The following is a 144,179-nucleotide window of genomic DNA, read 5'->3' as shown; positions in this document are numbered from 1 at the left end:
ATGATTTGGGGGCTAGTCACCCCATTGTGTTGATTTACTTATCTTGTTCTATTTACTTATTGGCTCATTGCCACATTGAGACATTGGGTAATTGTGACTAGTGATATATCATGACTATGATATTGTGGTACTTTATTTGATCGGTATTGAGATGAGATTGTGATTTCATTGTGGCTTATTATGTAGCCTTATTATTGGTATTACTTGTGTGCCCTGGGTGGTACTGTTTGGGATTGAATTGGTTGTTGATATTACATTGCATCGTATTCATACTCATTTCATAATTCATTGATATTGCATGGTTATGCTACTGATGATGGTAAGTGAGAGAGTGTAGCCTCCGAGGTTTCTGTTGGAAAACGTAAAAAAAAGATAAGAGTCTGTGATCTGAGGTCATTTACTGGAGCGGACTGAGTGTACGTTGCTCGAGGTTTCTTGCTGGGAACGAATAAGTGTACGATGCCCGAGGTTTCTTGTCGGGATCGAGAGAGTGCTCGTGATCCGAGGTCACTTTCCGGAGCAAGTGGTACATGGACTTCGTGGGTCCCCCATGGGTTGTGTTGCCGAGATGTGATGTTCCATCATCGGAGTACATGTGTACGGTGCATATGCATTGCATTCATCATACATACATTATTGCATTGCATTATATCTTTTGATTTCCGGTGATATGTTGTGATATGATTGTGATGTACTGGTTCGGATTGGTTGTACTGAGACTTGGTATAGTTGGGTTTAGATGCTATAACATAGGTGATGACTTGTTGTGATATGATTGTGATGTACTGATTCATATTGGCCATAGTTGGGATTAGTTGCTATAACTATAGGATGTGATCTTGGATTGGCAAAGCGTAGTGCTAGGTGACCTTAATATGGATATGTATGATTCACTAGGTTGGGTGAGTAATGAATACTAGAATGACGAGGGAACTTTTTCTTAAAAACAAGAGTGAATATTGTAATGATAGTTGACTGGTGATATTTGAGCATTATTGTCTATTGTATATTATATGAGCTATAAGGTGAATGGTAATGTAATTAAGCAAATGAATCCCTAAGGATGAGTTAATGGAAATAAGAACCTCTATATTTGTTAAGGCGAGCGGTAGGTGATGTGTACTGTTGACTTAGCTTTGCCTACCATGCTTATTTGTAAATTCTATCACCGTTACGTTATTCTAACCATTGTCGGCCTACGATGCTTACCAGTACTATGTTGTACTGATACTACTCTTGCTACATCTCTTTTGGGGTGTAGAGTTTTTCAGGATATTGATTGATTGAAGTTTTTTCGGAAGATGCACGGTGCCTATCTTGAAGGCCTCCATCATTCTCATTCATAGATGGAGGTTGAGTCTTTATATTCATTATTGTAATTAGTCTTCGATCTTAGTCGCCTTGTACTAGTCTAGACCAGGTCATGAGAAAGAAGTCGGATTTATTAAATTATTGTAAACGTTTCTGCTATTTTATATATATAATGGTTTTACTTCCGTTTTTTATTATGTTATATTTGAATATTAATGAATCTCGTTCTTTACTTGCAAATGATTCTTGTTTTGGGTTAAGGATTTGCCTACTAAGGTGGGATTGGTAGGTGCCTGTGCGACCCTAAAATGGATTGTGACATTCTATCAGTGTCATTTTTCAACCAGTTCTTAACTCCATTAGGAAGAGTTAAATTTTGTGTGAAGATAGAATTTTGTCTTTGTTTCTCACCCAGATTAGCTAAGTAGTCTGCAAGATTGTTGACTTCCCTATAACAATGCTGAAATTTGAAGTTGCCTCATGTCTTCAGGGAATTGATCTGGCTTGTGAGATGGATAATATGATAATTGACATTGGTCTGATCCCTAATTATATTGATGATGATCATAGAGTCAGATTCAATGTTCACATTTTTATATCCATTAGTGATGCACCATTGTATTTCATAGAGAATGGCTTTGGATTTTGCTACATTATTAGAGCATTCTCCATAGTATTTTGAGTAGGCCATGGTCATCTGACCCAGGGGCGGACCCACGTGGTTTCAAGTGGATTCAATTGAACCCACTTCGTCCGGAAATTTACTGTTTATAGAAGGAAAAATATTACTAAATTTCGTATATAAAAGCAATTGAATCCGCTTAATACAAGCTTTGGGTCTAGAGCAACGGTCAAGTGGGTTCATTCCACAGTGAATGCGGGATCGATTCTCTTTTATAACATTGCACAGGCTGTTTTTTGTTGTTTTTGGGTCAGTACTCCTAGGCACGGCAATTGGCCAACCATTTTACGGAAAGAAAACAAAACAATTGACCATTAGACCAACTATATTCAATTAATGCTAGTCAACTGCTAGCTAGTGAAATTTATTACTTTTATATTGTCTTTCTTTATTCTATTTCATCTTTTATATTTTGATTTCTTACTCAAATTCAATAATAATATTCTAAAATCTATTTTAGTTCAAACAAAAATTAAACTTTTTATAAATTGAATTTTGGTACTCTGTTTCATAGTTTTTTGCTACAATATGCAACTATATTTGTTGAAACTATATATAGTTTGTAGTTTATTTTAATTTAGTTAAGTTTTATATTATTTTTGTTTTGTTTAAAACATTTTAATATTGTCTTTCGTTCATAAATAACACTGATAATTATAAATGATTTTGTTAATTGCATAGAGCTATTAATTTTTAAATTCTTGTTGAACTAAATTTTTTAAATTAGATAGATCTGTTTAATAATAAATGTAAATATTTTTTGTGATTCTTTTCAAAAATTATTTCTCAACTTTGTTAAATAAAAAAGAGCGGAGTTTAAAATAACTTTATTTTTATGTTACATTACTAACAAAAAAGAACAAATAAAAGATCAGTTGGCAAATCTAGCGTGTTATGCTTGACGTTGCTTACTTTATTAGTTATCACCATCGATCCTTATTCAGTAATTGAACCCGCTAGTATAAAATTCTGGGTTCGCCATTGATCTGACCCTTATTATCTCTAAGGATACCCCTCCTCCTGCACTTCCTCGATTTCCTTGCTAGACCCATCAGTGTTCAATTTGAATCTATTAGGGCTAGGTTTACTCCACCTAAGGCATTTGATTTTCAGTCAAAAACTTATTATGCGATATTTCGGCCTCAGCTATCAGTTTTAGTTTTTATATTTATGAAATGTTTATCCACTTACATGCTTTTCCTCACTAAGACTTGTCCCGCCATTTAATGGGCAGTCGATGAGACTTTGTAAGTATTGTGACGGTGTACTTAGCCCGAACGGACATGTTTCCTCACTACCAGCTAGATCTTGTTTCCAGCTTCAGCTTCAGTTTCCTGCCGCTTGTTGATCGCCGATCGGTGGAAGGCTCTATCTTCTTTTAAGTCTGTATTTGTTTTAGTATTTCAGGGGCATTTGCCCTGAGTAAAACCTTTTAATCAATCTTGTGGCTCATGACTACTTTCAGCTTTGGGTGCTGTGGTTGGATTCCTTATCAGATATTACATTTCCTTATTCTGGGATGTACTCGAATAGTTTAGTTATGCCATATTTGTGACTTATATGTTTAGCTTTTCATTGCTTGCTTGAATGCAGTAAATCAGTTGTTCAGTTCAGTATTTCGCTTTGCTGGGTAGTAAGTCAAGTGCCACGAATTTGGATCATGCAAAAAGAAAAGTGTACCAGATAAATCGGAAAAGACAGAATAGTACCTTTCAATTTGTTACGTACAAACGGGCTTTAAGTAACCACGTTCCACTTCCTTTCCACAAAATGAAATGCATATAAAAATCTTAGTGCTCTCTCAAAGTTTAATGAAAAGAAAGAGAAATAAAAGGGAGATATTCAGAAAACTGACACACAACAGGAAAAACAAGGTTTAGAGGCAAAAAATGATGAGAAATATACTCACAACAGACAACAAAATCCTTGATAGGCTTAGTGGAAAGAGCATTTTGCATATAAAACCTTACGTTATATAAATCTTGCCACAGACTTTGAGCTCTACAAACAATTAAAAAACTAGAAAAAACAAATATAAAGCAATAATATTATTTTTTGTGATGTCTAATCGTCCATTTTAATGGTATTTCTTAATAGATATCTCAGAATTTGAATGAGTGGCCGTGACAAAGGTCACAAAATTCCCTGAAATAGAATAGGTCGAGAACTGCTATCCTCTCCCAAAATGGAAATATTCCCATGCTGTGAGCTGCTTTTTTAGAATTATTGAATACATTAATATCCGATAAAGCACCACCATGCACATCAATTTTCACTTAAATTTATAACCAACCATGTCTTGTCATGGGACCTTTAAACCCAGATTGGATTCAAAATTTAGATTGGATTCAAAATTTAAATTTAATGTGTTCAATTTTTAAGGTTCTTATCCTTCAATTATTGCCCTCACTATTAGAAAAGTATGAATTTCGATGGGTGACGAAAAGTTTGTTAGAAACGTTTTTGATGAGCCAATATCCGAGTGTTCTGTCGAATTTTTTTTGAAAATATAGTTTCAATTACTAAAATTTACTCCCTCTGTCCCAATTTATGTGATACACTTTCATTTTTAGTCTGTCTCAAAAAGAATGATACATTTCCTTATTTGACAACAATTTAACTTTAAACTTTACCTTTTGCGCTTAGATGATCTATAACCACACAAATATCTTTGACTTATTTTATACCACAAGATTCAAAAGTCTTCCTTTATTTCTTAAACTCTGTGCTCAGTCAAATTATATCACAGAAATTGGGACGGAGAGAGTAATGTTTAAGAAAATTTTCGTATTTACCCACACACACATTTATTTATTATTTGTCTATTTATGCTCTGTGTGGAAAGTGATGAGTTGTGTTGAACTCGCTGAACTCATGGTCTATTTGTCTCTAGCTTAAATAGCAGCTCTTCGGACGGCTAACATCATGAGTTTAATTACATTTCCTCTTGTAAACGCTAATGCCTCTATCTTCTTTTCCTTTTTCTCAATACTATCATTGTCACTTTCATTATTTTTGAGCTCAATCTCTATCATGGCCTCCTCACATCACAAAAGCGTTTACATAATTGTTTTCTATTTACTTCTTCTCCAACGACTTGAGTTCATAGATTCATCAAGGCTTTCAAAGTTTTATCCGCCGCCTTCTATTGACATGGGCAGAGCTACATGCAACGAAGAAGGTTCAATTGAATCCGCTTCAGCGAAAAATTATACGGTGTCAGTTAATAGTTGCAAAAAGTACGAGGCAGACGATTACCCTCCGGTCAAGCCAGGACATAGCCCTGGCATGGGCCATGACACTCCGCCACGAGCTTAATGAATATTGTCCTTCTCTGTCTTGAGAATGATCAACTTGAAGCCAAAATTTTAGTGCTTTTATGAAGTTGATATGATGGGTGAAAGAGAATTTGAGTATACGATATGCATAGTACTATTCCAGAATTAACGTGGCATGCATGCTACATTGGTTAGTCTTTTTTTTTTCTTCTGAAATTTGACTATTATTGGTCAAATATTTCCTTTTCTACTTTTTCCTGTGGGAAGTTGTACGAACAATGGATGTAGTTATCCTAGATTTCTGCTAAGAAATCATACGAATATGTCCAAATGATCAATGGAATTTTTTTAGAATATTGATCGACTTTTGGGAATGGCAGGACCATTAGTATAGCTTGAGGAGAAATGAGGAGAGAGAGCGTTCTTCCCAATTAACACTTGCTAATTTTATTATATGCATTGTGGGTTATATCCATACAAGCATAACTATAACAGGTTAACATTTTAATTTTTCAAATACATTAATGTTGAACTTGTATACATAAACTTGTGAACAATTGAACAACACAAACAAGATTTATTCATTCGACAAAACTAGTGAACAATACAAGATTTGGTTAATCGATAAAACTTGTGAATAATCAATCAACACATGTGAAACAAGAATTGTAATTCTTTTTAAATTAATCTAGTCGACTGTTAAGATGGTTAGTCGACTTTCCTGCAAAACTCAAACACTGGTTAGGAGACAGATAATAGTAGACAGTATAAAGCAGAATATAATGAGACACAGAGATTTTATACTCGTTCAGATCACCCGTGTGGTGCCTATTCCAGTCCCCTTAGGTTACAAGTGTTTCCTTAAAGCCTTGTGGGTAACTTGATTACAAAGGTGGTTCGTCTTGAACCGGACAGTTTTCCAATTGTCCCCTAGTGACAGCCTCTACCTGTATAGCTATATATTCTCTCTTTTCTTTTCCTAACATTTACAGACTTTTGCAAGCTATAGTGCTTTTTACAAGATAAAGAATGAATAGATGTTTTGCTCAAGTGAAGTTGTAATTTTCTTCGGTTTGTAATGTCTCTGTTTATAGCTGGCTTCACGTCTGGAGAGCTTGGCAATAAAATCAATCTTTCCTTTGGATTGATTCTGATTTGGCTCGCTCTAAGGTAACCCAAGGGAGTTTATCCTCAATCAGGGACTTGAGTGATCCCATAATTGATCTTAGATCTTCTTCGTTGGTCTTCTTTCCTTTTTGACTAAGATATGAATCTTTTATGCTAGTTTTCTTTCCTTTGTAACCGAGATATGAATCATCTTTGCTGGTCCTCTTTCCTTTGTGACAATGATGTGATTTACCTTGAATCTTGCTGTTCTTCTTTCTTTGTGACCGAGATATAAATCTTCCTTAACGAATACATGCTACTTCAGATCCTGTATAATATTCTGCTGCTGATTTTACTTCTTTCCATAGGTTTCTTCTTGATTGGCTAGATTAGATCTCGACCCGCGTATACATCTTCTCTGATTGATTGCTTGGAATATATTTTCCTTTTCTGTGGTCTTGATTGGTATGGCTCGAGCTAGTCTTTCATAGCTTTCGTTTTCCTTTTTGGTTCCTGCATGATACGATAGCATCATTAAAATAATTAATTACTTTTAACCTACAAGGCTAACAGTCTACCCCATTTTTATGATGACAACCAAAAAGGAGTGTGATATTTTACTTCCCTGTATTTTGGCTTGATGCTCCCCTTGAGTTTAGTCCATCGTTCTATCGTGCTCCCCCTAAGTCTCTTTCTCCCCCTTTGACATCATCAGAAAGGAAAAACAAGCACAAGAGCAAGCACAAACAGGCATGCAAGCATAATAACAAACAAGCACAAATATGCAGCTAATAATTAAGATACCTAAGTTAATGTTCCACCTCGGAAAATTTTCCGTTCATGCACAGTGAATTGACTGACGAAGGTAATGATGCATATGATGTTTTGATAAGTAAGATATAATATTTAATGATTCTAAATGAGATTTCAAAGACATTGGAGGTAGGAGACGAAAGTTGTTAAGGAAAGCAAGGTATATGTTGTGTATCGGGAAAGAATTTCGAGTATCGAATTAATGATGGCTTAATGAAATTTTGGAGAAGAGTTATAATGTCCCTTATATTGGTAATGAAGTGCCAAGTAAGTTTCAAGAAGAACCCATAAGCCAAACATGAGCATAGGTCATCCAAAAGGGCGAGTTAAGGAAACATCTTCGTAATGATTTGGTTTGGAGGGGACAAAACGCTATTATAAAGTTGGAATTTGGGAAAAATACCACAGGATGAAAGTTGTAGATAATTGAAAGAGATTTCTAACCATAGGTCGTGGACCCTCACAGCATATCAGTATCAAACGTTATGGCCATTCTACGACGGACAGCTTGGGGCACTTGGCGGCACAACATGCGACTCGCATGTTCAACATGCGACTCGCAGATGCAACCGCAAAGCTTGCCAGTGAGAGTTGGTCAGCTGGCATGATTTGCGACACAACATGCGACTCGCATAGAGTGTCGCATGTTGTGTCAGTCCAGAATCTTCTGGACAATTATATATAGACCCAACTTCGTTTTTAACCCATTTTTTCACCATTTTTGGTCCGAAAAACCTCTAGAACCCTCTCAACATTTCATCCACAAGAAAAATCAAAGAGAACCAAGATTAACAACATCAAATTCATGAACCCAAGTGTGTGAAACTCAAGTAGGATTTATCTTCTTCAAGAAAATCCTAAGGAAGGTGAAGAAGGGTTTTGGTGATAAAGGGAGGATTCAACTCCAAGCTTGTTCCACCATCATCTAAAGTATGTTTCATGGTTTTATTGTGCTATTTAAGGTATTGTAAAGCTAAGATGCTTGGATTGTAGAAAAGCATGGAAAATGAGTTTTGGAAGGATGAGTAGTGTCACTATTGAATGGTAATTGAATGAAACCATGAACGTTGATATGTTGTGATCATGAGTATGTTATAAGTGATGTTTAGACCATGAAATAAGTGTGATGTATGAGAAAAATGTGACGATAAGCTAAAACCACTAAAAGTGGAGAAATTGGAGGAAATTGGTGGATTTTGCTAAATGTATATAAATGATGATTGTGGATTTCTATATTGTGATTATGGTTGCGAATGTTTGGGAGCTGAAATAGAATATGGGAAACGTAGTAGCAAAAAAGGAAACACTGCCCAATTTTCCCTAGAAATAGTAGCGCGTTCTTCTCGTCGATTGACTAACGATGGTGCGAATTCTCTCTTGAAGGTAGAGACGTTACGTCAAGGGAAATCAAGCGAACGATAGCATAGTTAACGACAAAGGTATGTTAAGGCTTGTCCCTTTCTTTCAAAGGCATGATTCCTAAGTTGTGAATTCATAAATGCTTCCATGACTTCCTTAAATTCAAAAGTTAGAAATTTATGATTCCAAAGCATGATTCCTTCCTTGATAACCCGTAAATATTTTCCAAATGCCTACATCGTTCCAAAACGAAGGTTTACGAGTTTGTAAGCTCTTATGAGGGCAATAATAGACATATTTTTTTTCATGATAACAATGATGCCAAAGATGAGAATATTTTCCTATGATGACTACGATGAGACGATTTCATGTTTAAAGGTTCCAAGTTATGATTTCAATGACGATGTAAGAATATTGAGCTATTTCTTGACTTCTCAATTTTATTCATGGATGACTACTATATTTCCTTTAAGATTTCCAAAAGTATATAGAATGACTTCTTACAAGATTATGACCCTACTCTCTGTTCTCTTTATATTAGCTTTCGTTGATATTCTCGCCTTATGATGATTGTCCCTTCAAGGCGAGACATGACGATCATGATTAATCCATAATATAATCAGAGGTGTTCGACCTTACGTCACTCCGGCAGGAACATAACTTTCCTTGAGCCCTCATGCATGCTACGCATATTATGTATGTATATGTATATGATATGAAAATGTTTTCAGGGGAAGTGGGGAAAGGTGAGGCGCTATAGACGCATAGCCACCTGTACAGCTGGCATATCATGATTTCATCCCGGACGCGGGATATATGGGTGATGGATCGGGCCGTACGTTCGACGGCAATATATTTATATATGATGATATATGGATCGGGCCGTACGTTCCACGGCAATATATTTATATATGATGATATATGGATCGGGTCATACGTTCCACAGCAATATATTTATATATGATGATATATGGATCGGGCCGTTCGTTCCGCGACAATATATTTATATATATGATGATGTATGGACCGGGCTGCACGTTCCGCAGCAATATATGATATGATGATGGATATGAAGTAAGTCAGCATGTGCTATTCCTTTTATAAGTGACAGTCATATACAGTTGCTCCTTATTGATGCTTCCTTTATCTCATTGACGTATTTTCGTTGTTATGCCTTACATACTCAGTACAATATTCGTACTGACGTCCGTTTTCTTTGGACGCTGTGTTCATGCCCACAGGTAGACAGGGAGACGGCGCAGACCTATAGGAGCTATCAACAGATTTTCAGGAGCACTCCATTATTCCGGAGGTGCTAATCGAGTTATACTTTTGTGTATATATATATGTTTATGTATTTTGGGCATGACGGGGTCTTGTCCCGTCCATATGTCTAGCACTCCAGTAGAGGCTCGTAGATGCGCAGTGTGGGTTAGATGGTCTCACAAGATGCTATTTAGTATAAATGTTATTTTGATGGCCAAGAGGCATATATATAAGTATTTATGTTTTATATGGAATATAATTTTCCTACGATTTGACTATAAAAGTGATAAAAGAGCATTAAATGAGTATGATGAGACATAGAACGATTGGTGCTCGGTAGTTAGCCCCGGGTACCCGTCGCAGCCCCTAGTCGGGTCGTAACAAAAGTGGTATCAGAGCAGTTTAGTCCTAGGAAGTGTCTACGAGCCGTGTCTAGTAGAGTCTTGTTTATGGTGTGTTGTGCGCCACATCTATAAACAGGAGGCTACAAGGCATTTAGGATGGTTACTCTTCTTTCATCTCTGAAATCGTGCGATAGAGCTAAGCCGTAGGAAATGAGATTCCTTATAATAACCCCTAATTGCAACAGAAGAATGGTAATGATAGAAGAAAACGATCGATAACAATGAAGGCTACGGAGGTAAGCCCCTTCGTTGAGGTTACGTTATCGAAATATGTAATACTATGATGATGAATTGATTGTCAGAAAGTAAGTCAGTGTTCATATGGTAAAGAAATTGATTAAATGTGGCTCTTGATGATAAGTTCAATTATAAGTTGAGAACACAACAAATTGAATGAATCAGAATAAAGGTAATCGATGGTACGAAAGATATGTGTCGAATAAAATAAGAATATTGAGATATGATGGAAATAAAGCTGAAGGATGAAAAAGGGTAATTAAATGGGAGGAGGTAACAGGGCAGATCGCTACAGGATCATGTACATCTCGAAGTGTGAGATATGAGGTACGTTACGACATCTTTGTGCTTTTACTTGAAAATGGGAGCCCTGTGTGGCTGAGATATGTCGTATATATATATATATATATATATATATATATATATATATATATATATATATATATATATATTGGCCCTGTGAGGCATTGTTGGTATTTGCTGCATGCTGGTTTTGAGATAGTAAGAAATATAGAGGAAACCCTGCCGAAATTTTCCTAGAATCCAAAGAGATAAGAATTAAGCTTGTAATATGTCCTAACAAGAAAAGATGATGTGCAAAAGAGCAATGGCAGAATGAGATTAAGCTAGAAGTATCGTTAATGACTACAAGAATTAAGCTAGATACTATTGAATTGATAGTAATGGCAGTTATAAGAGCGACATTGATACGGTAAAGAGAAATGCTAGAGTGAACAAAGGAGATTAGTAGCACTAAAACATGACATGGATGAGAAAGTGTAACTCTAATAGAGTACGATATTGGAGTAGCGATTGGATATATAAGCACGAGTAAAATATGATAAGTTTATTAGCAAAATATAGTAGCAGCATCACGGAGATAGAGATACAAATATGAGGGGTTATAATGAATGTGAATACATTGGTGAGATAACTTATGTGGTAAGTAAAGTATAGGGAGGAAATGACTAAAGACGTGACATGTTCTATATGAATAAAGAGTGAATGCAAGTGTGAAACAAACAAGCGAGCCCTGGAGCAGTAGATGAGAAAGCTTATGAGACCTTGTTAAAGGAAAGTCCAGCATAGAGGTTCTTCAATGACAAGAGATGATAGAGAGCAATGACAAAAAGGGAAGCCAACTTGAAAAAGAAATTAGAGAAAAGTGATATGGAAAAGTCGTAGTAGTTTAATTTGTGATTGGTATAATCAAGAGTAAAAGAGCATGGGACATAAGGGATATATGAATTAAATATTTGAAGGTGAGGTAACGGATTTGAGAAGGGTACAAGTAAAATCCTAAAAGGGGGGGAAGCGAGTAAAGGTAATATAAGTGTAGAGATTGAAGTGATGGACTCTAAGATGTGACAGATATACACTCTAAAACAAAGAGTGAGAGTTGTGCAGAAATAAGTCTAATGATGGGTAAATGAGTATGAATACGAATACAAATACGGATGTGGATACTTGTATATGTATAGGAATGTATGTACACGAATCACGCAAGAACGATTATGCGACTTGCAAGGAATAAGAGGTAAGCAAGAATAGTGTGGTTATGACACTCCGAGTCAGTTAAAAAAAAAGTGGCGAAAATTCGTAGAATCCCGAATAGTTTAACATTCGAGGACGAATGTTCCTAAGGGGGGAAGAATGTTACACCTCGGAAAATTTTTCATTCATGCACAGTGAATTGACTGACGAAGGGCATGATGCATATGATGTTTTGATAAGTAAGATATAATATTTAATGATTCTAAATGAGATTTCAAAGACATTGGAGGTAGGAGACGAAAGTTGTTAAGGAAAGCAAGGTATATGTTGTGTATCCGGAAAGAATTTCGAGTATCGAATTAATAATGGCTTAATGAAATTTTGGAGAAGAGTTATAATGTCCCTTATATTGGTAATGAAGTGCCAAGTAAGTTTCAAGAAGAACGCATAAGCCAAACATGAGCATAGGTCATCCAAAAGGGCGAGTTAAGGAAACATCTTCGTAATGATCTGGTTTGGAGGGGCCAAAACTCTATTATAAAGTTAGTATTTGGGAAACATACCACAGGATGAAAGCTGTAGATAATTGAAAGAGATTTCTAACCATAGGTCGTGGGCCATCACAGTATATCGGGATCAAAAGTTATGGCCATTCTACGACGGAAAGCTTGGCGCACTTGGCGGCGCAACATGCGACTCGCAGATGCAACCGCAAAGCTTGCCAGTGAGAGTTGGTCAGCTGGCATGATTTGCGACACAACATGCGACTCGCATGTTCGACATGCGACTCGCATAGAGTGTCGCATGTTGTGTTAGTCCAGAATCTTCTGGACAATTCTATATAGACCCAACTTCGTTTTTAACCATTTTTTCACCATTTTTGGTCCGAAAACCCTCTAGAACCCTCTCAACATTTCATCCACAAGAAAAATCAAATGGAACCAAGATTAACAACATCAAATTCATGAACCCAAGTGTGTGAAACTCAAGTAGGATTCATCTTCTTCAAGAAAATCCTAAGGAAGGTGAAGAAAGGTTTTGGTGATCAAGGGAGGATTCAACTCCAAGCTTGTTCCACCATCATCTAAGGTATGTTTCATGGTTTTATTGTTCTATTTAAGGTATTGTAAAGCTAAGATGCTTGGATTGTAGAAAAGCATGGAAAATGAGTTTTGGAAGGATGAGTAGTGTCACTATTGAATGGTAATTGAATGAAACCATGAACGTTGATATTTTGTGATCATGAGTATGTTATAAGTGATGTTTAGACCATGAAATAAGTGTGATGTACGAGAAAAATGTGACGATAAGCTAAAACCACTAAAAGTGGAGAAATTGGAGGAAAATGGTGGATTTTGCTAAATGTATATAAATGATGATTGTGGATTTCTATATTGTGATTATGGTTGCGAATGTTTGGGAGCTGAAATAGAATATGGGAAACGTAGTAGCAAAAAAGGAAACACTGCCCAATTTTCCCTAGAAATAGTAGCGCGTTCTTCTCGTCGATTGACTACCGATGGTGCGAATTCTCTCTTGAAGGTAGAGACGTTACGTCAAGGGAAATCAAGCGAACGATAGCATAGTTAACGACAAAGGTATGTTAAGGCTTGTCCCTTTCTTTCAAAGGCATGATTCCTAAGTTGTGAATTCATAAATGCTTCCATGACTTCCTTAAATTCAAAAGTTAGAAGTTTATGATTCCAAAGCATGATTCCTTCCTTGATAACCCGTAAATATTTTCCAAATGCCTACATCGTTCCAAAACGAAGGTTTACGAGTTTGTAAGCTCTTATGAGGGCAATAATGGACATATTTGTTTTCATGATTACAATGATGCCAAAGATGAGAATATTTTCCTATGATGACTACGATGAGACGATTTCATGTTTAAAGGTTCCAAGTTATGATTTCAATGACGATGTAAGAATATTGAGCTATTTCTTGACTTTTCAATTTTATTCATGGATGACTACTATATTTCCTTTAAGATTTCCAAAAGTATATAGAATGACTTCTTACAAGATTATGACCCTACTCTCTGTTCTCTTTATATTAGCTTTCGTTGATATTCTCGCCTTATGATGATTGTCCCTTCAAGGCGAGACATGACGATCATGATTAATCCATAATATAATCGGAGGTGTTCGACCTTACGTCACTCCGGCAGGAACATAACTTTCCTTGAGCCCTCATGCATGCTACGTATATTATGTATGTATATGTATATGATATGAAAATGTTTTCAGGGGAAGTGGGGAAAGGTGAGGCGCTATAGACGCATAGCCACCTGTACAGCTGGCATATAATGATTCCATCCCGGACGCGGGATATAAGGGTGATGGATCGGGCCGTACGTTCCATGGCAATATATTTATATATGATGATATATGGATCGGGCCGTACGTTCCACGGCTATATATTTATATATGATGATATATGGATCGGGCCGTACGTTCCACGGCAATATATTTATATATGATGATATATGGATCGGGCCGTTCGTTCCGCGGCAATATATTTATATATATGATGATGTATGGATCGGGCTGCATGTTCCGCAGCAATATATGATATGATGATGGATATGAAGTAAGTCAGCATGTGCTATTCCTTTTATAAGTGACAGTCATATACAGTTTCTCCTTATTGATGCTTCCTTTATCTCATTGACGTATTTTCATTGTTATGCCTTACATACTCAGTACAATATTCGTACTGACGTCCGTTTTTTTTGGACGTTGTGTTCATGCCCACAGGTAGACAGGGAGACGGCGCAGACCTATAGGAGCTATCAGCAGATTTTCAGGAGCACTCCATTATTCCGGAGGTGCTAATCGGGTTATACTTTTGTGTATATATATATATGTATATGTAGTTTGGGCATGACGGGGTCTTGTCCCGTCCATATGTCTAGCACTCCAGTAGAGGCTCGTAGATGCGCAGTGTGGGTTAGATGATCTCACAAGATGCTATTTAGTATAAATGTTATTTTGATGGCCAAGAGGCATATATATAAGTATTTATGTTTTATATGGAATATAATTTTCCTACGATTTGACTATAAAAGTGATAAAAGAGCATTAAATGAGTATTATGAGACATAGAACGATTGGTGCTCGGTAGTTAGCCCCGGGTACCCGTCGCGGCCCCTAGTCGGATCGTGACAGTTAACCACATAGTTTTAGGGGACACAAACAGCTCCAACAGATAATCATCCAAAACATACAGCCGAGCAAAAAACAGAAATAGTCTTAAACATTCCATCAAGGGATTAAGCACCCCTTTTCCAGTAGTACTTCAAGGTATTGATAATGTTTGAGGAGAAAGTGTTGTACAAGGTTTCAATGTTATGGGATAGGGTGGAATAGGAGTTCTGGAAAACAACAGCGATATCAGTATTAGAAGTAGTGGTTTCCTTGCTCAGGGAGTCGACTCGAGTAGTCAGCTTGTTCATAATCTTGATACGCTCCTTCTGCAGACCCTGCATGCATACCCTTTTCCCACATCAGCGCTAACCTCTTTTGAGGAACTCGATACCTTCTCAAGAACCTCAAACACTTGCTGGAGGTGAGTATCCAATGCAGCAACATTTTGCTTCACCTCTGCAATCTCACGAATCACATCTGAAGTAGTTGTTCAAGGGGTTTCTCGTTCAGCATGAGTCTCAACCTTTACCTTGGTTGTGTCCTTCTTTACCCACTCACAATTCAAGAAGACTTACCACATGCTCGCAAAGTCCCAATGATCATAGGAGGCAGTGACCTCAAAAGGGCGAAAGTCTATAAGGTCAACAAACAAATCTTTTAAAATGTGAGAAGTGATCATACCATAAGACGGCTAGCAGAGGGAGAGGTGTACAAGGCACTCTCAAGCATATACTCCTTGAACCAAGTGGCCCAGATGACTTTGTGTTTCTTGAATAGGCAATATACAACATCCACATCCATGGCAGTGATTGTGCTAAGGGAGCCAACTCGAGGAAGTAAGGTAGTAGCAGCAATATGAGCAAGAACACGGTTGATAAAGCATAAATTAGAAGGTCCAAACTCAGAGATGTCAGAATCAGGTTCAGATATAAAAGCCCTAGCTTCTTCAAGAGTGACTTCAAAATTTTCTGGCCAAACATTCCTCATAAGCTCAATTTTACCAGAAAATTTAACTCCAAAGACCTTTTCAAACAAAAATTCATTGACAATAATCCTAATTCCCATGACCAAGGTTTCTAGCTCTCCACTATCCTTAGAGACCCTAAAATTGGCATAGAACATTCTTACGGCTTCTTGAAATACTTCTGGTTCAGAGAGGGCAAAAACAAAGGGCAATTTTTGGGTTTCAAAAATAGCACATAAATTGCAATGACAGTCTTTGAGTTGATTAAGATTAATGAGTCTACCAGTAGCAATACGCCGCTTTTTGAAGAGATTAAACTTTGCTTTTTCAGCAGATCCTCAGAATAGTTGCATGTCCTCGGGTCCAAAATCGTCATCTTCCTCATTCTTGGTTTTCTTAAAAGCATTTTCTTTGGATGAATGAGGAGCGCTTCGTTTCTTCTCAGCAAAAGTTCCAATGGTCTCATCATCAGAGTAATCAAAGAGATTCACATGGTCGTCAGGCCCCGTTAGACTTTTCGGACGTTGGCTTGAGCGTCTACAACCAGAACTTTCTCCTTTGACACGAAACATTTTGGAGGAAAGAAAAAAAAAGGTTAGAAGGAAGAAAAAGGTTAAAGTGGAGGTTTGAAAAGAGCAATGAAGGATGAGAGGGAGTTATAGTGGAAACGTTGGAAAGGGAATGGGTGTGTTGGGAGACGAACAAATGTGATAAGTGAAGAGACATATTTATTGGGAAAAGGTGTAATGGTGACAGGAAGAGGAGGCGGGAAGTACATTTAATAAAAAAAACACGTTACTTATGGCAAGTAAATAAAGTAAACTATGGTAAAAATATATAGGTTCCTTAATTGTCTTGAATCTTAATAATTCTGAGACAATTTCTGAGGAAACAAAATCTTTCTTCAAGCAAAGGTTTTGTAAAAATATCAGCTAGTTGATTTTCAGAATCCACAAATTCTAATGCAAAATCACCATTTTCAACATGATCTCTAATAAAATGATGTTTAATATCTATATGTTTTGCTCTAGAATGATGAACAATATACTTAGAAAGGCTAATTGCTCTAGTGTTATCACAAAAGATAGGCATAGAGTCATAAGATAATTCATAATCAATCAATTGGTGCATCATCCATAGTAATTGTGTTCCACATGTTGCACCCCATTTTAACCGGGTTAAAGTAGAGTACAACATATTGGTGATTCCTACTTTTGTTTGTTTATTTTAAGGAGTCGCCACCTAATTATTTATGGTGAATTAGGACACCTAAAGTTTATGAAAGTTATGTTTAAAGTTAACTCTGTTTAAGGTCTGCGAAACTTAAGATTCTAGGTAAGGGTTCAATTAGTCTAAAGGGAAGGTATTAGGCACCCTTTAAGACCCATTAACAATGGTTAACCGACCGTTCTTAAAATTAATTAGGCTAAATGTAAATATAGTATTATAGAAAAAGGAAAGTAATTTTGTAAGTATGGCTAAAGTTATAAATAGAAATAGAATGTTATTCAAAATAAAACTTATAGAAAAGTAATAGTTGCATAAAAGAGTTTAGTTACTAAAACAAACGAGACGTGTAATGTTTATATGTATTTGGAGAAAATGACCAACAAATTTAAAAGTTATTTAATAAAATTTTAAAGATTTCATAGAATGACTATTAATTCAATGTATATTATGCAAAGACTGTTTTAAACAAAATGTGTTTTTGAAGTGTTGGAAAAGAACTAAAGTGGAACAGTTATCCGTTGAAACTAGTTTGTCTCTTTTTTAGAATAAGCTAACATTAATGTAAAATTAGTGACGTTTTAAACTTCTAAAATAGTAAGAATGAATCTTGATTCTCGAAGTATGTAGTCATGCCATTCTAAAATAAATTATTCTAATAATAGAAAATGACAGTATAGATATTATAAGTAGTTGAAACTTATGGAATTAATAGTTGATTTTCCTTAAATTAACTACTCATTCCTAAAACCCAAACCCCACTAATTTCGCTAAGGTTTACTTAATCTAAGCAAATAAACAAGTAAAAGTATCAGTCATACAATTACCAATTAAATGCACAAAAATAAAATAAAATAAAATAGGGGAGTAAAATGATTTAAATGGGCTCAGCCCATTTTGGGCTGCTGCTGTTCGCTGCCGCTGCTATGGGCCTCGGCCCAGAATTTTATTTTTTCGCTGCGGGTGGGCTGACTCGAGAAGATTTCGTTGGGGCTTTGCCCGAAGCCAAATGCGGGGATGACGAGTCGCTTGGACTCGTATGCAAGATATCATGCATAAAATGAAAAGAAAGGATTAGTATACGAACAATAAACGAGTTTAAACATACGAAATATAACGAAAAAATGTAGTAGATTATGTACACGCTATTTATATTTTTGGTATATCTTAGGTGTACACATCCATAAAGATGTATAGAAGGCTAACATTGAAAAGTTTTCGTCCTCGTCTTCCCGATGTCACACAAATTCCAGGAGAATTCATGAACCCCAGGCATGGATAATGCCCGGGAAGGTTTAAACTTATACCAATAAGACCCTATTGCACCATCTGTTGTGCACATCTTTCCACGTTTGCATACTACTATCAAGCACTACTACTATATAGTGAATAAAAGCACTTAACATGCAGAATCATAAGAGAATGGACAAGGTAAGACTTATGCTGGATTCAGACAAATAGCCATAGAAGCAATTAGTATAGTATAGCACACATTGAGAAGACATGCTTTACAACTACATTAATCGAGAGTCCCATATTCCAATAAGCACCCAACAAAGTTCCTAAAGATCACAACGAATAGGCAAATATCACCATGCTGGAATAACGTCTATCATAAGTAAACAAGTAAGATGGATTTCAAAGAACCCAGGATCAGTTTCAACAAGATAGGGAGAGAACCATATAATACATGTTTGTACAGAGCCATGCTAGGCAAAAAAAATAGACGACAAGAAGAGGCATAAACTTATGCAGATTTTCATTACTCAAACTAGACAGTTTGGAGGTGATAAGACCAGATTCCATGTAGTTTGGGAGACATGTATGATAGTTATTTAAACTTTGCATAGAGTGTAGGAAAGTTCAAGAGGCAAATAAGCTCAGGATTAACAGCAAGTAAGCAAGTGGTACCATCTGTATTTAAAATAGGATATGAATATCATGCTTGGACTTGATATTTAGCAGGCCATAATGAAGCTGAAAAAATAACCAAGTGACACACCAGAAGCAAACTTAGAAACTGCGACTATGATAAGTTCAAGACAAGGGCACCCTTTTTTCTTTTGTACATCAAAGTTAATTTGTGCCCTTCTGAAAAGCATATACCTCTCTTTTGCGCTAGATGCTCAAACTATGCCCCAAATACTCATTCCCCCCAGCCACCAACTTATGATACACCAAACAGAAGGAGGTAATAACCAAGGAAAAGGGGATAACTAAGAACTGTCAAAAAGTAACAACATAACACTCTAAACCAGGAACAGAGCTCAGGGTAGAAACACAACATAATCATGTCAAGGGTTATTACTATCCGAAAGAATCCAATCATTGACACCAGAGAGGAGAGCAAAATGGACAGAATAAGAGAACTCACGAAAATCAGAATAGCATTTGTAGACAGTTTGGACCGAGAGGAAACATATAAGTTTTAGAGCAAGAGAAATATTTAATTTTAAATTTAGCTCGCCTCTATGATATCCTTTGGTGCAACATTCTTTGTACAAGATGTGGATGCTATGTCAAACATTGGAATCTTGCACAGCTTATAACTATATCTCCGTACCAACTTAGTTTCTTTTCTTGAATTAATAAAACTCTTGATTAAATATCAATTTTTGCATACTCATCTTTTCTGATAATTAGTCTTGCATATCGTCAAACTTTGCAATGATCCTAATTGATACGACCTGCCTATTCATAACCATTATGCTGCATAACCGCAATTAGACTAGTATACAGACTCCTTAACACATACGCATTTGAAAGCTAAATCACACATTCTAATATTCTGTGCTAAATCCTTTTGAGCAGGAAAAGAAATTAAACAAGTAGAGTCGAAGTCATGGCAGCATACAGGGCAGTAACATGTACCAAACATGATGGCCATTTTGATTTTTTTGGGGAAACATCTGCAGCTCAGATCAAACATGGAACAAAATATGGAAAACAATTATTCTAAATATCATTTAAAGAGTGCATGATCTAGATCGAAGCTTTGGGTTAACTAAATGCTCAAGAATGGGTTTTTATCCTATTTGATTCTTTTAGATAATTTCAACAGAAATGTACAAATGTCTTATTCTCATACACTGAAATGAAAGTTAAATACTTCAACTCAATTGAACTGATTACTTAAATGTTTCATCTCGAGCAGGTCTCATGCTTATGAAGCAGTTTGGCAATAATGGGGAAGAGGTACACAATTACTAAGGACAAACAAAGGCAAATCAGGTTGGCAACCAATTCAAAACATTAATGTAGAATCAAGTGGAATATTTCCATACAATAAGCACATAGAGGGAACATTTCAAAAATGGGAAGATATGGCAACAGACTGATCAAGGAGTTGGCACCATTAAGGGTATTGCAACAATGGCTGTAAGTTCTAGAGGAGCATGGAAGGTAATGAAAGAGTCAACTCCAAGTATAAGATGAATGGTCAAAGGCAGGCAGCATGCAGGATCTTTAAAAAAAAATCAAATCCTATCAATCAACCAAGGCATACAAGTTACTGCTGAGAACAGCAGCTATGAACCATCACATGCCCATAATCATGCATTAATAGGAGCTCAGGCCACAACAATTCAAAACTAGAGTAACAGTTATCAATCCACAACATAAAGATGTAACAATTCTCAAGACCCAGGCACTATGCTTTGCAGCAAACAACAAAATTGAGAGGATAAGTACACTTAGCTAAATAAGATCAGTTTATCCAAGATTTTAAATGGCAGGGCTGAATCAAAATTTTCAATGATTCAATGCGGTCTCAGGATTTTAATTAGTACAAGACATACGCAGTAGCAATCCTCTAAATCACAGAAGAACAAACAACCGATACTCATTGCCACTGTTTCATGTTAGCATTAATCAAAACATAAAATTTAAAACTACAGATGAAAGACAATTATAGAGATGATTCAGTGTCGGCCTGTTCTAATCATATACATAATATACTCGAGATATACACACCATGGTGTGTATATCATATGTATATCGAATGTGTATCTTCTTCTTATCTCGATAACCCACTGTATATCTCATGTATATTCGACTTTAAATCGGTTCCAAGTCCTAGAAATTCAGTCTAAATACTCAAAAACCACAGTATACGTTTTTCAAATTATTTCTTAGCAATTAGTATTCTATCCTAAACAGCTCCCAAACATTGAACAAGCGATACAACAACCAAGAAAAATATATAACTACTCAAGACGGCAGAATAACTTAAATTCTTAAACCGAGCAGAAATTAAAGACGATAAGCGATAAATGTGTCGAAGTTCACCTTTTTTGTGCGCAGTGAAGTGGGTATGAGTCTCGGATTCGTACTCGAACTCGGAGAAACCAATTAAAGTAACAAGAGTTTCCAACCAAGAATAGAGTAGTTGTTGGCTGTTCCTTTCGGGTCAGACTATCTTTTTAAAGTCTGTATTTGTAGGGGGTTTTTTTTTTGGTTCCAGATCCTTGTCGATGTTAGGATTCCTTTTTTTCCTCCCCTTTCAATGGAGTAATTCCGTTATTTATAGAGTTGGGAATGAAGAGGAGCGTATGAGAGAGAGGAAGCGGGGGAACAGGCGTGGTGGAAGTGTCAAGGAAGATGGCAGAGGTGTGGGTGCGGGAGAACGTGAGGTGCAGAGGAACGTGAGGACGTAGTGGGGAGAATGTGAGGGAGAGAAGGGAGAGGAGGAAGGGAGAGACGAGGGAGATGAGCGGCGGAAGTGTGGAAAAGGGAAAAGGGGAGTGAGGGATTAGGGATTTTAATTGTAGTGGGCTTCCGGGTCGGGTAAAATCATGGGCCGGTCCGGGTGAATTTGTTTAAGAGATGTGGGCTGGACCGAATTAAAATGGTAGTGGGCTGGTCGGTTTGATATTTAGTTGAGTTGAAAATGTGGGTTGGGTATTTAAATGCGGGTTGTGTATTTAAATGTGGGTTGTTTGTTTAGGTAGGGAAATAATATTGTATTTATATTTCGGGTCATTAATTTGGCTGAAAATTGTTGATCGTTCCTTCCCTATTTAATTATTTTCGGGTTTCTAATTTAATAACTGGTAAAGATGATAAATAATTAATAATGTAAAAAAAATATTTTGCAAAGTGTTGTCTTGTAATTAATTTAACGAGTCCAAACCCAAAAAAATGAAATGATGACGAATCATTTAAAATTTGTGGTAAAGTAATACTCGTAATGTTAAAAATAAAAGTAGCGAAAATAATAGTAGTGAAAATAAAGTATTTAGCTCGTCAATAAATTTAGACGCCCGAGTGAATAAAATTAAATAAAGGAGGGACAAAATTGGGTGTCAACACCACAACTCCCCAAGGCCAAATATTCAGCCTCAGTAGTTTATAATTCAACGGATGTTTGCATTTTGCTATGCTAAAAGATAATTGATTCTCTCAATATTTGACAAGTACCATTGGTACTTTTTTTTTTATCTATTTTGTCACCTGTAAAATCAGCATCTGAATATCTAATAAGATCAAAATTAGTAGAATAAGGATACCACAAGCCAAAATCTTGAGTGCAAATAAGATAGTGAATGATTCGCCTTACTGTGTTAAGGTGCGATTCCTTAGGAGCTGACTGGAATCTGGCGCATTTGCATACACTGAACATTATATTTGGTTGACTGGCCGTAAAGGATAGTAAAGATCCTATTATAGCACGATCGGTTCTTTCATCAGCATCCTCCTGGGGCGTCTGTTTTGAGGCATTGAGGGGCTCACATGTGTTCCAAAAGCCTTTGCCTTTTCCAGACCGAATTTCTTTATAAGTTCCTTGGAGTACTTTGTTTGACTCATAAACGTGCCATTAGTCAACTTCCTTATTTGCAGTCCTATGAAGAATGTAAGTTCACCCATCATACTCATTTCAAATTTCTCCTTTCATGAGATCAGCAAAATTGTTACATAAAAGAGGGTCAAAACTTCCAAAAATAATATCAACATATATTTGAGCAATTAAAATACAATTAGATGATTTTTGAATAAACAGAGTGGTGTCAAATTTACCTCTTCTAAATTTATTATCTAACAAGAAGGAATTGAGTCTCTCAACCAGGCTTTTGGGGCCAGTTTGAGTCTGTATAGAGCCTTTGCTAGCTTAAACAAATGATCAAGGCAGGAGGAATTTTCAAAACCTGATGGTTGTTTTACGAATACTTCTTCCTTAATAGAACCATTTAGGAAGGCACTTTTTACATCCATTTGGAACAATTTGAAACATTTAAAGGATGCATATACTGGTAAGGTGAGAATGGATTCTATCCTTGCAATGGGAGCAAAAGTTTCATCATCATCAATACCTTTTTGTTGGGAGTAGCCTTGGGCTACAAGTCGTGCTTTGGTTCTTATCACTTGCCCATACTCATTGAGCTTGTTTCTGAAGACCCATTTTGTCCCTATGATAGAGGCATTTTTTGGTTTGGGAACCAATTTCCATACTTGATTTCGTTCAAACTGAACAAATTCTTCCTGTATGGCTGTTATTCATGATTCGTCGTTTAAGGCTTCATCAACTTTCTTGGGCTCCAGTTGTGGTATAAGCGCGACTGCAATCATCTGCTTGTGAGATGATCTGATTTGGATTTTTATTTTTGGATCTCCAAGAATAAAATCATTTGTAAAAATAGCTTCACTTCTCCATTCTCGTGGGACGTTAATTTGTTGAGGCCCAGAAGTGGTTTTGTCAACCTTTTCTTGAGCAGGATTTCCTTTAATTTCCTGAGTTTGAGATATTTCATGTGGTGGTACCTCAGTAGTCGACTCAATAGTATCATTGGTTTACTTTGGTGTAGAAGTCTTTTCTCTTGTATCATCATTTATAGCACTTGTGTCTTGGACACTGGGTTAGTATCAATAAATACAATGTGAATAGATTCTTCAATAGTCATGGTTCTTTTATTGAAGACTCTAAATGATCTACTAATTGGAGCATAACCCATAAAAATACCTTCATCGCTGCGAGGATCAAATTTACCAAGATTGTCCTTACCATTATTGTGAATGAAGCATTTACATCCAAACGGATGAAAGTAGCTTATATTTGGCCGCTTACCTCTCCAGAGCTCATAAGGTGTCTTTTTTTAGAATTGGTCTTATTAGACAATGATTTAAAATGTGGCAAGTTGTGCTTACTACTTCAGCCCAAAAGCGATAGGGCAATCCTTATTCAAGAAGCATTGTTCTGGTAGTATCCTGAAGTGATCTATTCCTTCTTTCAACAACTCCATTTTTTTTAGGAGATCTAGGTGAAGGAAAAATCTGTGTGTAGCCTTGTTGAGCGCAGAATTTTTCAAATGATCTATTTTCGAATTCTTTTCCATGATCACTGTGAATGGTTGAGATAAAATATCCCTTTTCTCGTTGTACTCTTCGACAAAAAGTCTCAAATTGGGGGAAAGCTTCATCTTTGTGATTTAAAAACATAACCCACATAAATTTTGAATAATCATCTACAATGAAAAAAGCATATTTCTTTCCTCCTATATTAGTAGTCCTAGTAGGGCCAAATAAATCCATATGCAAAAGTTGAGGAGGTTTAGTGGTGCTAACAATGTCTTTTGGTTTAAAAGATGATTGAGTCTATTTTATTAATTGACATGCATCACATATATGATATTTCGAATAGTTTAGTTTAGGGAGTCCAAGGACCAAATCATATTTAGAAGTTGCTCAAGAATATGCATACTAGCATGTCCTAATTTTCTATGCCACAGCCAAGGATCATTGGCTATGAATGTAAGACAAGTGAGAGTAGGTAAATCAACACTGTTTAGGACATAAATATTATCGACTCTGTCGCCAATAATGATAAGATTCCTTGATGCATGACTCAGTGTGCATTTGATAGTATCAAATAAAACTTTTGAACCTTGTATCACATAGTTGACTGATGTTCAGCAAATTGTATTTCAGTCCATCTACCAGATACACTTCTACTAGATCACATGAAGGGCTGAGAGTGATGCATCCTACTCCCACAACGTCTCCTTTTGCATTGTCACCAAATCTAATCTAACTACCATCTATCTTTTTCACAGATTTGAAATTTTCTGTTTTACCCATCATATGTCTGGAACACCCACAGTCAATTGCCCACATATCCTTTTTAAAGGTCTTCTTGGTTTGTTCCTGCAAGACAAAGAAATCAGTTTCTCTTAGGTACCCAAGCTGTCTTGGGTCTTGGGGGTTAGTGGTGTCTTGACCAATACTCGTGGTTTGGGCTTCCAAATCTATTTCCCTAATATGGTATTCTTGTTCTTGCAATTGAAAGATTATGACCTATTTTACCATAAGAATAGCATGAGAAATGTTTTGAAAATGTATTTGACGTGGAATAAAATTCAATTGATGAAAGGTGCAACGACCCGTTTGGTCGTTATAGTCTTTTCGGCATATCTGCCCCTTTTCGAGCTTGGTTAGCTTATTTTTGACCCGAGGGAATCACTGACACGCTTTTCGAGGTGTCTAGATTTGATTCAGGGGACTTTTTGTGAAATTTGGGCTTCAAGCGAAAAAAGTTGACTCAAAGTTGACTCTTGAGTAAACGGACCTTTTTCGAAAATCCGTCGATTCCAAGAGGTCCGAATGGTCGTTTAGAACTTGTGCGTCTATCCGGTTCGATTCCCAATGCACTCAGATGCATTTTGGGACTTGGGTTGGGAAGTTGGATATGAGGTATCGGGGTTTGACTCAGTCAACGAGGCCTCCATTGGAAATTCTGAGGCCACGAGTGCATTCGTAGCATGTTTTTATATGGGTCTGTGTATATGGTTTTGAGCAGTTAGCCTTGGGATTTCGGTTGGAACTTGGAAAAATATTTAGGTTTCTGATACCTAGCGTACGCCAGAGCGGCACCGCCGTGGCGGTGGCAGCATCGGGCCTGTTATTTCATTAAGTGTGTATTAAAAAGCCCTTAGTATATCATTTATCACCATTACAAAATTTGAGCTTTTGGGGACTGTGCTAAAAGCTTTTTGGGAGAAATTCTTGGTGGTAAGTCCTGTTAATCTCCTTACTAATTCATTACTTCTAATCATTTTAGAATTCCTCTCTTCTTATTAGTTCCTTAGTAATGGATGATAAAAAGTGAATTTATTGAATATTCTACTTAGGCTTTTAAATAATGAAATTGATTGGGTTTATGCAAGATTATGATGTATCTAAGGCTACTAATCATATATCTTCCATTATTAGTGTTAAATCCTTGAATCTAAGAGTCAGGGCTTATACCCAAAATACGGGGTTTTACTTGAAATTCAGAATTAGGTGAATCCTTGTGTTATTTAGCAATTAGTTGTTGGGTTTTGATCACCTAGTGCTTAATTTGATAGTTTACTCTCAAATTTACCGTTTTGACCTTATGGGCACCATTTCCCCAAATTCTAGGGTTGGTTTTGACCTAATTTGAATGATAGCAATATATGTATCAATCTTCATGATTTCTAGTATAGATTTTGAATATGCCTAGACTTCTTTGATCTTAGGGCTCAGCGGAAGGGCAAGGCTAAAGAGTGATTATTGGTGTATTGTTGTTCGGCCATCCACGTAGGTTATGGCTTACGCTTGGTGAGACTTCGTGTAGCGAAGCATATATTTAGATGATATTGTCGGAGACAGCATATAAACCTTCGGGTATGAGGTTGGGTTAGCTATTGCCTTAGGTTGGGCCCTGTTGTGTGATTGGGGCTTGCCACCCCATTGTGTTGTGACTTGATTGTTCTATTGTGTTGTCTTGATGCCACGTGTTGTTAATAGATACTGGGAACTGTTGTTCCATCTTGATTGTGATATTGTAGTATCTTACGGGTTGATGTTGATACGAGGATAAAGTCCTATATGACTTGTGTAGTTTTTCATGATATTGTTGGCGTACCCATGTTTGGTACTTGTGATATTGACTTGATTATTGATGTTGACATATACATTGCACGCATTCTCATCCTTCATGATATATTGTTGATACATTGTTGGTACTTGATGAAACACTGTAATGAGCTAGGCTCGATTTTTGGATGAGAGTGATGTGAGAGTCCGATATTTGATGTTTGTCTCGGAATCGAGGATTGAGTGAGTGCATGCACTTCGCGGGTCTTCCAGGGTGGTGCTGGTGAAAACCCTCCATGGGCAAAGATCCAGAGTCTCGTCTGTCTGTTGGGAAAAGATCCGGGACGAGTAACACTTAGACATCGCGAGTCACCTTGGGTTGTTCTACCGAGATGTAGAGGTATTCCGTCCGGAGTACATGTGTACATAGTATTGCATGGCATTGCATTTGCATTTATACATTATTGTATTACATTGCATCATGGCTTATATTGAGATGGTTTGGTGCTTTACTTGTGATTTTGGTTTCAGATTAGACGTATTGAGACTTGGCACATTTGGGTTTAGATGCTCTACTTAGGCGATGACGTGTACTTGTTTTCCGATTTTGACTTATACTTCTTGATTTATCTGCCTATCTTGCTTTATTGTCTGAATTATGTTAGATATACTTAGTTGGCATATGATAACTACCAGTACTGTGGTTTTGTACTGACCTGCACTTGTTGCATTCTTTTTTGAGTGCCGAGTTTCAGGTTGGGTCTTCTTCGGTCACCGGTGGCTGATAGTCGCTATCAGGACTGCTTGAGTTTACAGGGTGAGCACGAGACGTTCGTTTCGATGAAGACTCCTCTTATTATGTCTTACTTTCCTATTCTGAGACATAGACAGATCTGGTGTATTATTATATTCCAGACTTGTATATTTTCAATTAGATGCTCTTGTATGGCTTAGACCAGATCCTGGGTGTATTTCTTATTTTCACACTTTCTTCTATATTATTATCGTAAGAATTACGTGATTATTTTCTTTCCCTTAATTGATTTATTTATTATGTCTTTATTTTTGTTGGGTTGAGGGTTCGCTTACCGATGTGGGAAAGGTAAGTGCCCGCATGGCTTAGCCAAATTGGATCGTGACAAGTTGGTATCAGAGTCCTAGGTTACCCGGTCTATAATACAAGAGTGTGTCTAGTAGAGTTGTTACACCCCGCACTTTCAGAGCATGAGCATGCCACGTACTTCACCGTAGTAATGGAGTATCGGAGACGTCCCATGAAGTTTTGGAAGGTACAAGCCAGGGGAAATACGTAACAATGAAGCAAAGATTGAATTACGATCTCGTAAGTCGTAACCGGGAAGGAAAATCTTGAAACACAAGAACATGACCATTATCAAGTATAATAAATGATACATAGCATGTAGGGGGAGTTTTGGAAGATTCCAGGACCAAGCAAATCAAAGAAAATAAGTTTGTCGAAAATTTGAAACAAGTTGGCAGAATTAAGGACAAACTTTTGGGTCAACTTTGGAGAGGTATATCTCCAGGTATATGGGGAGTTTTAAGGTGTTTCAAAGGCCTAACATGAAGTTCGTCGAGTCTAGTTTCCAATGCAATAAACCACTCATCGATAGGATATCGGAGTAGAGAATTATGGACGTGACAATTTCAGCTGACAGTAACTGCTACAGTAACCGACTTGCTACAGTAAGCTACTACAGTGACCCCCGAATTTGACCCACTATTTAAGGATAGAATCTGATCCTAAACCTTATTTTTCAGCCCAAAAATACTCCAAATATTTCCCAAATTTTCTAGAAAATTCTCCCAACTTTCGTCGACTAGATTTTAACGCAAATTAAGTGAAATCCCCAAATTTAAGTTCGGGCAACACATAACTGTGATTATAATATCGTATTGCGGTGAAACCTGGCTTGGATTCAAGGTGGTAATCGAAGACATTGCAATTCTAGCAGGCGAAAGGTATGAATCTTTCCTTATAAGTATCTATTTAAGCTTATTTACGGAGGAAAAGTTACTAAATGAGCGTATAATGAATTTATGGGTCGAGAAATTGGATAAAACATCGTGTGGGATGTTTATGGAATATTTTGGTGTTGATAATATTGTTGTTGATGTTGGTGTTGTTGTGGTTGTTGTTGGTTGCTGGATTGTAATTTCGGGCTAGGCATATAAACAGGGGAAATGCTGCCCGAATTTCGACAGAATCTAAAAGGATTTTAAGTAAAGGTTCGAGACAAGTGTATGATGACGAGCCTAAAAATAGTATGAATGGTTTTATATGTAGATTGCGAGTCAGGAGATAAGTTGGAAAGTCAAAAGCAAGATTTCAGGTATGTTAAGGTTATTCCCCTTTCTTTCAAAGGCATGATTCTTATGTTAAGATTCCATAAATGTTTCCATAACCTCCTTGTTTCTAAAAGTTAGAAGTTCATGATTCAAGGGCATGACTCCTTTTCTGGTAATCCATAAATGCTTCCAAAATGTTCGTATTTTCCAAACCAGAGATTTATGATTTTGTAAGCTCTTATGACAACAACGATGGACATGTTTTTACAATGATAACGATGATGTCAAGGATGAGAATATTCCTATGATTATCACGATGACGATGATTTCATGTTTAAGAATCTCAAGCTTATGAGTTCAAAGTGAATATGAGAATGTCGAGCTACTTCTTGATTTTCTCCATTTTATTCATTGATGATGACCCCTTTTTTTTAAAGGCTCCAAAGTTTATGAATTGATGCTTTATGAGATTTATGATCCTATTCTATGTTTTCCTTTGAAGTTATTCTTTATTGATAGTCTCACCTCATGATGCTAGTTTCTTCAAGGTGAGACATGACGATCATGATGTTCCATAATACAATCAGAGGTTACCGACCTTACGTCACTCCGATAAGAGTCATAGCTTTCACTTGGGCTCTTATGCATGCTTTATATATATATGTGTGTGTGTGTATTTTCTCACACCGCACCGCGCTATAGTCAGTCGGGCATGGCACATAGATGTGCACACCACTGTAGTGGGCATGTTATGATATTGCCCTGGACGCGGGCTAATGATGATAACACCGAGCCTTAATGGTCGGGCATGATACTATATATATATGACACCGAGCCTTAATGGCCGGGCATGGTACTATGTATAGAGTTTGCTGTTGGTGACCAGATTCTATTGAAGGTTTCACCCATAAAGGGTGTTATGAGGTTTGGGAAGAGAGGCAAGTTGAGCCCCAGGTATATTGGCCCATTTGACATTGTTGACCCTGTGGGCGATGTTGCTTATGAGTTAGCCTTGCCACCAGGCTTGGCGAGAGTTCATCCGATTTTTCATATTTCTATGCTGAAGAAGTACCATGCCAATGATACTTACATTGTTCGTTGGGATTCGATATTACTTGATGAGAATTTGACCTATAAAAATGAGCCTATTGCAATCTTAGATAGGCAGGTTCGAAAGTTGAGGTCGAAGGAGATTGCTTCTGTAAAGGTGCAGTGGAAGCACTGTCCTGTTGAGTAGGCTACTTGGGAGACTGAGTCCGACATGCGTAGCCGATATCCCCAGTTGTTCACTGATTCAGGTATTTCCCTGCTTCTTTCTCTTCTTCGCTTGAGGACGAGCGATGGTTCAATTGGTATCTGATATAACGACCCGTTTGGTCGTTATAATGTTTTCGGCATTTCCGCCCCTTTTCTAGCATAGTTAGCACATTTTTCACTCGAGAGGACCGTTGACACACTTCCTGAGGTGTCTAGATTTGATTCGGGCAACTTTTGTGAAATTTGAGCTTTAAGAGAAAGAGATGACTCAAAGATGACTTTTGGGTAAACGTTCCTTTTTCAGATATACGTAGATTCCGAGAGGTCCAAATGGTCATTTAGAACTTGTGGGTATATCTGGTTTTATTCCAATGCACTCGGATGCTTTGAGACTTGGGTTGAGAAGTTGGATATGAGTTATCGGGGGTTGACTCGGTCAACGAGGCCTCCGTTGAAAATTCTAAGGCCATGAACGCGTTCGTAGCGTATTTTTATGTGGGTTTGTGTATGTCGTTTATGAGCAGATGGCCTCGGGAGTTGGTCGGAATTTCGGTTGGAACTTGGAAATATATTTGGGTTTCTGATACCTGGTGTCCGCCAGAGCGGCACCAGTGCCATCCCAGCGGCACTGCCGTGGTGGTGGGATGGCCGTTGGGGCGGCCAAGTGTGTTTTCCCCAGACCGGCCCGAGGGTCTGAGAAGACGCCGAGGCGGTGGCGGCCTCAATGCCGCCGTGGCCATATTGGGCCTGTTATTTCATTAAGTGTCTATTAAAAATCCATTAGTCTATCATTTATCACCATTACAAAATTTGAGCTATCGGAGATTGTGCTAGAAGCTTCTTGGGGGAAATTCTTGGTGGTAAGTCCTGCTAATCTCCTTACTAATTCATTACTTCTAATAATCGTAGAATTCCTCTCTTCTTATTAGTTCCTTAATAATGGAAGATAAAAAGTGGATTTATTGGATATTCTACTTTGGCTTTTAAATGATAAAATTGATTGGGTTTATGCTAGATTATGATGTATCTAAGGCTATTAATCATATATCTTCCATTATTAGTGTTGAATCCTTGAATCTAAGAGTTAGGGTTTATACCCAAAATTGAGGGTTTTACTTGAAATTCAGAATTAGGTGAATCCTTGAGCTATTTAGCAATTAGTTGTTGGATTTTGATCACCTATTGCTTAATTTGATATTTTACTCCTGAATTTTCCGTTTTGACCTTGTAGGCCCCATTTCCCCAAATTTAGGGTTGGTTTTGACCTAATATGAATGATAGCAATATATGTATCAATCTTTATGATTCCTAATCTAGATTTCGAATAGAGATAATTACACTCAGTATTAATTGGGGTACCAATGCTACCAAATTTAGCCCATATTTGAGTTTCTTGCCCACAGTGGCCCATCTTAAGTTTAAACAAAAATTACTTGTCAAAAAATTACTCATTCCCTTCTTCCTCCCCCTCTCTCTCCACTGCCTCCTTCTTTTTCGTTTTTTTTTTTATTTTTTTTATTTTTTTTGGAGTTCGCCACTGCCTCTTTTTTTTTTAATTTAAATTTAATTTTTTTTTTTTTTTTTGGAGTTCGCCACTGCCTCCTTTTCTTTTCTTTTTTTTTTTTTTTTAATTTTGATTTTTTTTTTAATTTCCCATCTCCCTCTGTCCCGCCAGATCTTTAGTTTTTTTTTATTTCCCCTCTCCCTCTGTCACGCCGGATCTTTGATGTTTGAACAGTTGGTTCTGGTGGTGGTGTTGGAGTTCGCCGGAGAACGGAACTCCGGCGATGACTGTATATGAATGTATAATATTGTATGTCGGTGTATATAGGTGTATACGTCGGAGAACGGAACTCCGGCTATGACTATATATGGGTGTATATGAGTGTATATGGATATATGGGTTATAATATTGTACAATATTGTATATGGGTGTATTATATTGTATAATATTGTATATTAATGTATATGGATATATGAGTTCTAATATTGTATAATATTGTATATGGGTGTATAATATTTGTATATAGGTGTATATGAATGTATATGGGTATATGGATTATAATCTTTGTATAATATTGTATATGAGTGCATAATATTGTATATGAGTATATGGATTATAATGTTGTATAATATTGTATATGAGTTTATATGGGTATATCAATTATAATACTCTATTAAAAAAATTTAAAAAAATAATAAAAACATTTTTTTTAAAATTAAAAAATAAAAAAAATAAAAACGAAAAAGAAGGAGGCAGTGGAGAGAGAGGGGAGTTTTGGGTTAGAGTTTTGCAATGTAAGTTTTGGGATATTTTTTTGCAATGTAAGTGACTCAATCGTATATTTATTAAATCTCCCCTTTCAAATATGCCTAGACTTCTTTGATCTTAGGGCTCAGCGAAAGAGCAAGGCTAAAGATTGATTGTTGTTGTATTGTTGCTCGGCCATCCACATAGGTTATGGCTTAACCTTGATGGGCCTTCGTGTAGCGAAACATATATTTAGATGATATTGTCATTTTTTTGCGCGGATCGCCCTTCTTTTGGGGTGGTCTTTAAATTTTGCCCCTCATATCTATGGTCTTTAAATTATGCTCCTCGTATTGCTGGTCTTTAATTTTTGCCCTTCGAATTGCAACTCTGAGCGTTCACGCAGAAATCATGAGTTCTGAGTTCGAACCCCCGCTCAAGCATAAATTAAAAAAAAAAATTGCAAGGCAAGGTTTAGGTCGCGTGTATGCCAGCTTGTTAAGGAATTACCAAATTTATGCTGGACCCGGCATACTCATGCCTTATGGGCAGACTTGGCATAAGTATGCCGGGTCCGGCATAACTTTGGTAATTTCTTAACAAGTTTATGCCGGTGGGGGCATACTTTTAATGGGAAAACTTTTATGTCGGACCCGGCATAAACTTGTGAAGGAATTACCAAAGTTATGCCGGACCCGGCATACTTATGCCAAGTCTGCTCATAAGACAAAAGTATGTCGGGTCCGGCATAACTTTGGTAATTCCTTCACAAGTGTATGCCGGTGGGGGCATAGCGAAATTTAAACTCTGTCTTGCGATTTTTTTTTTAAAATTTTAACTGTGTGGGTGTTCGAACTTGGAACCCATTGGTTTTAGCCGAATGGAAAAGTTTAAAGATTTCAAATATGAGGGGCAAAATTTAAAGACCACCCCAAAAGAAGGGCAATTCTGCGAATTGCCCTGATATTGTCAGAGACAGTATGTAAACCTTCGGGTATGAAGTTGGGTTGGATATTTGCCTTAGGTTGGGCCTTGTTGTATGATTGGGGCTTGCCACCCCATTGTGTTGTGACTTGATTGTTCTATTGTGTTGTCTTGATGCCATGTATTGTTAGTAGATATTGGGAACTGTTGTTCCGTCTTGATTGTGATATGTTACTCCCACATGCAATTCTTTGTTATCAACTGCAGTTTACATGAGACAACCAATTTGGTCAAAGCAAAAATAGGAATTAGGACAGTTTTAGAGCCTGTTTGCCTTAGCGATTTTGAGGCCAAAAGCGTTTTTCTTAGAGAAAGCGCTTTTAAGTAGAAGCAGAAGCAGTTTTTCTGCGGTTGGGCAGAAACAGAAAATTTCTGCTTCTTGAAAAAAGCAGAAGCAGAAAGTTATTTTTTTCAAGATAAAAATGTCCTTACCATAAATATATATTACCAAGTATATCCCTCATTAATCCATTAATTTTTAATTAATAATTATTATTTCTTATTTTACGTATTATAAAATTAGCTTCCACGTATGTAATAGACTTTTATAATTTGTGGAATGATTTTGAATTTTATTTTGTTATAGATTTTTAGTATATTTAAATCATCGGTTGATATTATATTAGTATTTAATATATATTTTTGATTCATATATGTATTATATTAATTGAAAATTTTAATAAAATAAAAGTAAAAACTTAATTAAAATCTTTCATAATAGATATTTAAAATAATCTCTCGCTGTAAAATAATCTTGATAGTAAACGTTCATTAGTAATTATCCTTTTTCGTAATTTAACACTCAAAAACACTTTTTTAAGAAGATTAGCCAAACATAATCTGCTTATTAAAGCAGTCAAAAGCACTTTTCAAATGAATTAGTCAAACACAAACTGCTTCTCACCAAAAGCACTTATCAAAATAAGCAGTTTTTAGCTGCAACGCCAAACATGCTCTTATTTTCTACATTTCCATCCATAGTTCCAAATGGAGTTACTGTAGAAACTAAGGCCTGTTTGGCCATGAGAACTTTTTACTTTTTTCGGAAAATTATTTCACGTTATTTGGAAATCATCGTTTGGTCATGAAAATTCCAAATACAACTTCATATTTGGAATTTGAAAAATAACTAAAACCGTGTTTTCACTTTTTTTTCACTTTCAATACATTCAAACAACCAAAATATTTTTTGCAAAATCCATAACCAAACATAACTCCAACTTCAACTCCAACTCCAACTCCAAAATTCCAAATATAGTGAAAAATATTTGGTTCTCATGGCCAAACGCCTACTAAAACTAGTGAATGTACATAGCATAAGACCGAGTGTAGCTCAAATCCCACAACAGAGACACAGTATTGAACGTTGAAACTATAAAAATCAATCATATTATTCATTTTTCATTTTTGATAAGATCTATCTTTCATTTTCTTTATGACCATGACTCTCTACCTAGTTCAAGTACAAACTGTCATCTTTTTTCAAAGTTCCATCCTGGTTTAACATTATAGCTTGTCTCATCAGTAAAACTCTACGACCAACAACATACTCAGTGTAGTCCCACAAGTGGAGTCTGAGGAGGGTAGATTGTAAGCAGACCTTATTCCTACTTGTAAAGGTAGGAGGTTGTTTCCGAAGACCCTCGGCTCAAGGAAGGGTAAAACTCTATGACCAATTGGAATATTAAATCTTGAAATGTCTATATATCCTGAGAAATGACCTAAGTGTAACAGTTGCCAAAACATCATTGACATTAGCTTCATACGAATTGCTGCAATCCCAAGAGAAAGGAGTGTTAGGAATGCAGAACCTGCTGAACCAATTTTGTCTTAGTTCACATTCCATCACAGATACATTAAATTTTGTCTAATTTGATGCTAACAGTATTACCAGAAATCAAAGATCAAATCTTTATATATTGTCCACTCAATCCATCATATATGTGTGACAGCGTGTCATTAAATCACAGATGGCATCGGTAAATTCTTGTAGGGCGGTCATTGATAATCCAATAAGAGAGAATTATCTTGCATGCTTCTCAATCGATCTCAAATCACCAAATATGATTCTTACCTTTTCATTTCATATAACCGTGATTGACCAGGAATTTAAGAAAGACTTTTGGAGCATGCTATGATCAAAGAGTTTCAGACATATAGAAGTGTTCACCAGAAATCAAAGATCAAACCTTTAGGGGTCGTTTGGTTGCTGGTTAGGAAGTGAATTATTCATGTATTATATGTTTGGCAGCATTTTAATTGCTATGTATAAATTCAGCACACCACGGTATTTGGTTACTAGTTTACAATCCTACATAACTAATACATGTATAAGTTATAAAGGAATCTGTGTATTATTTATGAAGGGTAGAAGATGAAACAACTAATACATGAATAACTAAATGATGTATAACTCTAACCACCAACCAAACGACCCCTTATAGTTTTGCCACTCAATCAATCAGATATATGATATATGTAACGGCATGCGTTATATCGCAGAATCTTTGGTAAAATAATGGAGAGTGGCCATTGATAATCCAATAAGAAAGAATATCTTACATGCTTCTTCGTGTCAAATCACCAAAGATGATTCTTCCCTGTTTCATTTCATGTAACCATGATCGAAAGAAAGACTTTTGGAGCATGTTACAATCAAAGAGTTCCCAGATATATAAAAGTGTTCAACAGAAATCAAAGATCAAACTTTTCCAGATTTTCTGCTCAATCCATAAGATAAATGAAACAGAACATTGGTAACAGATTGGAGGTTGGCCATTGATAATTCAATAAGAAAGAATTGTCTTACATGCTTCTTCATGTAAAATCAGTAAATCACCATACATGAGAAATAAATACTTTTCAAAGTCTTATGATTAAAGATTTCCAAATATAATAAAAACCTCATCCTTTTCAGAACTTCAGTCATATAAAATGAAAGGATAGAATAAATTTATCTCTAACTGCCATCTAAATCAAACATCTGTAATTCATCAAATGGCATCAAAATTGACAAATCTCACTTCCAGCATTCATTACTCAACTAATCAAAACCTCCTAGATCCAATGAAGTATATATAAAGAAGATCTAGTAGTCGAATTACACGCTCACTAATCTACAAAGTCAGATCCACGCAAATCCAATACAACAACAACATACCCAGTGTAGTCCCACAAGTGGGGTCTGGGGAGCGTAGAGTATGCAGACCTTACCCCTACCTTGGTAGGTAGAGAGAAGGGTGAACCCACCCTATTAGGAGCGGGGTCACGTACCCCTCTAACCTCGGGAAAACCCTGTACATATATGGTGTATATACGTTAAAGAACGTATATGTAACATAAAGGACCCCGGAGAGATATCCACTGCTTTGGTGCAATTGGTTGTTGTGCCCCTAAGGTCTTTGTATGACACCTGTGTTTGAGTCTCGCTTACAGCACTTTTGTTTCTAGTTTTTGTTGAATCTGTTTTGTATTGTAGATTCTCTACGGATAAATCTTCTTTACACACCACCCCCCCCCCCCCACCCCCAAAACGCACACGCGCGCGCGTACACAACGCACAAAAGATTCAATTTTTCTCCTCCAACGCAGAGATGAAAAATTAGCAAATCTTTTTCCCATTCTAAACCCATTTTCCTTCTTCCAATTTTGAAGTTTATTCCTACTACTTTCCTAATAAATTACCATAATTATTAGGTTTTCAAACACGCCAAACTTTCACAATAATAATTGACATATCTATATTAAGGCATTGGTTATTGATGCCCCTCTGCGTCAAAATCCTGGTTTGGTTTTGCCTCTGGGTAGAGAGGTTCTTTCCGATAGACCCTCGGCTCAAAGAAAACCTATAAAAGCAGTTCGGAAAGCATTGCAAATAAAAAGAAAATCATAGCAAATAATAAGGAAAGCATGACAAAGCATCCTGCAAAAGGACAGTAATAACAACAAAAGAATACAATTACAGCAGTACAAATTAGCACTTAACTTCGGAGTTCTGATGGATCCAGTGCGTTAGTGCAGGTATGAACGCAATCCTCCACGCAAATCTAATCTGAAGTACAAATACAAAACACACACACATATAAATAAGTAACAAATCCAAATCAAACTGAACAGATTAAACCTGAGTCAAAGCAAATAGTCGATATTAGATCGACCGAGAACGAAACTGATTTAACTGAAATCAATCCAAAATACTCAATTCACAGCGGTCTCCAATTCAGTTGATGCAAGGCGGGACCCAATTTTCACTGCAGTCAACACCAATTCAATGGCTTGGGAAACCTTTTTACTTGTTTCGGATTGTCATTTTATCTAGACCCCTGAACCTGTTCAAAACAACACATACTGTTGGATGGGTTGAAAATACCTGTTTTAAACAATTCAGGGTCTAAATGAAATACTATAGAGTACAAGGACTGAAATGACAATCCGGAACAAGTGGCGGCGTCAAGTGAATCCCGACCTGCACCAAGCGAATTAGAGGCGGCTGCAAAAAATGGAAATGCTAGAGAGAGAGTAACTGTGCAAAGGCAGAGTATGGGTAAAAGGAGAAAGATCTTACTATTTATAGATGAAATGAACGTATGGGATTAAGACACGTGGAGGAAGTTAGATGCTTTCTGCAAAATTTGAGGGAGAAAGTGAAAGGGTTTAACAGCGTGACATATTAATGTTGAAACATAGTGTGAAAATTTGGTCTGACTAACGGCGGTAATGTAATGTTGTCACACGTTACACGTAGAGGTGTCAACCGGTTCCAACCGGAACCGGACCGGGAACCGGTTAGGAAACCGGCCGGTTCCGGTTCCAAAACCGGAACCGCCTAACCGGTTCCGGTTAACTGGTTTTAAAGTCCAAACCGGAACCGGTCCGGTTTGGACTTGTTTAAATAATTTGTTTTTTGTTTTTTGTATTATATATATATATATATATATATATATATATATATATATATATATATATTATAGTATTTATTTGTATATTGTAGGTATATTTACATATGTTATACAACTTTATAATTAAAGTTTAAATATTTACTGACTAACAGCCTAACAGCAAGTCAGCAATACAGAATATATATACTATATATACAATATATACTTAATATATATACTATATATATGTATAACTAATATATATACCATATATATGTATAACTTAATATATATACTAAATATATGCATAACTTAATATATATATATACTATATATAGGTATAGCTTAATATATATATATATATAGGTATAACTTAATATATATACTATATATACATATCTACTATATATACGATATATACTTAATATATATACTATATATACAATATATACTTAACTTAATATATATACTATATATATGTATATACAACAACAACAACAGCAGCCCAGTGAAATCCCACATCTTGGGGTCTAGGGAGGGTATAATGTACGCAGACCTTACTCCTACCAAGGTAGGATGGCTGTTTCCGAGAGACCCTCGGCTCAATAGAAGCATAAAAAGGGGGTCAGATAAGGTTAAAAGATTTAAAACGATATTGCAATGAAATAATGCAAGCGACACAGTAAAACAGGATAATCAAGGAATTCAAAGCGATATGGAAATGCAAATCACGAAAGCGGCACAGATAAAATAGAGTAATCAAAGTACAGAAAGTAGCAAATAATAACATAAATCAAAGCACAAGAAATTATAATGCGCTAATGCGCCTACTAATAAGGAAAGATAACGAGACTTATATACTAGCCTTCTACCCTAATGTGGGTCCTCCACACCTTCCTATCTAAGGTCATGTCCTCGGTAAGCTGTAACTGCGTCATGTCCTGTCTAATCACCTCTCCCCAATATTTCTTTGGCCTACCCCTACCTCTTCTGAAACCATCCATGGCTAACCTCTCACACCTCCGCACTGGGGCATCTATGTCTCTCCTCTTCACATGCCCAAACCATCTCAGTCGCATTTCCCGCATCTTGTCTTCCACCGAGGCCACTCCCACCTTATCCCGAATAGCCTCATTTCTAATCCTGTCGACTATATATATGTATATATATGTACTATATACTATATATAGGTATAGCTTAATATATATATATATATATATATATATATATATATATAGGTATAACTTAATATATATACTATATATACAATATATACTTACTTATATACTATATATACTTGTATACTATATATACTTACTTATATACTATATATACTTGTATACTATATACTTACCTATATACTATATTATGTATATATGTACTATATACTATATATACTTACTTATATACTATATATACTATATATACTTATATTCCTAACTTAATAAAAGTAAAAATATGAACACAAGTAAATAGAAGAAAGCTCAATGAGCCATATATTTTATTCATTCTTGGATAACATTTATTTGCAAGTTGTATTTTTTTTAACTTGCAAATAATATATGAGTTATACAAAAATAGTAGAATAATAAAATCACCAATTTTGAACCATTTCGTTAATTTCCCCCACATCATATTCAGTCATGGAAATATCTTCAAAGTCTTCCATTTGGTCCGGTCCACTAGCTATCAAATCTTCAATTTCTTCCTCTTCGCCTTGCTCCGTTTCTGAGTTTTGGTTGCGTCGCTCCGATCTAATCCAATCTCGAATGCACACTAGTACTTGCAAGCTAAAGCCGGATAATGAATGTCTATGGTCTCCAATTTGTTGTCTTCCTTGGCTAAATGCGCTCTCCGAAGCCACGGTTGATACTTGAACCGTAAGGATATCTCGAGCCATTCTTGAAAGTACCGGATAGCTTGCCTTGTACTTCTTCCACCATGCTAAGACGTCCAAGTCATCCTTGATATCCACATTTGGCTGCATCAAATAAAAGTTAAATTCATCAAAGTTTGCAGTAGAAGAAGAAGTTGGCTGTGAATGTAAAACTTTTAAACCCGACAAGCCCTTTTTGCTACTCTGAGAAGTAGTAGGGCGTGGAGCAACGGGTGTAGCACGTTCTTCCAAACTAGAATAATAAGTAAAAAAATTTCTAAACTCATCATCAATAGCGAGATCGGCTTCAGCTAAAGATGGTTGAACTCCCTCTTCAATTTCTAAAAATGTATAAATTTGACTAACCAAATTTTTAGTATAAGACACTTTTAAACAAGGATTTAAAAGGGAACCCAATATAAATAAAGTTGGGATGGGAAAAAAATACTTCTTAAATTTGATTATCATTTCAAAAATAGCCACTTGATAATCGGGTTTATATTTATACTCTTGTAAAACTCTAGCTATTTCCGCTAAGTAGGCTAAAATTCCGGTTACCGTGGGATAGAATTGTCTAGAAAAAGCAAGAGTTGCATTATAAAAAATTTCTAAGAGTTCAATACATTCTTTAACATCTTCCCAATGCCTAAAAGTTAACCAATCCTCACTATCAATATTATATTTGTTGTGAACTTGTTGTATGGGAATCCTATACTCATATGCTTGTTGTAGCATAATGTAAGTGTAGTTCCACCTAGCCTCAATTTCTACTTGAATTTTCCTAGGTCTAAGGTTATTTTCCACACAAGCATTCTTAAAATCTCTAATTCTTCCCCTATTAGCATTACAAAAAAGAAACGCAACATCATTTCTAACTTTTTGTAACTTACACGTGATCTGCGACAACGTGTAAGATATACTAAATTCAGCAAAAGAAAATTTTGCTGAATTAAAAAAAAAAAAAAAAAAAAGTTATCCACAAAAGGCAGAATGGCTTGGGAAACCTAAATTGAGCAAAAAATAATACTTCCTCCGTCCCATAATAAGTGTCACCTTCTTTTACCTTTGGAATTCAAAAATACCAAATTACTATGTTATTTTTTCAATCATCATTTAAAAGTTACTTTAACTTGTAGTTTTTGTCTAAGGATAGAGTTGGAAAAACTAATCAATTTATGTCTTGATTTCCTAGGATGACATTTATTATGGGACAAATTTTTTGGTTAAGGTGACACTTATTATGGGACGAAAGGAGTTTTTTCTAGGGAAAAGTTCAAATAGGTCATCGAACTATTCGAAATGACTTATTTATGCTAGTCGTTAATAGTTGAGTTTATTTATGCCATAATCATGACATGAATGAGTCATTTCAGTCACAACAATGGCATAAATAGGCAAAACTATTAGCGAGTTGTATGAATGAGCTATTTCGAATAGTTTGATGGCATATTTGTGTCTTTTTTTCCTATTTTCTATCATATCCCACTTCTTTGCTTTCTGTCACGGTGTTTATCGATGAGTTTTTTTATTTTTTTAAAAAAATTGAGATGTGTGATTTAAAATAAACTACTAATGCATGTAATTTTAAAAATGAGATAATTATATATTATTTTTAAATATAAAACCTCACAAAATGGGGTTTATGGAGGGTTGTATGTATAGAGGTCTTATCTCTAATTTTGTGGGGAGAGAGATGTTGTTTTCAATATACTTTTGGCTCAAAAGAAATTAAAACAGGATTAAAAGTAAAATAATGACAGCAAAGTAGCAAAATAAACAAAGCAAATGAAGAAACAAGTGTTACACAAAAAATGAGATGCATGGAGTATCCTGTAAATAAATCTTAATAAAACCCGAGTACTACTTTTTGTGGGATTGGTATATTAACTAAAGAATAACTACAATTATGGTAGCGAAATTACACTATTTTTTCATGTTATAACTTAATTTCTTTTCTTTTTGTTGGATGAGAGGATTCACACCAATAATTACACTATTTTTCATGGTTTGCATCTAGATGAATATTTATTACACTAAAACATATCAACTATTATGATTAAGTAATTTAAAGGTATGAGGATTTATATATTAATATCGTGATTAAGTGATGAAAATCGGTGTAAACACATTACCCACTCATCGAGGGAATTACTCAGCAAGTCATAAAAATATTGAAAATTATTTAAAATATGCCTTTTTTTCCTGTAACAATAAAATTATTTATTTTTATTGTTATCACTTTAAAAATCACTCTATCAGGAACTTGTATAATATCCAAGAGTTAAGAGTTGAAAACGCAACTTTTGTTTTTGAGTTTCCTACCTGAACTATTATGTGTGAGAGTTCCTACCTAAACTATCACCAACTATTTAGCAAAACACGCCTCAACTATCAATTGCTCACTTTTCCTACCTCAACTATCAGGTAAGAGAAGTGAACAACTAATAGTTGAGGTGTGTTTTGCTAACTAGTTGGTGAAAGTTTAGATAGAAAACTCTCACACCTAATAATTCAGGTAGGAAACCAAAAAAAAAATACTTGAGTTTTTGACTCGTATCTCAGTATGCAACAAACAAAAACTTATGTGACATTTTATTTAGTCCAAAAGAAAAGGGTGGGTGTATGATACTCTACAAACAAGAAAACGAAAAAAGAAATGTTTACTTATGTTTGGGATAGAGTTAAATAATTCCCTGAGCAGCTTTGGTTCTTTAATTTTTTTTTTTAAAAAATTAGTAATTCTTTTGTTGAATATTTAACAACCTTTAACGGTTAGATTTAACGGAAAATTTAAAAAAAAAATGAAGAGAGGTTTAACTAGAATATAAAAAATAAAAAAATCACCGTCAAATCTCATAGACGGCAACACTTAAACCCGCATTAAACACCAAACATAGAAATTCTAGTAGAAAGTGTATCTCCAAAAACAATGACAAATACAAGAAATAAATAAAAAATAACATAAACTACTAAAAATACACATCCAAAGGTGAGTTATTCCCAATTATCATTAAATTTTAACAATCATAGTTTATCAAAATTTGATGGATGGCAAAAGTGCCGACCATTGACAAATTTAGTAAAATTACCCAAAGATAATATTTAAGACGTATTTTATATTTACCCCAATCTTGAGGGACCATTTCTTTCATTTCCTCGTTTACAAACTCTTCTATTTTTTTAGCTTCTTCCCAAAAGCTTCTTCAAATTAGATTCTCTGTCCCAATTGGGAAGGTAAAACAAAGAGAAAGAAAGCAATTGATAGTGAAATAACTCGTTGGTTTAGTCATATCAATTACTCATGTTTGGGTAATTTTAGTAATGCCTTCAAAAACTACAGGACAAAATCATGTATCCCAAAAATGAATGGTTGTTGCTTTAAAAAACTGCAATTATTTAAAGCCATTGTTGTTCAAATTATATGAAAGTGATGTTCTTTCTACTTTAGAAAAAAAAAAAAAAAAGACATCTAGCTTCAAAAATTAGAGAAGCATATCAATCTATATATGATGTCGATCTTCAAGATTAGATTGGACACTGCTCGTCCTTAGTTTAGAATTTAATAGTAAAGTTAGAGGTGGTAAAATTAGCCATAAAAGTATAACCCATCCAACCGGCATTGGTTTGAACGGGTCAATAGCTCGCCCAATTTTAACTCAACTTATTTTGACCCGTCCAATTCAGTCCATTTAAAAATTGGTTGATGTGTAGCCCAAATTAATTCATGAGAAATTTTGTCAAACTATTTTTAAATTATTTTTTTGTTTGATGTATTATATAGTATATCAATAATAAAGAGAATTGAGAGGGTTGGGTTATTATCCGTTTTAGTCCAACTCTGTACAACCCAAGTAATCCTTGGGCGGGTCATTGATCTACTCAAACTCATTTTGACCCATTCAAATTCAGTCCAACCTGCTCATTTAACACCCCTAAATAAGGTCGTAACAATTCCTTCTTTTGCATGGTATACATGGAAACACGCTTAAAAGAATTTAATAATTAAGTTGGTCTTTCACCCACATCTTTTCCTTAATTAAGACGATTATGGGTTGTCAAGAACGATCCAGATAAATAGATAGTTGATCAAATCTAGTGTGAATCTCATATGAGTAGCAATGGAAGTAGGTGCCTCATTCAAGATTCCGTTATCTATAACCTAGTGAAGATGATCAAATTGGTCTTGCGAACACTTGTGACTTATGTATATACTTCATTCGTTTCAACTTATGTGTTTTACTTTCCTTTTAGTCTATTTAAAAAGAACGTCACATTTTATATTTAGAGTAACTCGTTAAATCCAGCATTATTCACAGGCATATTTTAAATCGCAAGATTCCAAAAGAATTTTAGTACATTACATATATTTTAAATTTTAGTTTAAGATCATAAAATCCAAAATTCTTGTTTACTTTCTTAAATTTCGTGTCCGTTCAAACTAAGACACATAAATTCAGAAGGAGAGAGTAAGATTTTAGAGAATTGAAAAGCTAAGGACTAACAAAAATGATACTGATGAAAAGGCAAGAAATACATTCTTAATTATATCAATTGAAAAAGTAAATTATCGCACCCTATTCTTTAAGTAAATGAATATATGGCAGAATAAAAAAGTATAGGGTGCGACAATCCACTCAACGAAGTTACTTTTTCAGTTGATATAATTAAATGCATTTCTTTCCTTTTCATCAATACCATTTTTGCTAGTTCTTAGCTTTTCAATTCTCTAAAATCATACTCTCTTCTTTTTAATTTATGTGTTTTAGTTTGAATGGACACGAAATTTAAGAAAGTAAAATAACCAAGAATCGTGACAGATATCGAATGAGACAATTAAGAAAGATATATTTTTAAAGAGTTTGATATGCATAACATAGTAGAATTAAAGCATAAACAATAGTCTAGAAGGTTCACTCGGTCAAGTTAAGATATCGGATGAAGGTCACGACGTGACACACTGAGTGGTTTGTAAAGTACATCCTTTATATGATTCTTCAGTATTTCCCCCGTAGAGCGAAACTCATCACGATCTCAATATGCGAAATAAGACAATTTGCTTGCTTTCCAAAAGACATCCTTGCACACTTGTGGCAATTGGCTTCCTTTTTGTTGAGTTAGAACCATCCCTAGCAACTCTCTTCTCCTACTTTCCAACATTTCCTCTATTTGTTTTATAGCTTCTTCTTCTGAGATAGTTCCTTCACTCCGTGTTATTAATATCGACACCATATTGTTTGGTGACCTCTCTATTTCTTCTCTCTGCATGAGAACGTTAGACAGGATCAAGTATTAGTATGGTAAATTAATCAAATAATATTGTATCTTTAGGAAACTATTCCTACTAACTATCTAATAAGATACATTTCGAAGGATAGGGACCAATAACAGACACTCATCTACATGCTTAAAGCTAGGGCTTAATCCTATTCCAATTTTCAAGCGTTATACCTTTCTTCTTGGCTTCTTCGCGTGTTTTCTTCATTATATTTTAATTTTTATTAGTGAAAATTCTGACTCTACCTACCTCCCACCAGTAAATGTACCAGTACTTTGCGCGTCACTTAGGCAGATGAAAAGAAATTAATCATCTAATATTTTATTTCTATCAAAATTTGAATCCTAATATCCAAGATGTTCACGTATACTTCATTGATGCTAAGCCATACCCTCCAAGAGATCTCGATTACAGGACAATGATTATCTACTAGGAGTGGTAAAATTAACCCATGAAAATATGATCGTTCTAATCCGTTTAAGTTTTGACCCACCCATTTATTAGCTAAGCCCATTTAACCCGTCCAATTCAGTCCATTTAAAATTTAGGCTGATATGTACGTAGTACAAACTAGCTCATTAGATACCTTATCAAAAGTTTTTTTTTTTTTTTTTGAGATGTATCATACCATAATAAAGATTTTCTTTTTATTAGCTAGGTAAACAAATTATAACAAAACAAAGAAAGAAATAAAAAACTTGGTGCTAATTGGATTGAGTTATGGCCATTTCATACCCCATTTCAATTCAAATAAATGACCTGTCCATTTATAAACACAATCTATTTTGACCCACCTAAATCCAGCTCGATTCACCCATTTGACATCCCTACTATCTACCATCACATGACTAATGTTTTGGTGGCAAAAGAAAAGAATAAGTAGTTTTAGAATGGAACATTACCTTGTAGGATTGTAGATCATTAAGGAGTCGTCCCACCATCATGGTACAATTGCACAATGCACTGATTTCACAACTCTCTAGCACATCCTTTGATAATTTTGGTCCAACAAAATATTGTGTTGTGAGAATAACGCATCTAACACTAATAGTTACACTGGCCACAGACAAGTACTCTTCAATGCTTGGTGTTGTTTGATTTCTCCACCACTCTAATTCTATCACCATATTCTTTAACAAATCAAGCCACTATACCAAAGACATATGGTTCTAGTCAACTATATTGAATAATAGGGGGAAAATTGTATCATGGGCTAATGAAAGTATAAGGGTGTATTTGTTGTGAGGAAAACATTTTCCACTTTCCGACCAAATACATACCAAAAAATATTTTCCACAAAATAAAAATTTGTTTGGTCAAACTTCCAAAATCTGTTTATTTTGAAAAGTGTTTTTTCTCAAAAGTATTTTCCGAAAAAATACTTTTAGAGAGTAACAGCTTGTGTTTGGTTAATCAATATGAAAATCACTTTTGCAAATATTAGTCTAGCAATTTGTGCTTGATCAAGACTCGCAAGGGTGACTCAGTTGGTTGAGCATGGGGCTTTCATAATGGAGGTCTCAGGTTCGAAACCCCTGCCTACGACAGTAGGGGATTTGTCTTCTGGGTTGAGCTTGTCGCACGGGGCTTGCCTAGTGCGAGTTACCTCTTCTGTGTGGTTTGCGAGCTATTGCACAGGAGCTGGGTTTACCTTGTGCGTGTCCGAAGGATAGCTACTGCAGGTTCCCATGTCATCAAAAAAAAAAAATGTGCTTGATCAAGGTTCCAAAAATGCATATGGAAAAAATTCACTTTTTCATCTTATGAAAAACGGCTTCTGCTCTAGCTCACAAGCTTATCTTTTTACGTAAAAGCTTGGCCAGACATCTCAACTTGTTAGTTTATTTTTATTTTTATTTTTATTTTTTTAAGAAAACACTTTTAACTTCCCCGGAGGCTTGACCTGTTGGCCAAATAGGCCATAAATCATGTTATGAAAAGCATTATCCTGAAGGCTTTCGTCATACCAAACACACCCACACACCCTAACAACCATATTTTTTCCATACCAAGTTTAAAAGGTGATCTTTGATGCATTGACCTTGCTTAATATTTGCTTTTGCTGCAAGCTCCTCTATCGTTTTGTAGAGTGTTGAGAAGAAAATCTTTACCCTTTCTGAATGGTAACGCACAGTTAAGTAATTACCATCCCACCTGTAAATGTTAGAAGCTAAATGAAAAGCCCAAGGAAAAAATTGCACCATATGCCGTTGTTTGAGGCTACTCGTTATGTAACACCCCGTACCTTTAGCCTAAGCTTTGACCATGATCCTAGACTTAGAAAACCAGATAAAGATTGTGGGAATTGGAAATTTCCTCTTCAGTTGTAAGATGGTGGTTTACGCCCATGAACAGTGACCGTATTTCAGTATACAGCCCGTAATTCAAGTCGTAACTGTTACCGAGGATTTCTGAGCATTCTGGAATTTAGCAGTTGGATGTCATATGGTTAAATACGGACCGTATTTCAAAATACGGCCCGTATTTCAAAACGTATTTAGAATTTGGGAAATCTTCCTTGATGAAAGTTGTAGATCTTTGAAATACCTTTCCAACGGTATATTATGAGGGTCAAACGGACATCTGTGCAAAGAGTTATGGCTATTTTACTGAAGAGACGCAGTGCAGTCCGTATTTCAAAATACGGCCAGTATTTAACTGGGCCGAAAATTTATTTTTTCCAGAACATTATATATTCGTCCATATCAGTTCAAATCATTATTTTTCATTCCTTCAAACCCTAGAACGACCTCCTACCTTCCTCCATCATCAAGAACACCAAGGTAAGCCTACTCTAATTATTTCAACTCAATTCTAACATATACTCTAATAATCTAAACAAGAAATTATCATTCCTAAACTAGGGTTTTCAAGAAAACCCATCTCAAGGTTCAAGAATTCAAGATTTTGGAAATCTTCTTCAAAGCTCAAGTCTTTAATTCAAGTTTTGGAGCGACTAAGATATGTAGAGCTACTATCTACGGATGGGAACATCATTGTTCTTCCCCACGCCTCATAATCCATAAATTATGATTCTTTACGAAAACTAGGATTTCTATACCATGCTCATGATAACCTTAGGTCCATGTCCATGATTATATTATGTATGAATTGTTATAATTCCATCATTGAGTTCTTAATATTTCTTTATGATTATTAAGAATCTGTCCGTAATCTATGAAAAATCCATATATATCTCATTTCATGGGTTCATGCATGCTAGTTTATGATATATTATGCTATTTTCAAGAAAATACTATACATGTTTTACAAGTTCATGCAAGCAAGCTATAATTTATGATATCCATGTACAAGCAAGTTATATTCATGAAAACCATGGGCAGCAAGTGCCACTTATTTTACATGTTCATGATTTTGGGAGTTGCTTTAATTACCGAGGAAGGCTTCAGATAGCCTGAAACTACATAGCCACCGTAGGATGAGGATCGCTCCACCCATGTACCGGACGATCTCTCATAATAACTGGATCCTTTCATATTTTATTAAATCTCTTGTTCCCTGGTAAGGACTGAGTGTTCTGCTGGCGGGTCGCAAGCACCAGACCATGGATCGGTTATAAGTTATTGCTCTCCCTACTTATGATATTTCTACCATGTTTTATATATATATGTATGTATTCATGTTCATGACCAGGTTTCAGTTCCTATCATTATTATTTCATGTCCCATGTTATTTCATTTGGTTGCTTTACATACCAGTACATTCTAAGTGCTGACGTCCCCTTTCTATTGCCCGGGGGGCCTGCATTTCACGATGCAAGTACTGATATACAGGACGACACATCTGCTCAGTAGGACAACATTCGTATCAGCTTATTGGTGAGCCCCATCTCATTCGGGGTTTAGTCAACTTTTGTTTTATGATTAGTTATGCATCTAAGGTATGCTGGGGGCCTTGTCCCAGTAAGTATGTTTTCCCGTCAGACTCATGGTAGAGGTTTCATAGACTAGACAAGTCAATTATGTTATGTCAGACTTTCGGAGTCGTATAGCCATTTTGGCTCATTCATGTTATTTCCGCACTCATGTTTAAACAAGTATTTTTATTAAGTATTATGACTTACTACGTTTTATAAAGGTTCATCATGCATTCACGTTATATTCCGCTCATGTTATGCCTCATGATGATTCAGCAAGCCATGTAGTTCGCTCGGTCACATGCAGTAAGGCACCGAGTGCCGTGTTTCGCCCAGGCCATGGTTCGGGGCGTGACACGTTAAACCTCGTTAGCCCAATGAGGTAAATTCCGCCTTAAGGCAATTTGCAAGATTGCCCTTCGCTGGGGGTGGTCTTTAATTTTTACCCCTCAAAATGGTGATCTTTAAATTTTGCCTGTGCAACAGAATTTTGCAAAATCTGCCTTGTGATTTTTTTTTAACTGAGTTGGGGTTCGGACCCACAACCCTGGGGTGTTAGGCGAGAGGTAAAATTTAATGACCCCCAATTTGAAGGGTAAAAATTAAAGACCATCCCAAATAAAGGGCAATCTGCGCAAAAAAAAAAAAAAGAATTTAAATGTGGTTGGATGAATTTTTCTTTTTCTCAAACAAATTTAGCCCACCAAATTAATTGGGAAAGAATTTAAATGGTCGGTCTACGTTTTTTTGCGTGGATTGCCCTTCATTTGGGGTGGTCTTTAAGTTTTGCCCTTCAAATTGGTGATCTTTAAGGTTTGCCCTTCGCTAGCTAGGGACCCCTTGGTCACGGGTTCGAACCCCCTCTTAGTGAAAATTTAATTTTTTTTCGCAAGGTAGAAGTTGTAAAAAAAAAAGGCAGAATTTCTGCCTTACTTGCAGCAAATTCTGCCCCATGTGCAGATTCTGCCTTTTTTTTGAACAAGCCTTGCATTTTTTTAAAAAAATATTCGCCTGAGTGGGGGGTTTGAACCCGTGACCAAGCGGTCCCTAGCGAAGGGCAAACTTTAAAGACCACCATTTTGAAGGACAAAACTTAAAGACCACCCTGTAATAAGGGCATTCCTGCAAATTGGCGGTGGGTCTAAGAAAATCAATTTTGTGCAAATGCTCCAAGCCCAAATTTCTGAACCACAACTATTATGTAATTACAGGAATGAAAATTAACTAGTCCGCGATATTATTACGGGAAAAAAAAAGATTTAGTACATGGATATAGAATGGGTTTTTTGAAATATGATAAAATAGGAAAAACAGAAAAGAATACCTTTCTACTAATTCAAAGATGTTGAGCAATTCATCTTCGCAAACGTAACCATCGAAAAAATCATCCACTAAAGTTGCAAGCATGCTACTCTTTGCACATGCAAGACGAGCGTCAGAGAATTCAGGTTCGAAGAGTAAGGCAGCAATCAGGAAATAAGTAGTATATAAATAATGTTGTGATAATCCCACTTGCTCCAGTTTGCTATCGTCGAACCACCTGCATTCATATTATTAAGAAAAGAATGTTATTAATGTACAATTTATAACAAATGAAGATACCGCTTGAGTTGTTGAAGTTCTTGTTGATGTTCGGCTTGGCACAAGTAAAAATCGTGCACTGAGAACCCAAGGAAATCTCTGTTGTTAATGTTGGGTGACCTAATAATAGAGAAAAATTAAGAACTTTACAAGATCGGCTTTTATATTACCTAGTGGGTTAGCATAAGAATGCATTTGTTATTAAATGCATTAACAAATAAGAAAAAATAAAAATAAATACAACTTTATACTTCATACATTGTGCTAGAATAATAACCCGTAAGCAGCTTTTAAGATTTTAAAATTGTTCACCTGATATGCCTCGATGTATCGTCGATTTTCCACTCGATCATATGTGGCGTAGAACTTCCTCAAAGCAAGTTCCACCTAATATTTCTTACATTAGTAATAGATTTCAAAAAACTAAAGCTTGTAAGGAGAGGAAAGGTTCATTATAAGGGTGTGTTTGGTATGCACGACTATTTTTTTTCTTGTTTAATTAGTCAAGATGTTTTGAAAAATATTTTCTCTAGGAAAATAGTTCCATAAAAAAAATAACTTCTCACGAATAGAGAAAATTAAGCAAGTCCAATGAGTGGAATTGTACGCGGATCGTCACCTCCCCTACCCACCACCCCACTCCACGCCATAGTGTTTGGTAAAATTATATAAAAATGCTCTTAAAATAATATTTCTTGCCTACTAGCCAACACCAGAAAATAAATAATAAAATCGCTTGATATATTTTGAACAGGTATATTACAAGTAATACCTCCTTCTTTGACATCCTATCGATGAAGTCATTGTTTAAGAGTTTTTGCTCCATAAAGTTCCTGTCCAATTGCTAATTGTATCCAAAATGTGATCTTTCTCATGAATAGCCAACTGTGAAGCTTTGTGGAGCTCAAGAATATCAACATGACTCGTAATTTTCCCACTTATTGAAAAGAAATGTCCTTCATCGACAAATTCTACCAGTTCTTCTGCAAAAGGAAGTATGAAATTAATTGATTAAACATGGAGAATAATTTATGCGTCTTACTTTTTTTTTTTTTAATTTGTTTCAAATTGAAGGTTGTCGTGCTATGCTTAGTAAGTTTTCAATTTCGATAGTTCCATCACGTTCTTACTGACAATCCCTTATGGTAATGACATGACATATTTAAAATCATAAAATTCAAATAGTAGATTTGGTATGTCATACCGATCATCTTTATTTAAGACCATAAGGATAAGAAAATACTTATCCATTCCTTTGACTTGTCCAATGGTAAAGATAGATTCCTACCATTTGTAAATAGAGACTTACAGAGAGTATAGTAGATACCTACCATTAGTAAATACAGACCTACAGAGAGTATAGGTTTTTTTTTTTTTTTCAATTTTACCCTTATCGTAAGTGACTATTTGACAAATTTATTAAAGTACTAATAGTCAAATTTAGATTTATAAATCATAATTAATAAGGGTAACTTAATAAAATAAACACTTAATTGATTCTCTTTTAAGAGGAGTACTATAAGATACAAACTTGATCAACAAAAGGGAATGTAGGTCATACTCTTTACATATATTAAATTTTGTCGAATTAAGCTAAGAAATATAAATGAAAGGTACAAAATAACAAACCTTAGGAGACATCATAGTTACCATCCGTAAAAGTCGAAACGCCATGGCACAATGGGAAACGTTTGAAAAAATTTCTTCATTCTTTTTTTGCCAAAGCCTGTGAATAGTTGACCAATATTATTACGTGATGCTTAAAAAGAAAGGAATTGTGCATATAGTAACCTGGCAAATTGGCTAGATCAGCCCGTGTTTGGCCGAGCACGATTAAAACCCGAACCGGAATGGTCTAGAGGATCCTGATAGGGAAGGGGGTTGGAGAGGAACTGGGAAGGGAGCTGGGTCGGATGGGGCCCTGAGCCGGTAGACCTGGCTCGAGTCTTGGCCCACCCAATAGAGCCCAGTTATTACAATTTGTTTTTTTTTGTAAAAAGAATATCCTTACAATTTTAATATAATAAATCATAAGTCAAATAGACAAAAAAAAAAAAGTAAGTTAATAACAAGAAAAACTAGTTGTAAATGGTTGAAACTTTAAAGGATCATAACTTTGTGCTTGTTTAGCCGAGCCAATTTTGAGGAAAACTACTTTTATCCCATTCAACTTATATTTTTCTCCAAATTGGTACAAGATTTTAATCTTTTGATCAATAAAATTTTATGACAAAAAATAGAGTTCAGTATTAAAATGGCTTCTCATATTTTATGTCAATGTAAAATTTAGAAATTTAGCAAAAAAGAATTAAAGAAAACAGTCTGGCCCAGCCCGCCAAACACAGTTAAAATTTCATCACCGATAGGGTAATGGGTCGAACACCATTTTTTACCACAACCCGCCTCTCCAAAAAATAAGCTCGGCCCGATGCGAAATCAATAGGGGCCCACTTTTTGGGGGTCGGGTTGGCTCAACCGGGCCCAATCTACAGGCTTAACATATAGGGAAATCTACATAGTGTAGAGAACATTAGGCCTTATTTACATTTAGTAGTTATATTTTGCCCAAACTACATCTCATAGCTAAATCTTGTATATATGTCAATTACACAAGGTAACTAGTATAGTAAAATTATATTGTATTTAGAATTAAAACTATTTTCTCTCTATTCTCTCACAATCTCCTCCCATTTCCTTCATTTTCTCTCTCCTCCATCACCGCTCTCTCTAAGCCGTCTTCTTCTGCTCTGACAACCACTACCGCCGGCGGAACTCCGATAGCACCTACCAGATCTGCCACCATGCCTTCCATCTCCAACCACCATGAAACCACCAACCCAACCATCCCTCCACTGCTTCTCAAATCACCACCCCTTCTCTGATCCTACCCTCCACTGCCATCTCCGTCCAAACCACTCCGGTGAAACCTAGCACTGGCTAAACCAGCTCGTCTCTCTGCCTGTTCTGTTGAGTGTATCTCTTTCCAGATCTCTCTCTTTCCTCTTTTCTCAGATCTGCCGAGATCATTGGAGCATTTGTATTCATTATTTTTGAATTTTTTGGTTAAATTTTTAGATTGTATTCATTTTATTGTTTTGTATTCAGTTTTTTTGAATGTTTTTGTTAATTTTTAGTGTATCTATGTTTATTTATGTATTCAATTTTTAGTGTATTACTCGCTGCCTTCACTAAAAAAAATTGTATGCAACAAGTTGAATACAATATTTTTTGTATTTATGTTGTTTGAATACCACTGATTTTTAAATACAATGTAAAAGTAGCTATAGATGAATACAACTGAGTTGAATTCATTTGACATGAATACAATTGAGTTGAATACATATGACTTGAATACAGTGAAAATAATTTTTGAAATTTTTTTATTCGTTGTATTCATGAATACAGCTAGGCCGTTTTATGAATATAGCGAGCCATTTTTTGAATACAACGGGGAAACTGTAGCTACGCAATGTAAATATTGAAACTGTTGCTATGGCAAATTTTAAACCCCCAAAGTGTAGTCATTTATGTAAAATTCCCTAACATATATATCATTGTGATCAATTACTTGTACCTTTGTTTTTTTTTTTTCCATTTTTATGAACATTGGGGATAGGGAAGGGGAAATGAGGGAGTGGATTGTAAGGTAGGAATTGAACTCTCACCAACCAGGTGAAAACTATGGTAGCCAACCAACTAAGCTACTAAGGTCTACCCAATTACATGTACCTGTATATTTCATCTAGAACTTTTCTTATTTCTGTTTTAAAATGCCAATCTACTCCCAGACTTTGAAGGGTATCAACCAAGCAAAGCAATGAATGTATCTTCGTTGGATAGAAAGTGGGAACTACGAGAACAAAAAAACGAAATATGTTAGCAAAATAATCAAACAATCGGTCTATGGAGGATTATATTATACCATTGACATATATCATAAGTTTCTTATTTAAACATTCCATCTTTTAATTTGATTAAATTTTTCAACTTAATTACTACAAGAATCTTGTTTCAATCTACTAATTGATAACAGAATCATATCATTGCGCTTGATTACGCCCGTAAGCTGGTTAAATTAGTTTATAAGTATTTTATGGCTTACCAACACATTTGGTAAATATTCAAAGTGCTTATAAGAAAATCAATTACAAGTCATAAGTTGATCATCCCAAACTTATGATTTTTCAGCCACTAATCACTTTTGGTTTGATCAAATTTTTACAATTGTATCCTTAATGTTTTTTTGGTTCTCAAAATATCTTTCCAAAACAAAATCCTGAATTTCTTCTTCAATTTATATCTATCGTTTCTCTTTTTCTTTACAAGAATACTTTTAAATATTTTTTATAAAAGTTTAAAGTTAATTTAGTTATTTTAGCAGAAGAACAACTTATCAACACTTCATTACCAAACACCCTAAATATACTTATCAGTTTCAACATTTTTATCGAAACACATAATTTGTAAAATCATTTTTAGCACGTAAAATATACTTTTCACCAGTTAAAGGTTATCAGCTATTTACAATAAGCTAACCTACTGAAGCTCTAAGCATTTAAACTTAACTTTTATCCTTTAATTCCAAGAAGAAAATAAAGATGGAAATTTCTTAGACTCATAATTAATCACAATGATATTGAGATGATCATGGTGCATACCCCAATTTTTGTGCAGTTTCAAGATTGAATTTAAGTATCCAACGCATTTTTCATCATGCTGATGGTAAATCAAGGCAGCTGCAGTAGTAGCCGGTGAATCAAATAGTGAACCATTGTGGCTTTGATGTACCATTATTTCCTTCCACTCACATAATTCACCAAATCCTTCAGCAATATATCCAAGATTTGCCATATTCCCCTTGAAATCATACTTTAACGCTCTAATGGTGTGCAGAAATTGTCAGAAACTGAGTTTAGAAAAGTAAGAAAATATTTTGTATTATGCAATTCAAGATGAATTTAGAATATATAAGAAACATATTGAGTCACATTACTGTAAGTAGACTTTTGTACTTTATACATTTAAAGATCGCTCTGTGCCTTGCCATTATTACAGTGACATTTTTCCAAGATATCGACTCTATAAAGTAATTAAACGGGTATATTTTAAAACATTACAATGTTACGTTATGCAAAATAAAGGTGAAGGTGTAGCGCTATACAAAAATAAAGTTTGACTTTTAGTACATAAATGGTGATTTGTCATACTCACACTATTTCTAGTATTTCCTTATACCGAGAAATCTTCGAGGGTCCATGCCGCAAAGTATAAAGCTCCGTGAATAATAAAACCGCACCTCTATTCTTCTCCATTTAAATATATATCACACATCAATTTTTGGTATTATATTCAATATCAATTTGTGGTGCATTTGATTTTGCATTTGATTGGCATTTCGTTTTCGGTATAAACAATAGGTACCATATGACACCAAAATTTATTACTACTTAATATAAGGGACACTCTTTAGAGGTTGTTTGGTGCATGATATAAGCAGAGATATTCCAGCACTAATTTTTTATACCGTGTTTGGTAGAAGGTATAAATTTATTCTGCAATAAATTTATACCTTGTCCTAAACAAAGTATAAAATGCATCCCATGGTATAAGTTGAGATATCCCACTTATCCTGAGATTATTTTATCCTAATCTCCTAGATGAGATAAAATAGTCTCAAAATATGAAATAAATTAATCTCGAGATTATAATCCCGGAATAATTTTGACTACCTATCAAAGGATAGATTTTAGAGTCCTCACATGTTTACCCTGTGGTCTTTGTCCTATGGTCTTTATCCGCTCTCATGCACTTTCACATGGGCTCTTATGAGTTGGCCCGTGTGTTGTGTAACCCACAGAATGCATATTATATGGTTTTAATATTTTGTTTAAAATAAACAATTTTTGTAAATAATCAAGCATGTATTTTTTTGGTCAAATTTACAATAAATTTTTACATAATCAATAAATCGTATTTAATTAAGGATAATTTAGTGAGAAGCCTTCTTACATTTAAGGGATGAGTGATTTCTTAAAGGATATGTTCAAGCTAAAAGTACCATATAATATAAATCAGAAGAAATCATGTTTACATTATTTGTTCTTAGACTGGTAAAATTTAGTTAACTTTGAACCAAATTTTCTTTTTCAACTAAAGCATTTTTAGGTATTATTTTACATTTAAACATATCTCACGTCATATGTTCCTCTTCATATTTTTTTTCTTTTTATTTTAAACCTTCCAAATTTTGTTTCTTTGGTGAAATCACATGTGCTTAAAAATACAAAAAGTAAATATCTTTTTTAATGTGTTGAAGATTAAAATAGCATTATCGGTCAAAACCGGATTATCTTTAAAATATTTTATTTGATTAATTAGGAATGAATCTTTTAAGCATAAAGTATATATGGAGAATTAAATTGATTCTTGAGGTTCATTTTAATAAATTTCGCCTATTTCTTGAATGTTGTCTAAATATAAGGTTAAAACTCATATCTAACTAGCATAAAGCCACGAAATAATTGAGTGAAAAATTAATAAATATCAAAAGAGTTCTATTTCTATCTATAAATAAAAATTGCATTATCACAAAATCATAAAAATATGAAAATATTTTTCAATTTATGATCTTCGCCAAGTTATAGTTATCATACTTTATCGCGTTTATAGAATATCGATTAGTTCTGTCCCTTTGATATTTGTTAATTTTCCTACCAAACTTGCTTCTTCACAAAAATAATTCTTTAAAATTTATCTAATTATATAATGAATAAGCGTTAATAATTATGAAAACTTATCAATAAGATATGATTAACCCACAATTGCATTAAATTAATTATTTAGTAAACAAATATGATACAAATTATACTTACTTGATAAAAGTTATGTATTATTTTTATATCTTGAGAGCACGCTGTTGTAATTAGTTAGGTATACTTGTACCGGATGCAACATGGAATTCATGGGGATTCACTTTACAGGGATAAAAATCTAAAAGACCAAAAATTCACTGATTTCATTCATCTTCCTATTTTTTATTTTTGTCTACGTTTAACAACAAATGTAAAAATGTGAATTTTATACTATACAGAGTACATCTTTTCATTATGACCCAAACATGCGCCCCAAAAAAAAAAAAAAAAAAACACATATGCTCTCACATATTATAATCTTTGCGTAACATCATACAATGAAGCATACCTTTCAGATGTTGCCTGCAGATTTACAAGGTTAGGATGCAAAGTCAAATTCAAATTAAGTTTTTCAGCATACTTGATCATACTGGGAAATATCATATCAAATCCTCCGGGTGAAATTTGATGCTTGTTATCAACTGCCCAACCGTACTTATCAATAAAGCCAAGGCCTGCAAGAAAATGAAAACAATATTCAGCAATTCACAAGATTGCCCTTAATTTGGGGTGGTCTTTAATTTTTGGCCCTACAGTCAAGTGGGCCTTCCGCTACACCATAACACTAACTTGACTTTCTATTATATTAGTAAAGCGCTACCGCTAAATTGATGGTCTTTAATTTTTGTCGTTTGCCAATACCATGAGGTTTGGGCTTCAAATTCCGGCTCAGTAAAAAAAAAAAAATCGCAAGACAGAGTTTTATAGCAAACTTATGCCTATTCGGGCCAAAGTTAGGCCTACAGGCAGAATTTTGCCCGCTTCAGGCAGAATTTCAAACTCTCCTTAAGGCAGAGTTTTGCCTGTAAAATTCTGCCTTAAGGCAGAATTTTGAGCCTTCAGGCAGAGTTTCGCAAGAAAAACTCTGCATTGCGAATTCAAGTTCTACCTTGCGATTTTTTTTAAAATTTTTTTGACTGAGTGAGAGTTTGAACTCGGAACCTAGGAGTTTTAGGCGAATGGCAAAATTAAAGACCAATAATTTAAGGGGCAAAAATTAAAGACCAGTGCATTTGAAGGGCACTCCGCACAAAAAAATGAAAACTATTTTGGGGGATCGGGGGTACTGGGCCTTAGGGGTACAGGATTAAGGGGAATAAACGGGGTCATTTGCACTTTTGACCCTATTTTGTGCTGGTCTTTAATTTTGTCCTTCAAATGGGCTCAAATGGATTGGTCCTTAATTTTGCCCTTTAAAATAGAACTTATGTCTAGAGGAGCATAAATTACGCTTCATAATATCCACGAGTTAAGGCAACTTTCTTAAAGAATTTATGCCCTGCTAGGCATAAGTTCAATTTCGGAAGGCAAAAGTTAAAGACCAGTCCATTTGAAGGGAAAAACGGTGCAATTACGTGGACTAAGCAGTAGGCCTGCCCCATCCCACTACCCGGTCTTTGTGGGCCGGGCTTTGTGGGCCGAGACGAGGACCTTACTTCTGATGGGCAATTCACAGAATTGCCCTTCTTTTTGGGTGGTCTTTAAATTTTGCCCCTCATATTGGAAATCTTTAAATTTTGCCCTTCGGCTAAAACCCATGGGTTCCAGGTTCGAACGTCCACTCAGTCAAAAATTTTAAAAAAATTCGCAAGGCAGAGTTTAAATTTCGCTATGCCCCCATCGGCATACACTTGTTAAGGAATTACCAAAGTTATGCCGAACCTGACATACTTATGTCTTATGGGCAGACTTGGCATAAGTATGCCGGATCCGGCATAACTTTGGCAATTCCTTCATAAGTTTATGCCAGGTCCGGCATACTCATGAGCAAACTTTTAGTTAAGCTTTAACTAAAAGTCTTTTCGTAATTATGCCTTATGGGGCAGACTTTTAGTTAAGGTATAACTAAAAGTATACCCCATAAGGCATAACTTTTCCTTAAGACATAAGACTTTGTCTTATAAGGCAAATTTTAGTTATGCCTTAAGGAAAAGTTCCGCCTTATGGGGCATATTTTTAGTTGTGCCTTATGGGGCATGCTTTTAGTTGTGCCTTAACTAAAAGTCTGCCCCATAAGGCATAACTAGAAAAAGACTTTTAGTTAAGGCTTAACTAAAAGTTTGCAAATTAAGAGTTTGCCCATAAGTATGCCGGTCCCAGCATAAACTTGTTAAGGAATTACCAAAGTTATGCCGGGCCCAACATACTTATGCCAAGTCTGCCCATAAGGCAAGAGTATGCCGGATCCGGCATAACTTTGGTAATTCCTTAACAAGTGTATGTCGGGTCCGGCATACACGCGATCCAAACCTTGCCTTGAGTTTTTTTTTTTTATTTATGCTTGAGCGGGGGTTCGAACCCAGAACCTCATGATTTCTGTGTGAACGCTCAGGATTGCAACGCGAAGGGCAAAAATTAAAGATCAACAATATGAGAGGCATAATTTAAAAACCACAAATATGAGGGGCAAAATTTAAAGACCACCCAAAAGAAGGGCAATCCGCGCAAAAACATGACTTCTGATCAGTATACGGTATACCCCTCTCTCTTTAAGAACTTAATGAATAGGCTTATTAGGATAGTTGCGCAAAAGGTCATCAGATTTAAAGTATTATTGCAGGAAATTTATTTAACTAATTGTTTTAATCATAAAATCACTGAACTTTTGCTAATTCTCATAGAAGGTCATTTTGGCGAAACTTGGCTTATCTCCAACTCTCCATTCGTTTAGAGCAACCAAACATGCTAGTGTTGAAGAAAGTGAGTCCTTGACAAGCAATGGATGGCTAGGATTTAGTCCCCAAGATCCATCTTCTCTTTGATTTTCAAGAATTCAATCCAAACACTGAGGAAAACATGGTTGTTTTAGAGAATGCCTTGAAGGGATCATAGCTACCCATGCTGTGTCATAGGAAGAAGGAGATAATTCTACTTTCATAAAAGTTTCCTTTATTCTCTCCTTTGCCTCTTTGAAACTAATCTGCAACAAAGTAAACTTTGTTTTATTAGTGATATTGATGGTTGAGATTTAAATAACAAAGCGTATAAGAATATCTTCTTCTTCTATTTGTTTTTTAGGTAACTTTTTTTAAACCCTCCCGCTCCCCGTTTTGCTCTCTAGCTAACTCGAACCCACGATTTTTCGATTAAAGGTGAAGGGTGCTTAACATGTGAGAGACCCCTCTTGTCGTATAAGAATATCTTCAATTTTCTATTTAGTGGTAAAATACTAAGATCACTAAATGATGAGAATCTGAAAAATATTGCCGTAATTTCAAAAGTTCTTTAAAACACAATAGTCACTTTGATACCGATAGTCTAAACGTATTTTCTGGAATGACCGTGTTAAGGAAATAGTACAAGTAGAAGATATTCTAAATCATATATAAGACTTGATTCTTTTTTCAAACACCTACATTACTTATAAATTTCAAATAAATATATATGAGAAGATTTTCTTGAAAGAATTAAGACCTCTTTAGAATTTGACTTTATGCCACCAACTATATTGAAACGCCTGCTAAAAATAAAAAGAAGAGAAAAGGGACTCACCTTACCATTGATTCTACAGTAGTGTGGGCTGTGGCTGCATCTTACTCTGCCTGGTCTCTGGCAAATTGCATGTTCTTCAAACAATGAGACAAGAAAAAAAAAATTAAAACTGAAATTAGGCCATTGTTAGAAAAGAATTGAATTATAATTGTCTTCTTGTAGTGATCAAAATTATGTGTCTTACTGGATGAACCAAATCGTCCATTTCCCAGTTTATGATGAGAAAGTGGTGCGATTGTGCTTCTGTGGTCAAGTACCATTTTTTCTAAGATTCTGAAAGAGAGTGAGGGGAAGTGAACTATTTGTAGACAAAAAGTCCTCAACGACTCACTCAATATTCATATTGTGGGAGACAGATGTTGTATTGTTAGAAAAAGAATACTCCATCTGTTATGGACAAAAGAACCTGAAATATTCACTGGGGATACTATTTGATTTATTTTTGTTGGGGAAAAGGCTTAAATGTGACATTGAATTATCAGAAAAGGCTCATTCATTCCGCTCGTTAATAGTTGGGCTCAAATATGCCACCGACGTTACCATTTTGGGTCATTTATGTTGTTACTCACTAACAAAACTATACTATTACTAGTTTTTGCCACGTGGCATTATCTAAACAATTCATTTTACGAGTGACATATATGAGTCATTTTCTAGTTCAGTGGCATATTTGTGTAACACCTCGGGTCCTCAGACTAAGGTACGACTCGTATATAAAGAGTTAAACGAAATTTAGAAGGTTTCACGTTTTTGCAAAAGTGGTCGAGGGGCCTACTTCGGGCAACCATAACCCCTTGATTAGTTGAGAATTGGAAAGGTTCTCTTAATGAAAGTTGTAGTACGTGGAAATACCTTTCCATCCATATAAAGATCAGGCCAAACAGAGATGGGAGGAGGAAGTGATGGGCATCACAGAAATGCTCAGAGCAGCAGGCCATGCACGTTGGCCATGCGTCAATGTAACACTCCCTAATTTCAGAATAGGTGTGGATGTGTTAAATGAGTATTAATGTGATAGTTTAGACATGTGAAGTACTATCGGGATGAGTTTGGGTGGAAATAGTTGTTTTGAAATCAAGACGAATAGTGAGGTGCTTAAGATTCGATAGAATTGGCTAAGTTTACGACAGGTCTGCCTTCCATCCCAATTTCGTGAATATTAGTTTAGAATTTTGTGAAAACGCAAAACATGAAAGTTGTATACCTTTGAAATACCTTTTCAATTGTATATTATGGAGCCTGAACGGAGCTCTTTACAAGAAGTTATGCCCATTTTACCGAATACTGCACAGAAGCCGACATGGGCTTCCCGCCGCGCGTGGGGGCGCGTGCGTTGACCCCACATCGCAGGACTAGTATGGGAAATCATACTCTCTGACTAAAAGTCTGCAGAGGCTCCCGCATTGGACGTGCGACGTGGGCCCAATGCGGATGGGTCGGGTTTTCGGGCCAAAACCTCATATTTTCATGTTTTCCTTGTATTTAAGCTTGGGGTTTATTTCCCTAACACCCCTAATCCGAAAAATCATCCTAAGGCAAGAGAGAGAAATTCCCAAGCCTCAAGAACTCTCCAAGGTAAATTCTATGATGATCCTAAGTTGATTTCAAGTCTCTATCCCTTTCTAACTTGAGTAAACCCTTCTAATCGATAGAGTTGTGATTGGAACATTATCGTTGGACATGGAAACCCTAGAAATCGAATTCAAGAGGATTGAACTTTAAAAAGGTAATGCTTCTACTCTCTAATCATTTGTAGTTGTGAATTGATGATTAGACTCTAAGTTCATGAGATACGAGTTGGCGAGTTTGATAGAAAAGCATGAACGGTTATAGGTTTGGGTTGTTGATTGTTGATTATTGATTAAGGGTGTTGTTTATCTTATGGATGATGAAAAATGATATTGATTATAGCAATATGAGATTGTAGAATCACCTAAGAGCAAGAGAATGGGTTGTTGGGTGTAGAAACACCATTAATGAAGGTTGTCTTATGCTCATCAGGTGTTTGATAAAATTCTTAGATGGTCAAAGCATGAGTATTATTGCTAATATTGAATCCCCTTGACTTGTATTGTTATAGATTAAGGTGGAAAGGGTTGACGAATATTGTGTTATGCTCAAAGGCCGGAATTAAGGTATGTGAGGCTAACTCTCTACGTTGGGAATGTTAATAATTCTCCTTACGCTACGTTTCTTTTACAACGTTACGAATTGCCTCAGAAATATAGTTAAGCTTAATTCCTTGAATAGTTGTAGAACTTCTATTCTCTAGTTCCCTAACTCATTCATGACTTTTATTCCGAACGTTGTAAGCTCAGTGCGCAATCAATATAGACTTGTGTTTGATGCCCATGAGTCTCAGTCTAGATTACTCAGCATGTCATAAACAATTTAAGCTTCAGTCCTCATAATCATTTCATGAATACATGTTTCAGTATTCCAGTATCATGTAACTCAGTAAGATTCGGTATTTCAGCATCGTGTATTACAGTATGATTTTTAGTTCCTGATTTTAAATTCCTGAATGTTGAACACATGTATTTGGGCCTGAGGTCGTAGTTTATGCTTTATGCATCTTAGACTTGAGGTCGTAGTTATGTGATGTGATTCTTCGAGTTAACAAAGAACCAATCGACCAGGATCTTATTGTTGAAGCGATTGATGGGTAGCATTCAAGAAACGGACGTCAATCGAGCTATACTTCTCAGAATTATGTGATTTCAAGACGAGGAGAAAGATGACGATTTGAACTATAAAAATAACTCTTAAATTGTTTAAAACAAGTAAATATTAAAGGTACAACGATGGAAAGGAAATTAGGATTCTGGTATGAAATAGAACGAATTGGTTTTCAAGAAACGCGTTCTTGAATGATCAAGAACAAACAAAGTTCATAAGTAACCACTTGAAATCAACTTACGTGATAAAGAAACACCACACGCTATTCAAAACAAGATAAAGACTATCACCACCTTGCTTGGAACCAGAAACAAGGATAAAGAAGACCAAATAGAGAAAATAACTCTATTGCAAACTTGAGCTTCTTGGACTTTTCTTTTTCTTGAATTTTAGTCTTGTGTTTCTTGATTTTCTTGGATTTCTTGATTTTTTTCATCTTTCATCATTATGTATACGTATACTTGGTCCCGAGGCATAGCTTGTGCACTTATAAATTGGGCCTGAGGCCGCAGCTTATTTACACAGATAAACAGGTGATTTCTCATTCAGAACAGGGAGTATTCATATCAATACTTCTTTGTTCTGTTCAGTTATCAGTTATCAGTTCAATTTCAGTATTTACAGTTCTTTATTTCAGTTGCTTTACATACCAGTGCAATTCAAATGTACTGACGTCCCTTTCGCCCGAGGTCTGCATCTCATGATGCAGGTAACAATTTACAAGTTGACGATTCAGGGCGCTAGGATTCTCGTACCGGCTATTTGGTGAGCCTAAGTTCTTTCGCGGCATTATCATTACTTTACAAGCTTTTAGTATTTATAGACAGTTAGTGTTTTCAGTACTTCATTAGAGGCGTCATAGACTAGAGTAACAACTAGATAGAGTCTCGGGCTTTTCATGTTAAGCAATGTTGTCTACGGATATGTTTCAGACTTATATTAATGTTTTCGCACTTTGATTTATATCATTCAGACTTCCAGTATATCGGTATGTGTTAGTTTATTTTCCGCATTCAGTATGTTATGATATCACATGTTTATTCAGCCAGTTGGTTCGTTCGGTCATATGGAGTCAGGCATCGGGTACCGTGTTACATCCAGGCCTAGGAATTGTCACGCCCCGAACCATGGCTTAGGCGTGACACGACACTCAGTGCCTTGAAGCATGTGACCGAGCGAACCCCATGGCTTGCTAAATCAACATGGAGCATGAACTGATGCAAATATAATATAAACATGCATGGTGAGAGTAAAGCATGGGATTAAATAATCATATGTCTGAAAATATATAATAAATGTTAAGCCAATACTGGCTATACGGCCCTGATCATCTAACATGACATAACTGAACTAGTCTAGTCTATGAAACCTCTGACATGAGTCTTACTGCTAAACTGTTTACCGGGACAAGACCCCCGGCATACCTTAACTGCATGACTGAAATAAATATAAATAGAGATAAAACTCTGAATGAGATGGGGCTCACCAATAGCTGATACGAGCAAAGTCCTAACGAGCTAATCCATCGTCTTGTAAATCTGCATCGTAAAATGCAGGACCCCAGGAAATAAAAGGGGACGTCAGTACATTTGAATTGTACTAGTATGTAAAGCAACTGATTGAAATAAGCACGGCAAATGAAATAATAACTGAAATTGAAACTGTAAGCTGAACACGAACATGATTATATCTCGCATGAATATATATATATATATATATATATATATATATATATATATATATATATATATATATATATATATATATATATATATATATATATAACATGAGTAAAACATCTTAAGTGGGAGAGCCTTATTAAAACCTAAATATAACCACCCTGTGAGCATATGGCATCTGATCTCTGCTCGATCAGCTAAGACATCTTGTACCTTGCCAAGGTACAAAACATGAATAGGACATGAATGGATTCAATGACCCACAATGGGTAAACATGAAGGAATCGTCCAAACTGGGCGGAGCGATCCTTATCCCACGTTGGCATACGAAGTTTCAGGCTATCTGAGCCTTCTCAGTAATCTGTACAACTCCCAAAACATGAATATGGATATAATTGACTTAGTAGCCCATGATTGTAAAAATGATTGATGATTTTATTATAACATGAAGATAGATGTATATAGTATAACTTGTATGAAAACATGGTAGCATGTAGAAATTCATGAAAATAAATATAAAATTTCATATCTTGCATTTAAGAACCCATGGAATGCAAAATATGGGTTTTTATGGATTACAGACAGATTCTCAATAACCAAAATAGACTATTAAAAACACAATAACGAATTATTAATACAACATGGTATATCATGGTACATGTACTTAGGGTTATCATGAACATGGCTGGAAACCCTAGTTTTGGTGCAAATTTGTATAATCATGGAAGAACATGGCAGGGGGAGGGGGGAGTGGGGGGGGGGACAATGATGCTGACGAAGAACACCTAAACCCTCGCTTTGAACCGATGGAGAAGGATTACTTATTAATTCTATTTTTTTGTTTAAGAATCATGTATTTAGCGCTAGGATTGATTAGGAATCATAGAGATGTTCTTATCTTGACGTGGGAGGTTGAGAGGAGAGAAATCTCGTCCTTCAAGGGCTTTCTACGAAGTTGGAATGTTTGATAAATGAAATTTCAAGTTAAGTGCTGAATTTGTAGTATGGGGCATCTGGACCACCTCGGCGAGCTCCAAAGCGAGGGGTGACCACGCTATGGGCCTCGCTCAGCTAGCTCAACCAGCCAAAAAGGACTTAGTCGATTTCTTGATTTTTTTTTTCACTTTTGGACCTTCTACCTCGCTGAGCGCGGCCTATGACTAATGAACCTTTTCTAATAGTTCGATGGCATATTTGAGCATTTTTTCTTTTTGCTGTTTTGGCTTAAAAATAAGTAATTAAGAATACTTTTTTAGTTTACCACATACTATAAAAGTGCTTAAAAGCAATTTTAGCTTAAAAACACCCAAGATAAGTCAATCCAAACATGCTCTTAATATTAGATTTATCCCATTTGGTTAAAAAATTGTTGCTTTGTCCCAATTTTTATTATACAGTTCTAATTTTGAGAGTCAAACTTCTTTATTTTGACTGTAAATCCGGACATGCAATCTTAAGCTTTTTGAAAAATAATTGGAACAGAGGCAGTATAACTTTTAACTTCGACTTAAAGTTGGTTTTTATGTTTCAACAAGTGTTGCAAGCCAGTTTTTAAAGTAATTTTTATTCTCTCACAAAATTTTAATGCTTCTTCAAGTGCAATGCATGTCCATGCAACTTTAACTTTCAAATTCTTCATGTTTATACTCCCTCCGTCCTAATTTATATGTAATTGTCTTGACTACGCACAAAGTTTAAGAATTTTTTTTAAACATGTTACTATAAATTATTTTATTAATGACAAACCAAATATTTTAAAGTTAAAATGATTTTTAACTATAAAAAATATAACATTTTTTTGGACATAAAGAGAATATAGAATTTAGGAAACATGTTAAATTAATTAGTCCTGCATCTTGTCATCAATGATAAGTAGCGTCACCAGGATTGAGAGCTTCAGAGTGACATGTCACTGCTTTTGCGAGTAATACCATCCCACTTTTCAAGAATTGTCACTATAATGTGCAATAATATATTCCACAAAAAGCTTTGTGCATTGTACAGTTGAGTACTTGAGTTGGGGAACAAGGTTTTAATTTGTTTTGTCATTTACTCTAGAGGTTTAGCCTATGTTTACTGTGTTGCATGCAAGCCAGTGTTCTGCAAAGAGTGTACTTCCCAATGTCTTGAAAACAAGCCCAGCAAACTCTATATACGTGTCGTGGCTTTAGGATCGGTGACGTTGAAATGATTACATTCATTACTAGAAATAAAAATTTCATCGATATTGAGTGAGAAATTTACGTTAGAACATATTCTTTCACCTCGTTTTTATAGAACAAGTTCATTAGGAAAACGCATAGTAAAAAACAAATTCTCATAGAAACATTAGGAAATTTCTTAATTTTTTCGTGTGAAAATACTATTATTTAAATTTTTCCACCAACATTCAGTGGGAAATAACCACTACACATTTTTCAGTGATATTCAGTGAGAAAATATAGATTTTTTAGTAGTGATTGCTCTTGAAGTTGGTTATCTCACGATGATAACAATATATTTAGTATAATTTCATAAGTGGATTCTAGAAGAATAGGATATATACAGATCTTGCGTAAAGATTTCATGGGGCATCCTATTTTGGTTGCCCCATTTAATAGATACCCACCTTCCGTTTTATTTTGCACAAATTCCTTTCTTTAAGTAAAGTTCAGACAAAAGGAACTGCTGCTGATTCGTTGTTTTTTTTTTTCTTTCTTCTTATTTGTTGTACAATAGTATTTTTTGAATTTATAACAATTGAAATATAATGTTTTTGAAAAATTTCAAATATTAAAAGTGTGTTAAAATGGGTCTTGAAAATAATGGCAAATTACCGTTATTGCAAAATGGGTTTGTTAGATTTGTTGTTGCTTTAACAAATTGATGATTGAAGTTTGTTCTTTATGATATATGGAACTTATATTTCAAATTTGAATTTATTTGAAGTAGATTTTGATGTTGAATCGTGCATTGGATTGTTGAAATTCGAAAAATAAAATATCTTTTTTGTGAAAAGAATTTAGACTCACATGACTGAAATTTAGGCAATTTTCACATACACTTCAGTCATTTACAACTCAAATTCAGGCATACATGAAAAATTCAAACACAGAGAATTTCAGGCGAAACTGTCTGATGTTCGGTCACAAGGTCACGCTTCAGATGCGAATGTTTGAAGTTGCCAAACGCAGATGCGATTGTCTGGAGTTGTACCGTAGCGGGTAAACTTGCAATTTTTTTTAATACTAGTTAAATCTAAATGGCGACCTCAAAAGTGGATATTTGGGCACTTCACCCTATGTTTGTGAGGTAGAAAAGTTGTTTCCGATAGATTCTCGACTAAAAAAAAAAAGGAAAAATTTGAAAGTTAAGCTATCTGGATGATAATATGTGTTCCGAGAATTGGAGCTCTTATTGGCGTAATAGAAATCACGGATAGAAAGTAGAAATGCGGATTTGTGGAATGGATGGTAGTTACTAAGAATATAAAGAATTTTTTTTGGAGAACAGGGAGAGACTTTTGTAGGTGTTTCGCCATAGATTCCAAATATTTTTTACTTGCGGGATCACATTGTATTATTGTTGTTGGAATTTATGAAATTAGAGTTGAAGATGAAGTTTTGAGTTTGATTATACTTTTTGTAAAAGAGAAAATAATAGAGTACTTTATTTGGAATTTATGAAGATAGAGTTAGGAAACAAGTTTGGAGCATTTTTTCAAATTTTGATTCCAACGTCAAGTTGGATTTGAAAATTTTATAACCAAACATTGATTTTGAAATAAAGTGAACAATTATTCCGAAAATTGTGAATAATTCTCACGGCTGAATGGGTCCTTTGTATTTGACTTCTTGTTGGTGTACATAATGGAGCAGAAGACTCTCCTATTTATAGTAGAAATACTTCTTGTTCACCAAGTAACTCAACTAATTGGTTTCATTCTAACCAAATTGTTTTATTTCTTAACTAGTTCTTGCAACTTGCTTTTGCCTTCAAAGTAACACAAAAATGTACATATATATATTTAATATATTTTGCAACACTGCTCCTTGGATGTCCATTAATGGATCACGTGTCTCGTTAACATCTTACGAGAAAAAAACTCTATAGGGAAAAAATTCCAGTGACGCAAAAAAAAATGCATATCTAATAATACAGTTTTTTAGCAGCCTCATTAAAATTTTGTCAAGAAAACTCAATGGGACAAAACCCCAACCTATACTTCCACTAATGAAAATATTATTTGATATCACAAAGGTGACACGTTCCAATCTTGTGGATCAGCTTTTCAAAAGTTGATGGTGGAAATTCCTTGATGAACAAATCCGACAAATCATCACTAGAGCGAATATGTTAAACACCTATCTCAACATTCTATTAGAGATCATATGTGAAAAAGAACTTTAATGAATATGCTTTGTGTTGTCCCCTTTGGTGTACCTTTCATTCAGTTGAGCTCTACAAGCAGCATTGTGTTCATAATTACTTCATATAGTGTTGTTGGAATCTTCATTTTCAAAGAAAAATCACACAGTTGTCAAATGTGTTGCGTCATTAATCTCAACCTTACACATTCTCGACTTTTAAAGAGTTTGATTTGCATGACATAGTAGAATCAGAACATAAAAAATAGTCTAGAAGGTTGATCACTATATCAAATTAAGATATCGGGTGAAATTCACGACTTGTTTAGAGAACATGTAGTGACAGATTTAATGGTTTGTAAAGTACGTCCTTTATATGATTCTTCAATATGTCCTCCAGCTCATCGCTATCCGAATATGCGAAATGAGACAATTTGCTTGTCTTCCAAAAGACATCCTTGCACACTTGGGGCAATTGGCTTCCTTTTTGTTGTGTTAGTACCATCCCTAGCAACTCTCTTCTCTTACTTTCCAGCATTTCCTCCACTTGTTTTATTGCTTCTTCTTCAGAGATTGTTCCTTCACTCTGTGTTATTAATATTGAGACTATATTTTTTGGTGAACTCTCTGCTTCTTCTCTCTGCAAGAAAACGTGAGAGAGAATCAATTATTAGTATAGCAAATAATATTGTATCTTAAGGAAAATATTCCAACTAATTGTGTAATAAGATACGTTCATCTATCAGAAGACCAACACTCTTATGGTAAAAACTTACTTGTACTCAATGATTACAGAAAATTATAGTATAACTTAGCTTCATGTTAAATGGCGTAATAAGGTGAGAGTATATATTAATTAACTAGCATGTACACATATAATGCATCAATTAATTTAATGTAAACATCAGGTTCTGAGTACGTTTAATTCTATTGTTTCTTTTACTTTCTAGTTTTTCATTGGTCAAGTACTGGTAAATTGGAACACACTTTTAGAATAGAGTCTATGACATTGTTTCAACTTGTCAGAAAACTAAGTTAAAATTTAAGAAAGACGAAAATTGTTAGAGCCCCAATTCACCCCCCCCCACCCCCACCCCCACCCCCACCCCCTCTTTCCCCTCTTGTGTCTATTTAGGTGTCAAGTCTATCACTTACATTTTCAGTTTTTAGTAAAATATCATGATAGAGAGCTTGTGCCCATTTCACCTAGTCTATCAGTATTTTTTACTTCCTGTCAATAAAGGTACCAATAATTTTACCCCTTAGACAGAGGAGAAGAGATCACCTAGAGATTTTTGTTTGATGTGTAATATTTTGGATGCAAAAGAAATAATAAAATAGTTTTAGAAGGAATATTACCTTGTGCGATCTTAGATCATTAAGGAGTCGTGCCACCATCATGGTAGAATTGCACAAGGCTTTCATTTCAGAACTCTCTAGCACATCCTTGGATACTTTTGGCGCAACAAAATATTGTGTTATGAGAGTTATGCATCTAACACCAATAGTTACACTGGACACAGACAAGTACTCTTCTATGCTTGGTGTTGTCTGACTTCTCCACCAATCTAATTCAACCAGCATACACTTTAACAAATCAAGCCACTACACCAAAGACATATATGTTTCTAGTTAATTAAAAAAAAAAAAGGGGGGGGGGGGGGGAGGGGGGGGGGGGTGGAGTATCATGGGTAATGAAAGTATAAGGGTGTGTTTGGTGTGACCAAAATATTTTCTACCTTCCAACCAACCACCAGAAAATATTTCCAGAAAATAATAGCACTGGCCAGGTTTGTGCTTGGTGCTTGGTCAATATTCCAAAAGCTCTTCCATGAAAAGCTTACTTGTTTCAATTTTTAAAAAACAACTTCGTTGCTACACAAGCACTTACAATGAAACTTCTCTGATACCACTTTGTTGGAAGACTAAAGGTGGCACTCCCATGGGAGGGGGGGGGGGGGGGGGATATTTCTGGGGTGACAACTTCGGAGAAATAATTTGTCAAGGTATGGGTATTTACCGAAAATGGGACATTGTCATATATATCCACCCTCCAAGCTTCTAATGCCACCCAGATATTATTTCCACTGAGCCCTATTAAAGCCTGGTTTAATGGTTCAACAAACTCCTCATTTAATGGTGCTTGAGCCCCCGCATTTAATGGTTCATGAACCCCTTCAACCTCCTCGTTGTTGTCCGCCATTAACGTCGGATTCTCGGAATTGGGAGGGTTTTCAGGGAGGGTTTAAGGAAAAGTAGGAATTTCACCAGCCAGAGGATTTTTGATTTTTTACCAACACGTGGTATAAATACTCCTAGTAATCAGCATAAAACATTAAAATAAAATTGATTACCCTATAACGGCATCATTTCTTTTGACTGCTATAGCAAGATGATGTTATAGACAATATATAATATAACATTATATGAAAGTCGGTTCTAAAAAAAAAACTTGGCATTATAGTGAATGATTCCATACCAAGTCTATAAAGTGATCTTTGATGCATTGGCCTTGCTTAATATTTGCTTTTGCTGCAAGCTCCTCTATAGTTTTGTAGAGTGCCGAAAAGAAAATCTTTACCCTCTCTGAATGGTAACGCACTGTTGAGTAATTGCCGTCCCACCTGTAAATGTTAGGTGAAAATTCTAAGGGAAAATGTGCAACTTTGTTAGTATAATGGGCTAAATTCCACCTTTAAATGTAGTTGGATGAATTATTTGTTTCCAAATAAATTTAGCCGTACCAAACTAATAGAGACAAAATTTGAATTAGTAGCCTAAAAAGGAGATGTTTGCAAGAATGGCCTCCACAAAGGGTGATCATCTTGAACTTTTGACCCCGTTCCGAAAAACCTATAAGAAAAAACCTATGTTTGTGCATCAAGCACAAGTTGTGGGCATAACTTATTTTTGACTATTAAGCAGGAGTTCAAGACATTTCAATAAGTCAGAGTCAATGAACATACTCAGCTAACAACAAAGTTCTAACCCATAGGCAAAAGTTGTCAATGTTGTTAGCAGTGACAGAGCCAGAATTTTCGCCGATGGGGTTCAAAATATAAAAAGGTAAGCATACGAAAAAGTCTAAGGGAGTTCAACATCTACTATATATACATAAAAAATAATTTTAACCTTATAAAAATAGTATTTTTTTTCCTTCGAAGAGGTTTAGATGAACCCCTCGGCTCTATGTGGCTCCGCCACTGGTTGTCAGTTGTTCACAAGTCAATACAGTCGAAGCTTCAGTCCAAAGGCAACACATTATACTATCTTCATTGTATATAGCTTGTTGAAATGTTTCGATTTCCTTTACATAGGTGACACTACTGTATACGCACACCACAACTAGAGCTTACGTCCACGGGAAACAGGGATCATTATTGTTTAAAGATTTTGTCAAACAGTGCTAAAAGTTGAAGACTACGTAGGCGCTTGGCTATAAGAATTATTCAATTTATTTCAGAATTTTTTTTCCATTTTTTTTCACTTTTTAGTGTTTAGCCATAAGAATTCGAAATACAACTTGAAGTTGTATTCCGGAATATCAAAAACTTCAAAAATTTATTTTTAAAAAAATTTCACTTTTTTATAACTACATTTCACAAAAAATTACAATTTAAAAAATTATGGCCGTACACAACTCCAACTCCAAAATTCCAAAAAAGTAAATTTTTTTTGTATCTATGAATAAACGGGGCCTACCTTTTACGATATTCTATTTCAGCATTTTTTTTTCTTGATAGGGGATTTGTGCAAATTCTCCAAGCCCAAGGCGCCACCTTTGATAAAAAATGAGCTAATAAAACACATGGAGATATAGATTGGATTTTTCGAAACATTATAAGAAAGGAAGCAGAATACATTACTTCCTCTATCCCAATTTATGTGATATTTTTCGCTTTTTAAAAGCTAATTTAATTAAAGTTTGAAACTAAATTGGATTAGATTAACTCATTATTTTAAGATTAAAATTTATATATTTGAAAACTGCATGAAAATTACTATAAATTGTAATATTTATCATATCAATTTGGTTAAAAGATTACATTATAAAATGTTAGTCTAAGTTAATTCAATTTGAATCTCGGAAAACAAAAAGTATCACATAAACTAAGACAGAGAGGAGTAATACCTTTGCACTAATTCAAAGATGTTGAGCAATTCATCTTCGCAAACATAACCATCGAAAAAATCATCAACCAAAGTTACAAGCATGGTATTCTTTGCACAGGCTAGACGGGCATCAGAGAATTCAGGTTCAAAAAGTAAGGCAGCTGTCAAGAAATAAGTAGTGTATAAATACTGTTGTGGCAATCCCACTTGCTCCAGTCGGCAATCCTCGAACCACCTACATTAATGAAATTATAAATGGTATCCAAGAATGAAAAAGTCTATTAAAAATTAAAGCAATACTTAACCTATATATATATATATATATATATATATATATATATATATATATATATACTATTTGTAATAAGGGAGAATCAACAAAATTTGCCATCCTCACATTCAACTTGAGCCTATGAAAATTCTACACGTGGTTTTGTCTTTTTTCCTTATTCTGATTTGCACTCATTCACTTTTTGAGACCATTTCACTGGCCTTTATAATTGGTCTCACGTGGTAGTTTCTATTGGTTTTACCATCATTCTTCCACTTGGGCCTTGTTAATTAATTTTATTATAGTAACTTTTTATTATTATTTTTTCTCCTTTATCTCAAAATATTTGTTACATTTCACTTTTTAAGAGTCAAATTATATACGCTTTAACAAATATTTTAAGAATCTCTACATTGTATTGATAGAAATGTTATATCCTGCATTTTCAGAGCATGAGCGTGACACGTGCTTCCTCGAAATTGATTATCATGTTGTCGCTAAATAATTCAAACTCACGTTGATGGTATTACATTTCGTATTTTTGAACGTCGGATTATTCGTAAGTTAAGGTGGGGCCCACACATCAAGATTTTTTTTGGGACATGTGACAAGTTATATGAATCACATATGTAAAGTTAAACACAACTCATGAAGGACCCTTGAGTCAAATCAAAGTGGAAGCCCTCCAAACGAATATTTTTAAGAAAACGTTTTCGGGTGACCTGACTTGAGGGGCAAAAACGGTATTATAGGTTTGGAATCTGGAAAAATACCAAGAAATAGAAGTTGTAGATAATTGAATTAGCTTTCCAACCATAGGTCGTGGGTTCCCAGGTGACGTCGGTACAAGGCGATATGGACATTTTAAGGTCGAAAAGTCAGTGGGCTAGGCCCAACTCGGGACCAACCGGGTTGGCCCAAAAAAAAATGAAGAGAAAAATCAAGCCCAAAAGAGAAGGGGTGGACGGCCATATTATGGCCCAAGCCCATGATTTTAATTAATTTCCATGTGGTAATTAAATATAAGGGGTCATGACCCTTAGAAACTTCAAGAAAAAATTAGAAAGCAAGAACAAAACAAAAGACGAAGAGCAAGAAACATGGCATTCGGCCATGACCATGAAATTCTAGCTCCTTAAAATCTTCCTCCAAAAATTATTTTCTTGTGGTATTCCCACTAATTCAAGGGTCCTTTACAACTTGGTGTAGTTGTTTTGGAAGATAGAGAGCTTGTTTCATCAAGTTGACAACTTGTTCAAGTGAAGAAGATTGTAGAAGAAGGTAAGAATCAATTCCTTTTTCTTATGTTATGAAGGTTTGTTTGTGTTGTAGTATGTGGAAATGAGTAGAAATTATGGAAATGTGGAAGTTTGCAAAGTGGGTGTGTGTGTAGGCATGTAGCCGTGTGTGTAATGTTGTATGAATATGATGAGTTGAATTTTATGTTGTGTTCTAGTTGTGGTTATGGTGGAAGTTATATTGGAAATGAAAGTTGAGTGAATTTGGTTGAAGTTGGAAATATAGGTGTTGGCCGTGTGGTATATGGAAGTTGAAATGGAAATGAATTAATTTTGTTTGATATGTTAGTTGTGTTGTTGTGATCCTTATAATGCAAATGAAGGTTAAATGGTTTAAGTTGACATTGAAATTGATTGTAGAAGATTATGCCATCTTAGTGTGATTTTATGATATTATGTAAATGAAGTTGTTAAGGTGCAAATTATGATTATTGTTGATGAAATTGGAAGATGGAAATATGTTATGAATATGTATGTTGAAGATTAGAAGTTTTGGATGGATTATGGTTTTGGTGGAAAATTTGTATATTTTGTATATTTTGTGAATACTTTGTAGAAATGATATGAAATGCTTCCGAATGGTATTGTAATGATCTTGATTAGTAATGAATATGAGAATGTTGGTATTGATTTGAAAATGTGAAGTTGGAATGAAAGGTATTGCATTATGTTGGAAAGAGGATTAATTATGCTATATAGTGTTTTGTAGTGATTGTTGTTGTTGTTATTGGGTTGTTGTTGATTGTTTTGGCCGAGTTAAATTCTCGGGAATGCTATATGTATAGGGGAGGTGCTGCCCAAATTTCTGTAGACAAGTATGAATTAAGATTGAACTCTTAAGACTTGAAATTGATATTTGGTAATTGTGACCAATTGTAGATTTTGGACGAAATGAGAATTGAATTTGGGAAGGCGTAAAGAGCGAATAAGGTATGTAAAGCTATATCTATCCTTCTTTTGGCATGTCCTAGGTATACTAGGATCAGACTTGAGTCTCGGAAAGTATTCTGTTCATAGAAACCCGCGTCTGAAAATATCCCTTTTTCATTCAATAGAATTGAATTCTATATATGTGTTTTGTTGAAAGAATTGTGTAAGTCCTCATGAATTGTCTAGAAAGTTATGAAATGTCCCTAGGACTCCATAGATGACTCCATAAGCCTAATATACGTAATTGGCGCCCACCGCTTCGGTTGTCCCGAGGTGGGCCCACTATTCCCGATTTTACCCTTTTTGTATTTATGATTTGTCTTCGAGCGGTTCTAAAGGAAATATTTTAACTACTCTTCTAACTACTAAATAATTTTTTAAAAAAATATTCCCTTAAGTCTTATAAACTATTTTGGAACATGGAAATGATCTCAGAAAGACTATTTCTCCGTAATCGATTATGACATCCGAAATACACTTACTATGATTCTGTCCGATTTCGTTACTTCGATTTGTCATCCGATATGTCTTATTGAGTCTCTGGAAATATATGATATTTTATATTGCATTTAGTTTCTCATTACTCCACTCGTGGATGCCTCAATGTTTCCCCTACTGAGCCCGGGCCAGGATATGTTATCACGCGTATTCCACTGCATTGTTCGTCGCGCCTCGATGTGAGGGGGCAGGTATACATGTACATGGGTTGTGGAGTATGATGTGCCATGTACACATATTCTGATATATTCTGATATGATATGATATGGCCATCTGATATGTTCGACATGTGCACATTCTGATATGATATGATATGTTACGGAGTTATTCCCTACTCTGGAGTTATGCTGTGTTGTGGCGCCAGTGTCGGGGTGGCGACCACGTTCTGTTCACCGAGTCCCTTGGCAGGGGCCGGATATGATATGGCATATGTTTCTGCATACACTCTTTATGTTTTGGAAATATGCATCTGATAATCTGGATATTATACTCATTTTTCTGTACGTTCTGTTCCGGTCATGATTTTGTTCCGTAATGGGACCAGATATGACATATGTTTTCTGCATGCACTATTTATGCTTTATGATCGGCATTTTGCTATTCTGGATATTCCGTTCATTTTCTGTACCTTCTGCTTCGGTTATGACTTTGTTTACTACGTTCCGTGCTTTACATATTCAGTACATTTTCCGTACTGACCCCTTTTCTTCGGGGGTTGCGTTTCATGCCACGCAGGTACAGACGATCGATTTGCTGATCCGCCCACTTAGGATCCTATTCTGCTGTCTTGGAGTGCTCCCTTGTCCGGAGCCTATATTTTGGGTACAGACTCTTCTGTTGCAAATATGTATGTTGTTCAGGGGTATGACGGGGCCCTGTCCCGTCTTATGATTTGTTTGTTGTTCGTAGAGGTCTGTAGACATACATGTGGGTTGTGTATATGTTTTGGGCCGCTATGTTTTATGATAGCCTTATCGGCTTCCACGCGCTATATCTGTTTTACTACGACAATTAGTAACGTCATTCGACTTCTGTATGTGTATATTCTGCCTACATACTGGTTTGGGTTATTGGGTACGTACGGGTGTCCAACACGGACACTAGTCGTGGCCTACAGGGTTGGGTTGTGACAGGAAAATTGCAATTTATAGTTTTTTTTGTATATTTTTTGAATATCTAAACTTTAATTTTAAAATATTGAATTAATCTAACACAATTTAGCTCGAAACTAATCAAATTGCTTTTATATTTTGGGATGGAGAGAATATATATTATTTATCCTTATACATTTTGATAAATTTTGACAGCTTTGGAGCCAAATTTTCTTTTACAACTGAATATTTTATTAGGTATTATAATATCTTTTATCCTTAAACTTCTTATATCTTAGCTTCTTTTTAGTGAGCTCGTATATGCTTATAAAGATCTGTCCTAAAATTATTTTTAAATATAATTTCAAAATCTTTTACTTTATTACATTATTTACTAATTGTAGGATCATTAGGTTAATTTGTATAAATATTCTAAACTAAAGTTATAAATATTGTAGTATAGATTTGAAGTTATTGGATTTTTTTTCCTTGTGTTAGATGATTCTAGAAAATGAAAACATGAGTTTTGGTAATACAGGTAAAATTAAGTACATTATCAAAATCTTAAATGAATTCAAGATATTCGCAAAATGAATTTGAAGCGGGGTGGAGCTAGAGTGCCGGTGATGGTTTCGATCGAATCCGATAGCTTTCGTTCACAAACTTTGTATTTGTCTATAGATTATTAGTACCAAATAACTTAAAAAATTAAAATTCAGCACTCATAAGCTCCAAATCATGACACTGCATTTGAATTGAAGTATATAATTTCATTAATTAACAATGAAAGTTAAAACAAGTAATTGCACAGTTTGCCCTTTAAATGGACTGATCTTTAATTTTTGCTCTTGAAATGGGCTGATCTTTAATTTTCGTCCTTCTAAATCGAACTTATGCCTATAGGAGCATAAATTCTTTAACGACGCTCACATAACTTATAGATATGGCATAAGTTCGATTTTGAAGGGTAAAAATTGAAGATTATCCCATTTGAAGAGCAAAAATTAAAGACCAGTCCATTTAAAGGGCAAACCTGTGCAAATGACCCAAGTTAAAATGTTAAAAGTTTGGGCACGGGCTTAGCACGAGCCTCATAAAACTAGTATTTTATATAAATGTGAAGAGAGTACGAATACTACTATAATTTGTTGTACAAATAGTATTTAAAATTGTACTATAAAATGTGGGCCCATTTTGTTGGCTTTTGCGTTTTGATTGTGGACCTATTTAATTAGCCACTGAACACGTGTAGGCTTCTTTTTTCAGAAAATTTGTACCAAAAGTTATATAAATTGTACACTTTAAACAATTACTTCATTATCCCACGTGGACAAATGTCATAATATTGAATATTTATTCTCTTCTCATGTATACACGTATGCACTTCAATTTTAATTCTCCGACATATATGTATTTCCTCCGTGCATTTTTACTTGTTCACTTTTAAATTTTCACATTCTTTAAGAATTAATAAATGAAGTACTCCATCCTTCCCATATTACTTGGCCACATTACTAAAAATATATGTTCAAATTACTTGTTTATTTACAAAACCAAGATAAAATTAATTAATTAATTCCCATCTTACCCTTGGTATTAAATGTTCTTGAAAATAGTCAATTTTGATTAGAATGTATTTATTGGAGAGAGATAGATACAACAACAACAACAACAACAACAACAACAACAAGAAGCCCAGTATAATCCACTATGTGGGGTCTTGGGAGAGTAGAGTGTACGCAGACCTAACCCCCACCTTGAAAGGTAGGGCGGCTGTTTCCGAAAGACCCTCGACAAATATATCTTTTATTTGTGATTTCTTAAGGGGCATGCAAAAGGGAAATTGGACAAGTAATATGGAACGGCGGGAGTATATATTTTACCATAATATTCATATTTATTGGTGTATAGTCTCAATAGCCTTGGAAAATAATTAGAAAATGAGTAATTAATGTGAAGAGTAAAATTAATAATAAGAAGAAGAAAAATTAATTTGTACCAAAAGTTATATAAATTGTACACTTTAACCAATTACTTCGTTATCTCACGTGGACCAATGTCATAGTATGAAATATTTATTCTCTTCTCATGTATACACGTATGCACTTCAATTTTAATTCTCCGACACATATTTATTTCCTCCGTGCACTTTTACTTGTTCACTTTTGACTTTTGACGTTCTTTAAGAATTAATAAATGAAGTACTCCCTCATTTCCGTATTACTTGGCCACATTACTAAAAATATATTTAAAATTAATTAATTATTTCCTATCTTACCTTTAGTATTAAATGTTCTTGAAAATAGTCAATTTTAATTAGAATGTATTTATTGGAGAGAGATAGATGTAAGATAGTAAAAAACATCTTTTATTTATGATTTTTTAAGGGGCATGCAAAAGGAAAATTGGACAAGTAATATGGGATGGAGGGAGTATATATTTTACCATAATATTCATATTTATTGGTGTATAGTCTTAATAGCCTTCGAAAATGATTTGAAAATGAGTAATTAATGTGAAATGAAAAATTAATAATAAGAATAAAAATTTCTTTCTCTTGATATGTTAACGTGGACAAGTAAAGTGAACGGAAGGAGTGACTTTTATCCCCGTGTTCCGTCTTTGTCAATACTTTGAACGTGAAGAGAGGACGAACAATAGCAATGTAATTTGTACCAAAAGTTATATAAATTGTACACTTTAACCAACTACTTTTTTATCCCACTTGGACATATGTCATAGTATTGAATATTTATTCTCTTCTCATGTATATACGTATGCACTTCAATTTTAATTCTCCTACATATATTCATTCCCTCTGTGCCTTTTTTACTTGTCCACTTTCGACTTTTCATGCTTTTTAAGAATTAACAAATGACGTATATATTTTATCATAATATCCATATTTATTGGTGTATAGTCTCAATAGTCTTAAAAAATGATTTGAAAATGAGTAATTGATGTGAAGGGTAAAATAATAAGAAGAAAAATATCTTTCTCTTGATATGTTAATGTGGGCAAGTAAAAGTGAAGGAAGGGAGTGATTTTTATCCCCATTTTCCTTCTTTGTCAATAATTTACTTATTTTGCTCTCCTTTGTATTCTCCGATTATTGTTTCTTTACATTTATAAAATTTATTACTTTACATTTTCATTTCGGAATTAAAATTTGGTGATTTACGATTAATATATATCTTTCTAATTTTGATTTCTTTGTAACAATTCTTTTTATCTGTAATTGTTAATATAAAAAATTATAATGTAACTAATTTACCCCTTATTAACATATTTTTTAATTAATTTAATAAAAATATTTTATTAGTTTTGCTTTTAAAAAACCAATATATACAACAATGGTTCTTATATTTAGATCTGAACAATTAGTTAATTGCGATGGATATCAACCTGTCGGTATACATATAAGATATTAAAGAATTTAAAAGAAAAAAATCTAGAATAAAAAATTAATTTTCCCTCATATTCTTACTAATTTTCTTTTTCACATCGATGAACAACTTTCATTGTCGTGACAATGAGAAAAAAGTCTGACTCTGTCTATCTCAAAGACTTAATTCCATCATATGTTTTTAATTTTAAAACTCCATTTTTTTAATTATAACTAAAGTGATAGTACGTAAAATACATTTTATATATGTTGCTAGATATAATAACAATTAGAATGTTATTAAAGTTATTTACAAAATACAAATCTTAAAGACTGACTAATTAAAGTGAATAAACATGATGCTAGTACAACATAGTTTTTCAATAAGAAGTGTTTAATTGACCACTCTTCAATTCGCTGGTTGTAGCTGTACCCTTAGTGTGTAATTGCCTGTTTGACGAAGTTGATAGAAAACCCAATGCGTTTCTTTTAATTAAAAAAAGTGCTTATTTTGGAGAGCTGAAGTTTTTGGGTAAGTTTTTAGAGAAAAAATAAGCACTTTTAAAGTAGTAGCAGAAACTATTTTTAGAAGATAAAAATAATTTATCCGCAGAGGTACTTTCTCAAATCTTGGCAAAGCATAAAGTGGTGCCCTAATATTGACAAAAGCTCTTTTCAAAGTGATTAATCAAATACAAACTGCTATTGTCTCAAAGCACTTTTTATTTTTTAAAAGCATTTAAGTCTTACGATGAAAAGTATTTTTTTTTCAAAATAAGTAGATTTTGATATGTTGGCCAAAAACGTACTCCCTCCGTTTCATAATAAGTGATTTTTGTAACTTAAGAAAGTGTTCACTCCTAAAAAATTATGAGTGTTTTTACTAACTTATTCCTAATTAAATGCCTAGAAAAAAAAGTTGCTACTTAATGATTCTTGATTATATAAATAAGGATAGTTTTGAAAGAATAAGATTAATTTCTTCTTCAAATCCTAAAGTACCGCTTATTTTCAAACAAAATCAAAAGCCTAAAGCATCATAAACGGATGAAGTACAGGACTAACAAGATCTAATGAAGCTAACAAGTGAAGGTACCTCTTTAGTTGTTGAAGTTCTTTTTGATGTTGGGCTTGGCACAGGTTAAAATCGTGCACTGAGAACCCAAGGAAATCTCTGTTGTTAATGTTGGGAGACCTAACAATAGAAAGAAATTAACCACTTGAGAAGGTGGACTTTTATATATTGATCAACTAATCAAGTAATCTATCTATTGAAAAGATTCAAGATTTCAAATTTATGGATTTATACAGTACCCTCAAATTAATTTACAAAAATAATTGGATTCACAATTAAATATTTATAAATATTCAATAAATTTATATATATATATAGGGTATGAGCAAAATATCTTAATTTTCAGCTTTGGTCAATGTGAAGCAGTGAAAATGAAAGTCGCTAGCCATATTACTTTTAATTAGCTACTAGTTAACCATAAGAATGCTCATACCTTTTTTATTCTTTTAGTGCATCAACAAATAAGAATTATATATCTACAAATAAATACTACTTTTATAAGTCATTGTGCTAGAATGATTACCTGCAAGCAGCTTTTAAGATTTTAAAATTGTTCACCTCATATGCCTCGATGCAGCGTCTACTTTCCACTCGATCATATGTGGCGTAAAATTTCCTTAAAGCTAGTTCCACCTAATAGTTCATAAATTAGTAAAGGAAATGGAATTTTATAAAATTAACGCTCCCCTGGAGAGAGAGAGAAAAAAAAAAAGAAGCACTAAAGCTAATACAACTGTTATTACTATTTCGAAATAATTTAAAATACTTCTACTATTTAAACAAACAAAAAACAAATTGTCACATTATATTTATGAAGGTTAGCTGTGTTATTTTGTAATTTTAATCCATGTATACATGTATTGTTATTTCATATTTTAATACGTAGATTCCTGCATAATTATTTAAGTATTAATTATATCAAGAAGAAAACAAAGCAACCTTTCACGCATACTATATCAAGGAGAAACAACTAGATGATAATTCCAACTCAAGCTTAGCTTGCTGGATATTGAGGAACGTGCTGGAGTCTAGAGGATTATCTCCCAAGTTCAGTTTCAACCATCTTAATGGGACTAAGGAGACCGGTCTATACTCAGCTTCTGAATAATACTGATAGAGTTCCTTGGAAATGTATGCTATTATCCCATGCCGCTAGGCCTAAATCAAGATTCACCATGTGGCAGATTCAAAGGAGATTATTAACTGCATATAGGCTATTGAAATGGGGTATTACAGTGGACAAGCAGTGCTCTTTGAGTCAATGTTGTGATGAGACTGTTGAACATCTGTTTTGCTCTTGCTCCTTTGGTCTAAATGTCCTTAACAAGCTACTTCACTTGGTTCAACAACAGTCATTCGGTGAAGCAAACTGGGATCAGCATCAAAGTGCAGTCATCAAGAGGAACAAAGGAAGATCTCAGCAGGCCCATTTATTTAAAATGATCTATACAGAGTTTGTGCATGAGGTAAGGATTTAGAGGAACCCAAGGATTTTTGAGAAGAAGAGTAGGTTATGGCAAGTAATTGCCGGAGACCTGGCCTGTCTTGTCAGTGTTAGAGCACCAGCCATACTTCAAGCCTTAGTTTATGGCTGAGTTTATAGCTAGTCATGGCTTTGTAATGCTTCTCTGTAAAGAAAGAATTTTTAGCCTAATTCAACTCTAAAAGCTAGCTCAAGTGGTGAGGATTGCCCAAGTCATATTAAAGAGACCACCCATTCCTTATATAAACGATGTGGTACTCTTAACACCCTCCCTCACACCAAGGACTGGACATCTGGTGTGTGGACAATTTTAGTATGGTGGTCCAACATCTGAAATGAGAATTGAGATGAGACGTGCTCTGATACCATGTAAAAAAATAAATCTTTGATCTAACTCAAGCTCAAAAGCTAACTCAACCGTTCTCTTTGGTGATTAATATAAATTTGATTACCAAAAAAAAGGCAACTAAACATTATAAAAGTAATCCTAAGTTTTATGTGGTAGGCAATAAACAACTAAACTACGTACTTCCTCCATTTTCTTTTAAGTACTAATTTTCTAGTCTTTTTAGCTTTTTCCAAATAAGTGATTTTTCAAAAACAAGGTATTAGTTGCTTAATTCTTTTTTCTACATTACCTTTGTTTGGAGGGAGTATACAATAGCATGGCAGTAATTTATGCAAGTATTACAGAACTTATGGTGCATGCCAAACGGGCTCAACATTGAATGAGTCTTTTACAAGTAATATATAATCCATTGTCTCAAATTATTTGCTGCTTTTTGTTTTACATGCCCCTTAAAATATAATAATTAGGTGGGGTCTTTGACTATTTTACCCTTATTTATGTCTAAGTTATAATCTCTCTCCATTAAATGTTTACTCTATTTATGTATCATCTTCATTAATTCTACTAATGCTAGAACGGGGAAACAATATTTAATTTTGTCTTGAACTTCTAAAACGATAAAATAATTTGAGATAATTCTTTTAATAACCACGGTAGATAATTGAGACGGAGGGAGTAATACCTCTTTCTTTGACTTCCTGTCGAGGAAGTCATTATTTAAAAGTTGTTGCTCCATAAATATTCCTGTCCAATTTCTAATTGTATCCAAAATATGATCTTTCTCATGAATAGCCAACTGTGAAGCTTTGTGGAGCTCAACAATTGCATCATGACTCGTAATTTTCCCACTTCTTGTTGAAAAGCAATGTTCTTCATCGACAAATTCAACTAGTTCTTCTGCAAAAAGAAATATCGAATTTATTGATTTGTATATTATGGAGAACTACATACTTTACTGCCAGAGTTATTAATACTTTCCTGTTTCAATTTATGTGTCTTCTTTACTTTTTGTCTATTTAAAAAGAACATTGTTGTGTTTAGTAGGCGTTTGGACATGAATTTAGTGATATTCTAATAAAAAAAAGTATTTGAAGTTAAGTTGAAAAAGAATATTTGGAATAGAAATTAAGTTTGAACATGCATTAATTTCATTTGAAAACAATGTTGAAGTTTTGTGAGGGAAAAACTATTTTTTCACTTGAAAAAAGTGGTTGTGACCAATTTTTCAAATTTGAGTTACTCAACTTCAAGGTGGAGTGAAAATTAACAACAATCTATAACCAAATAGTTATTATTTTTTTTTTTGAAAAATAAAGTTGAAAAAAAGTGAAAAAGTTGTATATCCAACGGGCCAGTTAGTTTTCAATTTCACATTTTCATTTTGTCCTTAATGATACTAGGAACGACATGACATGCTTAACATCATAACATTTAAATATAATAATATTTTGATATGTTATTCACATTTTTAATTTAGAATTACAAAATTAAAAAGTATATTTTCATATTCTTAAGTTTTGTCCAATCAAACTAAAATATATAAAATGGAACGGACAAAATGACAAACCTGAGGAGACATCATAGTTGCTCATCCGTAAAAGTCGAAATGCCATGGCACAATGTGCAGCGTTTGAAAAAATTTCTTCGTTATTCTGCTGCCAAAGCCTATAAATAGATGACCAATATTATTACGAGATGCTTCAAAACAATTATATATACCTATACATCACTGTGAAAAATTACATATACCTGTATGTTTCATCTAGAACTTTACTTATTTCTGTTTTAAAATGCCGATCTACTCCCAGACTTTGAAGGGTGTCAACCAAGCAAAGCAATGAATGTGTCTTCGTTGGGTAGATAGTGGGAACTAAGGGGGAAAAAAGAAGAAGAGAATTTCATTAGAAAATTAATCAAACAATTAGACCAGTGTTTTAAGAGGCGGGGGGCGGGGCGGTTACGCAGGACGTGGCGAGGCGTAAGTTCCGAGATGCGAGACATAAGTCTCAAGACATGGGGCGCAAGTCCCATGAATCTGCGGGGCGTATGTCTCATGTATTTTTAATTTTATAATTTTGTTACTAAAAATAAGCAAAAGTAAAATTTTCATTAAGATTTTACAAATAAATTCAAATAATCACCGATAATATAAAAATTATTATAATTATTATTTGAAAAAGCTAACAGCACAAAAAAATGATAATAACCTAAATAATCTTTAAAATGAATCTTCATACACTCCGTCATCAATCTCCACATCTATTAGCCCTTCCCATCCTCAACTAATATTTGCACTAATTTTTATTTATATATTTCAAAGAAGGGGAAGGGTAAAAATTGCAAGAGCAGTGACAAAAATGGATAAATTAGCTCTAGAAATATAGTGCTATGAAATCTTTATCCTATCAATTTCAGACATAATCATCTAAAAAAATTATTTATAGCAGTGTTATTTTTTATGAGAGTTGCTTTATTTATTTATATATTTTAGGAAAAATCACTACAACTTGAAAAAATGATAACATGAAGTATAAATATCACTACATCAATAGCAAAAATACTGTTTAAAATGATGAAAATAAAATTTAACGCCCGGGGGCATACCCTTTTATGCCCGGGGTTTATGCTTTTACGCCCGAAATTTAGCCCCAAATTTTAGGCCGTACGCCCTATGAATCTATATTTTTCAGTTGCGCCCCGGAGCGTTTTTGGTACGCCACACCCCGAAACTCGCCTTTGAAAACACTGAATTGGACTATGTGATGATTATATTATACCATTAACAAATATCAGAATTTTCTTATCTACACACTCCATCTTTTTATTACTTGATTGAATGTTTTAACTTTTTTCAACAATCTTGTCTCAATCTACGAATTGATAACTCATCATATCACAAGGACTAAGCTTATAAGCTGGTCAAACTAATTTATAAGTATTATTTTATTTGTTTGTTTATTTATGTGGTTGGTACACAACTAAATATTCAAAGTGCTTATAAGTCAAGACTTATAAGCCAAAATCAACCACATAAGCATATCACCCTGCTATACTATGTTTATAAGTTGGTAAAATTAACTTAGGAGTACTTTTTGGCATATCAATACATTTGGTAAATATTTAAAATTATTTACAAGTCAAAAGCCATAAGTTGATCATCACAAAGGACTTTTTAATTTTCAAATTACCTTTCCAAAAGTTTCTGATTTCCTCTTCAATCTGTATCTATTGTTTCTCCTTTTCTTTACAAGAGTGCTTGTAAGTATTTCTTTTTTGTAGAGATTTAATACAGAAGAACATCTTATCAACACTTCATCACCAGACTCAAATTAAATGTTTATTAACAGTTTTAACACTTTTATCCAAACATGTAACTGTTTATTTAAAAATCATTTTCAACACTTAATTTTTCTTTTCACCACATGTAGCTTATCATCTATTTACAATCAGCTAATCCAACCGGGCTCGATCTAAACTTAATTTTTATCCTTCATTCCAAGACTAAAAATGCAAAAAATAATTTCTTAAGTATTTTTTGCAAACATTTAATGGCGTCTTAGTCATTTTAACACAGAAAAACATCTTATCACACTCATCAACAGACACGCTAAATGCGTATTATCAATTTCAGAACTTTTATATTCAAACACGTAACAGTCTAAAAAAATCGTTTTCAACACTTAAAATACTCTTTTCGCCACATAAAACTTATCAACTATTTACAATCAGCTAACCCAACTGGGCTCGATCTGAGTTTTGAAACTTAAATTTTCATCCTTCAATTCCAAGAACGAAAATCAACAAGTAATATCTTACCCCAATTTTTGTGAACTTTCAAGATTGAATTCAAGTATCCAAAGCATTTTTCATCATACTGATGGTAAATCAAGGCAGCTGCAGTAGTGGCTGGTGAATCAAATAGTGATCCATTGTGTCTTTGATATACCATTATTTCCTTCCACTGACATAATTCTCCAAATCCTTCAGCCATATATTTAAGATTTCCAATATTCCCCGTGAAATCATTATGTAATGATCTAATAATTATTCAAAGATAGTCAGAAAATGAGTTTATAAAAGCAAACTATCTTTAGTATGATGCAATTCAAGGTGAAGTTAGAACATAAGAAACATGCTGAGTCACATTACTATAACTAGAATTTTGCACTTTATACATTTAGGGAGGAGCGGAGCCAGGTGGGAGCAAGGAGTTCATCTTCGAAACTCTTAGGTGAAAAATTACATTATATATATAAGGTTAAAATTATTTTTTATGTATATATAGTAGGTGTTGAATCCCTTTCAGCTGTTCGTGTGTTTATTTCTTCTTATTTTGAACCTCTTAGTGGAAATTATAGCTCTAGCACTGCATTTAGGGTGTGTTTTGTATGAAGGAAAATGTTTTCTTGTAAACAATTTCCTAGACAATAAGTGGGGTTTTACTTATTTTTTGGTGTTTGGTAAGTAAACAGAAAATATTATCCCACGAGTATTTTATATAATCTAGGCAAATACTAAGAGGGTGAGGTGGAGGGTAGGAGTGTCGGATATGGGGGTTAAAGGGGGTGGGAGCGGGGGTGGATATTGGGAAGAGATAATTAGTGTTGAATGACATTTATGAAACTTGTTTTTCCTACTTTAATAAGGGGAAGTCATTTTCCTCATTTTCAAAGAACTTGTTTTCCTAGAATTTTGACTAACCAAACATGAAAAAATTAAAAAAAATTCATAAAATAATTTCCTCCATACTAAACACACCCTTAGAGATCGCTCGTTGCTTTGCCATTATTATAGTGATATTTTTCCAAGATATCAACCTTATGAAGTAATTAAACAGTTATATTTGAAAACATTACGATGTTACGTTATACAAACAAAGTGAAGGTGTAGCATTATACAAAAGTAAAGTTTGACTCATACTATTTCCGGTGTTTTCTTACGAAATTTTTTTAAAGTAGGTGCCGAGTTCTAAACTCGGAGAATATTAATGAGTCCGCATCTTTATTTTTCTCCATTTAAATATTAGGCTTTTGCTTACAACATAATTCAAACCCGTGATGTGCGCCTAATCGACACATCAGAAACTGTGCTCTTACCACTAAACTAAAGCCTTAGTGTCATTTCTAATATTTCTGATTTAACATACTTTAGAATGAATTTAATTATTTTTTCTTCATTTGTTAGGGTAAGACGGACCTCTTGTTTTTTTTCCAGATAAGAGAGATAAAGTTGAAATCTTAGGGGTCATTTGGTTATTGGGATTTTGGAAATTTGATTGGCATTTCGTTTTCGATATAAGCAATACAGTACAATATTATACGATAATTGGTCAGGTATTATATGCACCGGCCGGATTCAATATGGAATAACCCATATGAGGATTAACTTTAGAGGGATAAGAACCTAAAAGACAAGGAATGGGTTGATTTGGGGAAGCGCTCCCTATCAAAAATATTTTTTATGTCCAGGGAGCGGTTCTCTCCGAATAGGGCCTTACGCGGCTCGAATCCGGATATAGTTGGACTTCAATGAAGGTATCGGACACCGGGTGGGAAACCAAAAAAACATGAATTTTTTGTCTTTTGATTTCATCTATTTAGTTAAAAATTAACGTTTAACAACAAAGGTAAAATCGTACATTTTATACTATGACCCAAACATGCACCAAAAAAAAAATATATGCATCAAATAATTCATATATTCTAATCTCTGCATAATATCGTCTACAATGAAGCATACCTTTCAGCCGTTGCCAGATTTACAAGGTCAAGATCCAAAGGCAAATTTAATTTCTCTGCAGACTTGATCATATTAGGAAATATAATTTCAAATCCTACAGGTGAAAACTGATCCTTGTTATCAATTGCCCAACCATGCGTCTCCATAAAGTCCATGCCTGAAAGAAAATGAAGATAACTAATTTACAAGGTCAGGACACCAACTGAAAGTATTATTGTAGAAAAATTATTTAATTAACTTTTTAATCATAAAATCACTCAACTTTCACTAATACTGGTCATTTCTGTGAAAGTGGCGGAAAAGTTCTTATTCAATATTTTTTTTTAAAATTAGAACTTAAAAAAAACTCCAACCTAATAAAATGGGGAGAACTAGATAATTGTCCAGCAAAGACAACACATTTAGAGTAAAAAAGAAGGCAACAATATTTATGTGTGGGAAGGATAAATATACCCCTGAATTTTGTGAGAAGGATCAAATATATATACCTCTAAACTTTTCGAGCATATTTGGACCTTTTCCCGAAATAAAATACAGAAAAAAATAAAAAATAAAAGAAAGAAAAAGACAAAAAAACAAGTTAGTACGAAAACAGCAAAGGCAACATCAATTCAATTAGCGAATAGGTCCATTATTCAACATCAATAATTTTTGGAATATGGGGAGTGTGCGCAGGGGTAATAATATGTAGCCGTGTGGGTACTTTTTATTAGATCTATGTATATATATGGATAGTTTTAGGTAAATACTTTGTCTTTAATGGACAACTTGTGTAGTTTTCCCAATAAACTACCTATGACCCAATCTGATAAGACACGACCTTTTAAGTTTTTAAAAACGAATTGTTCATTAGAATTAAGCAATTTTTTTTTTTTTGTAAAGTTCAATGAATTATTTTAAAGTTAGAGTGATTTTATAATTAGAAAAATTACTTGGATGACTTTCTTGCTGAAATTATATAGGTTCTATGGCCGTCAATAAATTATCTCCAACTTCTTGTTATAACATATACTTTCTTAAAAAAATTCTAAGGAGTTGTTTGATATGCTGGACAAACATAAATAGTCCTGGGATACAAATTTAGTACTGTCTTATTCTTTATTTGGTTACTAATACGGGGGTAAGTTATACTAGGATTAGAAATAGTACCGGAATAAGTTATCCCTAACAGATGCTGGAATAATAGTACCAAAATTAGTTAGCCCTGTATAAAATAATGAAAATAACAAAAATACCCCCGAGGCCCTTCAAACCCTTTTCCTACTAAATAAGGTGGAGGGTATTTTTGTAAACAAATAACTTCTTAGAAATTATGCAATGCATATTATTTTTAATACAACAAATCAAATAGTCAGTAAAAATATAATACCGTGATACTTAATCCCAACATAACTAATCCAAGTATAACCTGTATTCAAACCAAACGACCCCTAAGCTAGATGTAAGATATATTGTACCATTTACCTCTTTGAACTTGCTTATCTCCAACTCCCCATTTGCTTAGAGCAAGCAAACATGCTAGTGTTGAAGAAAGTGAGTCCTTCACAAGCAATGGATGGCTTGGATTTAGTCCCCAAGATCCATCTTCTCTTTGATTTTCAAGAATCCAATCCAAACATTGAGGAAAACATGGCTGCTTTAGAGAGTTTCTTGAAGGGACCATAGCTACCCATGCTGTGTCATAAGAAGAAGAACATGGCTCTACTTTCACAAATGTTTCCCTTATTCTCTCTTTTGCCTCTTTGACACAATCCTGCAACAAAGAGACAATGCATGAAGAGGAGGAAGAAAGACTGATTGATGATAGAGGTACGAAATAGTTATGAGAGAGAAAGGAGGAATACAAAAAAATAATTTAAAACTCAAAATAAGGAAAAAGATTAAATTTACCCCTCAAGTATATTAAAGGTTCAAATTTACAATTTGATTAAAAAAAAATTAATCGCAGGACACGTGGCATCATTAAACTTTCTCCGCTTGAAAATAAGGAAAATTTTAATCCATTTTAGTAACATCAAGAACATATTTGACCAGAACTATTAACGAAGGACAAAAATATACAATTTTTTCTTAAAAACATATTAATATTTCTCATCAAGATGTGACTTTAGACCACTAACTACATTGAGACACCTTAAAAAAAGAGAAGAGAAAAGGGATCCATCTTACCATTGATTCAACAATAGTGTGGCTGCATCTTACTCTACGTGGTCTCTGGCAAATTGCATTTTCTTCAAACAAGGGGACAAAAAAGTTAAAAAAAAAAACTAAAATCAGGGCATTGTTATAAAAGAATTGAATTATAAATATCTACTTGTGATCAAAGTTATGAGTCTTACTGGATAAACCAAAATTTTCATTTCCCAATTTATGATGAGAAAGTGGCAGTATGATTGTGCATCTGTGGCCAAGTATCATTTTAAAAAAATATTGAGTGGGTGTGGTGTGACTTGTCACAGTGAGATAGAGGGAGAGAACTATTTATAGATTCTTTTCAACAACATTATTCGTTTACCAATTATAGTATCTTGTTCACGAAAAAAAAACGTTTTCTGAACTGAAAAATTACGTGTGTTGAGAGCCATACATATGTAATCACTTCATCTTAATTTATGTGATGATATTTAAGTGAATATGTAGTTTAGATTGAGGAAAACTTTTGAAACTTGTAGTTTAAATAAAAGGCAGAATGGATCGGGACCTCCCTGAATTTGTCGATTTTTATTCAGTGTACACCTAAACTTTATGTTGGCCTAATTACCCCCTCAACTTGAAAATATGATAGGCACGACCCCCCTAGACGCTGACAACCCATGGAAGTGGTCAACACGCGCTGCCACATGGATTTTTTTGTCCATGTGGCATATTTTAATGGATAAAATATATATTTTTTACTTTTTAAGTTCAACAATTATTTGAATCATCTTTTTTGGGCCAAATATGTAAAAAAAGAACTTGAAAACATTTTGACTATAATTTTTTTATTTGCCCAAAGATAATGATATTCTAATCAAGTTATTTTTATATATTTGGCCAGGAAAAGAAGAAATACACAGTAAGAACAAATAATCATTGAATCTAAAAAAGAAATCAAATAAATATTAACCAAATATTTTACGAATTTGACCCCAAAAAAATAATGCACAGTTGAAATAAATAGTACTTGCATGAAAAGAAAAATACACAATATTTTTGTAGAAAATACACCGTCTAAACTTCATTACTTTTGCTAAACCTTATTTTTATTTCGCTAAAATAAATAGAGTTTCTAGTTGAAACTTTCAACAATGTTATTTAGATTTGGATCCGAAAAAAGAAAAAAAAATACATAGCTGAAATAAATAATCATTATATCGAAAAAGAAAAAAAAACACAATTGGGATAAAATATGCAATTTATATTAAGAAAAAACAATAAGAAATACAATTGGATCAAATAAATCATTATATTGATTATGTGGCAATTAATAGTTGAAAAACACCCGATTTGGAAGCTGATTTTTTGATTTTTCACCTTTTCACGCGCCTAAAAGAGAGTGTATCCACGCTATTTGCCACATCAGCGTCTAGGGGGGTCAAGGCTATCATATTTTCAAGTTGAGGGGGGTAATTAGGCCAACGTAAAGTTTAGGTGTACACTGAATAAAAATCGACAAGTTCAAGGGGGTCCCAAGCCATTCTGCCTAAATAAAAAGCATATATGTTTTTGTGGCTACAAATTATCTAATTGAAAATAAAACAAAAAGTTTAAAGTTTAATTATTTATAAATGAGGCTTATATGGCAGATATTGTTAAAGCTAGTTAATGATTGTAGTTAGCTAAATTGGTGTGAATGAGAAATGGAGGGAAAAAGACAATGGAAGGAAAATGAAGTTTAGAGCAAAGTTCCTTTGAAAATGAGCTTTGTACCACATTGGTGGCAGAAAGGGAAAGTTATGTGCTTATATTAGGAAGCACTTCTTCTAGCTCTTAAAGGGTTAAGAAGAGGGACCCCCCTCGCGCCGTCATCGTCGCTCGGCTCGGCTTTGGGTTTGGATAAAATTTCACGGAATAAATCCCAATGTTCTTATTTTTTTGGAAAAGGCAAGGCCTTTCCGAACAGCCATATTTCACGGCTATATAAACTGAGGCAATGCCTCATTTTTCAACTACTGAAAATTTTTCTGCATAGAAAATTCTGCATTCTTTTTCCTGAAAAAAAAACTATCGATTCTGTGTGTGGTTCGTTGCCTAATTTGAGTTCGTCGAAGTCGTAGGCGTTTGAGGTACCGCCACTCCTGCGACAGGTATATCCGTTTTATCCTGGGAGGAAATAATCCATAACCTCGGGTACAGTGAGGGGATTAAATTCCTTAAGGACACACCGTGAATTCTGTGGTCTCGAATATTTCTTAGTTTCTGAAATTTTTCCAACTTTACACAGTTTCTGTTTTTTCCTACTTTCTGATTTTTCCAGTTTCTGGTTGTTGTTTCCTACGGTTCTGAACACAGTTTTACCAACAAGCTTAAGGAATTTATTAATCATTTCTGTGTTCATTTGTTGTTGTTTAACGATTACAGAACGTTATCAGAAAGGGGAAAAAAATGTTTTTCTTTAACATAAAACAGTGCTATCCAAAAAATAAAATAAACTTGTATGTTTGTTGTTTGGATATAACGAACTTGTATGTTGTTTGGAGACTAAAATCTTCGGATTTTCTACTCCGGTTGAGTTTAAAGTTTTCATAACTTTCTACTCATTTGAGTACTTGATTTGAAGATATAAAAACTTCATCAAGTATACAACATACAGTTTCCTACATTCTGTTTGATTTTTTTTTAATTCTGTTTGTTTAAACTTGATTCGGTTTGAAGAAATAAAATCTTCACCGTTGTGTATTACATTTGTTGCTGTCAAAACTGATTCGGTTCAAAGATTTAAAAACTTCACCGTTTATTAAAGCTTTCCGTTGTTTCGTTTGCAACAGAAATGGGAGACCTAACTCCAAATTTGAACGCTACTGCTACTGCGACATCGACCCCCGTGGTTGGTTCTACGAGCAATACTGCGTCCTCCAGTGGTACTGCACCAGCACCGGCTCCGGCCGAGAAGCCCGAAAAATTCACCGGGATTGATTTCAAACGATGTTCTTCTATTTAAATATTTTAAGCCTCCAAAAGTTTATTAAGGAGGTCGTTCCGGTTCTGCCGGAATCAACACCTGAGAATGAACGTTTTGTTGTAACTGAGGCGTGGAAGCACTCAGATTTTTTATGCAAGAATTATATTCTTAGTGGACTGGAGGATGATCTTTACAATGTCTATAGTAATGTGGGAACATCAAAAGAACTATGGGATGCGTTGGAAAAGAAATATAAAACAGAAGATGCTGGATTAAAGAGGTTTATCGCTGCCAAGTTTCTGGACTACAAAATGGTAGATGGCAAATCTGTTGTTACTCAAGTTCAAGAGTTGCAGTTTATCATCCACGATCTCCTCGCTGAAGGTATAAGTCTAATTAATACTTTTGTCAAAAGTATTCAGTGCGCCATTACTTACATATTGTTTGTTGTAGGTTTGGTGATTAGTGGGGCATTTCAAGTTGCGGCAGTGATAGAGAAGTTGCCTCCTTCATGGAAGGACTTCAAAAATTACTTGAAACACAAGCGAAAGAAGATGACAATGGAAGATCTCATCGTCCGGTTGAGAATTGAGGAAGATAACAAGGCAGCGGAGAAGAAGGCTAATGGGAGATCAAACATAGGGGGAGCACATATTGTTGAAACTGCCCCAACTAATCTGAAAAAGAGGAAAAGGGCATCGGGACCAAGGAACTATCCTAACAAGAAGAAATTCAAGGGAAACTGCCACAATTGTGAAAAAATCGGACACAAAGCTGCAGACTGTCGTGCTCCGAAAAAGGAAAAGAAGAAGGGTCAGGCTAATATGGTTAAAACAAATGAGGAAGTTGATGACTTGTGCGCTATGTTGTCTGAATGCAACCTAGTGGGAAATCCGAAAGAGTGGTGGATTGATTCTGGCGCCACTCGCCACATTTGTGTTGTTAAAGAAGCCTTTGCTTCATATGCTCCCGCGGGCCCGACAAGACCATATATACGGGAAATTCTGTAATGGCCAAAATTGAAGGTTATGAAAGATACTGCTGAAGATGACCTCTGGCAAGGTGGTGACTCTCAACAACGTCTGTCATGTTCCCGAAATTAGGAAAAATTTTAGTATCTACTGGACTTTTAGTGAAGAACGATTTTAAGTGTGTTTATGTTTCTGACAAAGTTGTATTAAGTAAGAACGAGATGTACATAGGAAAAGGTTACCTCACAGAGGGCCTTTTCAAATTGAATGTAATGGTCTTTGATAATAATAATAAAGTTTCTGCTTTGTCTTACTTGCTTGAGTCAAATGATTTATGGCATTCACGTTTAGGACATGTCAATTATAGGACCTTGTGAAAAAAGATTAGTTAGGAAGTATTGCCTAAGTTTGAATGCAATCAATCAAATGTCAAATCTGTGTTGAATCTAAGTATGTTAAACATACTTATAAGTCAGTTGAAAGGAATTCAAGTCCTTTAAACTTAATCCATACAGATATTTGTGACATGAAGTAAATCGCATCTCGCGGTGGAAAGAAGTATTTCATAACTTTTATTGACGATAGTATGCGGTATTGCTACGTTTATTTACTTAATAGTAAAGATGAAGCAATTGAAGCATTCAGGCAGTACAAAACTAAAGTGGAGACTCAACTTAATAAAAAGATTAAAATGATAAGGAGTGATAGGGGCGATGAATATGAATCTCCTTTTGAACAAATATGTTTGGAATATGGCATTATTCATCAAACAACTACCCCTTACTCATCACAACCGAACGAAATTGCGGAAAGGAAAAATAGAACACTGAAAGAAATGATGAATGTCCTGTTAATAAGTTCTGATTTACCCCAGAACTTGTGGGGGAAAGCTATCCTAACAGCTAGACAAATGCTCAATCGAGTGCCCCATAGCAAAACACAATCTATTCCATACGAAAAGTGGAAAGGAAGGAAGCCCAATTTGGAATACTTCAAAGTATGGAGGTGTTTGGCCAAGGTGCAAGTTCCTAAACCCAAAAGGGTAAAAATAGGACCTAAAACCGTTGATTGTGTTTTCATAGGATATGCCACAAATAGTAAGGCATATCGATTTCTGGTTCACAAATCAGAAAATCCCGACATTCAGGTGAATACGGTAATTGAATCAGACAATGCTGACTTTTTTTAAACCATATATCCATATAAAAAGGAATGTGAGTCGTCTAGCAAATAATCTAAACGACCTCGGGAAGAAACAAAGGAAAATGTTCACGATGAGGAAAATCCAAGACGCAGCAAACGTGAAAGGACGTCTACTTCATTTGGACTAGAATTTCTAACATTTTTGTTGGAAAATGAGCCTCAAACTTTCAACAAAGCTATGTCTTCATCGAAAGCTCAATTTTGGAAAGAGGCAATCAATAGTGAGATAGAATCCATATTGAACAACCATACTTGGGAATTGGTTGATTTTCCTCCAGGGAATAAACCTTTAGGTTCCAAATGGATTTTCAAGCGGAAAATGAGAGTTGGTGGTACTATTGATAAATATAAGGCAAGACTAGTTGTTAAAGGTTTTAGACAACAAGAAGGTCTTGATTACTTTGATACATACTCGCTGATAACGAGGATTACATCTATTCGGGTGTTAGTAGCGTTAGCCGCCGTGTACGGTCTTGAAGTCCATCAAATGGATGTGAAAACAGTCTTCTTAAATAGAGAGTTGGAGGAAGAAATTTACATGAAACAACCCGAAGGGTTTGTAGTTCCAGGGAAAGAGAAGAAGGTGTGTCGACTTGTTAAGTCTCTTTACGGACTAAAACAAGCACCCAAACAGTGGCATGCAAAATTTGGCCATACGATGCTGTAAAATGGATTCAAGATAAATGAGTGTGATAAATGTGTCTACATTAAGAACACTCTGAACCATGTCGTCATTGTTTGTTTGTACGTGGATGATATGTTGATAATGAGTAACGACATTGCTAACATAAATGCTACTAAGCGCATGCTTGCTAGTAAGTTTGATATGAAAGACTTAGGAGTTGCCGATTTAATTTTGGGAATTAAAATCCATAAGACTCCTCAAGGTCTAGCATTGTCTCAATCTCATTATATTGAAAAGGTGCTTGAAAAGTTCAAGTATTTGGACTTTAAAGTTGCAAAGACGCCAATTGATATGAACCTTGCTCTTGCAAATAATAAAGGTGAAAGTCATTCTCAATTAGATTATGCTAGAGTGTTGGGAAGTTTGATGTATATTATTAACTATACGCGACCTGATATTGCGTGTGCTATAAGTAAACTGTTACACCTCGTAGTCTTGTACGTGAAATCTATTAGGCGTTAGTCGTTTGAGTCTAGACGAGGAGCATTTCCTAGGATATGGGAGATTGTATGCATCTATCTCATGGTTAAGAGGGTTTAAGTTCATATAATAAGCAATGGAGGAGTACTGCCAACTTAGCCACTATAAAAAGGGTTAAAACCCCATTTTCTCCATCATAATCTTCCAAAATAATCTAAAAAATTCAGCAAGGCAAGGGAGTCCTTATATCACATAGAAGTGAGGATTTTGAGCAAATTTCAAGCTACGGAATATTAATCGAGGCCCGGACAACGTGTAGTCACGATTATAATTTTGTTTTGTGTTGGAGTTAGCTTGGAAACAAGGTAAATATTGAAGATCTTGCTACTTTATTAAATATTAGGTATGAATCATTGAATCACTTTATTTATCAACATTTATTAAGGAATATTTACAAGAATAAAAGTTATAGTTGTTGTGTTGATGTTGTTGGCTTATGGATCGAAGTGTGATTAAAGATGTGTTTCTCAATATATAGGTTCGGGTGAAGGGAAAGCATCGGGGTAAGGAATTCTTTAAGTAGTGGCTTGACGGATAAGGTATGTAAGGTGTTCGTTTCCCTCTTTCTTTGGCATTAATCCAACTAGAATATAAACACAAGCGTTCCATAACAAATCCACTCTATTCCCATGCTTTGTATTTCAAATCTTAATGTCTTGTTATCTCATTTATTCTTGAAATATTATTTTACTCATCATCATCGATTACTCCTTTGGATTCGATACGAATTCCATAAGCTATTCGGAGGCTACCGACCTCGTGCCGCTCCAAAAGGCAAAGGTCGGATCATTGACTTCTCATCCAAAATAAGCTTCAGGAAATTGCGCTTTCCATCCGTATCGCGGGAGGAAAGCGAAAGGTCTCAAGACTTTGCGCTTTCCATCCGCATCGCGGAAGGAAAGCGGGAGGCCTCAGGACTTTGTGCTCTCGATTCGCATCGCGGAAGGAAAGCGGAGTCCTGCGCAGCCTTCCCGGTTCGGACCAACAATGGTATATACATATAAATAAATGTAATGCACTATTTTACTACACCATGCCGCGGTATAGTCGGACGGGCATGGCACGTAAATGCGCACACCATTGCAGTGGGCATGGCTAATGATGATAACACCGAGCCTTAATGGCCGGGCATGATTTTACACATATAATACCCAGCCTTAAGGCCGGGCATGGATACAAATTGGTATCAGAGCGGTTCAATCCTAGAGATGTCCATGATCCGTGTCCAGTAGAGTCCTGTGTATCGATATGTCGTGCACCATATCTATAGATAGGAGGCTACAGGACATTTAGGAAGATACTTTTCTTTATGATCTAGATCGTGCGATAGAGCCAAGTTAAGAATACAGCTAGCTAATCCTTCCGTGTTTAATTTTCAGCAATACCTCCGAGGAAGAAGAAAGTCAGTAGTATACTGGGCACTGCTGGGAAAGGCCCGAGCCGAGTACCGCCACTTGATTTAGGGCATAGCGAGGCTAAGAGCTCTACCCCCTCGCATGCTACCTCTACTACATCAGGTGCAGAAGAGAAAGATAGGGCTCTAGAGCCTCCGGCTCCTCAGCCTCCAGCTCCTCACTCCGTTGCTACAGAAAAGGACTTGCGAGATGCAGTCTAGTTATTGACTAGATTGGTGGCTGCTCAAACTCAGTGGCAAGCTGGCCTTTTGGATAGGGATGTTAGTTGCCGTGTACGTGATTTTTATACCTTGGACCCTCCGATGTTCACGGGGACAAACCCGAAGGATGACCCTCAGAATTTTATAGATCGAATGGGCCGCGCTTTGAGGGTAATGCATGCTTCTGACACAGAATCAGTGGTGCTAGCTTTTCATAGACTGTGGGATGTGGCCGCGGTATGGTATGAGTCTTGGCAGCAATCGCGAGGGTCGAACACCTCTAGTAGTATGGTCAGAATTCACCAATGCCTTTCTGGATCATTATCTGCCCGCTGAGGTTCGCAGAGCTAGGGATGATGAATTTCTATTGCTTCGCGATAATACTATGAGCATTCGGTAATATAGTTTTAAATTTAACTCCTTGGCTAGATACGCCTCGGCGATGGTAGCCTAAATGGAAGATAGGGTACATCGTTTTGTGACGAGACTTGGGCCTCACGTGATTAAGGATTGTATGACGGCTTCATTACAGAGTGGTATGGATATTGCTCGTATTCAAGTGTTTGCCCAACATTTGGAGGACCTTGAATGCCGATAGCGGACTGTGCAAGACCCGAGTAGGGGCAGTTATAAGCGGGCCAGGTGCGCGGGTTATTCAGGTGCTTATCAGGAAGATTATAGGCCCCATTCTTATAGAAGATCAGATCCTTCAGCGGTTAGTGCACCTTCCAGGTTCCAGAGGCAGCGTTATAATAGACCCACTTATTCTGGACCGAGTCGAAGTTCTAGAGCGTCAGCTCCTTCTTACAGAGGAGAATCTAGCCAGGCAAAGCCTCTCTTGCCTCGTTGTGACCAGTGCGGTAAAGGCCACTCTGGCCAGTGCCGCCAAGGTATGGGGGTATGCTATTACTATAGATAGCCTGGTCATGTTATAGGAAATTGTCCATCCCGTGGTAGAGGGGACCGGGCTCAGCCGACAAGTTCAATCGCAGGTTCTTCATCTTCTGTTCGCTCTCCTAAACAAGGTTCTTCTCCAGCCCCAGCAGCTAGAGGTAGGGGAAGAGGTCAGGTGTCTGCTTCTGGCAGCAACCAGAATCGTATTTATGCCCTTGCAGGACGGCTGGATCTTGAGTCGTCTCCAGATGTTGTGACTGGTATTTTATCCATTTATTCTTATGATGTCTATGCATTGATTGATCCGGGTTCCACGCTATCTTATATCACACCTTATCTTGTTGATAAGTTTGGTATAAAGCCTGAATCTTTGTCTAAGCCTTTCTTGGTTTCTTCTTCGGTAGGGGAACCTGTTATTGCAAGACGAATTTAGTGTAGATGTGTGGTTACGATATGTGGTTGTGAAACAGTTGCTGATCTAGTGGAGTTAGAAATGGTGGACTTTGACGCTATCATGGGAATAGATTGGCTAGCCTCTTGCTATGCCAATGTGGAATGTTGGTCCAAAACTGTGAAATTTCAGTTTCTGAATGAACCAGTTCTTAAATGGATAGGCAATACCCCTGCATCAAAGGGTAGGTTTATTTCCTACCTTAAGGCGCGAAAAATGATTTCCAAAGGTTATATTTATCATTTGGTTCGAGTTAGGAGCACTGAAGCTGAACCGCCAACTTTGCAATCCGTTCCTGTAGTTAACAAATTTCAGGATGTATTCCCTGATAAATTACCAGGCCTCCCTCCCGAAAAGGAAATTGAATTTATGATTGATGTGTATCCGGACACTCAACCCATCTCTATTCCTCCTTATCGTATGTCCCCCGCCGAGTTGCGCGAATTGAAGGTGCAATTGTAGGACTTGCTAGACAAGGGCTTCATTAGGCCTAGTACTTCTCCGTGGGGAGCACCGGTATTATTTGTGCGCAAGAAGGATGACTCGCTAAGAGTGTGTATTGACTACCGGCAGTTGAATAAGGTGACTATCAAGAACAAATATCCATTGCCTAGAATTGATGATTTGTTTGACCAGCTACAGGGTGCTAAATGTTTCTCGAAGATTAACTTAAGGTCAGGGTATCATAAGCTACGAGTAAAAGGGGAAGACATTCCGAAGACAACTTTCCAAGCGAGATATGGCATTTTGAATTCTTAGTCATGTCTTTCGGATTGACAAATGCTCCTGCGGCGTTTATGGCGCTAATGAACACCATATTCCGACCCTTCTTGGATATTTTTGTTATTGTATTCATTAACGACATCTTGGTATATTCTCATTCGGAGAGGGAACATGTTGATCACCTCCGAAAGGTGTTGCAAATATTACGAGATCAGAGGTTGTATGCCAAATTTTCCAAATGTGAATTTTGGCCAACTTTAGTGGCTTTTCTAGGCCATATTGTGTCCGATGAAGGTATTAAAGTCGATGATTGGAAGATTGAAGCCGTCAAGAATTGGCCCCGACCAACAACCGCTTCGGAAGTCCAAAGTTTCTTAGGTCTTGCAGGGTATTATTGACGATTTGTAGAGGGACTTTCTTCTATAGCAGCTCCCCTTACAAAATTAACTCAGAAGGGGGGCAAGTTTCAATGGTCAAAAGCGTGCGAGCGGAGTTTCGAGAAATTGAAAGATAAGTTGATATCTGTCCCTGTCTTCACCCTTCCAGAAGGCACCGAGGGTTACACTGTATACTGTAATGCGTCACGCATCGGCCTGGGATGTGTGTTTATGCAAAATGGTAAGGTGATTGGTTATGCCTCCCTATAACTACCAAAACATGAGCAAAATTATCCAACCCATGATCTAGAGCTGGCGACAGTGATTCACGCTCTAAAGATATGGCAACATTATTTATATGGAGTTCATGTCAATATCTATATGGACCATAAAAGTATTTAATATATATTTAGGCAAAAGGAATTGAATTTGAGGCAACGAAGATGGCTCGAATTGCTAAAGGATTACAATGCTGAGATTTTATATCATCTCGACAAAGCTAATGTTGTAGCTGATGCCCTAAGTCGCAAATCAATGGGAAGTCTAGTGTATGTGCCAACAGAAAAATTGAAAATGACCAAAGAACTTCATCGCTTAGCAAATTTGGGAGTTCACTTACTAGATTCGAAAGACACTGGAATTTCTTTACAGAATATATCGCAATCGACTCTTGCCTCAGATGTCAAGACTCAACAGTATGAAGATCCAATTTTAATTAACATTAAGGAAGGAGTGCAACAAAATAGGATCTCAGCCTTCGAACTGGATTCAAATGGGTTCCTCAAACATCGAGGTCGTTTGTGCGTTCTAAATTTAACTGGGCTTCGGGATAGGATCATGTCAGAATTTCATTCCTCTCGGTATTCAATTCATCCCGGGTATCAAGGGCTCAAGGGCTTTTACTGGTGAAATGATATGAAGAAAGATATGGCTAACTTTGTAGCTCAATGCCCCACTTGCCAATAGGAGATCGAGCATCAGAAACCCAGTGGCTTATTACAAGAAATAGAGATCCCAGCATGGAAGTGGGAAGTGATTAATATGGATTTTGTCACGGGGTTTCCCCGTTCTCACCGCAGATTCGATTCTATTTGGGTGATTGTTGATAGGTTAACTAAATCAACTCGTTTCTTGCCAGTAAGAACTACCTATACTGCTGAAGACTATGCTAAGCTATATCTTAAGGAGATTGTGCGCCTTCATGGCATTCCGCTGTCAATTATTTCAGACAGAGGCGCACAATTTACAGCAAAGTTCTGGAAATCTTTTTAGGAAGGTCTTGGTACTCGAGTAAATCTTAGTACGACTTTCCATCCGTAGTCAGACAGGCAAGCTGAGCGGACTATTCAGACCTTAAAAGATATGTTACGAGCTTGTGTACTGGATTTCCAAGGAAGTTGGGATGATCATTTGCCTTTGATAGAGTTTTCTTATATATAACAATATCTATCATGCCGGTATCAAAATGGCTCCATATGAAGCTCTTTATGGTGGGAAGTGTAGGTTTCCTGCCGGTTGGTTTGAAGTAGGAGAAGCAAACTTATTTGGGCCAGACCTTGTTCACCAGGCTATTGAAAAGGTAAAGCTTATTCAAGAACGATTGCGTACAACTCAGAGTCGTCAGAAATCTTATGCAAATGTACGAAGACGAGAATTAGAATTTCAGGTAGGTGAGTGGGTGTTTATGAAGATATCACCAATGAAAGGCATGATGCGGTTGGTAAGAAAGGGAAACTTAATCCCCGATATATCGGACCTTATAAGATCATCCGAAGGGTAGGCCAGGTGGCTTATGCAGTTGGAGCTTCCATCAGACCTACAAGCGATTCATCCAGTTTTCCATGTGTCCATGCTTAGGAAGTGTATAGGATATCCATATAAAAGTTACAGAAAATCTGACATATGAGGAAGAACCAATTGCTATTCTCGACAGACAAGTTTGCAGACTCCGAAATAAAAACGTGGCTTCAGTGAGGTTCTATGGAGGAGTAAAGATAGGGAAGAGATGACATGGGAAGTCGAAGCAGAAATGAAGTCCAAGTATCCCCATTTATTCCCCGTCACAGATGATACTACTCCGAAAGAATTCTTGCAAGGTTCTGCTACATCCGCAAATCACTTACAAGGTAAGAGTTATATTTAATCCCCCCTTGAGACTCAATAAGATGAGAAATATTATTCCAATCATCGTGTGACCGCGTGTTGTTGATACCCAATTTTGTCCCGCCTCTCCTCCGAAATACCTATTTACGCTTCTAATATTTTTGGCAAATTAAAAAAAAGGATATTTATATTTTACTGTAATTGTTAGCTTCTTATCAATACCGGCGTTTCGTTATTATTATTATTATTATTATTATTATTATTATTATTATTATTATTATTATTATTATTTTTATATTGTACCAGTACTATTATAATTCACATTTTTTATCTTTTCATCACTTTTTACCAGCTTACGCACACGCATCGCATTTATCTTCGCATAATTAAATAATAGTGTTTATTTACTGTGGACTTTCGAAATATTATTGCACGACTATTACGATGGCATATAATTTTATTATCTAAGCACTAATAATTGCATATTTTATATTAAATAATATTTTAACACACTTTAGTATAGAGTTATTTAAATAGGTCTTTTATTTAAATGTAGTAGCCCAATCAACCCATACTATTTTCGGACCAATTCATAAAATCAGCCTACATTTTCAATTTAACTGGCCACATTTTAAAATAACCAGCCCATATTTTAATACCCATCCCACATTTTAGCCAATTCAGCCCAAGTAATTACCCGACCCGGACAGCCCAATCTCTTTCCCGAAACCTAAATCCCTTCCCTTTTTTTTTTCTTTTCTTTCTTTCACCTTCCACCAGCCGCCTCCCCCACACTCTCTTCTCTCTCCCCTTCCCCGCTCCTCTCTTTCATCGTCATCGTCATATCTTCTCCACCACGCCCTGTCCCCCCACGCTCCTCTGTCACTTCCACTTCCTCTGCCATTTCCACCTTCCCCTGTCCCCCACGCTTCTGCCACCCCCATTTCATCCTGTTTCCCACGCTCCTCCTTCTCTCTTCCTTCAAACAGAGCGAAAAATCTATAAAGAGGGGGGAGTTGAATCGTTGAAGGGGAGGATTTTTGGAAAATCAAGGATCCCTTACCTAAATCAGATCAAACCGAAATAAAAAAAGAAAAACAAGATCTTGGACCCCAAAATTGCCTAAAATATATTAATCCTCAATAGTTGCAATATTTCTGGATATCGAGTCAAAAATTAAACCATTTTTTCTGTTGTTTTGCCCTTGGTATTTGTTTAGTTCGAGTGTATACGAATTCGGGATTCGTGGTGTTTTCGAGGTAGATCGAAGAATCCGAGGCCTCACTTCGCTGAACCCGAAGAAGGTAATTTCCCTTTTTCTTTTATTTTATGCTTAATCTTTGCTTTCTTTATCTTTGTTAGGTTTTAAATATGCTGATTAGTTGGATTAGCCTGATAAGCCCGTCTGTATGTTTGATGTTAATCCAGACCTAATTAGTTTTTGTGTGATATTTGAAGCATCGAGTTTGACTCTGCTTGTGTAATTACATATATTATGTGTGATGGATTGGATTCAGTTAATTCAAATGCATGAGTTAATCGTGCTAGTTGGTTTAAGTTTCACATCGTTGTATAAACCTGGACAATTAGTTAGTAGGATATTTTGAGCTCGCTTGAATGTTTGTTGTTAGGTCAGGCATGACTAATGGTTAAGTCTGTGATTGATTTCTGTTTGCTTCTAATTATAACACAAGATTGTTTAATGTAATTTAGTAATGACATAGTAATATTGAGGGCTAAAATTGTAACAAAGAGAAAGCATATCCAGTTTGTACTATGATAAGAATGACGGCTTGTGGATAAGATGAATAAATCTGGTTTAAAATTAGCATAAGGTAAAATTGATGTGTTGTTTGGAGTTATTAACATACATCAGTTTCAGTTCTTGGGCTGATTTATATGATCTTGAGGAAGTTAGATGTTGTTTCAGATTTAAACAATCTAAAGAAGTCTTTTGAAACATACTTAAAAGCAGCTTTCGAACTTCTTACTTCTACAGCCACCAGCTGTGGTTCCTGACTGTTGTAGACAGCAGTGTCATGCCCCAGTAACACTCTGCAAACTAAGCTATAATCTAAGCTACACTGGTCCTGCAGTTGCACATCATTTAGCAACCAACCTCCTGATCATCCTGGCCACCTTAAGTTATTTATGTCATCAGGAGCTTCTCCATGCTGCTTCTCTGTTTGACATTAATAGTAGTTCCCCTAAGATTTCTTTGATGAAAATATCTTCTTTACTATATGATAATGTCTCTTTAGTAATAGAATCTGGTTCTGAATCAAGTTGATGGAACTGTTGTGTATTCATATATATATATATATATATATATATATATATATATATATAACGAGCTTGGGTGTCTTCTCTCTTAGCCCGTTTAAATCTGGATGTGGAGCCTTTATAGGCATAATGTTGTATGCTATGAGAAGTCAGGCTCGGTTTAATGCGTAAAAGGTTTAGTTCAACTATGATTAAGCTTAAGTGCTTGACTTAGTTGTTTCTATTTGTTGTCTGAATACGCCCTTTGGCAGAAACCTTAAAATCTCTTTTTGGAACTAATGAAGGAACAATTTCTTTTAAGCATGTTGAAAGCTGCAGAAAAAGGGCATTACTATGCTTGATTGAGTTTCATATTTTAAAAGCTAACTCCTCTTTGGAAGTCTTATATTTGAGGAAGTGTGTTCACTTTGGATGATTAGTTAAAGACATGACTTAGTTAAAAAAATCAAATTTTGATGAGATTAGAGTAAATGAGATTGATATGGTCTGCCCAAAGCAATATGTGTGTGTGGATAAGCATGTATGTCTTTTTTTTTTTTAATCGTTTGGCTACACTTATGCCCCAAATACTCATGTTGACTTATCTTCGCATATTCCCTATCTGATTTTCTGTTTGTAGTATGATATGCCTCGAAGTATACATAGTATATGAACCTTAGTATACACCCAAGTATATACCAAGGTCGCATATCAGTGTATACCTTTCAGGTATACCAGGTATACTCTGAATATTTTGCCTTCTAGATCAATATGAAACATAATTTCATTTAGCATTTTTTTCTTTTTTCATGCTTGTCCTCTCCCTATTCCCTTCCGTTTTTTCAAATAGGCTTAAAGTACATAATTAACCAGTACCTGTGCACCTATCTGATTTCCTTTCTGGGGTTTGTGATATATAAATGATAGTCTAAAGTCATTGGTTGTTCTCATTTTAGAGCAACATAAATGGTGATGGTTGAGCTTGGAACTGAAAATGCCCATATCTGGTATAGAATGTTGATATTGAACCAATGTAGACTAATTCTGTTTGAAAAGACCGAGGAAAAGGATTTTAACCCTGAACCACATATTGAACTGTTTTTGTATCTATATGACTATAAATTACTTTATGTTAAAAAGTAATGGTTCAGCACCTGTTAGAATTATGCGTTTATGCTGAAACTCATTGTTCTCTTTCACCTTGGCTGCTGTTTTCTTTGTTATTCCTTGATATATTAAATCTTGTGTTCAAATAATGCATTACGTTGACTGAATTCAGAATGGGTACCATTAGACTAAAATCTGTTCCTTAGAGATGAATCATAAGCTGCTGGCAGGGGTGATATTGGATATAGTCATCAGTGTTTGCCTTGTTAATATGAAAATGTGGACTAAAATGGGACAAAATATTATAGATACCCCCCTAAGGCAGTCATTCTGTTGAATGTTTCCCCATAAAGTAATTCTCTGTATGTGAGGTTGCCAATTTCAATTTGGTTTATTTAGATTTTGTGCGTTTGTTGCAAGTATATTTCGGTTGAATTATGTATATGAATGTATATTCGAAGTATGTTCATGGAAAATACATCCTTATTAATGTATATACATAAGATATACCAAAATATACACAACATATACATAATCTATTGATTTGTTTTGAGCTTATATTTTACATGCTTGACCTTATTCATCTATTATATACTAATCCTTTTCTTTCATTTTTTTTATGCATGACTATCGCATACGAGTCCGAGAGACTTGTCTTCCTCCGCATTCGGAGTTGGGCTAAAAGCCCAACGTGACCTCTCTCCTGTCCAGTTCTGTCCGCAACAAAGAAAGAAATGAAATTCTGGGCTAAGCCCAATAGCAGCAGCCATCCACAGTCCATACTAAGAGAAGAGCAGTTCTGGGCCGAAGCCCAGTAGCCCACGAATTACAGCAACCCATTTCATCATATTTGCTCCTTTTATTTTATGCATTTAAGTTATATTGTCCGATTGCTACTCCACTTCGTGTTGGTTTTACTTAGCTTAGATGAATTATAAGGGGTATTAGTAAGGTTTAGTTTTAGTAATGGGTAATTTAGTTTAAGGAAGACTAACAATTAATTCCATAAGTTATTCTTTTCTTTTCACGTTTTATTTTGGAATAATTAATTTGCAAAATGGCATGATTATATATTTTAAGTAAAGGGAATCATATTTTATCATAAATGTTTCAAAACGTCACTGATACGCAAGTATAAACTCAAGTATATTTTATAGATAACTCTTCAAGTTTGAATCAATCATGCATATTTTTAGCTAAGCATAATTAATAAGAAATAATAAAAAGGAGAAAGAAAACTCACCTCCTTTTGAATCCTATCCAAAGTTCAAAATCGCAAAATCTTGTTTTTCAAAAGCTATTATTTATGGGTAAATTACCATATTTTCTACGAGTCCCATCTTTGAATAGCATTTACTATATTTTCATTTAAAGTCTAAGCAACATTTATAAGTCTTATTTTAAAGCAACGTTTAAAGTCCTCCTTTGTACCAATTACTATATTTTCCGTAAATCTTAAACTAACATTATTTTCCTTTAAAATATTAGCATATTTGTAAGCTATTTCTATAATTAGCCTTAATTAATTAACCTAAGTTTGGCCGGATAACCGTAGTTAACGGATTCTAAGGGATGCCTAACCCCTTCCCTTTAGGATAATAAAGAACCCTTACCTAGAATCACATTGGTTAAGCAGACTATTAACGGAGGTTTAGTTTTAACTTTACCTTAGTTAGCATTTAGGTGTCCTAATTCACCGTTAAATTAATTAGGTGGCGACTCCTTAAAATAAATAAAACAAATAGGAATCACCAATATGTTGTACTCCTAATTATAACTCGGTTAAAATGGGGTACGACACGTGTCATTGATTATTGTATCATGTTGGACTTGTGATTAGGACTTGTGACATGTAGGAGATTAGAGGTGCTCCAATTAATAGGGATACTTTACTAACGTTCCGTGGAAATTTTATTAACCCTCGGGTATCCGACATTCGAGGATGAATGTTTTTGAAGGGGGGGGGGGGGGGGGGGGGGGGGGGGGGGGGGGGAGAATGTTACACCGCGTAGTCTTGTACGTGAAATCTATTAGGAGTTAGTCGTTTGAGTCTAGACGAGGAGCACTTCCTAGGATATGGGAGATTGTATGCGTCTATCTCATGGTTACTAGGGTTTAGGTTCATATAATAAGCTATGGAGGAGTCTAGGACCAAGCAAATCAAGGAAAATAAGTTTGTCGAAAATTTTGAAATAGAATTTTGAGTCAACTTTGAAGGGGTATATCTCCATGTATATTAGGAGTTTTAAGGTGTTTAAAAATTCTAAAATGAAGTTCGTTGAGTCTAGTTTCTAATGCAATAAACCGCTCGTCGATAGGACATCGGAGTAGAGAATTATGGACGTTACAAACTGAGCTGACAAAGCAGAAACAAAGCTGCTACAGTACCACTACAGTGCTGCTACAGTACTGTCGACTTAGCCATTATAAAAAGGGTTAAAAACCCCCATTTTCTCCATCATAATCTTCTAAAATAATCCAGAAAATTCAGCAAGGCAAGGGAGTCCTTATATCACATAGAAGTGAGGATTTTGAGCAAATTTCAAGCTACAGAATATTAATCGAGGCCTGGACAACGTGTAGTCACGATTATAATTTCGTTTTGTGTTGGAGTTAGCTTGGAAACAAGGTAAATATTGAATATATTTCTACTTTAGTAAATATAAGGTATGAATCATTGAATCTCTTTCTTTATCAATATTGATTAAGGAATATTTACAAGAATAAAAGTTATAGTTGTTGTGTTGATGTTGTTGGCTTATGGATTGAGGTTTAAAGATAATTTTGGATGAAAATATGTATATTTATCTTGTAGAATATTGAGGATGTTATTGTTGATGTTGTTGGTATTGTCTGGGAATTGTTTTGGTATTTGGAGGAAGTCGATGATATAGGGGAGATGCTGCCCAAATTTTCGTAACCCAAATTAGACTTCCATAAATTAGTGCTTATAAGTTGATGGAAATATGATGAAAGTGTGATTCTCGATATATAGGTTCGGGTGAAGGGCAAGCATCAGGGTAAGGAATTCTTTAAGTGGTGGCTTGACGGATAAGGTATGTAAGGTGCTCGTTTCTCTCTTTCTTTGGTACGAATCCAACTAGAATATAAACACAAGCATTCCATAACAAATCCACTTTATTCCCATGCTTTGTATTTCAAATATTAATGTCTTGTTATTTCATTGATTCTTGAAATATTATTTTACTCATCATCATCGATTACTCCTTTGGACTCTATACCAATTCCATACGCCATTCGGAGGCTACCGACCTCATGCCGCTCCAAAAGGCAAAGGTCGGATCATTGACTTCTCGTCCAAAATAAGCTTCAGGACATTGCACTTTCCATCCGCATCGCGGGAGGTCTCAGGACTTTGCGCTTTCCATCCGCATCCCGGAAGGAAAGCGGGAGGGCTCAGGACTTTGCGCTTTCCATCCGCATCGCGGAAGGAAAGCGGAGTCCTGCGCAGCCTTCCCGGTTCGGACCAACAATGGTTAATACATATAAATAAATGTAATGCACTATTTTACTACACTGTGCCGCGCTATAGTCGGTCGGGCATGGCGTGTAAATGCGCACACCACTGCAGTGGGCATGTTATGATATTGCCCCGGACACGGGAGGCCCGAACGCGGGCTAATGATGATAACACCGAACCTTAATGGTCGGACATGATTTTACACATATAACACCGAGTCTTACGGCCAGGCATGGATACTATCTATTACGTGTGTATATATATATATATATATATAAATATAAGCATACCAATGATTTTATCATGCATAGTATCTTGTGCTACTTCCAGATGTTCGGTTTTCTTTTGCATTTATTAATGTTATATTATATCTTAATTATGGTGTTACCCTTCTGCCTTACATACTTAGTACCTTTATCCGTACTGACGTCCCATTGCACGGGAGCAACCACAATAGGATTTTTCAGCTTCAGCGGTGTTAGCTAGTACCACTACTCCGGACTTGCTATCTTTTGGTACTTTTCTGTTAGTATAATATATGTTCATATGTATACTCTTAGAAGCTCATGGACATTGTGGGATATGTAAATATTATGTATGGCCTTGTCGGCCTTGTTTTGGCTTCTTGATATTTTTCTGATAGCCTTGTCGGCTTTATGATATACTTTATGTTGTAGCGACCTTGCCGGTCCTCACATGTACATATGTGTTGAATTATCGAATATCTCTATGTTGGCCCTTTTCCGCGAGCAGATGTTCTTTGAGTTATGATATGTGATGTCTAAGTAACGGTTAAGTCAGGAGACTTTCGGCCTACTGGTCGGAGCCTGTCATACTCCTCGTTGGGGGTGTGACATAAACTAAGTCGCTACACTAGTAATCCTGACCAAAATCATTGGCTGGAAATGAAACGAGTTTGGGGGTATTTGAAACATACTCAAAACTTTGCTTTGCATTATAACAGGTATCCTGCAGTTATTGAAGGATAAGTGATGCAAATTGGATCACCGGTTCAACTGAAACAAAATCCACAAGTGGACACATTTTTACCATAGGTGAAGGAGCAGTGTCTTGGAAGTCATCCAAACACACATGTATCGCCCACTCTACAATGAAGTCTAAGTTCATAGCTTTAGACAAAGCCAGTGAAGAAGCTGAATGGCTCCGTAATTTCTTAGAAGACATTCCATTTTGGCCCAAACCGTTGGCTCCTATATGCATACATTGCGATAGCCAAACGACAATAGGAAGAGCCGGGAGCGTTATGTACAACGGAAAGTCTCGCCACATACGACGAAGACATAGTACCGTTAGACAACTACTATCTAGTGGAATTATTACAATTGACTATGTTATGTCCAGAGATAATGTGTCAGATCCACTAACTAAAGGCCTAACTAGAGAGGTGGTTGAATGATCATCGAGGGGAATAGGACTATGGTTGAGGACAAGTCATCGTGGCGGTAACTCTACCTAGAAGACTGGAGATCCCAATATCTAGGTTCAAGAGATCAAACAAAGTCATTGATAACGGTTCAACATTGTTACAATAACTTTTTGGTTCATTCTCGTGATGAGACAATGTTCAGTACCAGGATAAAACATTAAGGCTTTTTAATGGTTTCTAAGTTTGATACAGGGTATATCAGATAGTGTATCTACGGGATGACACATTTAGGAATCACCTATGTAAGTGTGAAGTGTAAGCCGCTTCAAGGAGAATTCTATAAAGCCAATTCTCTACGCACTTTTCAACCAGGCAGTGTTCATGGCTGAAACGAACAAAACAATGAGAACCGAAGACGGTTAAAGGGTTAATTGTGTGACATGTGGTTGTCTAGGTATACACCAAATCTCAACGGTTCAAATATTGACCGAGTATATCTGATATATGTTCACTACGGAAAGTTCAAAGAGAAATCTACTTATCCAGATGCGATTAATCCTTGCTTACGAATCATACAGTTTTTTTTTGTAATGCATGTTTTTCATCATATAGCCATTCCCCATTTATGTGGGGGATTGTTAAAGCTAGTTAATGATTAAAGCTAGCTAAGTTGGTGTGAATGAGAAATGGAGAAAAAAAGACAATGGAAGGAAAATAAAGTTTAGAGCAAAGTTCCTTTGAAAAGGAGCTTTGTACCACATTGGTGGTAGAAATGAAAAGTTATGTGCTTATATTAGAAAAAAAAATTTCTAGATCTTAAAGGGTTGAGAAGAGGGACTCCCCTCGCGCCGTCGTCGTCGCTCGGCTCGGATTTGGATTTGGATTTGGATTTGGATTTGGTCAAATGATTAATTGATAATCTTTTTGGACCAAATTTATTTAACTTCAATATTCATTTTCTGAAATTATTTTTTATTTCTGGGGGAAAATATTAATTGGTAATTAATTAAATTTCGCGGAATAAATCCCAACGTTCTTATTTTTTCGAAAAAGGCAAGGCCTTTCTGAACAGCCACCAAACCTGTTCTGAACAGGTATGTTTCGCGGCTATATAAACTGAGGCAATGCCTCATTTTTCAACTACTGAAAATTTTTCTGCATAGAAAATTCTGCATTCTTTTCCTGAAATAAAACTATTGAGTCTGTGTGTGGTTCGTTGCCTAATTTGAGTTCGTCGAAGTCGTAGGCGTTTGAGGTACCGCCACTCCTGCGACAGATATATCCTTTTTTTCCTGGGAGGAAATAATCCATAACCTTGGGTACAATGAGGGGATTGAATTCCTTAAGGACACACCGTGAATTCTGTGGTCTCGGATATTTCTTAGTTTCTGAAATTTTTCTAACTTTACACAGTTTCTGTTTTTTCCTACTTTCTGGTTTTTCCAGTTTCCGGTTGTTGTTTCCTACGGTTCTGAACACAGTTTTACCAACACATATGTCAAGAGCTGTAATACTTTTAGGAAAATATCGGCTATTTCTTTAGTAACTAAGGATTCCTTGCTACAAACTCTTCTGGTCATATATCGCAATGCGTATCCTTTGTATGATGCTTTTTGTAATTATATAATATATGTTCTATCGTTTCTACCAAAAAAAGAAAAACTTAAATTCATGATAACCCATTGGATTATAAAATTAAAATAATTGATGGTTTTACTGAGAATTTATTTCAAATTAGCATAAATAATAATTTGCCATTATTTCTTAACATGCCAATTTCCATAATTCGGTATTTATATACTAGTAATTTTTAATTTAACTACTAATTTTGATAACTTTCGAATGTTAGATGATTAAATTTAAAAAAAAAGATATAATAATCTAACATAGAATAGATCGGGATCGGGTTGCACGCGTAACATGGGATCGGATTGCACGCCGCTACATACGTATCTATGGATCAGGTTGCACGCCGCAACATGGGATCGGGTCGCGAGTACCCCATGGGTCATGACTATGACGCAAAGCCCGTAGCATATTTCCCTTGTTTCTCTTCATGTTTTATGTGCTATGTACCTATGTGTAACGATCTATTTGGTTGTCTAGGTATTTTATCCTTTTACCCCTGTTGACCCTTCCCCTAGCCTCATTAGAGCCTTGTTTGATTTTTGAGGAAATTAGAAGTTCTAAGTTGAATATGTGAAACCTTTGATCAATAGTTGACTTTTGGATAAACTGACCTTTTTATGATTTTTGCCGATTCCATTAGGTCCAGAAGGTCGTCTATAATTTGGTAGGATATTGGTTCGGTTCCCAAGGCACTCGGGGGTATTTTGGTCCTTTGTTTGGAAACTTATTTTTGGGCTTTTGGGGGTTGACTGAGTCAAGATGACCTCTGTTGAGAATTCCAAGGGTACGGGTGAGTTCGTAGCGTGTTTACATTGACATGCACATTTGGTTTTTATCTGGGAGGTCTCGGATGGATGTGGGTTTTGGGTTGAGCTTAGTGAAAACTAGGATTTTCTGGTTTCCTGGTGTGCCGCTGATGAGGAGGTTTGGCCGCATCTGCGGGCCAGCTTCTGCGAGGCCTGGTCTACAGATGCGATATTGTGCTGAGTCGGGTATTTCTGCATCTGCGAGATTTCTTCTGTAGGCGCGGTATAACACTTGCGAAGGTTTTTCCGCATCGACGAGGTGCCAAGTCATTTAATGAGTCCGCTTCTGCGAACATATCTTTGCGGAAGCGAGTTCGCATCTGCGGGCACGGGTTCTGCAGAGGCTGAAATCACTGTTTTAGATTTCTTAAATTCCCTAATCCGAACCCATTTGCCTCATTCACTAAATTGAAAACCTAGAAAGAGATAGGAGGCGATTTGAGGAAGTTTGGGGGGGGGGGGGGGGGGGGGGGGGGGGGATTCTTCCTTGGGTAAACTTCTTTTACTCTCCTTGTGTTTTATTTATAGTTTAAATATGGAAATGCTACTAATATTACGGTTTTAGTTGGGGAAGATTGAGTTATAAACCCTAGTGACGATTTTATGAGTTTTGTTAATCTAAATGTGTTTTGTTGGGAAATATTGTTGAATCTAGTCATGGGATCATTGGGGTACTTGTTGCTAAGCTTGAATCCCTCTTTTTTATGTAAGAATTTGATTATGAGAAATTAGGGGTTTCTCTAAAATTAGGAATTTCAATTAATGACGAAATCGATGCTAAATTGGTACTAGTTGGTGATGATATTAGGTGTTTGACTTCCTAATCTTGATAAACCTTTTTCAAACTTGAAATTTCTATTTTTGCCCTTGTGGGCCTGGGTTTCCCTTCTTAAAGGTTGTTTCTAATTCGAATAATTTTATGGTAATATGTGAATCATTAGCCTATTATACTAGGTGTGTACATGGACTGAGTTGGTTCGGATTTTTCAAATACCAAACCAAACCAATTGCATCAGGTTTTTAAATTTATAAACCAAACCAAACCAATAAAATCCGGGTTTTTCAACTTCGGGTTTTCTTGGGTCATTCGGTTTTTTTCGAAAAATTCTTCATACAAAACATATGACTTTTACTTCAAATATTTCTTTAGTCATAGTAAGATACAACTATATAACTAAGGTGTTTCTTAAGAAAATAAACAAAGTGTGAGATGAGTGATGACATTGTATTAAAATATTCAATAAAAAAAATCAGTTAAAATAAATATTGTTAATTAATAAGCCATAAAGAAAATGACTTTAATCTAAATACTGAGTATGCTAAAATAAGTACAGCTAATAAGTATACATTACGTGACAAAGAAAAAAATTAAGCTATTTATTTTTATACTCTAAACCAATTATGCAAAACTAAAGAATAGATATCCAAAATTTCTGCCATTCCTAGTATTAGAATTGAATTTCTTTTGTTAGCATTAGTGTTGAGTTGGTTTTGATTTGGACTTTATTTGAGTTACTAAAATCTATGGGATATAAAACTTATTGGCATTCACAATTGTAAGTTCAAGCTTAAATAAATATGATAAAAGACAAAAAATTATGAAAAAATTTAAGAAATATTAACAAATTACATTACAAATAGATATTTTTATGTATAAAATATTTTTAAAATCGAATACACGTAATGTCGGGTCGGTTTGGTTCGGTTTGACTTTTTTTAGCTAAAACCAAACCAAACCAATTATGATCGAGTTTTTTTTTTCAACACCAAACCAAGTCAAACCAAACCACTAGTCGGGATTTTTTCTCGGGTTATCGGTTTGGTGCAGTTTGTCGGTTTGCTTTGTACACCCCTATTGCCTGCGAGTACTAGTTGTTGTACTCATATTACACTTGTTGCATCGTTTTGGGTGCAGATACTGCTCCGTGTTCTAGCTGTGGGCCTCCGAGTTTCAGGGTGAGTCATCATATCCTATTAGCAACCCTGAATCTCCCTCTATCTTACTTCCTTCTTTTCTTTCTTTTGTGACAGTTGTTACTATTCAATATTCAAGGATTTGTAATAATATTTAGATGCTCTTGTACAAATCGGACCAGGTTTTGGGAATCATAAAACCTTAGTATTTCTCCGTACTTATTTATAATATTAAGAATGTTAGTAGTATTTGATGTATTTAACTTCCACAATTTCTTTCTTAAATTTATGATTAATATGAGAATGGTTCGCCTACCGGAGGGATAGTGTAGCTGCCATCATGATCCGTGAAATGAGTCGTGACAAAAGCTACTTGTGATATTATTGGAATTTTGTTTAGAACCTAAATGAAATAGGATTAGGCAAACGATATTGATATCGTTAGAGTGAATTGAAAACCCACATTTGTAACTTGGACCTGCACTAAAAGATAAAAGAAGTACTCAGTTTGTAAATGCTCTGAGAAAAAAAATGTTTTTTAAGATGAGAATAAAAAGATCTTTCCCTAAAAACCAAAGTTTTCAAATAGTTTTTTATTTAAAGAAATGTTACTCCAAAAAAGATTTTAAAGACGTTCTTTCCTCAGTTTTGTTTAGGATTTTTCAGCCCATATAAACAAAAGGGACTCTAAATTGTTTAGAGTTTGGAAGAAGGGTTTGGACTAAATGAGGTTGACCTAGATTTACAAAGAAAAAGAAGTAATTTAGCTTTCCAAATGATTTTCTACAAAAAATGTATAAACGTGGTTGAAATCATGACTATTTTAAAGAACAATAAACTTGAACTTTTATCTCAAAACTAATCTAAACAAATAATATTACATCACTTTGGACCAAATTAAGTAGAACTCTATTTGAGGAAACTTTGAGTGTGTTTTTGTTTGAGAAAGTGAAAAAATGAGATTATTTAAACTCTTTTTTGTGATTCCAACTTAAATGAAAAATGAAAGGATTTTACTTAGACTCATTTCTTTGATATGCCATGTGTTACGATTCACTTTTGCGCGAGGCATAAAAGCTACTTCATAATTGTGGACTCCGTTTGGATTTACTATTTTTTCGAGTTGCTGCTTAATTTTATTTATGAAAATTAGGAAAATCAATTTTAAGGTTATTTGATAAAAACCATTTTATTATCAGAATTCAGGTAAGGGTTCAGATGATTCCCCGAGGAAAGTGTTAGGCACCCTAGTATTAAGAATCCGCTTAATGCGGTCGACCTTCGAATTTTGAAAGTGTGGCTTTAGTAAATACTTGCTTGAAAATGTGTTTAAAATGATGTATGTATAAAAGTCATGGCATATCAAAAAGGAAAATGATTTTATGAAAATAAAGTTCCTCTTATTTTTTTTTGTCAAAAGAGTGGAATATTTTGGAAATTCAAATAAGGACTTGAATAGTTTTATTTCACCTTTCACACCAAAACACACTCAAGATTTCTCTTATGTAGAGTTCCAATTGATTTAATCTAAAGTGTTATAATCTTATATATCCATATAAGTTTAAAAAAAAAAAAAAACGGTTCAAGTACATGTCCTTTGTTCGATATGCCATGAGTTTAACAAAATTCAAATAAGACTTGTACTTTTTGAAAATAAAGTTTTTAAGATAAGTGTCACGTATTTTCCCTAAAAAATGTAGATCAACCCTATCCTTAAGGAAAAATGACCTAATAAGACCTGTTTAAAATTCTATATTACAAAACATAAGGATATTTTTCCTTATTTACAAAACATACCAACAAAATTATAAAGTATATCAGATTTGGACTTAATGGGATACCCACGATTTAGGCTTTTTTTAAGGAAGAAAATCTAATTTTAAATATGGACTTAATTCTAAGATAGTTACCATTCCAACTTCTTCTTCTTTTTAAAAATATTTCTCTCTCTCTCTCTCTCTCTCTCTCTCCCTCCCCCCCCCCCCCCCCCCTATGATAGACACCATTTTCATACCTATAATCCATCTTTTCTCCTAACATGAATTTTCAAACCAATATTACAAAATATTCTTGTGTATTAATTGTATATAAAAATTGCTTTGTATCGTTTTGAGATACATATGATCATTGCGTGTTTTGAAAATCTATATAAATTAGATAAACTGTAGTTTAAAAAATGTTGAAACCTAATACATGTATGAAATGCGTATGGAGTCTGCTATATGTCATTTTTTAGATATACGCGGCACAATGTATATGAAATTCGATATCAATTAGTCTTAAAAATATTGGAAACTGATATGTGTATGAAATGTGGATGGAATTGGGTTTGTATCAATCAGAAAACTTATTATACATATATGCTTTCTCATAATCTATACATACTTTGATTAGATTTTATACAATTTATATGCACTTTATCATAATCACAATATACATACAACTTTTATACATATTTCATACATAGAAATTATAACGAGTACTACATTTATACATAATAAATTATACATATTGCATACAAAAATTAATATATATTTATTTTCTAGTGTATGAACTTTATATGGAATCTGGTTTGTATCAATTACAAGTTTATTATACATATTTTTCTCAAAATTTATACATACTTTGATTAGATTTTATACAATTTATATGTACTTTATAATAATCAAAATACACATACAATTTTTATACATATTTCATATATAAAAATATAAGAATCTATACAGTTATACATATTGCATACGAAAATTATACATCTATGTTTTTTGGTGTATGAACTTTGTACATAAAAATTACCGATTATAATGGACTTTTTGAGTAAAAGTTGGAGAAAATTAGGTAACAATATCTCTTAATTTTAAATGGGGAGAGAAAAGTGGATGAAATAAGGAAGCAAAAGTTAGAGAAAATCAGGGAACTACATCTCTAAATTTTGAATGGAGAGAAGAGTGGATAATTCATATAGATTTTATTTTATTGATATATTTTGTAAACTGAAAAATATCGCCATGTTCTGTAAATATACCCTCTTACCATATACATATAGGTTTTTTGCCCTTGTCTAAATCCTTCATCAGAACCCAATTTAAAGTAAAAATTCCTCCTTTTGTGTATTTAAGTTATATGGGCCAAGGCCCAAAACTGTTTTGAGGCCAATTTAAACCCCTTGTACATTTTTTTCTTTCAAAAACAAAACCTTTTTCTTTGAATGAAATATTCTCAGATTCTTTTACGTCATAACTTATGAGTTTGAAAAGTTGGGTTTCAAAATAAAAGGGAGTCATCTCATTTCCATTTCTTAAAAGGAAGCATTTTTATCATTTTTTGTTTATAAAGTAAGTACCCCTTTATCTTCTTCCGTTGGGCCCAAATTTTATAAACATTGGTTTCCTATTCATTCTAACCATTTCAGCATCGTTTGCCTATACAGATTTCAACCAACGTTCTAACGGGTTTCAATAACATATCAGCGTGTTTTTACATCAATGCACAGATAATACAAATAAACAAGATAAATAAATAAAAAGGGGAGGGTAGAGAGTGACTTGGGCTTTTGGCCCCAGATCACTAATGGACCGATTTTGCCGCAATTCCACTCCTATTTAAATAGGAGTGGATCTTCTCTTCGCTCTTTCGGTTCTTCGTCGAAAGTCCCAAAACTCCAAATATCCAATTCTTTTACTCTGTCTTCATAAGCTTTGCTCTACTGTTTCGCTAGTCAAATTATGTGCCACCCTATGGTTGACATCTATAAATATAAACAATTGTTTTTTCTTCAGACTCATATCGGAATCCTTGAGAGTTTTGATTACGAAAGCTCATACTTATGTTTTTTAGCTCATACTTATATTTTTTAGTTTGGCAAAAGAAATTTCATTCATGTCGCGGTTGCAAACTAGTGGCTTGTCAGCCATTCTAGTTGCCTTGCCAAACCCATGTTGATTTCTACCTTGTGATTTTATTATAAGTTCATCCTCGCCTTTAATCGAAGTGCCTAGCCGAGGGACAACCTTGGCCGTGGCCTCAAATTCGTTTCTCATCAGCCTTAGCACCTGTTCAAATCAGTAAAATATCTGAAGTGCAGCAGCTGTTTGAGGCAGCGTTTTTTTTTTTTTTTTTTTTTCACGAAACGCAGCAGCAAAATGTGGCAGCAATTCAGCCCGAAATATAGCAGTGGTTCAGCTCAAATTGTAGCAGCAATTCAGCTGTTCTTTAAAGGAAATAGCTCAATCAATAATGTAGTATTTGCTCCTCTGGTGATACCGCATCAATATGCAGCCCCAACTGGCTCAAAATTTCAAGTGCAGCAACGACGTGAGAGCATCTAAAGTTTGTGCAGCCACAATAGCTCACAAGTACAACAGAAATGGCTCAAAGTTGCAGCAGTAAAGCAGGAATTTGTCCCTGAAAATGCAGCAGCTATAGTTACACACCAATATGTAGTCACGAAAGGGCTCACAATGCAATAGAGATGGACTCAGAGGTGCGGCAGCAAAGCATCGATTCATCTCACGCAGTAGCTCGAGGACAATTGGGATTTGAAGATTCCCCCCAAGTCATGTTAAGGAAAAGAGGGAGTAAAGAACTTAAAAATGAAACTAAATATTCTCATTTAAACAAGATTGGAACTAAGACCAACTTATATGAAAATTAAACAAAATTGCAAGAATGAAATACTAAAGCAAAAACAAGACATCTAACTTAAAACTAATTGAGACTAAACTAATCAACACAAAACTTGAAATGTACAGAACTGAAAACACCAAGACAAGGAAGAAAATTACCTTTTCGCCGAGCAGTGACGGGAGCGACGAGAGTCGAGGACTTTCCTTTCACCCGATTAGACTTCCGAGAGACCAAAAAATTTAATTTGAACGAGAACTTCCTCGAAAAACTCAAGTTTGTTGGTTTGTTTGGATGAAAATGAAGGAAAAGAAAGGCTTTTAGGGAAATTAAAGAGTGATGGGTTGGTCGGACGTTTATTGAAGTGGGATTTAGACCATTTGTTAAGAAATTAAAAGTATTAAATCGAAGCTGGTTATTTTGTGCAAATGTGGATTTGATTTTATTTAAAACGTAGCCAACATTATTTCAATCGTAGCGACAATTGATGTAGAAAACCAATTAAATGGTTCAATTGTTACCAAATTAAAGTAATTGTAATTAAAGCTAAATTGATGTAAAACTTGAGATTTAATTAATCAAACTTCCTGATTTAACAGTGTAGAATATTTATCAACTAATCACTGCTTGGTCCAAACAATTAATTAGACAATTGTCTTCACTATCTTGACTTTAAATTCTTATAAATACGTTTTAAAAATCATAATAATTATGTAAAATTATGCAGACAACATATAATAATATACTCGATGTAAAGTATCACCGGAAAATTTTTGTAAAATCTTTTTATCTTTAAAAGGTGTATATTTCACTTCGTTTGTAATATAAGAAGTTCGACTAATTAAATAAATTTATGGAGGGGAAAATTGGGTGTCAACACTTGAACAAGACTTTATATATACACTCTCTAAACACTATTTTAAGCAAATATTTACTCAAGCCACATTTCTAGAACTTGTTGGTCAACCGCATTATGCGGATTTCTTAATACCGAGGTGCCTAATACATCTCCCTGGGAATCACCTGAACCCTTTCCGAAACTCTGGTACTAAAAGGTTTTTTTCTTAAATAACCTTAAAATTGGTTTCCTCATTTCCATAAATTAATTAGGTAACGATGTTGACACCTAATTTTTGACCTCCCGTAATTTGTTTTAATTATTCAGAGTCCTTGGATAACAAATGAAATAAGCTGTGCAATTTAAAGGGTCTAAATGATTTTTATAAAATTATTCAGGCCAATATTTTACCTCTTTAAATTGATAAAGAGACTTTCAGGACATTAAAATTATGTAAAAATTAATTGATATTTTATGACATTTATGGAGTATTTTATTTGGGTTGACTTAAAGCAAAACAATTTTGAATAATTATTTAATTAATTGTTGAATCAAGGAAAAATCAGATTAATAAATGATTTATTCTATTTTTGTCCAAGGTAATTTGAGTAGTTAAAGGAATTGACCATTTTACCCCTCAACCTTTGATTCTGTTTGTTTGCATAGTTGTTTAATTAATAAATTATTTTGGTAATTAGTTTGGTTAATTAGAGGGGTCATTTTGCAAATTTAGCCTCTTAGTGGCTTTAATTGAGATGACCAAGTCCATGGGCAAATCAATTGAGGTCATTAGCGCACATTAGCTTTAATCGGTTAATCAGTACTAAAATAAGGCTATATTTGAAATAATTAATTAGATTAAGATTAGTCAAGCATATTTTTGCAATTAGCTAGATAAAAGGTTGTAATTGTAACAATCATTTATTTTTAAAGCCAGTTGAGGCCATATCTGCGAAAATAAATTTATTAGTCCTGTTTTAAATTTAACTACATCTTAATTTGACCAGATTTATTTACTAAGATCACCAATTGGTTGTTTTGAGTGTTTTCCTATTTTATTAAAATACCCACCCTGCCCCTACATATACGTATACACTTAATATACGCATTGTATACAAAAGACCCCTCCCCTCCCCCTTTAATTTTATTAAATGGCTGAACCCAAGCCCAACAGCCCAGACCTGGCCCAAGGCGGCATATAATACTCCCCTGCCTCAGCCAAATGACCCTTAAAGGGGCAATTCCTCTTTTCTAAAGGCTAGGGTTCAAAACCCTAGCCGCCACCCTACTCCATCCCCTACTGCAATGTCCCATCGCCACTTGAGCGTGAACAGAGCTCGGTGTGGTGGAAAGGACGGAGCATTTATTGCTCCCATCCTTCTTTATGCTTTCTTTTCCACAAAATCTGACCAAACGCCCTTTTAAGTGTCACGACCCAACCGGAGGGCCATGACAGGCACCCGGAGCTAACCCACCAGGCACCTCTCATCATACTTCCTTAATCATAACTAGGTGAGCCACATAGCCTACTCATGATTCCTGTGCGTCAATAATAAAAATATTATCAGGAAAAAACACTTTTATATCAACATCATTAATCATGTCCATATATATATATACACAAGCCGACTAGGCTAACAAAATGATATACAAAATATGAGCTGACAAGGCTAAGAGACATCTAGTTATACACAAATGTCTACGAGCCTCTAGAAAGAGTATGTAACATCATAAAGACGGGACAGGGCCCCGCTATGCCCATATATATACACAAAGAATAGTACCAACAGCCGCAACTCCGAATCAAATGGAGCTCCTCTAAGCAGTCTCTGGATAAGCAGCCTAAGGATCAAATCTGTCTCCTTGTCTACCTGCGGGCATGATGCAGCGTCCATAAACAAAAGAACGTCAGTACGAACAATGTACTGAGTATGTAAGGCATAAGCAGTAAGATAATAATAGCATGAAGGACAGCATGAGATAGAAGAGCCATGAGATAGGAGAACTATATATACCTCTTGAGACGTTCATCATATTTACTTACCCTTTTTCTAATGGAACCTTCCATACATACGCATACATATATAGTAGTACCATACCCGACCATAGAGATTCGGTGTCACACATACCCGGCCATAGCAAGACTCGGTGTTGTCCATACCCAACTGTAGTGGTGCGCACGCAATAGATATCATACCCGGCCATATAAGGTCGCTGGTACATAATAGCCAGTCATATATATACCTAGGAGTACATAAGTGTCATCAACATCATCATCATCATATCTATATCTTTCTTTAGAGGGTCAACTATCATAGGATGGAACCAATGATATCATGAGAGTGTCAAGAACTAAGAGCTTTAATAATTCTAGGAATGAAGTCATTATGGAAGACATTATGAATTTCACGTGAAGGTATACAACAATGGGATCATGCCTTAAGAAAGAAGGGTTGGCCTTACATACCTTTACGTCTTCTTAACTACTTAACGTTCTTCTCCAAAGTCCGGAAAAAATATACATTTGAGGATTCATACCAAGGTTAGGTCTTAAAGACACTCTTAAATTCAAACTAGTATAATTCAGGAGCTAGCGAAAATTGGGTAGAATTTCCTCTATTTCATCGACTTCCATCATATTACGAAACAAATTCCAAACAACCATAACAATATCCACAATATCATAATCAAGTAATTACATTTCATTAAGTCTCAAAATTCATTCTCATAATCAATTTATATCAACAACTTCACATCAACCCTTTGTACACTTGTATTTTACACTTCCTTGTCTTCATTATTACCCTTCATAACAGGATTACACTCATAACATTCTAACAATGATAGCTTAAGTTAATTTACTACTCAAAATATCATTAAATCTATATTTGAACTTCATCTTCCACTTTCTCCCCTCACTCAAGTTATTCAACAACCAAGCATGCTTAATAACATGAAATATACATGAAAACTAACCTTTTATCACATAGGAATGAGCTTCGGATCAAGTTAGCAGCTTGAATGAAACCCTAACTTCAACACCAAAGGAATTCTTGGATCCTACAAACCCTAGTGAGCATTTCAACACTTGAATCCCTTGATTTTTGCTATTTGATCTTTGATTTCTCTTGGGTTTGGTTGGGTTTACTTAGGAGAAGGTTCTAGAGCTTTTAAGAGTTTGGGAAAAGTGGGAAATGAAATAAATGAACAAGGGTCGGACATATATAACTAAAAAGAAATATGGCCTGACCTGGATCTACAGCCAATTATACAGGCCGTACAAATTATATGGACCGTATAAATGGACCGTACAGTCCCACCAGAGATTTACCTTTTTCTGGAATTGTTTTACGGTGGAGATCAGCCAATTATACAGACCGTAGAAATTATACGGTCCGTATAACCTACCGTATAACCCACTTTTCCCAGAAACTTATTCTCGTCGATTCGTTCAATCCCCAATCCTTATGGAACCTTATTGGCACCTGCATAACACTTTATTAACCATCTAAGGGCCCTATAGCTCCCCCTCAAGATATTACTAAACAAATTAAAGCTCAATTGTTGCGAAACCTTCCTAAACATGACTTACATTCCACTTCCTCCGACGAAGTTAGTTTCACCGATTCATATGACTTCAAAATCTTATGTTACGCTCTTAAAGTTATCAAATATTCTCCTTAATCTCATAAGGACTTCATGTTCACCTTAAGCTCGCGTTAGTCTACTCACAATGCAACAATCCGAAATCTCCGAGATGTAACATTAAGGTACAATCTTTATAATTTCTTTATTTTTCATCGATTTACAGTGGGTTTTAGGTGAAAATGAGCCTTGATTCTAGTTTCCTTCAATCACGACCGTATATGTTGAACCTATTTTGAACGGGGGTCCAAGATAGTTTGCACCTTCCCAGTTCTTCTAACTGGTTTAAAAGGGTTAGAGTCGCCACCTTATTTTTAAGGAAAAAAATAGGAAACCTATATGTATTTGTGTGTCTACTCCATTTTTAGTCCACGAAACCTATGAGATTCTAGATAAGGTCTTTATTTACCCCGAGGGGAAGGTATTAAGCATCCCTTAGATCCTATCCGAAGAAGTCCTTAGACTTAGTTTAACTGAACACTAGAGGGGGATTATTTATCTGTTTATCATTATTATTACCTGTTTTCAAAATGTTATGACTTCATGAAAAGCTTCACTAGGTGATAATATACAAAGTATATACAGTGTATAAAAATGTATTTATATCAACTATCAAGTATTCATAAAGAATATATAGTAAAAAAGAATATATAAAAGAGTATAAAGAGAATGTACCTCGTAAGTATAAAAGTATATTTGTTAGCACAAAGAGTGTATATATATGTTAGTGTAAAGAATGTGTAACTATATTAAGAATATAAAAAAATGTGAGACTATGTAAAAATAAATATGTCAAGGATATAAAGAATGTGCGTCTATGTAATGTGCGTCTAAGTATATTAAAAGAGTGTTTGTTTAATGAATATCCTATCAAAGAATAAGGAACAAGATAATTGTAAAAAGTATTGGTAAAAAAATAAGTATAAGGGATTGTGAATAAAAAATGAGTGAAAATGTGTAATGCCTCTAAAGAATAAAAGATTTGTGAATAGAAGACTTAATATTTGCCTAGCGTCAAAATGTGAATTTAACTTAATTAAAATATGTATTAGTTTACACGAAATAATATAAAATGTAAGTTGTATTAAGAGTGTATAAATAATATAAAATAAAGGACGGACTAGTATTTTTTGCCTAAACGTCAAAAGTGTGAATTTATTTAACAAAGTATTTATACCAAGTCAATTTAATACAGCTATGAAAGTATTGACGGCCTAAGTCTTTCCTAAAGCGAATGACAATTTTAAGTTTAACAACCAAGGCGACAAGGAAATAAATATATCAACCCATCATTCCAAAAATAAAGTTTCCATTATGCGATGAGTTTATGTTTTGTACAGTTATAAAAAAAATGCGGAAAGTAAATACAAACAGTGATTCGATGAAGTCTTCGGGTTCCTTCCGAGTGTCGTTTTCGGGATATATCTCCGGGTAACCGTATAAACACTTAGTAAAAGTGTTAGTAAGAGAATAAATAACTATCGAATGAATTAAAGAAATAATGAATAAACTTAAAATAAAAAACCCGTCTTTTGTACATGGGAGGCCATGGAAATCGACGAAAATTTCTTCATCGGCCACTAGTGTGGTAGTGGTTTTTTTTATCAAACTAACAGAGGACAAACCAGTCCAACTAGTAGAGGGACAACAACCAAACGAAAATAAACTTAAACGAGCAACACAGTAGCAATTTTCCTTTTAAATACAGAGCAAAGGGTAAGATATTAGTGAACCAAAAAAATGTAAAAAAAAACAGTACAGTATTCATTGTAAAAACAATTGTACAATATTCTTTGGAGCACAAATCAACATGAAATTAGTAACATAAATACGACATGCATCCAAAAATTAGTGCAGCAACAGTAGCTAACAAGGACGGACTATGCTCATCAGAAAGGTTCCATACGACTCGAAAAAAACCAGTGCACAAACGGTGTTAGCCAGCAAAAATAAGAACAATATAATAAGGGTCTCCAAGAAAGTGTCACGACGTCATACAGAAACAGCCCAACAAAATCAAAATAATCGCATTTAGTACGAGAAATGGTGAAACAATACCCAAAATGCGAACAAAACAGTGAGCAACTCAATCGTTTCTCACCGGAGAACGTGAATTCAGTCAGATCACGATGATATATTAGGAAAATTGTGAAAAAATAAGACTAGTCATCTGAGCAAAATAAACACGCGGAGTTGCGTTTTCCGGTCAGATCGGCAGTGTGAGCGAGGGCTTGCTCGCCGCCGACGTGGTGAGGAAAAACGAAGGGGGAAGGCTAGCATTGTGGTGGTGTTTGGGCGTCGCTGGTGGTATTGGGTTGGTGAGGACGGAGGAAAAAGGGCTGGTTTTGTGGTTGTTGGTGGAAAACGAAGGGACGGTGTTGTTGCAGTGGTGGTTGTTGTTGGCTACTCCGGTTCACCGGAGCTAGAAGCTCCTCGCCGGAGCAGCGAAGAAGGTGAAGAGGGGGAGAAGGAGAGCGGTGATGTCGTTGTGATTTTTGGGTGTTGTTGGGGTTGACCGAAGCTCGGAGCTCCGGCATAGTGATGGGCAGCGGCAAAGAGAGAAGTGGGGGGAGGGAAGAGAAATAATGTAGTATTTGGTTTAGATGATGTATGTGTAAATGAAAATAAAAGATGATAAATAAAATTAAACCCCTCCCCTTTCTTATAATATCAATGTACATCCTCTTTTGTCCAAAACATTAAAGAATGCACCCCCTTGTCCCCTTTACCTCTTTTTAACTATTGTTTTAAAATGTATTAACCAATGGATCAAGAACCCAACCTATCACCTCAAATGTCAACATTTAAAAAGGTGACGAGACCTTGACTTGATCGAATTTTTGTTCTGCGTTTAAAAATTAATTGCTCAGATTTTTCTCTGCACTGACGGACTGTACTAAAATATAGTTAATTAATACATGTGTAAGTATAAAATTTAAATATTAATGTATAAGATACGAAAATGTACTGCTATAAAATTAAGAAACAATTATTAATTGCATAAAAATGGTAGTATTACGCTGTACATGTGCAAAAATAATAATTCTTAAAAATGACAATAAATTGATAAAATTCCTAAAATAACGATAATTATCGATAAATTGTCAAAAAATGCAAAAATGTACAAAAAATGGTATTTCGTGCTCTTTAACGAATCAGGGCCCCCCAAAACGTTAATTTCAAGCATGGCGAGCGAAAATTAGGTGTCAACAGCTTGTCCCTCTTTGACCGGAGACGATGAAAGAGTTTTCGAATGAAGACGTGTAATATAAATTAAAATACCCGCATTAGAATGTGGGTGCCTGAACTGAAATTAAAATACCCGCATTGGAAGGTGGGTGCCTAACTGAAATTAAAATACCCGCATTAGAAGGTGGGCGCCTGGACTGAAATTAAAATACTCACATTAGAAGGTGGGCGCCTGGACTGGAATTAAAATACCCGCATTGGAAGGTGAGAGCCTGGAATGAAATTAAAATACCCGCAGAAGAAGGTGGGCGCCTGACTGAAATTAAAATACCCATATTAGAAGGTGGGCGCCTGACTGAAATTAAAATACTAGCATTATGAGGTGGGCGCCTGAACTGGAATTAAAATACCCGCATTTGAAGGTGGGCGCCTGATTGAAATTAAAATACCCGCATTAGAAGGTAGGCGCCTATAATTTATTTTTTTTTGCAAAGAATGAAGAAGTGAAGAGAATCGTGTCTTGACTTCAGTTGGTACCAACAATTAGTTTTGTGCATAAGAATTCTATCAATTTCTTCTCAGCTAACCAAGATTGACTTCGGGATAATTCCTATAGCTTCAAATGGTACCTCAGACATCCCTAAGTATCGATAAGATTTGTTCGTCTTGCTTCAAGCAAAGGTTTTGAACTATACCTATCCTCATGTTTCAAGTGCTCTCACCAAAAAGGAAGTCCCTTTTCATACATATTCAGTATTTTTGAACTTTCGGATGTCTAGAGAAGTACTCTCATACTCAGAAAGATGTTCAATGTATGCAATTGCGATACTAAAAGCTTGGCGGTCATGTAAGTATCCACTAATGCGAGGACCCTTAGTATAGGATCACGTAGGGCTTGTTACGGGTTTGTAATGTAGGCTTGGGAAAAAGGTAGGATATCATTTGGGTAATAAGTGACTAATCCTTCCCTGAGCATTGCACTACGTGCGTGCTCGATATTTGTGTGCTCTGACACTGATCTGCTTCGTTTTATTGTCCCTTTCTTTTGTACTTGTGCGACTTCTTTTGCAAGTTGGAGCTTTTTTTTTTTGGAGTTCAGGGTTCTATGCCCGAGACTCTGTGGGGATTAAGAGAATTGACCTGGGTTGTATGCCCGAAGTCTTGATGCTAATTTTGCGTTGTATGCCGGAATGTGAAAAATAAAAAGGAATAACAGATTGTATGTCCGAGATCTCGAATGACTGATTATTTTTTGTGGGCTCCTTCTTGCTTTGGAGGTCGCTCTCGTTTTTTTTCCTGGGACTTTTGTTTCTTTTTTGCTTTTGGCAACTTCAGCTTGGATCTTTATCCATGGAGCACGTTTCTGGTGTGCTCAAGGAGGTTGGGCCAAGAGAGAGATAGTGCGTGTAAGCACTCAGAAATGGTATAGGCTTATGATGTGGTTGTCAAAGAAAAGACTTTAGGCTCAAAGGGGGAATGCTAGGGATAATGTTATTTGATAGGTCAGAGAGGCTCAAACAGGTCAAAGAAGGCCTACGATCCTTTCCTATACCAAGTGTTACTCATAATTTCGCCTCAACAGACATTCAGGCCAAGTTCTAGATCACAATGCAATGCAATTGAACTCTATCTAAAGCTCACCACACAATGCACATGAAACAATGAGGTTGGTTTTGTTCTTGTCTTACAAGCATGCAAGAGAATTTTTCAAGTGTCACTTAAAGTGTGAATGAGAGGTACGAAAAGAATATATGATTTACCACGAAGTCAGTCCTCTCCATTATATTGATTGTTACTTATTTCTTTCCTATGCACATTCCTAACTGTGTTGGTACCAACCAAGTCAAAGATACGAATCGAAAAAATATTTTTTTCTGTATTTTTTGAATAAGGGGTACTGAACCTAAGAAGGGTTGCCTACGTATCTCATCTTTGATGAGAATCAGGTGCGCGTAGTTCGTTCAGAGAGGTAAGAACAAAGATTTTTTTTTTGATTTTCAAATAATTTTCGGACTTTTTTTCTGATTTTTTTTTTGAATAATGAATACCAAACCCAAAAGGGTTGCCTACGTATCTCATCAAAAAAGAAAATCAGGTGTGTGTAGTTCTTGCAGATAAGGTATAAGAAGAGGTATCGATTGAAGGCGGAGTTTTGCAAGTACTCCGACAGACGGCAGAAGGGTGTGTCCATCGTAGGCACGGACGGGCCTTTGAAAATTATCTAGGAAGGGACCAATCATAGACTCAGAGCTTGGACAGTACTATGGTAGGTGGTCAGAAAAATGAGCCGATCGCAGCCAGAGCATTGAAAATACTCTAACAGGTAGCCGAGAAGAAGGAGGTCAACTGTAGATGGAGCCTTGACATTGCTCCAGTACGTTGACAAGATTATGATGGAGGAATTGGACGTTGGCAGAGCTTTTGATACTACTCTGTATTTATTGGCATGGTTGGCTATGAGGAAATGTCAACATCGGCGGAGCTTTAAAAACAATCTGCGTATGCTGGCAAGGTGGTAAGAGGGGATTTTGACCTTTACAGAGTTTCTAAAAATACTCTGCGCTCATCGGTAAGATTGCAATGATTGGGTACCACACTGTTTGCGGAGCTTCAACATTACTCCTTGTCAGTCGGCACAATTATTGTATAATTGAGGGGGGAAGGATTTGCTTGTGTTGGACCTTTGCGGTTGAAAAATAAAGGCCGACACGCCAAAGTTCCATGGCTTGCGATGGTTTGGAAGAAGAAAAGCTTATATCCCAGAATTTGGGACCAAAACTAGGTGATAGTTGGGGTAAGACTGGTATTGCCGCTGTTGGATTTTGGATTTCAAGGGGTTGATTGACGCGCTTAGAAGCCTTTTTGGAGAGCGTCTTTGAACTGCTTCAAAATAATTGTCCCAGTTTTTTATTCCAATAAATTATTTTGAAACAGTGAGGAGACCGAACCCTTATGTAGGGTTGCCTACGTATCTTGTCAGGATAAGAATCAGGTCAGACGTAGTTCGGGCATATACGGTGTTGTATATGATTTGTATGATTTTTGTGAATTGGTGGTTGTATTGAAAAGAAGTGAGTCTACGAACAAGAATTCAGATTTGGAAAAGTGTGTTCCCGAGATGAAGAGAATGTACAAGGCCGTTTTGTATTACAAAAAAGAATGGTAAAGTCAAAACAATGGTACAAAGACCGGAAATGGAAATGAAAAATAATGTGGCTGTGACGGTAGTCGTAAATACCAAAAAATGAGTGTGAGGGTTGGAAATGTTTCAAGCTCAACACAAGTCAATCAAAATTTTCTGATAAAGCAGACGAGGCGGAAGAAGGTATGTCTAGTATATATGTACAACTAAAGAATGTCTAATAAATACGGTACGTGAAACAAATAAAGAATATGTACTATGTAAAGAGCATGTAGCCAATAAGAACGTGTGACAAATAAAGAATGAAATTAATCCGGCTAGAGCAGTGATCAAAATTATACATACAATGGCCTAAGAATTCTAAGAGTAGATTCACCTAAGCTGATAAAGAATATTCGAACAACTGCGAGATGGCTAGTAGTAAGACTTGCCCATCAATCTCTGAAACTAAGGAGTTTGAAGAAGGTTCGGAGGAGCACAAAGCACAACTCGCGTGCACAATGCGTGTATGTGTACGGCCAAAGTATCAATTGAAAGTGCGAAGACAGTATAACGAAAATAGTAACATGTAATGTGTTCAAACAAATAAGGAACATGAGTTTGGCTTTGCTCGCGTCCTTTCAAAGATAATATTGTAGCAGTTCATGATATATATTACAAGTAATAATAATAAAAACAGATAAATAATCACATAGCCCTGAGGTGCTCACTTAAACTATGTCTGTTAAGGTCAAAACCTAGGTAATCCCCAGCGGAGTCGCCATCCTATTCAACCTATTTTGAACGGGGGTCCAAGATAGTTTGCATCTTCCTGGTTCTTCTAACTGGTTTAAAAGGGTCAAAGTCGCCACCATATTTTTAAGGAAAAAAACAGGAAACCTGTATGTATTTGGGTGTCTACTCCATTTCTAGTCCACAAAACCTATGAGATTCTAAATAAGGGTTTAATTTACCTCGATGGGAAGGTATTAAGCATCCGTCAGAGCCTGTCCGAATACAGTCCGTAGACTTAGTTTAACTTAACACTAGAGCGGGATTATCTATCTGTTTATCATTATTATTACATGTTTTCAAAATGTTATGACTTCATGAAAAACTACACTAGGTGATAATATACTAAGTATATACAGTGTATAAAAATGTATTTATATCAAGTATCAAGTATTCATAAAGAATGTATAGTATAAAAGAATATATAAAAGAGTATAAATAGAATGCACCTCATAAGTATAAAAGAATATCAGTTAGTATAAAGAGTGTATATATATGTTAGTGTAAAGAATGTGTAACTATATTAAGAATATAAAAAAATGTGAGACTATGTAAAAATAAATATGTCAAGGATATAAAGAATGTGCATCTATGTAATATGCGTCTATGTATAATAAAAGAATGTATGTATATTAAACATATAAAGAGCATATTTCAAGTGTAAAAGAGTGTACGTCAAGCCTAAAATGTATAAAGAATTGTATAACTAGGTATGTTAGTGCATAAAGAATGTAAAAATAATTTACGAATATTCATTGGTGTAAAGAGTTTATATAGCAAAATTATTCAGAAAAGTAAAGTTTATTTGACTTGTTTCTACCGTTTAGTTAAAAAGAGTGTTTGTTTAATGAATATCCTATCAAAGAATAAGGAACAGAATAATTATAAAAAGTATTGGTAAAAAAATAAGTATAAGGGATTGTGAATAAAAAATGAGTGAAAATGTGTAATGCCTCCAAAGAATAAAAGATTTGTGAATAGAAGACTTAATATTTTGCCTAGCGTCAAAATGTGAATTTAACTTAATTAAAATATGTATTAGTGTACACGAAACAATATAAAATGTAAGTTGTATTAAGAGTATATAAATAATATAAAATAAACGATGGACTAGTATTTTTTGCCTAAACGTCAAAAGTGTGAATTTATTTAACAAAGTATTTATACCAAGTAAATTTAATACAACTATGAAAGTATTGACGGCCTAAGTCTTTCCTAAAGCGAATGACAATTTTGAGTTTAACAACCAAGGCGACAAGGAAATAAATATATCAACCCATCATTCCAAAAATAAAGTTTCCATTATGCGATGAGTTTATGTTTTGTACAGTTATAAAAAAAATGCGGAAAGTAAATACAAACAGTGATTCGATGAAGTCTTCGGGTTCCTTCCGAGTGTCGTTTTCGGGATATATCTCCGGGTAACCGTATAAACACTTAGTAAAAGTGTTAGTAAGAGAATAAATAACTATCGAATGAATTAAAGAAATAATGAATAAACTTAAAATAAAAAACCCGTCTTTTGTACATGGGAGGCCATGGAAATCGACGAAAATTTCTTCATCGGCCACTAGTGTGGTAGTGGTTTTTTTTATCAAACTAACAGAGGACAAACCAGTCCAACTAGTAGAGGGACAACAACCAAACGAAAATAAACTTAAACGAGCAACACAGTAGCAATTTTCCTTTTAAATACAGAGCAAAGGGTAAGATATTAGTGAACCAAAAAAATGTAAAAAAAAACAGTACAGTATTCATTGTAAAAACAATTGTACAATATTCTTTGGAGCACAAATCAACATGAAATTAGTAACATAAATACGACATGCATCCAAAAATTAGTGCAGCAACAGTAGCTAACAAGGACGGACTATGCTCATCAGAAAGGTTCCATACGACTCGAAAAAAACCAGTGCACAAACGGTGTTAGCCAGCAAAAATAAGAACAATATAATAAGGGTCTCCAAGAAAGTGTCACGACGTCATACAGAAACAGCCCAACAAAATCAAAATAATCGCATTTAGTACGAGAAATGGTGAAACAATACCCAAAATGCGAACAAAACAGTGAGCAACTCAATCGTTTCTCACCGGAGAACGTGAATTCAGTCAGATCACGATGATATATTAGGAAAATTGTGAAAAAATAAGACTAGTCATCTGAGCAAAATAAACACGCGGAGTTGCGTTTTCCGGTCAGATCGGCAGTGTGAGCGAGGGCTTGCTCGCCGCCGACGTGGTGAGGAAAAACGAAGGGGGAAGGCTAGCATTGTGGTGGTGTTTGGGCGTCGCTGGTGGTATTGGGTTGGTGAGGACGGAGGAAAAAGGGCTGGTTTTGTGGTTGTTGGTGGAAAACGAAGGGACGGTGTTGTTGCAGTGGTGGTTGTTGTTGGCTACTCCGGTTCACCGGAGCTAGAAGCTCCTCGCCGGAGCAGCGAAGAAGGTGAAGAGGGGGAGAAGGAGAGCGGTGATGTCGTTGTGATTTTTGGGTGTTGTTGGGGTTGACCGAAGCTCGGAGCTCCGGCATAGTGATGGGCAGCGGCAAAGAGAGAAGTGGGGGGAGGGAAGAGAAATAATGTAGTATTTGGTTTAGATGATGTATGTGTAAATGAAAATAAAAGATGATAAATAAAATTAAACCCCTCCCCTTTCTTATAATATCAATGTACACCCTCTTTTGTCCAAAACATTAAAGAATGCACCCCCTTGTCCCCTTTACCTCTTTTTAACTATTGTTTAAAAATGTATTAACCATTGGATCAAGAACCCAACCCATCACCTCAAATTTCAACATTTAAAAAGGTGACGAAACCTTGACTTGATCGAATTTTTGTTCTGCGTTTAAAAATTAATTGCTCCGATTTTCTCTGCACTGACGGACTGTACTAAAATATAGTTAATTAATACAGGTGTAAGCATAAATTTAAATATTAATGTATAAGATACGAAAATGTACTGCTATAAAATTAAGAAACAATTATTAGTTGCATAAAAATGGTAGTATTACGCTGTACATGTGCAAAAATAATGATTCTTAAAAATGACAATAAATTGATAAAATTCCTAAAATAAGGATAATTGTCGATAAATTGTCAAAAAATGCATAAATGTGCAAAAAATGGTATTTCGTGCTCTTTAACGAATCAGGGCGCCCCAAAACGTTAATTTCAAGCATGGCGAGCCAAAATTAGGTGTCAACAGCTTGTCCCTCTTCAACCGGAGACGATGAAAGAGTTTTCGGACGAAGACGTTGATGTGTATCCTATTTTGGCTCGGAAAAGGATTACTAAAGGGATATGTATGGGAAAAGAAGCCAGACATTGATAGAGCTTTGACAATGCTCTCCATCCGTCGGCAGGGTTATGAGCAAAATTATAAATAGGGAAGGATTGTTTAGGGCCGAAAAATATTCGCGTACCCACGTCATCGCTTCCAAAATTGCCCCAATGTCGAGCTACGAGACGCTGGGAGGGTACAAGATTGTATACTTGCTGGGGTAAAAATGATTCTCACCCCGATATGACCGAACTCTACATAGAGCTTCCTACATATCTTGCCAATCACGAGAATCAGGTCAATGTAGTTCGAAAGGTGGTAGCTAATGGATGTTGTGGCAAATTTTGATCGTCCGATCAAAATTTTGCCCCAGTGTTGTTGGAGTGGTTCTAGAAAGTGTAAGATGAAGAACGGTCATGCTCAAATTCGAGCTACCTACATATCCCTGAGATGGGATTCAGACTGATTGTAGTTCGGGAAAACTTGTTGGGGAGGAAAATAATTCATTGCTAAAGGGGCGACCAAACTCAGAGCCATGGATTAAAATGGACTACAAAGTTGTATGTTGCGACCTTGATGAAAATACCAGGTTGTGTGTCGAAGCTTTAAATGTGGAGGAGTCCTGGATTGTGAGTTAGGACCTGGATGCATACTCCGGTTTGTGTGTCGGAGCCATAAAATGAAATGAAGTCTCGTGTTGTGTGCCGAGATCTTAATGCATACTTTGCTTTGTGTGCTAGAGCTTTGAAATGGAATACCCGTATTTGAAGGTGGCTGCCTGACTGAAGGTAAAATACCCGCATTAGAAGGTGAGCGCCTGATTGAAATTAAAATACTCGCATTATAAGGTGGGCGCCTAAACATAAAGTAAATACCCGCATTAGAAGGTGGGTGTCTAACTGAAATTAAAATACCCGCATTAGAAGGTGGGCGCCTGCTGAAATTAAAATACCCGCATTAGAAGATGGGCGCCTGACCGAAATTAAAATACCCGTATTAGAAGGTGGGCGCCAGATTGAAATTTAAAATACCCGCATTATGAGGTGGGCGCCTAAACTGGAATTAAAATACCCGCATTAGAAGGTGAGCGCCTAAATTAAATTAAAATACCCGCATAAGAAGGTGGGTGCCTGATTGAAATGAAAATACCCGCATTAGAAGGTGGACGGGCGCCTAACACAAATTAAAATACTCGCATTAGAAGGTGGGTGCCTGAACTGAAATGAAAATACCCGCATTTGAAGGTGGGCGCCTAACATAAATTAAAATACCCGCATTAGAAGGTGGGTGCCTGAACTGAAATTAAAATACCCTCATTGGAAGGTAGGTGCCTGATTGAAATTAAAATTCCCGCATTAGAAGGTGGGCGCTGAACTGAAATTAAAATACCCGCCTGAAATTAAAATACCCGCATTGGAAGGTGGGTGCCTGGACTGAAATTAAAATACCCGCATTAGAAGGTGGGCGCCTGGCTGAAATTAAAATACCCGCATTAGAAGGTGGACGCCTGACTGAAATTAAAATACCCGCATTATGAGGTGGGCGCCTGAACTGGAATTAAAATACCCGCATTAGAAGGTGGGCGCCTGACTGAAATTAAAATACCCGCATTAGAAGGTGGGCGCCTATAATTTTTTTTTTTTGTAAAGAATGAAGAAGTGAAGGGAATCGTGTCTTGACTTCAGTTGGTACCAACAATTAGTTTTGTGCATAAGAATTCTATCAATTTCTTCTTATCTAACCGAGATTGACTTCGAGATACTTCCTATAGCTTCAAATGGTACCTCAGACATCCCTAAGTATCGATAAGATTTGTTCGTCTTGCTTCAAGCAAAGGTTTTGAACTATACCTATCCTCATGTTTCAAATGCTCTCACAAAAAAGGAAGTCCCTTTTTCACACATATTCAGTATTTTTGAACTTTCAGACGTCTAGAGAAGTACTCTCATACTCAGAAAGATGTTCAATGCATGCAATTGCGATACCATAAGCTTGGCCGTCATGTAAGTATCCACTAATGTGAGGAACCTTAGCATAGGATCACGTAGGGCTTGTTACAGATTTTTAATGTAGGCTGGGGAAACGGGTAGGATATCATTTGGGTAATAAGTGACTAATCCTTCCTTGAGCATTGCACTGCGTACATGCTCGGTATTTGTGTGCTCTGACACTGATCTGCTTCGTTTTGTTGTTCCTTTCTTTTGTACTTGTGAGACTTCTTTTGCAAGTTGGAGCTTTTTTTTTGGAGTTCGGGGTTCTATGCCCGAGACTCAGTGGGGATTAAGAGAATTGACCTGGGTTGTATGCCCGAAGTCTTGATGCTAATTCCGTGTTGTATGCCGAAATGTGAAAAATAAAAAGGAATAACGGATTGTATGTCCGAGATCTCGAATGACTGATTTTTTTTTGTGGCTCCTTCTTGCTTTGGAGGTCGTTCTCGTTTTTTTTTCCTGGGACTTTTGTATCTTTTTTGCTTTTGGCAACTTCAGCTTGGATCTTTATCCATGGTTGCACGTTTCTGGTGCGCTCAAGGAGGTTGGGCCAAGAGAGAGATAGTATGTGTAAGTACTCAGAAATAGTATAGGCTTATGATGTGGTTGCCAAAGAAAAGGCTTTAGGCTCAAAGGGGGAATGCTAGGGATAATGTTATTTGATAGGTCAGAGAGGCTCAAACAGGTCAAAGAAGGCCTACGATCCTTTCCTATATCAAGTGTTACTCATAATTTCGCCTCAATAGACATTCAGGCCAGGTTCTAGATCACAATGCAATGCAATTGAACGCTATCTAAAGCTCACCATGCAATGCACATGAAACAATGAGGTTGGTTTTGTTCTTGTCTTACAAGCATGCAAGAGAATTTTTCAAGTGTCACTTAAAGTGTGAATGAGAGGTACGAAAAGAATCTATGGTTTACCACGAAGTCAGTCCTCTCCATCATATCGATTGTTACTTGTTTCTTTCCTATGCACATTCTTAACTGTGTTGGTACCAACCAAGTCAAAGATATGAATCTAAAATTTTTTTTTTTTTGTATTTTTTGAATAAGGGGTACCGAACCCAAGAAGGGTTGCCTACGTATCTCATCTTTGATGAGAATCAGGTGCGCGTAGTTCGTTCAGAGAGGTAAGAACAAAGATTTTTTTTTTATTTTCAAATAATTTTCGGACTTTTTTTTCTGATTTTCTTTTTGAATAATGAATACCGAACCCAAAAGGGTTACCTACGTATCTCATCAAAAAAGAGAATCAGGTGTGCGTAGTTCTTGCAGATAAGATATAAGAAGAGGTGTCGATTGAAGGCGGAGTTTTGCAAGTACTCCGGTAGACGGCAGAAGGGTGTTTCCATTGTAGGCACGGACGGACCTTTGAAAATTATCTAGGAAGGGACCAATCATAGATTCAAATCTTGGACAGTACTATGGTAGGGGGTCAAAAAAATGAGCCGATCGTAGCCAGAGCATTGAAAATACTCTAACAGGCAGCCGAGCAGAAGGAGGTCAACTATAGATGGAGCCTTGACATTGCTCCAGTACGTTGACAAGATTGTGATGGAGGAATTGGACGTTGGCAGAACTTTTGATTCTACTCTGCATTTATTGGCATGGTTGGCTATAAGGAAATGTCAACGTCGGCGGAGCTTTAAAAACAATCCGCTTATGCTGGCAAGGTGGTAAGAGGGGATTCTGACCTTTACAGAGTTTCTAAAAATACTCTGCGCTCATCGGTAAGATTGTAATGATTGGGTACCACACTGTTTGCGGAGCTTCAGCATTACTCCTTGTCAGTCGGCACGATTATTGAATAATTGAGGGGGGAAGGATTTACTTGTGTTGGACCTTTGGGGTTGAAAAATAAAGGCCTAAATGCCAAAGTTCCATGGCTTGCGATGCTTGGAAGAAGAAAAGCTTATATCCCAGAATTTGGGACCAAAACTAGGTGATAGTTGGGGTAAGGCTGGTATTGCCTCTATTGGGTTTTGGATTTCAAGGGGTTGATGGACGCTCTTAGAAGCCTTTTTGGAGAGTGTCTTGGAACTTCTTCAAAATAAATGTCCCAGTTTTTTATTCCAGTGAATTATTATAAACAATGGGGAGACCGAACCCTTATGTAGGGTTGCCTACGTATCTTGTCAGGACAAGAATCAGGTCAGACGTAGTTCGGGCATATACGGTGTTGTATGTGATTTGTATGATTTTTGTGAATTGGTGGTTGTATTGAAAAGAAGTGAGTCTACGAACAAGAATTCAGATCTGGAAAAGTGTGTTCCGTAGATGAAAAGAATGTACAAGGCCGTTTTGTATTAAAAAAAAAGAATGGTAAAGTCAAAACAATGGTACAAAGACCGGAAACGGGTATGAAAAATAATGTGGCTGTGACGGTAATTGTAAAGACCAAAAAATGGGTGTGAAGGTTGGAAAGGTTCCAAGCTCAACACAAGTCAACCAAAATTATCTGATAAAGCAGACGAGGCGGAAGAAGGTATGTCTAGTATATATGTACAACTAAAGAATATCTAATAAATACAGTATGTGAAAAAAATAAAGAATATGTACTATGTAAAGAGCATGTAGCAAATAAGAACGTGTGACAAAAAAAGAATGAAATTAATCCGGCTAGAGCAGTGATCAAAATTATACATACAATGGCCTAAGAATTCTAAGAGTAGATTCACCTAAGCTGATAAAGAATATCCGGACAACTGCGAGATGGCAAGTAGTAAGACTAGCCCACCAATCTCTGAAGCTAAGGAGTTTGAAGAAGGTTCGGAGGAGCGCAAAGCACAACTCGCGTGCACAATGCGTGTATGTGTACGACCAAAGACTAAATTGAAAGTGCGAAGACAGTATAATGAAAGCAGTAACATGTAATGTCTTCAAACAAATAAGGAACACGAGTTTGGCTTTGCTCGCGTCCTTTCAAAGATAATATTGTAGCAGTTCATGATATATATTACAAGTAATAATAATAAAAACAGATAAATAATCACATATCCCTCAAGTGTTCACATAAATTATGTCTGTTAAGGTCAAAACCTAGGTAATCCCCAGCGGAGTCGCCATTCTGTTCAACTTATTTTGAACGGGGGTCCAAGATAGTTTGCAACTTCCCGGTTCTTCTAACTGGTTTAAAAGGGTTAGAGTCGCCACCATATTTTTAAGGAAAAAAATAGGAAACCTATATTTATTTGTGTGTCTACTCCATTTTTAGTCCACGAAACCTATGAGATTCTAAATAAAGGTTTTATTTACCCCGAGGGGAAGGTATTAAGCATCCGTCAGAGCCTGTCCGAAGATAGTCCGTAGACTTAGTTTAACTGAACACCAGAGGGAGATTATCTATCTGTTTATCATTATTATTACCTGCTTTCAAAATGTTATGACTTCATGAAAAGCTACACTAGGTGATAATATACTAAGTATATACAGTGTATAAAAATGTATTTATATCAAGTATCAAGTATTCATAAAGAATGTATAGTTTAAAAGAATATATAAAAGAGTATAAAGAGAATGCACCTCATAAGTATAAAAGAATATCAGTTAGTATAAAGAGTGTATATATATGTTAGTGTAAAGAATGTGTAACTATATTAAGAATATAAAAAAATGTGAGACTATGTAAAAATAAATATGTCAAGGATATAAAGAATGTGCATCTATGTAATATGCGTCTATGTATATTAAAAGAATGTATGTATATTAAACATATAAAGAACATATTTCAAGTGTAAAAGAGTGTACGTCAAGCCTAAAGTGTATAAAGAATTGTATAACTAGGTATGTTAGTGCATAAAGAATGTAAAAATAATTTACGAATATTCATTGGTGTAAAGAGTTTATATAGCAAAATTATTCAGAAAAGTAAAGTTTATTTGACTTGTTTCTACCGTTTAGTTAAAAAAAGTGTTTGTTTAATGAATATCCTATCAAAGAATAAGGAACAGAATAATTATAAAAAGTATTGGTAAAAAAATAAGTATAAGGGATTGTGAATAAAAAATGAGTGAAAATGTGTAATGCCTCCAAAGAATAAAAGATTTGTGAATAGAAGACTTAATATTTTGCCTAGCGTCAAAATGTAAATTTAACTTAATTAAAATATGTATTAGTGTACACGAAACAATATAAAATGTAAGTTGTATTAAGAGTATATAAATAATATAAAATAAACGATGGACTAGTATTTTTTGCCTAAACGTCAAAAGTGTGAATTTATTTAATATAGTATTTATACAAAGTCAATTTAATACAGTTATGAAAGTATTGACGGCCTAAGTCTTGCCTAAATCGAATGACAATTTTAAGTTTAACAAACAAGGCGACAAGTAAATAAATATATCAACCTGTCATTCAAAAAATAAAGTTTCCACTATGCGATGAGTTTATGTTTTGTACAGTTATAAAAAAAATGCGGAAAGTAAATACAAACAGTGATTCGATGAAGTCTTCGGGTTCCTTCTGAGTGTCGGTTTCGGGATGTATCTCCGGGTTCCTGTATAAACACTTAGTAAAAGTGTTAGTAAGAGAATAAATAACTATCGAATGAATTAAAGAAATAATGACTAAACTTAAAATAAAAAACCCGTCTTCTGTACATGGGAGGCCTTATAAATTGATGTGGCGTGATTTTACGCCACAATCGACGCTTTTCGGCTATAAGTTTTACTTGTTTTTAAGCAAGTCTATGTTATTTCACGTGGTTTTTATCATGTTTCAGGTAATACGGGGTCCTTAGAGCCAAAGCGTGGAAAAAAAGC

At 35.4% G+C, this 144,179-nt stretch overlaps 2 protein-coding genes, 1 long non-coding RNA gene and 1 pseudogene across 5 annotated transcripts; 1 reads left to right on the top strand and 3 right to left on the bottom strand.

Annotated features, from left to right (window-relative positions):
* Positions 1–45,511: 45,511 nt before the first annotated feature.
* Positions 45,512–62,171, bottom strand: LOC132609619 (cis-abienol synthase, chloroplastic-like; annotated as a pseudogene).
* An 8,433-nt stretch (positions 62,172–70,604) lies between these two features.
* On the bottom strand, positions 70,605–93,237 carry LOC132609618 (cis-abienol synthase, chloroplastic-like). Of its 3 annotated transcripts, XM_060323680.1 has the most exons (14): positions 93,089–93,237; positions 92,919–92,980; positions 92,214–92,502; positions 90,750–90,906; positions 88,827–89,047; positions 86,760–86,880; positions 86,578–86,675; positions 85,693–85,907; positions 83,702–83,811; positions 83,200–83,298; positions 74,650–74,865; positions 72,997–73,141; positions 71,877–72,122; positions 70,605–71,157 (listed from the first exon to the last, which is right to left on the bottom strand). In XM_060323680.1, exons 1-14 carry the CDS (start codon positions 93,165–93,167, stop codon positions 70,843–70,845), a joined length of 2,373 nt encoding a protein of 790 aa, XP_060179663.1. In that variant the 5' UTR covers positions 93,168–93,237; the 3' UTR covers positions 70,605–70,842. The 3 variants fall into 3 exon arrangements, with proteins under 3 accessions (XP_060179663.1, XP_060179664.1, XP_060179665.1); XM_060323681.1 differs by lacking the exon at positions 70,605–71,157 and having other exon boundaries at positions 71,915–72,085; XM_060323682.1 differs by lacking the exons at positions 70,605–71,157; positions 71,877–72,122 and adding an exon at positions 74,220–74,296 and having other exon boundaries at positions 73,004–73,141.
* Positions 93,238–101,048: 7,811 nt separating this feature from the next.
* On the top strand, positions 101,049–102,131 carry LOC132612247 (uncharacterized). Its single transcript, XM_060326553.1, has 3 exons — positions 101,049–101,200; positions 101,501–101,694; positions 101,740–102,131. The coding sequence occupies exons 1-3, from the start codon at positions 101,049–101,051 to the stop codon at positions 102,129–102,131; spliced, it is 738 nt and encodes a 245-aa protein (XP_060182536.1).
* A 19,256-nt stretch (positions 102,132–121,387) lies between these two features.
* Positions 121,388–122,966, bottom strand: LOC132612351 (uncharacterized). The gene is made up of 2 exons (XR_009571720.1): positions 122,723–122,966; positions 121,388–122,342 (listed from the first exon to the last, which is right to left on the bottom strand). It is a non-coding gene; the product is annotated as an uncharacterized LOC132612351 (long non-coding RNA).
* Positions 122,967–144,179: the final 21,213 nt, after the last annotated feature.

Source organism: Lycium barbarum, chromosome 9 (assembly GCF_019175385.1).
Source record: "Lycium barbarum isolate Lr01 chromosome 9, ASM1917538v2, whole genome shotgun sequence".
Lineage (NCBI taxonomy): Eukaryota > Viridiplantae > Streptophyta > Magnoliopsida > Solanales > Solanaceae > Lycium > Lycium barbarum.
The sequence above is the reverse complement of the archived record's forward strand: the minus strand, read 5'-3'. Positions and strand labels throughout refer to the sequence as shown.

Bases quoted from the DNA above. Each gene is read 5' to 3' on its own strand.
- LOC132609618 (XM_060323680.1), bottom strand. From the start codon at position 93,167: ATGATACTTGGCCACAGATGCACAATCATACTGCCACTTTCTCATCAT. The intron at 86,676-86,759 runs GTATATGTAATT...ATCTATTTATAG, and splicing joins GTTCTAGATGAAACATACAG to GCTTTGGCAGCAGAATAACG. The intron at 71,158-71,876 runs GTAATATTCCTT...GTTTTCTTGCAG, and splicing joins ATGATCTAAGATCGCACAAG to AGAGAAGAAGCAGAGAGTTC.
- LOC132612247 (XM_060326553.1), top strand. From the start codon at position 101,049: ATGAGTCTTGGCAGCAATCGCGAGGGTCGAACACCTCTAGTAGTATGG. The intron at 101,201-101,500 runs GTAATATAGTTT...CCATTCTTATAG, and splicing joins GATAATACTATGAGCATTCG to AAGATCAGATCCTTCAGCGG. The intron at 101,695-101,739 runs GTATGGGGGTAT...GTCATGTTATAG, and splicing joins CTCTGGCCAGTGCCGCCAAG to GAAATTGTCCATCCCGTGGT.